This window comes from Engystomops pustulosus, chromosome 11 (genome assembly GCF_040894005.1).
Source record: "Engystomops pustulosus chromosome 11, aEngPut4.maternal, whole genome shotgun sequence".
In the NCBI taxonomy this organism is placed as follows: Eukaryota; Metazoa; Chordata; class Amphibia; order Anura; family Leptodactylidae; genus Engystomops; species Engystomops pustulosus.
In genome coordinates, this window is record NC_092421.1 from 11,477,467 (window position 1) to 11,601,972 (window position 124,506).

General features: G+C 46.8%; 4 protein-coding genes across 10 annotated transcripts in view; all 4 read left to right on the forward strand.

The window, feature by feature from the left end:
* The window catches only part of LOC140106115 (oocyte zinc finger protein XlCOF8.4-like), an 11,384-nt gene extending 8,117 nt beyond the window's left edge, over window positions 1–3,267 (forward strand). The window contains exons 5-7 of the mRNA XM_072130358.1: window positions 970–1,067; window positions 1,150–1,261; window positions 2,326–3,267. Coding sequence (XP_071986459.1) covers window positions 970–1,067; window positions 1,150–1,261; window positions 2,326–3,044 — 929 coding nt within the window. The 3' untranslated portion in view covers window positions 3,045–3,267. The remainder of the gene's footprint in view (window positions 1–969; window positions 1,068–1,149; window positions 1,262–2,325) is intronic.
* Window positions 3,268–11,272: 8,005 nt separating this feature from the next.
* ADAT3 (adenosine deaminase tRNA specific 3) lies at window positions 11,273–14,080 on the forward strand. Its single transcript, XM_072130378.1, has 2 exons — window positions 11,273–11,418; window positions 12,875–14,080. The coding sequence occupies exons 1-2, from the start codon at window positions 11,403–11,405 to the stop codon at window positions 14,008–14,010; spliced, it is 1,152 nt and encodes a 383-aa protein (XP_071986479.1). The 5' UTR covers window positions 11,273–11,402; the 3' UTR covers window positions 14,011–14,080.
* A 13,865-nt stretch (window positions 14,081–27,945) lies between these two features.
* On the forward strand, window positions 27,946–54,462 carry TCIRG1 (T cell immune regulator 1, ATPase H+ transporting V0 subunit a3). The gene is made up of 20 exons (XM_072130206.1): window positions 27,946–28,162; window positions 28,364–28,488; window positions 31,548–31,626; window positions 31,699–31,928; window positions 37,570–37,655; window positions 38,240–38,366; window positions 39,712–39,794; window positions 40,008–40,101; window positions 41,480–41,686; window positions 42,781–42,931; window positions 43,012–43,151; window positions 43,224–43,381; window positions 43,457–43,550; window positions 46,696–46,814; window positions 49,991–50,204; window positions 50,439–50,564; window positions 50,891–50,986; window positions 51,838–51,955; window positions 53,119–53,290; window positions 54,296–54,462. The coding sequence occupies exons 2-20, from the start codon at window positions 28,372–28,374 to the stop codon at window positions 54,366–54,368; spliced, it is 2,484 nt and encodes an 827-aa protein (XP_071986307.1). The 5' UTR covers window positions 27,946–28,162; window positions 28,364–28,371; the 3' UTR covers window positions 54,369–54,462.
* A 5,734-nt stretch (window positions 54,463–60,196) lies between these two features.
* On the forward strand, window positions 60,197–110,895 carry KDM2A (lysine demethylase 2A). 7 transcript variants are annotated; one of them, XM_072130173.1, is made up of 22 exons: window positions 60,197–60,262; window positions 67,860–67,959; window positions 69,163–69,301; window positions 70,058–70,136; window positions 70,244–70,290; window positions 73,710–73,888; window positions 75,133–75,239; window positions 77,322–77,415; window positions 78,616–78,769; window positions 79,765–79,880; window positions 79,987–80,113; window positions 80,921–81,417; window positions 93,734–93,817; window positions 99,774–100,043; window positions 100,127–100,336; window positions 102,285–102,365; window positions 102,739–102,786; window positions 104,414–104,994; window positions 107,388–107,551; window positions 108,327–108,485; window positions 109,035–109,250; window positions 109,852–110,895. In XM_072130173.1, exons 2-22 carry the CDS (start codon window positions 67,924–67,926, stop codon window positions 110,031–110,033), a joined length of 3,570 nt encoding a protein of 1,189 aa, XP_071986274.1. In that variant the 5' UTR covers window positions 60,197–60,262; window positions 67,860–67,923; the 3' UTR covers window positions 110,034–110,895. The 7 variants fall into 7 exon arrangements, with proteins under 7 accessions (XP_071986274.1, XP_071986273.1, XP_071986275.1 ...); XM_072130172.1 differs by lacking the exon at window positions 60,197–60,262 and adding an exon at window positions 60,380–60,933; XM_072130174.1 differs by lacking the exon at window positions 60,197–60,262 and adding an exon at window positions 60,381–60,933 and having other exon boundaries at window positions 102,739–102,774; window positions 109,852–110,894.
* Window positions 110,896–124,506: the final 13,611 nt, after the last annotated feature.

The window sequence follows — 124,506 nt, forward strand, 5'->3', positions numbered from 1 at the left end:
ACAGGAAGTGGGAAGGGAGCTGGATGAGAGGAGAGGAGACTGACACAGGCACACACAGGCTGCAGCTGCTCCTCCCCCATGACTCACTGCTTGCAGGGAGCCAGGTAATGTAAAATAAACTATTAGAAAGTACTGAAATGATTCAGAGCGCTGACAGGTATTTTTAAAATCGGCATAGCACAGGATATTATAACCTGTTACCAGCTTAAAAAAAAGAAAAATCCGAATGACAAGTTCACTTTATAAACTTCTGACCACTTCCACCTCCTCCGTGTAAGATTCGGCTCTGTGGTGGGGAACTAGTGGAGCTGTCACATGTCTCTGTTGTAATTTATATAGACACTAGTAAGATTGTACTTGTAAACCTTTGCAGGAGGGTTTGTTCGGGAGCCGCATGATTATGGTCCTGGTGGTGCAAAATCAATAAATGCAGCGTTATTCCGCATATTAACCACACGTAGAGAATATTAACCCTCTAAGAACCCTATAAATGCACCAATGAGTTTTATTAATGGATTATCAGATTTAGTTGCTTATCCAGAACGGCCTGAGGCCCTTTACACCCAAGTGATGATGCATCACATTCACATTGTGCGCGGGCTGCAACATCGGCCCAAACACTGAGTATCTGGAACAGTACTCGGCATGTTAGTTCAGTTCCAGCCGTCGGCATTTGGGGCGGACGTTCCAGCAGCGCACGTTGTGGCTTGTGTGTACAGGGCCTTACATGAATCATTAGTCCCTGGAGAATGGTCACATCCATGGAAAACCAGAGCCAAACGGAAGGACTGATGGGGACGTGTTAGAATTTTATAGATTTTTGTTAATAACCTCAAATTAGAGACTGTGTCATTTTTGCATTCTGAGTATATTTAAAGAATTTTGTCTTGGTGGGAATACCCCTATAAAATAGTGATGTTCCATTATTTTCCATATGATCATATAATACATACACTGTGATCACTACAGATGGATACAATGTCATCACTACATCAGGGAGATGTTCCAGTCCCTTCAATACTGAGGATTGTCCCGAGGAAAATCGCTGTATTGTCCGGGATCATCAGGTAAGTAAAGCTGAATGTACAATACATGAGCTACAGGGAAGCTGGAGAATGTCATACAGTTGTGTTTTCATTGCCTGTGTAGAGTGAAGATCTGAAGGATGTAAAAATTGAAGTAATAGATGGAGAAGAGGAAACCTCTGTAAGAAGTGATGAACAGTGCAAGGAGAAAGACACCGATGGTAATATCAGCCCAGGTAGAGAGGGGTTATCTAAAATGTAACTGTAAGGCCCGCCGCACCGTAGCACGACGGGCACATGGCAGTGCGCCGGGAGAGGAGGCGAGCGCCGCTCACCCCCGCCCCTCTCCATAGGAACATATGGGCCACGGCGCCCTAATACGGGAAAAGATAGGACATGCTCTATATTTTTATAGGGCTAGTATACGGTACGAAGTTAACAACGGCAATATAAATGGTCAGACATATTGTCCATTGAAATGAATGTGGCCGTATGTAACCCGTAAAAAAAAACTGTACGGATACGGCCGTGTGAATGTAGCCTTAACAATAGAAAGGGATTATTTGCCGGTCAGTGGGATACTGACTTTTGAGGCCAAGGATTGGGTAACCATCATATGCACAATGTACATTACACCACCTTCTCCTGACAGAATCAGAGCCTGGAGAGAAGCTGCTCCAACTTTGGATTGATCACTTGAAAAGTTCAGATCAGTCTTTATTTTAAAGGAAGAAAAATTCAGAATGATGAGCGGAACCAGAGGTGGCAATAACGACTGTACCAGTGTCTTAGACGCTTCTACTGGGAAGATTATGCTTTGGAAAAAGTTTCATGCGTATCAATATGCATTAAACTTTTCCCAGCTTATGAGATGTTCTGTGGGCAGCTTGCAAAACAATTGTGCTAGGGCCATGCTGACACCGAATGTAGAATATGCTCAGTTTGGGTCAGTAAATATTAAAATAACAACATTAACTATTTAGATAATTTAAAGGGATCATATGAAGGGTACAGTAATATAACTAAACGATAAACCAAGGGAAGTTAGGGAAAGAACTAGTGCTCTGTATGCCATCTTATATATCATACACACACGGCCCATACCATAGAGCACCTCTACTACCGTCATAGCCAATCTGACGATGTAGAAATCAGTGGGTGGCGTCCATTACTCCAGAGATGTCATCTTTGGGAATCAAATACCCCCCCCCCATATACACAATCCTTAATCCTGGTGGAAAATTTCCTTCAAGGTTTATGAACAGCTGTAACATGTGAGTTTGGTTCTTTTTCTCTACAGATCCAATAAATGAGGAAAGTGGCTGCAATCTTTATACCGGACACCTCGGTTCTACTTCTGATTGTGAAGCAGAAGCTGCTCCAGTACCTTCAGGAGACGCCTGTAATGAGCTGGATGTCCCCCCAGCTGCCCCCAGTACGTGTCTGCTGTGCAATCCCTCCAGTCATAAAGAACGTCCTATTCATCAGGACAATATTTATACACAAAGTATAGATCACGTGGGGGGCAAGATGTTCCCCTGCTGGGAATGTGGGAAGAAGGCAGAGCTCCGTGTACAGCACAAGATCCTCATGGGGGAAAAGCCATTCTCATGTTCTGAATGCAGGAAATGTTTTTCTTCTAAAGCCAATCTTCTTCAGCACTGGCGAATTCACACGGGGGAAAAACCGTTCCGTTGCGCTGAGTGCGGCAAATGTTTCACGTGGAAATCAAGTCTTCTGGACCATCAGAGAATTCACACGGACGACCCACAATTTCGCTGCTCCGAGTGTCCGAAAAGCTTTCTGCACAAGTTGTCACTTGTGAAACACAAGAGAATTCACACGGGAGAAAGGCCCTTTTCTTGTTCGGAATGCGGGAAATGTTTTTCACAAAGATCAGACTTTATTAAACACCAGAGAATCCACACGGGGGAGAAGCCATTTTCTTGTTCAGATTGTGGGAAATGTTTTACACAGAAGCCGCATCTTGTCCGTCATCAGATGATACATAAACATTGACGTCTATTGTTTTATTCCCTTTCATTGTGTTTACCCGCTGTTCACATTTCCATAATTATCAGACTATAATGCACAGAAAGGGTCTTCATAACAAGCCCCTAATAGTAAATGATTGAAATCTAGCAATATCCTATTGATCTCTGGATGAGAAGGGAATTTCAATGCTACAATTCTGGCTTGTGGCCACCTCCCGGGCCGAGCCCTCTGCACACTCTAGGGATCGGTGCTGGCACCCAACTCCACAGTGTGGGGGGGGGGTTGGCCACCGTGCGAGGAGGGCGGGAAGAATAGGGGGAAGGAGAGTAAGAGAAGGGGCCACAATGTGAGGAGTAGAGCTTAGGCATTACTAGTTTGGGGAGATTATATGGGTCCATAGGCAGGTGACCACAGGAAGGGGCATTATAGCAAAGCTCTATACAGCGCTGCGTAATCTGTGTGCGCTGTATAAATCAGGGAATTATATATTAATAAGAGACCCCAGAGCAGACAGCCCCCCCCCATATACACAGGCAGAGACCCCAGACCAGACAGCCCCCCCCATATATACACAGGCAGAGACCCCAGACCAGACAGCCCCCCCCATATATACAGACAGAGACCCCAGACCAGACAGCCCCCTCCCCCCATATACACAGGCAGAGACCCCAGACCAGACAGCCCCCCCCAAATATACACAGGCAGAGACCCCAGACCAGACAGCCCCCCCCATATATACAGACAGAGACCCCAGACCAGACAGCCCCCTCCCCCCATATACACAGGCAGAGACCCCAGACCAGACAGCCCCCCCCCCCCATATACACAGGCAGAGACCCCAGACCAGACAGCCCCCCCCATATATACAGGCAGAGACCCCAGACCAGACAGCCCCCCCCCCATATATACAGGCAGAGACCCCAGACCAGACAGCCCCCCCCATATACACAGGCAGAGACCCCAGACCAGACAGCCCCCCCCCCCCATATACACAGGCAGAGACCCCAGACCAGACAGCCCCCCCCCCCCATATACACAGGCAGAGACCCCAGACCAGACAGCCAGCCCCCCCCATATACACAGGCAGAGACCCCAGACCAGACAGCCAGCCCCCCCCATATACACAGGCAGAGACCCCAGACCAGACAGGCCCCCCCCCCCATATACACAGGCAGAGACCCCAGACCAGACAGCCCCCCCCCATATACACAGGCAGAGACCCCAGACCAGACAGCCCCCCCCCCCCATATACACAGGCAGAGACCCCAGACCAGACAGCCAGCCCCCCCCCCCCCCCCCATATATACAGGCAGAGACCCCAGAGCAGACAGCCCCCCCCCCATATACACAGGCAGAGACCCCAGACCAGACAGCTCCCCCCCATATACACAGGCAGAGACCCCAGACCAGACAGCTTCCCCCATATATACAGGCAGAGACCCCAGAGCAGACAGACAGCCCCCCCCCCATATACACAGGCAGAGACCCCAGACCAGACAGCTCCCCCCCATATACACAGGCAGAGACCCCAGACCAGACAGCTTCCCCCCATATACACAGGCAGAGACCCCAGACCAGACAGCTTCCCCCATATACACAGGCAGAGACCCCAGACCAGACAGCTTCCCCCATATACACAGGCAGAGACCCCAGACCAGACAGCCCCCCACCCCATATACACAGGCAGAGACCCCAGACCAGACAGCCCCCCCCCCCCCCCCATATATACAGGCAGAGACCCCAGACCAGACAGCCCCCCCCCCCCCCATATATACAGGCAGAGACCCCAGACCAGACAGCCCCCCCCATATACACAGGCAGAGACCCCAGACCAGACAGCCCCCCCCCCATATATACAGACAGAGACCCCAGAGCAGACAGCCCCCCCCATATACACAGGCAGAGACCCCAGACCAGACAGCTTCCCCCATATATACAGGCAGAGACCCCAGAGCAGACAGCCCCCCCCCCATATACACAGGCAGAGACCCCAGACCAGACAGCTCCCCCCCATATACACAGGCAGAGACCCCAGACCAGACAGCCCCCCCCCCCCCCCCATATACACAGGCAGAGACCCCAGACCAGACAGCTTCCCCCATATACACAGGCAGAGACCCCAGACCAGACAGCTTCCCCCATATACACAGGCAGAGACCCCAGACCAGACAGCCCCCCACCCCATATACACAGGCAGAGACCCCAGACCAGACAGCTCCCCCCCCCCCATATACACAGGCAGAGACCCCAGACCAGACAGCTCCCCCCCATATACACAGGCAGAGACCCCAGACCAGACAGCTTCCCCCATATATACAGGCAGAGACCCCAGAGCAGACAGCCCCCCCCCCCATATACACAGGCAGAGACCCCAGACCAGACAGCTCCCCCCCATATACACAGGCAGAGACCCCAGACCAGACAGCTTCCCCCATATACACAGGCAGAGACCCCAGACCAGACAGCCCCCCACCCCATATACACAGGCAGAGACCCCAGACCAGACAGCCCCCCACCCCATATACACAGGCAGAGACCCCAGACCAGACAGCTCCCCCCCCCCATATACACAGGCAGAGACCCCAGACCAGACAGCTCCCCCATATACACAGGCAGAGACCCCAGACCAGACAGCTTCCCCCATATACACAGGCAGAGACCCCAGACCAGACAGCCCCCCCATATACACAGGCAGAGACCCCAGACCAGACAGCCCCCCCCCCCCCATATACACAGGCAGAGACCCCAGACCAGACAGCTCCCCCATATACACAGGCAGAGACCCCAGACCAGACAGCTTCCCCCCCATATACACAGGCAGAGACCCCAGACCAGACAGCCCACCCCCCCCATATACACAGGCAGAGACCCCAGACCAGACAGCCCCCTCCCCCCATATACACAGGCAGAGACCCCAGACCAGACAGCCCCCCCCATATACACAGGCAGAGACCCCAGACCAGACAGCTTCCCCCCCATATACACAGGCAGAGACCCCAGACCAGACAGCTTCCCCCCCATATACACAGGCAGAGACCCCAGACCAGACAGCTTCCCCCCCATATACACAGGCAGAGACCCCAGACCAGACAGCTCCCCCATATACACAGGCAGAGACCCCAGACCAGACAGCTCCCCCATATACACAGGCAGAGACCCCAGACCAGAGAGCCCCACCCCATATACACAGGCAGAGACCCCAGACCAGACAGCACCCCCCCCCCCCATATACACAGACCAGACCCCCCCCCCCCCCCCATATACACAGGCAGAGACCCCAGACCAGACAGCCCCCCCCCCCCCCATATACACAGGCAGAGACCCCAGACCAGACAGCTCCCCCATATACACAGGCAGAGACCCCAGACCAGACAGCTCCCCCATATACACAGGCAGAGACCCCAGACCAGACAGCCCCCCCCCCATATACACAGGCAGAGACCCCAGACCAGACAGCTTCCCCCCCCCCATATACACAGGCAGAGACCCCAGACCAGACAGCTTCCCCCATATACACAGGCAGAGACCCCAGACCAGACAGCCCCCCCATATACACAGGCAGAGACCCCAGACCAGACAGCCCCCCCCCCCATATACACAGGCAGAGACCCCAGACCAGACAGCTCCCCCATATACACAGGCAGAGACCCCAGACCAGACAGCTTCCCCCCCATATACACAGGCAGAGACCCCAGACCAGACAGCCCCCTCCCCCCATATACACAGGCAGAGACCCCAGACCAGACAGCCCCCTCCCCCCATATACACAGGCAGAGACCCCAGACCAGACAGCCCCCCCCCCATATACACAGGCAGAGACCCCAGACCAGACAGCTTCCCCCCCATATACACAGGCAGAGACCCCAGACCAGACAGCTTCCCCCCCATATACACAGGCAGAGACCCCAGACCAGACAGCTTCCCCCCCATATACACAGGCAGAGACCCCAGACCAGACAGCCCCCCCATATACACAGGCAGAGACCCCAGACCAGACAGCTCCCCCATATACACAGGCAGAGACCCCAGACCAGAGAGCCCCACCCCATATACACAGGCAGAGACCCCAGACCAGACAGCACCCCCCCCCCCCCATATACACAGACCAGACCCCCCCCCCCCCATATACACAGGCAGAGACCCCAGACCAGACAGCCCCCCCCCCCCCCCCCCATATACACAGGCAGAGACCCCAGACCAGACAGCCCCCCCCCCCCATATACACAGGCAGAGACCCCAGACCAGACAGCCCCCTCCCCCCATATACACAGGCAGAGACCCCAGACCAGACAGCCCCCTCCCCCCATATACACAGGCAGAGACCCCAGACCAGACAGCCCCCCCCCCCCCCATATACACAGGCAGAGACCCCAGACCAGACAGCCCCCCCCCCCCATATACACAGGCAGAGACCCCAGACCAGACAGCTTCCCCCATATACACAGGCAGAGACCCCAGACCAGACAGCTGCCCCCCCCATATACACAGGCAGAGACCCCAGACCAGACAGCCCCCTCCCCCCATATACACAGGCAGAGACCCCAGACCAGACAGCCCCCCCCCCCCCCATATACACAGGCAGAGACCCCAGACCAGACAGCCCCCCCCCCCCATATACACAGGCAGAGACCCCAGACCAGACAGCTTCCCCCATATACACAGGCAGAGACCCCAGACCAGACAGCTGCCCCCCCCCCATATACACAGGCAGAGACCCCAGACCAGACAGCCCCCCCCCCCCATATACACAGGCAGAGACCCCAGACCAGACAGCTCCCCCATATACACAGGCAGAGACCCCAGACCAGACAGCTTCCCCCCCATATACACAGGCAGAGACCCCAGACCAGACAGCTTCCCCCCCATATACACAGGCAGAGACCCCAGACCAGACAGCCCCCCCCCCATATACACAGGCAGAAACCCCAGACCAGACAGCTCCCCCATATACACAGGCAGAGACCCCAGACCAGAGAGCCCCACACCATATACACAAGCAGAGACCCCAGACCAGACATCCCCCCCACATATACACAGGCAGAGAACCAAGACCAGACAGCCCCCCCCCCCCCCCCATATACACAGGCAGAGACCCCAGACCAGACAGCCCCCCCCCCATATAAACAGGCAGAGACCCCAGACCAGACAGCCCCCCCATATACACAGGCAGAGACCCCAGACCAGACAGCCCCCCCATATACACAGGCAGAGACCCCAGACCAGACAGCACCCCCCCCCCCATATACACAGACCAGACCCCCCCCCCCATATACACAGGCAGAGACCCCAGACCAGACAGCCCCCCCCCCATATACACAGGCAGAGACCCCAGACCAGACAGCCCCCCCCCCCCCCATATACACAGGCAGAGACCCCAGACCAGACAGCCCCCCCCCCCCCATATACACAGGCAGAGACCCCAGACCAGACAGCCCCCCCCCCCATATACACAGGCAGAGACCCCAGACCAGACAGCCCCCCCCCCCCCCCAATATACACAGGCAGAGACCCCAGACCAGACAGCCCCCCCCCATATACACAGGCAGAGACCCCAGACCAGACAGCCCAGCCCCCCCCATATACACAGGCAGAGACCCCAGACCAGACAGCCCCCCCCCCCCATATACACAGGCAGAGACCCCAGACCAGACAGCCCCCCCCCCCCATATACACAGGCAGAGACCCCAGACCAGACAGCGCCCCCCCCCCCAATATACACAGGCAGAGACCCCAGACCAGACAGCCCCCCCCCCCCCAATATACACAGGCAGAGACCCCAGACCAGACAGCCCCCCCCCCCATATACACAGGCAGAGACCCCAGACCAGACAGCCCCCCCCCCCCAATATACACAGGCAGAGACCCAAGACCAGACAGCCCCCCCCCCCATATACACAGGCAGAGACCCCAGACCAGACAGCCCCCCCCCCCCCCCATATACACAGGCAGAGACCCCAGACCAGACAGCCCCCCCCCCCCCAATATACACAGGCAGAGACCCCAGACCAGACAGCCCCCCCCCCCCATATACACAGGCAGAGACCCCAGACCAGACAGCCCCCCCCCCCCATATACACAGGCAGAGACCCCAGACCAGACAGCCCCCCCCCCATATACACAGGCAGAGACCCCAGACCAGACAGCTTCCCCCCCCATATACACAGGCAGAGACCCCAGACCAGACAGCCCCACCCCATATACACAGGCAGAGACCCCAGACCAGACAGCCCCCCCCCAATATACACAGGCAGAGACCCCAGACCAGACAGCCCCCCCATATACACAGGCAGAGACCCCAGACCAGACAGCCCCCCCCCAATATACACAGGCAGAGACCCCAGACCAGACAGGCCCCCCCCCCCCCAATATACACAGGCAGAGACCCCAGACCAGACAGCCCCCCCCCCCAATATACACAGGCAGAGACCCCAGACCAGACAGCCCCCCCCCATATACACAGGCAGAGACCCCAGACCAGACAGCCAACCCCCCCCCATATACACAGGCAGAGACCCCAGACCAGACAGCCCACCCCCCATATACACAGACCAGACAGCCCACTCCCCATATACACAGACCAGACAGCCCCCCCCCCCCCATATACACAGGCAGAGACCCCAGACCAGACAGCTTCCCCCCCCCCCCCATATACACAGGCAGAGACCCCAGACCAGACAGCCCCACCCCATATACACAGGCAGAGACCCCAGACCAGACAGCCCCCCCCCAATATACACAGGCAGAGACCCCAGACCAGACAGCCCCCCCCCCCCCAATATACACAGGCAGAGACCCCAGACCAGACAGCCCCCCCCCCAATATACACAGGCAGAGACCCCAGACCAGACAGCCCCCCCCATATACACAGGCAGAGACCCCAGACCAGACAGCCAACCCCCCCCCATATACACAGGCAGAGACCCCAGACCAGACAGCCCACCCCCCATATACACAGACCAGACAGCCCACTCCCCATATACACAGACCAGACAGCCCCCCCCCCCCATATACACAGGCAGAGACCCCAGACCAGACAGCTTCCCCCCCCCCCCATATACACAGGCAGAGACCCCAGACCAGACAGCTTCCCCCATATACACAGACCAGACAGCCCCCTCCCCATATACACAGACCAGACTATACACAGGCAGAGACCCCAGACCAGACAGCCCCCTCCCCATATACACAGACCAGACAGCCCCCTCCCCATATACACAGACCAGACAGCCCCCTCCCCATATACACAGACCAGACAGCCCCCTCCCCATATACACAGACCAGACAGCCCCCTCCCCATATACACAGACCAGACAGCCCCCTCCCCATATACACAGACCAGACAGCCCCCTCCCCATATACACAGACCAGACAGCCCCCTCCCCATATACACAGACCAGACAGCCCCCTCCCCATATACACAGACCAGACAGCCCCCTCCCCATATACACAGACCAGACAGCCCCCTCCCCATATACACAGACCAGACAGCCCCCTCCCCATATACACAGACCAGACAGCCCCCTCCCCATATACACAGACCAGACAGCCCCCTCCCCATATACACAGACCAGACAGCCCCCTCCCCATATACACAGACCAGACAGCCCCCTCCCCATATACACAGACCAGACAGCCCCCTCCCCATATACACAGACCAGACAGCCCCCTCCCCATATACACAGACCAGACAGCCCCCTCCCCATATACACAGACCAGACAGCCCCCTCCCCATATACACAGACCAGACAGCCCCCTCCCCATATACACAGACCAGACAGCCCCCCCCCCCCCCCCCCATATACACAGGCAGAGACCCCAGACCAGACAGCCCACTATATACAGGTCAGAGACTGTAATTGCAGGAAGGGGATGGGAAGGGTCCCGCAGGAGAATAGCAGAGACCAAACAGTTGTGTACCAGTGTCGGGAAAAATGGCTGACAAAGCCCAAACAAATGCCCCACCACCACAGGCAGAGACCCCCAGACGGATGCCCCCCACAGGCACAGACCCCCCAGGCGAGACACATGCCCCCGTGCTCTTCAAAGACAGAGACCCCTTCCAAACAGCGGAAGCGCTGAGCCATGACAGACAAACAGCGCAGCCTCCTCTCCCTGATAAGCCGGAAACTCCCGGGCTCCCTGCTGGTCATGTGACAAGGGAATGCACGTGACCCTGTGACGTCGGCACCGACCAGTAACAGGTTGATTAGTACCTCCTCCTAACACTACGGTCACATGATGTCGTGTATCATGTGATCAGTGACGTGACGCCCACTTTTAGTATCTATAGTACTTGCTCTTGGTAGATGTGATGTAACGGAAAGGGGCGGAGCCTCGGGGGGGATGGATTACTGGCTGCGAACATAACAGGAAGCAGGAGCCATGTCCGCCCACACGTGTATGTATCATGTATAATGTGCGACTACACGTGTATGTATCATGTGTGATGTGCGACTACACGTGTATGTATCATGTGTGATTACATGTGATGAGTGATGTGTAATTACACATGTATATAATGTTGTGAAGAAAAACGTGACGTTTCGGATCCCTGTGGGCGCGTTCACACGTTCTCCTGGTGTCGCGTTCATAACACGATGCTAGCGCACAGGGGGCGGGGCAGAGAAATTCATGTGATCGGGTTATCAATCGCATGTGTTTCCCAGGAAACGCATATGCGATCGCCCCGAGCCCCGCCCCCTGTGCGCTTGCATCGTGTTATGAACGCGACACCAGGAGAACGTGTGAACGCGCCCTGAGGGGTACATAAGGTCACTTAATTATCCTTTTATAGACACTTCCAGAACGAGTAAGTTTGTTACCTTGTATGTGGCCTAATGGAACCTGATAGTCCACACTTACAGATCCTTCCTGCGATTAGTGATGGTAAATTGTTTCCTCAGGCAAAGACCATGGACATCAGATGTGATGTGATGATATTAGGTGCAGACACACCTCTGTACACCCCCAGGAGGGCTCTAAAGACCCTCCTACCTGGTATTAAGTCCAGAACCTGGTGAATCCTTGGATCGCATTGATACCAAACCTGACCCATTTGTTATGGTCCCATCCCAAGATATCTATATCTTGGTGTCCAAGCATGCTAGAACCTAGGGAACCTATTTGTCCTTCGGCTGAGATAAACCAAAACTCTATAACTATCCATAATCCAAAATATTGGTCTGAGATTTTATAATCATTTGTCTCCTGGTCTAAAAATTAGAGGGAAGTCTCCTCAAGCCTTTCGGAGTCTCTGTGGCTGCAAAGCTGCCCCTACAGAGCCAGAGTCCCTCTGCAGCCTTGGTAGTAGGGAGTTTCCAAGGTCTCATTAGTTATACAAGATAAGGCTGGGGGGGGGGGGGGGGGTAAGCAAGTGGATCTCACTCTCAGGGCGCGTTCACACGTTGCGTTTTGACCTGCGTTTTCATTGCGTTTGAAATGCATATACAACAGCTGAGGAGAGGTGATTTGCCTAATTACATCACTGTTAACGTTTCCGCTTACAAAACGCATTGTATGCGTTAACATTGCGTTTACAAACGTAAACGGTAATGTAATTAGGCAAATTACCTCACATCAGCTGTTGTATATGCGTTTCAAACGCAATGAAAACGCAACCAAAACGCAACGTGTGAACGCGCCCTCAGGGTACAGTACATGTTACTAGATTGCAGCAGGAGATTTTCCGATCAGTTGGATCTTATTTCTTTGCCATTTGTTTATTAACCAAAAAAGTTACAAGAAAACCTTTATTTTCCCTGAATCAGATTGGAAAGAGATGTAGCAGTCAGACGTTCCATACATTATGGATGTGAGCTGTAACGTGTATGTTCTCCTTCCTCTTCCCGCTGCAGGTGGCCGCACCTCCTCCTCCTGGAAGCTCCTTCCTGTCTTGTCCTGGGAGGAGGAGGAAGAGCTGAAGGCCTATGAGTCCGGCCGCATTGCTCCTCCTCTATCTCCGTTCTTTGCTGCTGTAATCACTGACAAGAAGCAAATCTCTACGTTGTCTAAGTCGCTGTCTATGAAATACCCTTTTTCGGCTGAGCTGCGACACGTGAAGAGGGTGCGCGCCCGCGCGTCTCATCTGGCGATTTTGCTGCGTCCTGTCTCGCCCGAGGACCAAGTAAACCTGCTAAACGGCAACATTGATCTTTACAGACAGAAGGATGATGGCCCTAAAGAAGCTGCAGACTTTACACCAGAGATGAATTTCCAGGTTACAGAAATAGTGCAGGGCTGCGGCAGTGACCTGCGAGGCTTAGGAGAAGCGTTCATCGTGTCTGTTCCATCGCGGGCAGCAAAGAACCAAAAGGAGCAGCAGGTTTGGGGGAGCATTTGGCCCTGCACATACCATGCCAAGCCTAAGACTATAACTATGGAGGAGGACGTTCATGGGGCAGCTAGAGCTGAGCAAGAAAAATTACGCATTGGGAGAAACATGCGCGTTGCCTTGGAAGCGGCGCAGCTCAATCAGTCCAGAGGACAGAAAGGTGTTGGAGCAGTTGTGGTGGACCAAGAAAGCGGAAAGGTGATGGCAATAGGAACTGATCAGACTGGGGTCAGCGGAGGTCCACTGCTTCATGCATGCATGGTGGCCATAGACTTAATCGCTCAGAAACAAGGTGGTGGTGCATATGATGGACTTCCCCGCATCCTAGAAGGGATTAGAGAGAGAGTAGATGAAGAGAGTGAAAATGGGGTGAAACCAATAGAAGATGAAAGGGAAAAGAGGAAGCGGTTAAAGGATGACGCGCCGTATTTGTGCACCGGTTATGAGGTGTATGTCACTCATGAGCCCTGTGTGATGTGTGCCATGGCTCTTCTCCACTCCCGGGTGTCCTGTGTCTACTATGGGTGCAGCTCCCCTGGCGGTGCTCTGGGAACTTACTACCGTCTACACTGCAGCCCCAGACTCAATCACAAATTCCTCGTATATAGGGGGGTCCTGGAAGATGAGTGCCGTCCTCTGCTCTGTGGTGACGAGATCTGACGTACAAGCACGTCATCTAGAATTGATTATTAGCTGTTCTTTTAATAAAGCTCTTTTATTTTTGCTATTAGATGTGTGGTCCCATTTTACCAATGGTGTTTTAGGTAGTTTTTTATGAGAGCTGTTTGCATCAGTTTTTGTGTTTAATCCGCGTTTATTAAAGGAAAATCGCATGTACATACATAAGATAATTTGGGGGATGGTCTTGCAGGACCCCAACAATTGGAAACCAGCGTCAAACTATAACAGAGTAATGAGCTGTAGGAATGTGCTGGCATAACGGGTATAATGTAGGCATATTGTTGGGGTTTCTGCACCCAATCCACTGATAAGATATTGTACTAAAAACGGACGGGGGAAGCCACCAACTCCTCTGTTAAGGAGATCGCACTGGTTTCGGACGCCATCTTGACTACTGTCCGCCATCTTAGATACAGCGGCCATGTTCCCTGACCATTGTCAAGTTAATGTCATGATTCAAACTTCATTTTATGTAACATGTTTGCTCGCCTGTCAGCTAATACCCTTTGACATTTAATGAGAAGCCAGTCTGTCCTCGAAGCTGCATAATAATATGATTCTGGAGCCACTTATCATCTCCTTCTCAGGAAACTAGTATAAACAATATCTGTGTACAAGGTCTCTGAGAACTGAGCACAATTAATTAACTTTTTTCTCAGAATGTGCTGATGACCAATAGGTTTGGAGTATACTATTCACGCCCCTTTGATGACTCTTCTGTCTGTTATATATTATGCATTTTCATTATTAAAGAGGGGAAGATTTTTACATACACTAAGAGAGATTGACTGACATGTCTTAGTTTGTGCTGAAGCTCCTGGCACCAGGACAATCATGAATTGGTTAATTAGGCCTCACCTTACAAAAGTCAAGAGGGCTGTTGGGGCCCTGCATAAAATATTCCTATCATCCTCTATTCTATGTATAAGTCGGAGCCCTTGTATCCACTCCACTGTGGTATTGCATCAGTTTTTGGAGTGAAGAGGTAGAATGGAAAGCTCTGCGTCACTTCTGTTCTTGGCTTCCAAATACTGATGTGAAAGTGGCCATAATTTACAATAAACATTGTAATCTGCACAATCTTATAAAACTGATCTGACAAAGCCTTGGAGCTGTATAGTCATTAGCCCCTTCAGGGGCTCAGCGCTTTTTATTTGCCTTTTTGACTTCTCTCATTCCAAAAGCGATAACTTATTAAAAATTTTCAATTCACAGAGATGTTGGGGCTTGTTATCTGCGGTGCAAATTGTACTTTTTAGTGGCACCATTTAATATTCCATGCAAGGTGGTGGAATAAAATTCCAAGTCTGGTAAAATTGTCAAAAAAACCGCTTAGTGGTGTTTTCTTGTGGGCTCCCTATGTGCTCCAATTGACACTTCCCCTTTTGGGTTGATACGATAACGGGTTACCACATACAGTGTTTACAGGAACAACCGTTTTTAACTTTTGGGAAATGGCGTTACATAACATGTTTATGATTTTTTTCTGTTTATTTTTGTGTGCTTTACACTTATTATATATAATTTTTTATTTTTTTTTGTTATTATTTCAGGCCCCTCGGGGTCTGATCGCTTATACAATATACTGCAGTAGCTGGCGGAGTATCAGCGATCCAAATCCACGACAGGCCTACAAATCTCTCTTGGCAACCGATTAGCGCCCTCCAATGACATCAGCCGCAGTAACCAGTACTGACCACAGCAGTTATAGAGACAGGTGTCAGAAAAACATGTAAAATCCAGCACTTTAAAATGAAACTTCTTTATTGGATCATCACATTAAAATTTGTCTTCATCATGGTCAGCTGAGTTATACAGCACATGAGCTCTCTCCATACATCCCCAGCAGCACCGTGACTTATTGTATGTCATGGTGTGCGAGGGGATAAAGGACACTACTGAGTGAAGAGTAAAACACTCTGTAATCCTGCTCCAGCTTCCTGTTTTCGCTTCTCTCTCTGTACACTTTTTCTGGTCTTGTGACACTTAAAGTAACTAACATGTGTGGCTTATGTGCCTATGAATTAGTTTTTTAAACTTTTACAGATGTGCCGGCCAATACGTTATAAAATAAGACTGTTCATAGTCAGAACTGCCTTCAATGGACCATCCTGTAGGGATTCGAAACCCATTTTTGTGACTATATGAACACCCCTTGGATCTTAATATAGAAGAACTGGTTTTAAAACATCCACAAGTGCCTGGCGCCATTCCTACAATGGAGCATACCTCATTCCTGGTGTTTACAATTTTCGGTTTTCCGTGGATATGACCATAAATCTTCTAAGGTTGGATTTTTCTTATGAATAGCTTCTCCTGTCTGCACACTACAGCGCTCTTTGCCCGCTGCATTACAACACCAGCTCAGACACAGGCACTTCCTGCTGGCAAGCAGCATACAGAGGCTCACTCTACAAGCTACAGACAAATAGGGAGGGAGGCATATAGCAGAACTGACTGTGTGTTATAGATCGGTTAGCAAAGCTGATAGGGTAATTGTTTTATATATATATATATCCATCTCATGGATCTAATTTCTCAACTGTCTCATCTCTCATTTACTGTGTCAGATACGACTGTAGTACAACGTTCAGAAGCTAAATAAATACAGCTAAAGCTGTAGTCCGATGATCTAAGCACATTGTCAGCACACAGCATCTCATGGCACAGAGGAAGTGCACATCATGAAGTGTCTGCTTAGAGAGTTCATACACAACCCACATGTGAATAATAACCAAAATTAGCAGCAAAGGGAACGTTAAATCCACAGGGGGCGTCAAGACACTTCTTATAGAAAATTACACTGCACTTCACACAGATCTATCATTGTATCCTCCCTTACACAATGGTAACCCAAATAAATAACTATATATCCATAAACCAAGCTAATGAGAGGTCACTTTTAGATGTGCGCCATATATATTTTTCATATAACTTCTTGAAAAAGTTCTGGGTCGCGGTTTTAATATGTAGCCAAATTAGATCAAATGTTCATCTTCTCTCTAAATTTATGTAAAATAAACCAATCCTGCAATATATGACAGAGAGAAAGTGTTCTCACGACGGTTAATAACATAAACATTGATTAACATGATCCCTTATCAAAATTTAGGAACAGATAAAGTCAATATTTATTTTATCTGTGAGGTGTGAACAGCTCCTCTATGAATCCTCTAAATTCCCCCTGCTGGCCAGGAAGCTGGAGGGCGGCACACTTCAGAGGGCTATAACTTTGGATCCCTGACACTCAGGATCTCCCCCCTTCTAGCATTCAGTTTCAGGGATATCAACTGTAAAAATGCAATAGAGAGTAATTTTTTAAATATATATAAAAATCGCACCCTAGGTTTTCACTTTAAATTAGAATATCTATGGATCCCTTTTACACAATTTTTGATTCAAATGAAAGAGGAGATTCTAGATGCCAGAGATCCAAAGTTATGTCTTCTAGAATCCAGGATGTAGCTCATATGTCCTCAGCCATGGAGATGTATGAGATATGGCCTTGGCCGGGAAAGTATTAAAGGGGTTGTCCATTTGTGTAAAGTTATACAATTGTCCAGTATACTTTCTGTATCGATTCCTCATCGTTTGCTATATTATAAAAATCTTTATTGTGAATAAGAAATGGTCCCCATTCATGTGATGTCACACAGGTGCACGGCTCGTTAGGTACTGTGTGACATCACATGAACTAAGCGAACTGTTAACTATTTAAATGATGCTGCCAAAAAGTTATTGGTGTCGGAATAGAACAAAGATTAACGAAGATGTACAGAATATTCTTTTTTTTTTTTTTGGTTTAAATGCATTGAAACATAATAAAACATACATAAATTTGGTATCACCATAATCGTAATGACCAAAACTATAAAGTAGAGGTAAATATAGAGGCCCCAAAAAATGGCGTCAATGTATGTTTAAAGGGGTTATCCGGGTTTAATTTTTTTTTTATGGCCGGGCTGGGGAGGGATAGCTAAACATAATAAACATGGACTTACCTCCTCCGGCGCCGCCGATGTCCCGCGCCGCGGTCACTTCGTTCCGTGCCCCTGTAAACAAACAGGGGCACGGAAGCCGCGCACAGGGAGCTTCCGGTCCGCGTTGTGGACGGCTCCTCCCATCCGTCCCTATCTCTCAGCGTTGTAAGCGCTGGGAGATGGTGCGCATGGGAGCATCCGGCCGGCCGGAAGCTCCCTGTGCGCACTGTTACTGAAACCGGCGCACGGAGAAGACAGGCCGCGGCGCGGGACATCGGCAGCACCGGAGGAGGTAAGTACATGTTTATTATGTTTAAATAGCCCTCCCCAGCCCGGCCATAAGAAAAAAATTTAAACCCGGATAACCCCTTTAACTGTATTAACTCAATTTTTTTCCCAGCTTCCCAGTGCACGGCATGAAATATTAAATACTGACACTAGGAAGTGCAGTTTGTTAGGCAGAAAACAAGGACTGATACAGCTCTGTGCACTATCCACGGGATAGGGCCTCACTTGCTGATCGGGGGGGCCTCAGTGCTGAGACCCCAACAGATCACGAAAACTAGAGGACCGATGGTGTCTGACTAATGGAGCAGACAGGCGCACATGACTGTTCTGCTCCATTAATCTCTATGGAGCTGAGGGAAATTGCTGAGCACGGCGCTCGCCGATCTCCGTCAGCTCCATAGAGATTAATGGAGTAGAACAGTCATGTCTGCACCTGTCTGCTCTATTAGTCTTCCAGAGCAACGAGGGGTCCGATGGCGGTACGTGGGACCCCATCAGATCCCTCGTTTTTGTGATCTGTGGGGGTCTCATCACTGAGACCCCCACTGATCAGCAAGTTAGGCCCTATCACGTGGATAGGGCCTAACTTTTGTTCTTGGTAAAACCCCTTTAACCCCTTACCGACATGTGCTGATCGCCGCCGGCAGAGGTTCCGGCGGTTTCAAAAAGATGGCGACGCGTGGGCGCCGCCATCTTTCTGAGGATCGTCGCTCCCTGTGACGTCATCGGGTTAAAGTACCCTAGGGAGTCTGAAAAATAGTAAAAGTTAAAAAAAAAAATTATAATAAAAAAAAAACCTAAAAATTCAAATCACCCCCCTTTCCCTAGAACTGATATAAATATAAATAAACAGTAAAAATCATAAAAACATTAGGTATCGCCACGTCCGAAAATGTCCGATCTATCAAAATATGATAATGGTTTTTCACTGTGTTTAACCCCGTAACGGAAAATCGTGCCCAAAGTCGAAAATGGCACTTTTTTGCCATTTAAAAAAAAAAAAAAAATTCTATAAAAAGTGATCAAAAGGTCGCACAGTCCTAAAAATGATAACATTGTAAACGTCATCAAAATCCACAAGAAACGACACCACCCACAGCTCCATACACCAAAGTATGAAAAAGTTATTAGCTCCAGAAGACGGCAAAATCCCCCCCAAAATTTTTGTACAGGAGGTTTTGATTTTTTTTAAATGTATGAAAACATTATAAAACCTATACAAATTTGTGATCCCCGTAATCGTACCGACCCAAAGAATAAAGTAGACATGTCATTTGGGGCGTGAAGTGAAAGCTGTAAAATCCAAGCCCACAAGGATACGGCACAAATGCGTTTTTTTTACCAATTTCACTGCATTTGGAATTTTTTTCCCACTTCCCAGTACACGGCATGGAATATTAAATACCATCTCTATGAAGTGTAATTTGTTACGTAGGAAACAAGAGGTCACACAGCTCTGTACATGGAAAAATAAAGAAGTTACAGATTTTTGAATGTGGGGAGTGAAAAATGAAAACGCAAAAACGAAAAAGGGCTGCGGCGGGAAGGGGTTAACTTCCACACTTCCTATCCCCACTCCACAGAGGAGCGGCTCCATAGCGCCTGTTGTTTGTCCTCATTTTCGTGATCTGTGGGGGTCTCATCACTGAGACCCCCTCTGATCAGCAAGTAAGGCCTAATAGGGCCTAACTTGTGTTCTTGGGAAAACCTTTATCTTTAAAGATCAAACAGTTATGGATTTTTTAAAGTGAGGAGTGTAAAACAGAAACACGGCATCAAGGGGTTAACTATATTGGATAATTGGCGTAGGAGGTGGAACAGTTTACTAACTCTTTTGGTTTTCCATGTGATGGTTTCACTTCCTGCACATCATGTGCGATACTAGTACAACACTGACTGACTTGATTCTTTTCGCAGTGGAAGAAAGAAGAGAAGATCCCAATTTATGTTAAAGGAAATAAACCACTTGAAAAACACAAAAAAACCTACAAATACTCATCCTTGCTCCTCTTCATCTTGATCACGGTCCTGTCTACTGCCAGTCTTGACACACTGGATCAGCTAGAAAAAAACCTTATAATTAGCAGCACAGATCGGGGGACAAGATGTCCGGCTCTCCGGGCTGCTAATTATGCACAACCCTGCACCCCCCTCTTCCATGCTGAGAGGTGACATCACGTGAGAGGAGCGGAGATGAGTATTTGTAGGTTTATTTGTATCTTTCAAGTGGTTGATTTCAGTTTAGAGTTTGCAACCTAAACTGTACTATGTGAATAATGTCATAGAATAAAAATCTATGACGGCACTGGAATAATGCATCGTGTATTGAGGATATCATACAGTGGCTCATGCTGCAGGCCAGACTTAAAGGGGAAGTATTCACAATTCAAATCAGTGTGAGTTGTACCAGTTACACAGACACACACAGATTACAGAGACACAGCTTATACATACATATACATACATACATACAGCCACAGGTTAAAGGGAACCTGTCACCAGGAGACCCATCTTTAGCACTCCCCCAGTCCCCACAGAGCATAGTACACAGAGCATAGCACAAAGTGTTTTTGTATAAAAAATTGGTTTTACAGAAAAAAAGATATGTTATATTGTACCTTTCATTAGCACCTGCTGTATGACTAGGCAGTTGCCCACTGGGAGGGGCTGGAAAGGAGCAGTTCCCCCCCACCCTTGGGAAACATGTGACCTTTTCAAATATATGAATAACTCCCAACACTCGGGATTGGCTGTAGAGGAGCAGGGGGCGTCGCTAAGCTGAGTGATGGGTGTTTTCATATATTTGAAAAGGTCACATGGAGGAGCTGTTCCCCAAGGGTGGGGGGGAACTGCTCCTTTCCAGCCCCTCCCATTTGGGGACATGCTAATGAAAGGTACAATATAACATATCTTATTTTCTGTAAAACCAATTTTTAATACAAAAACACTTTGGCAGTGTATGTACTATGCTCTGTGGGGACAGGGGGAGTGCTAAAAATGGGTCTCCTGGTGACAGGTTCCCTTTAAACATACATACACTAACCTTCATGTTAGGAGGCAGCACACTCTGGAGACTTCCTGCTCCTAATGTGTACAGTGACCTCCCCCCCTCCGACAGCAGCAGGAATCTGGAGGTCGGGAGATGATCAGTGTACTAGGTGCTGCTCTGGGTGCAGGGAGGTTCTGTGTGTGTGGGTAGCCAGGGGCCCCCAGGTGGGTCGGACCGCCCTAATAGGAATCAGTTATTGCCACTGAAGCCAATTTTTAGAATCAGGTTACAATTGGTTATAACTTTGGAATGCTTTGAAATATCCAGTTGAGTTTGAGTTTTTCAAAAAGATTCTCCATTTTCAAATTTTTACATTCTTTGCTTTCCAGGCAGATCATGGGTCATGCCACCCAAATAACTTAAAAGCTACATTTTCTGGAATGCCTACTTTACATTGTTTTATCGGTTCTCTGATGTTTTGTGGCTTAGGGTGATGGCACACATGGCGTTTTTGGCCCGTTTTTAAGCAGTCGGTCAAAAAACGCATCCGTTTTTGTCAAGTTTGAATTAAGATAATTGGTCAAACCTGTCAAAAACGGGTGAGTTTTTTGACGGACTGTTTTAAAACGAGCCAAAAAGCGCGCTCAAAATGCCACGTGTGCCATCACCATAAGAAGTGCAAGAATTTTCACATTTTCAAGAAAATCTCCAAACTGAAAGCACAGCTGTAACCTTTATTTCACAATTCAATAGCTCTTGGGATGTAGAACAACTTTACCTAAACCCGAATAAGAGAACATAAGGTATCATGGGAATTGTGGGCACAGTGAATTGGACTCAGCTGCACAGCAGATACAGGAAGACGCTGGTGAGAAAGAACAAAAAATTCCATAATTTTGTTAAGAAAAGGGCAAGTAACACAATATGGGTTTTGTTCTGTTAGTTTTTAAAGGGGAGAATCACATATGACAACTTGGTAAAATCATTATAAATTCTGAGTTATGCTTTAAGTTTTGAGGGAGCTGCTCGTCTTCCAAGGGAGTTTGAGAAGCCTATATAAATAGTATAACCCCATAAATGACCCCAATTGAGTGTCTGCAGTAATATACAGCAGACACCGAAAGCTTCTGCCCCCGGCCCCACTTATAAACTGGCGCCAGAGGCTGTACGTAATAGTAGTGTGGTTTGCGGGAAGTCACTCTCCACAGTGTAGTACTATTATATTGTTTGGATGGAAGGGGTTAAAGTCTTGTAGCTTGCGAGGTGTGGCCCGCATGCATTGGACAGCATATCCCTCACATATAATTGATCATGTTCCTCTAATTAGTCTTGAACGATCTGTGCATGAGGCCACATGAGAAACTGAATGCACAAACAACAGTTCATTGTAGGCCTTCATTTTAGATTCTGTACAAATTTTTTGTTTCAGAAGAAACACAGAAACACAGAAGTTTACATTCTCTATCACAGCCATGTAGAATTTCTGGAAAACATATTATAAGTTCTAATTTAAGACACATTGTTGTCATAGTAATGTTGACACGCCATATTTCCGGACATAACGATGTCCATAATGATGGAATTAGTCTAGAGTGAAAAACTTTATTGGATATCCATGGATTTTGAATATGTTGGAAAAGTTTTAGATAGCCAAGTTGTACCGTATTTTGAGGGGTTTTGCTCTGTTAGGGTGAAGACACACGTGGCGTTTTTAGGCCGTTTTGGGGCCGTTTTGGGGCCGTTTTTAGTTAGTGCGTTTTCAGATTGTTAAAAACGTTTTTGACGAGTTTGAATTAAGATAATTGGTCAAACCTGTCAAAATCGCATGCGTTTTTAACTATCTGAAAACGCACTAACTAAAAACGGCCCAAAAACGGCCTAAAAACGCCACGTGTGTCTTCACCCTTTGGGTGAAGACACACGTAGCATTTTTGGGCCGTTTTTACTAAGTGCGTTTTCAGATCGTTAAAAAACGCATGCGTTTTTGAAAACGCATGCGTTTTTGCCCGTTTTACGAAATTGCGCAATGAAAAACGGACAAAAACGTATGCGTTTTCAAAAAATGCATGCGTTTTTAAAAAACGGGTGCGTTTTTTAGCGCATGCGTTTTTAACTATCTGAAAACGCACTTAGTAAAAACGGCCCAAAAACGCCATGTGTGTCTTCCCCCTTTGGGTTTAGGTTTGTTCTCTTCGGGCTATTGTTGATCCTTCATGACTCTTCAAAGGGAATGTTTCAAGTTAATAGCCAATGGAGCACAGGGCTTGAAGAAGTGCAACACAATGGGGTCAAGTATCTTTTCCTTCTGTTGTTGTTTTTGCGCCTTTTTGCCGCGTAATTACTGTTTTGTGCCTATTTTGCGCTTTTTTTGGAGTTAAATTTGCCTCAATTTGTGTTGTTGCACCCTATTGGTCATTTCATTACATACATACATTATTACAGATGTTTATTATACTACATGGGCGCAAATATTTGCACATTGAAAATTTTACTGACACCCCCCTCCCCTTCTCCCACTCCCAGCAGTCAACCCCTGGTCCCTGCTTTATTCAGCTCACCAAAATTGCAGCTGAGGCTACACGACGCGGCTACTCCACGCTCCAGTAGCCTCTTTGTTCCTCCTACCCAAAATCTTCAGCACGCAGCTCCTCGCCCGCGCAGAACAGCAGGCCCGTGCCTGCGCGGACAGGGTACAGGAGTGGTCCGGCTGTTCTGCGCGGGCGAGGAGCTGCGCGCCAAAGATTTTGGGTAGGAGGAACAAAGAGGCTACTGGGGCATGGAGTAGCCGTGTAGCCTCAGCATCTGGCTACCCCACGCCCCAGTAGCCACTTAACAAAATTTACATAGTGGGCTAATAAAAGTTATCCAAAAAGTGTGGGGACGTGAGGATTAGCCCTTAAAAGGGCTATCCTCAGGTCCTATTGATCCACCTACCACCCAATCTACCTTTATAGGTAGATTCGTGGTGGTAGGTTCCCTTTAAAATGGTTAATTTCTTTAAAAGTTTGCCTGTTTAAAAATTTAAATTATCTAGTTTTCAGATAGTTGTATCACCCAAATTAGTTACTTGTTTTCATAACTGTTTTCAGAATTTTCTGGATATTTTATTTTCCGCATTTTCAAAGAGATTTCAGAATTTACTTTTTTTGGAAATCATTATTGTTTTTAATGAGATTTAAAATACATAAAATATTAGAAACCCCCTACATATCAACCCATTTTCTGATCTGCCCCCCAAAAACAACTTTGAGGAAGATTGTTAACACTTTGAGATATTTATAGTAATTAAAATGAAATGCAAGTGAAATTTAGAACGGTCCGAGTTACACGTTCATTCAGCCCTAACATCTACACATTCACAAAAAGTACGGAGACCCCCCCACATGTGGATGTTACTTGTTGTAGGGGTGCACAGCGAGGCACAGAAGGGAAGGAGGGCCATGTATTAGCCAGTTTTCCCCAATAGTTATGTAGCCATGTGATGGCTTATTTTTTTCTGGATTAGATGCATTTTTAAGTGATACTGTTTTGGGGCAATGGAAGAATTCCCATCCCCTATTTGCAGCCAGTAGCGGCTTGAGTGACCGGGGCAAGTGAGCGCCCGTTCACCCCATCCATGTCCATAGGAAATGAGCACCCGCAGCCCAATACGGGAAAGTATAGGACCTGCACTATAATGTGTGGCGAGGCTGCAGGGTCGGCTCCAGGTATCAGTAGGCCCCTGGGCGACAGAGCCTCAGTAGGCCCCTTTGCTGTGAACTCACGTGGCAGAATTAAAAATTCAGAAACTAAAACAGTCTCCTGTTCCCTAACATATTCCCTAATTTATCATCCCAAACAGCCCCTCACATGGTTATTTTATATACAGCCCCCTCATGGGTATTTTATATACAGCCCCCTCATGGGTATTTTATATACAGCCCCCTCATGGGTATTTTATATACAGCCCCCTCATGGTTATTTTATATGCAGCCCCCTCATGGTTATTTTATATGCAGCCCCCTCATGGGTATTTTATATACAGCCCCCTCATGGGTATTTTATATACAGCCCCCCACACTCCTTGGATTCCTTATGTTCAGCCTTATGTGGGCCCCCCAGCAGCTCTGGGCCCCGGCACTTGCCCGGGTATGTCCAGTGCTGACGCTGGCCCTGCGAGGCTGGGTTGCTTTGCTCACAATGTCATGACAGTGAATGTGTAGAATAGAAATTAATGGGGCCTATCTCCTATTTTGGGATTGAGTTCTTGTCCATGCGCCTCTGTGAACTTCCTTTTTGCCTCAAAGCCAATCGCACTTCTGCTTGAGTTCCTAGAGAGAACCTTGCTGGAAACACTTTATCATCTGACATTATTTAGTTCCTTTTTCTGCTGCCAATATTTCCAAATCAGGAACTACTGCGCAAAGAATAATACCCGTATTTTAGGGTGCGGTCACACGTACCACTTTGCCTCTGTTTAGAAAAGGAATCACAGCAAATGTTTTTATGAAAATGCATGCGATCGGTAACCAGAACCCGGTGTCTTGCATTAAAACAGTGCACTGGGTTCTGGTTATCAATCACATGCGTTTCCATTGCTAAAATGGACTGAAAACGGGTAGTGTGGCATCAACCTAATGGCACACGTGGCGTTTGGAACGCGTTTTCGGCCCATTTTTAAGCAGTCCGTCAAAAAACGCATGCGTTTTTGACAGGTTTGACCAATTATCCTAATTCAAACTGGTCAAAAACGCATGCGTTTTTTTGGCAGACTGCTTAAAAACGAGCCAAAAACGCGTTCAAAACGCCACATGTGCCATCACTCTTAGTTTAGTTGAAACCTAAAACAGCGCTGCAACTGAGGCTTGACATTGTTTGCCATGAAAGATGCAAGTAGTAAGCTGGTGTGTTCTTAAGACAAATAGATTTGGGTGTGCACCAAAATTGGGACATTTTCATACGCCAAACATATGGAAACTAATGACAAATAAGGCGCAACAAAAGTAAAAAAAAATTAACATGGTAAACTTTGTAGAAGAGATGCTTTATAACGGTCCAAAAAACGCGACGTGTGGCATCAAATTAAATTGAATCGCTTGTTCAAACTCACATTGAGCATTGGTAGAACCAGTCAAAGCGCATGCGTTTTTCAAAACACAGGCGTTTTTTTAAACGGACTGCTTAAAAACGGACCAAAAAAACGGTTTCAAAACATCACATATGCCGCCGGCCAAATGTGTTTCAAACACAATGAAAGCGCAGGCCAACACGCAAACAGTGCACGCGTCCTAAGGCCGGCAGCACACGTGGTGTTTTGAACCTATTTTGGGCCGTTTTTAAGCAGGCCGTTAAAAAAACGCATGTGTTTTTGAAAACACATCAGTTTTTGACCGGTTTTACCAATTATCTTAATTAAAACGGGTCAAAAATGCATGCGTTTTTTCAACGGACTGCTTAAAAACAGGTTCAAAACTCCATGTGTGCCGCCGGCCTAAAGTGTTAAAGGTGCTGTCACACGGTGAGTTCTTGGTCCGTTTTTGTATATTTACTATGCGTTTGGCGGGATTTAATCAGTTTCACAGCTGCCCACACTTCTAGAAATGAAGATAAAAAGGTTCAAAGCAGCCAAACGCATGGGAAACATTGAGGGCGCGTTCACACGTTCCGCTATCGTCGCGTTCATAACGCGACGCTAGCGCACAGTGGGCGGGGCTCGGGTCGATCGCATATGTGTTTCCCGGGAAATGCATGCGATTAATAACCCGATCGCATGCATTTCTCTGGAAACGCATATGCGATCGCCCCAAACTCCGCCCCCTGTGCGCTAGCGTCACGTTATGAACTTGGCACTAACGGAACGTGTGAACGCGCCCTGAGGGCGCGTTCACACGTTGCGTTTTGACCTGCGTTTTCATTGCGTTTGAAACGCATATACAACAGCTGAGGAGAGGTGATTTGCCTAATTTCATCACTGTTAACGCATGCGTTAACAAAATGCATCGTAAACGCGGTGTAAACGCATGCGTTAACAAAGCGTTAACGCATGCGTTAACATAGCGTTTACAAACGTAAACGGTAATGTAATTAGGCAAATTACCTCACATCAGCTGTTGTATATGCGTTCCAAACGCAATGAAAACGCAACCAAAACGCAACGTGTGAACGCTCCCTGAGGGCGCGTTCACAGGGGGAGGGGTTTGGGGCCCATCGCATATGCGTTTCCCGGGAAACGCATGTGATCGATACGCGATCGGCCCGAGCCCTGCCCCCCCCCTGTGTTATGAACGCGACGCTAGTGGAACGTATGAGCGTGCCCTCATAAACGCATGCATGTTCAATTTAAAAACGGTCAAAGAAGGCACTGTGTGACAGTACCCATAAAGAACACAGACTCTCATTTATCAGCCACTAATTTAGTGCCGTTTCCTATCACTTTACCCAAAAAACAAAATTGAAGGTAAACGTAAAACATGGTCATTCCAGAACACATCCCTGCACTCTGGCACCGCTCCAGCTTCTGCAGATCCTAATGCAGTCAAACAGTATTAACAAACGCAGTGTGTGAACACGGCCTCACTGTTGTTTCACAAACCGTGACTGACCATTTACAACTGAGGGGATAATGAATGATCTCTGACAAGCCCCGGGGCCTCCCCTCCTCCCAGCCCTGAATGAAACTCGTGACCAGGAAAATTAGCAAACAGCAGAACTTCCTCATTGAGCCCCACAGCTGGTGTCTGCTTCCTCCTCTTCTGTGTGATCACCCTATGGCAGCTCCTACACATCAGCCACATCTCCTCCTACTGGGAGGGAAGGCAGTGCTGAGGAAGTTGTGCACATCTCTCATCTCTCTCACACTGGACTGTTGTCTTCTCTTCTGGGGTCTACACCACAGGTAGGTTCTCTGGGTCTCTCCCATATGATTGCTATGGAGCTGCTGGTTCTTGTGGCTGATCCAGTCAGGTCCATCTCCCTGTCTCTGGTTAGTAATGGAGGCTGATGTTCCTGGAATATTTGCACATTCTATAAGATGAGATGTTCTATGTGATTGTTATGTTTGTTACTGGAGCTTTTATACGTTGTTTCCGTTTTGTAGCTGTGGACATGGGCTCTCTGTTCCGCGGGGAGGAGATGTGCCTGGCGCAGCTATTTCTTCAGTCTGGTTGTGAATACCAATGTGTCGCTGAGCTGGGAGAGCTTGGACTTGTGGAGTTCCGAGATGTAAGTATATTTGGGTGGGGGGTCGTATCGTTGCAGTTGTGTCCGTTTTTTTTTTGTCTTTAGAATGTCTCACAATCGACGCATCTGCCCATTTGCGACACTTGTGACTTTTTTTTTTTTTCATACCCACTACTATTTAACTTCAATCAACTTCAGATTTATTACCGTATGTTAATTGCAAGACAGGTTTATGAAATTGGACTTTCCTAAAAGCGCTAATCCACTACAGAACCCTTCTGGCACAGGATAAAGTTAGGAAGTAGTTGAGAGAAATGTGTGACTTTTGTGCGACTTGTTAGGGTGATGCCACACATGGCGTTTTGAACACGTTTTTGGCCCGTTTTTAAGCAGTCCGTCAAAAAACGTATCCGTTTTTGACAGGCTTGACCAATTATCTTTATTCAAACTGGTCAAAAACGCATGCTGCTTAAAACGGGCCAAAAACGCATTCAAAACGCCACGTGTGGCATCACCCTTAGGCCGGCGCCACACGTGGCGCTTTTGTCTGCGCTTGCAAATGCAAACGCAGACAAAGTCGCGCCCGCCGGGGCGGGCCTCGGCCCGATCGCATCGGCGTTTCTATGGAAACGCCTGCAATCGGGAACGAGCCGCCGGTGTTTCGCGTTAAATTAACTTTTTCGGTGCGTTTTTGAAAGAATAATGCGTTTTTTGAAACCGCATGCGTTTTTGACCCGTTTTAATTAAGATAGCTGGTAGAACCAGTCAAAAACTGATGCTTTTTCAAAAAGCGCCTGGGTTTTTTAACGGACTGCTTAAAAACGGCCCAAAAACGGATTCAACATGCCACGTGTGCTGCCGGCCTAAGGTCTTTGTTCACACTGCCATTGTTAGGATGTATACATGTCCCCATAGATGGCAATAGGCGCCATACGGTGAGTTCTTGTTGTGCTTACAGTACCGTGACCGCAAAAAAATAGAACCTGCTCTATATTTGGCCGTAAGAATGGGCGTGTGGCGCTGTTTGCTATGGAGAGGAAGGTGAGCACAGGTTGGGCTACGTTTGTTACTACGTAGTTGTTGCTACGTTATGTGTTCAGATATTCTGTCCTATCGCAATCCAGACAGAATGGGGAGGGGCTTAGTCCAATCACATGTGCCCCCGTGAACTAGCCGCGTAAATTGCCCACCGTATCTCACTGAATCCTGATTATGTCCCAAAGTGGGCCCCAAACTTTACCCTGTTAGTTTTTGTGTATTAGGCCCTATGTTTGTGAACATGAACGTTTGATGCACACAATCTTCACAGTCTTGTGGTTATGCAGAAAAATACTCCCAGTGAATTATCCTACTAATACAATGATTGGAAATTGTCACATAAGCCATTACCCCCAGTAGATTTTTTTTTTCTAATATTTTGACCATATTGTGCAACAAGTGAAATGCCAAAATGTTTTTTCTTTTGGCAAAATTCCAAAATGAACATCAATGAAACCACATGTTTCAATCATGGTTGAGTTAAAGGACATCTACCACCAGGATGAAGGATTGTAAACCAAGCACACGTACATGCTGGTGTGTGTCCGCTCTGGTAGGATCTGCTGTTCCCCTTCATATTTCCTGTTTTTTTTTTTTTTAATGGAGCCTGGAGCCCCTCAGGGTCATTTGCATAATTTTTTTAAGTTTTTTTTTTTTTTAAGTGTGCATGGTTTACAATCCTTCATCTTGGTAGTAGACTTACCTTAAATCATTCAACTGGACATAAAAATTGCTAAATTCTACTACTGCTACAAAGGGTTTTTCCAGCCACTTAAATTAAAAACTGCCCCACGCTATGGACACTTAGTCAAATTCTATAGCGATCCTGAACATGGCGGAAACGAGCAGATTCTAAAGCCGCAGTGTAAATAATTGTATCCTATAGGTATAAAATGAGGATTATGAATTATGCTGATAATGTAAATTGCTACAGTTCCTGTTTGCTGATTTCTCGTTGGTCCCTAACACTTTCTGCTTTTACTGCGTCAGCAATGACTTGCCGACACAACATGTGACTGCTGCAGCTGTGACCTTTGTGGTGTTGACAAGTCAGTGCTTGAGCAAGACCTGCAGCCGATCGGGCTATGACAATGGTGGTGGTGGTGGGGGGCTTCGGAAACGTTTGTTTTATGTGTAATCCACATTTATTGAAGAAACAACATATACAAGAATAAAATAGATTCCAAAATATGAGGGGTGGTCCTTGCAGGACCTCGACCCTTGAGCATAACAGCATGTAGATATTACACAGGAATCAACCATAAAAATTATATATGAAATCGTGGCAGGATATTCCTCCCAGGGGGCCCAGGCCATATTTGCCTTAGGGTTCATTCACACGCGGTATGCCCGCTACGTGCTGGAGGTGAGGAGGAGGTGACCCTTCCTCCCTCCATAGGAAACAGCGGTGCATGGCCGCGCTCTCACAGAAAGATAGAGCATGCTCTATCTTGTTACGGTGTGCGGCAAGGACCGGTGCCACACGTACCGTTGGGATTGTCGTCTATGGGGACATATATGAGCCTCTAGGACACTAGGGGACACCCCAAATCTGGACTCGGAATCAGTGTTGATGTATGATATCAACTGCTGGTATTCCATCCAGGACAAGGAGGCGTCTGGGTTGGCGGCCCGCAAGGTGTCCCATGTGGGCAGGGTGTCTCTTTTCATTACCTGTCCCGTATATATACATATAGGGCAGCATGGTGGCTGAGTGAGTAGCACTTCTGCCTTGCAGCGCTGGAGTCCTGGGTTTGAATCCCACCCAGTTCAACATCTGCAAAGAGTTTGTATGTTCTCTCTGTGTCTGTGTGGGTTTCCTCCGGTTTCCTCCCACACTCCAAAACATACTGGTAGGTTGTTTAGATTTTGAGCCCCATGGGGACAGGGACTAATTTGGCATGCTGTGTGCGCTATATAAATAAAGAATTATAATTATATATATGAGATCCTATCGGGATCTTGTAAATACCCTGGTAAGTTTGTTATTGGTAGCCAACCCCTTTAAGCTATTCACCTGAGTTTTCTGATAAAATATCTTTTTTTTTTTTTTCATTTTTCAGCTCAATCAGAATGTAAATGCCTTTCAGCGCCGCTACGTGTCTGAGATCAGACGATGTGACGACATGGAGACCACTTTTGGTGAGATTCTATGCATATGAATTTCACAAGATGGTCGTTCGTGATGATTCATGATCGTATTATTTATTTTAGGTTACCTCGAGCAGGAACTGCGCAAAGCGGGCATGAAGATACCGGGCTCCGCAGTCTGTCCTCCTGCCCCTTCACCCAAAGATGCTTTAAAAATACAAGAGGAATCAGAGCAACTGGCCAAAGAGCTCAGAGAGGTCTCCGGAAATAGGCAGACTCTGCGGGAACGCTTACGTGAGCTGAGGGAATACGCTAATATACTACGAGAAAGTCAGAGATTTACTGGACCACTGGTGAGTAGATTACGACTAGTGCTGTGTCTTTCAATCACTTTCGTATGAAAAAACTAACTACTCCTATTAATGTTATATGTGGTAGTAAATAAAGGATAATATGTATATTTGCTCCTATGGGAGGCAGCCAGTCAGCATCAGCTGATGGGTGCCAGTGGCTGTAGTTATAACTCCTTTCCTTCAGCAGCACTCCATATTCAGTGAAATGAATAAAGCTGCAGCTCCTTGAGTGAGTTCTGAGCGATAGATAAAACAAAAAATTTCATGAAGGGTTTGCTTCCCCAAGTATGTCACCAGTGAGACAGGTTCCAGATTAGGCATCAGAAACAGGGCTATGGAATAAGCCAAACCTCCAGTCCACACTGTCTTCAACTTCGACTCTTACTCCAGCCCTCCAACTGCAGCAGGAGAGGAGAAGCTGCCGTGTGCGGCGCAGGCAGGAGAGGAGAAGCTGCCGTGTGCGGCGCAGGCAGGAGAGGAGAAGCTGCCGTGTGCGGCGCAGGCAGGAGAGGAGAAGCTGCCGTGTGCGGCGCAGGCAGGAGAGGAGAAGCTGCCGTGTGCGGCGCAGGCAGGAGAGGAGAAGCTGCCGTGTGCGGCGCAGGCAGGAGAGGAGAAGCTGCCGTGTGCGGCGCAGGCAGGAGAGGAGAAGCTGCCGTGTGCGGCGCAGGCAGGAGAGGAGAAGCTGCCGTGTGCGGCGCAGGCAGGAGAGGAGAAGCTGCCGTGTGCGGCGCAGGCAGGAGAGGAGAAGCTGCCGTGTGCGGCGCAGGCAGGAGAGGAGAAGCTGCCGTGTGCGGCGCAGGCAGGAGAGGAGAAGCTGCCGTGTGCGGCGCAGGCAGGAGAGGAGAAGCTGCCGTGTGCGGCGCAGGCAGGAGAGGAGAAGCTGCCGTGTGCGGCGCAGGCAGGAGAGGAGAAGCTGCCGTGTGCGGCGCAGGCAGGAGAGGAGAAGCTGCCGTGTGCGGCGCAGGCAGGAGAGGAGAAGCTGCCGTGTGCGGCGCAGGCAGGAGAGGAGAAGCTGCCGTGTGCGGCGCAGGCAGGAGAGGAGAAGCTGCCGTGTGCGGCGCAGGCAGGAGAGGAGAAGCTGCCGTGTGCGGCGCAGGCAGGAGAGGAGAAGCTGCCGTGTGCGGCGCAGGCAGGAGAGGAGAAGCTGCCGTGTGCGGCGCAGGCAGGAGAGGAGAAGCTGCCGTGTGCGGCGCAGGCAGGAGAGGAGAAGCTGCCGTGTGCGGCGCAGGCAGGAGAGGAGAAGCTGCCGTGTGCGGCGCAGGCAGGAGAGGAGAAGCTGCCGTGTGCGGCGCAGGCAGGAGAGGAGAAGCTGCCGTGTGCGGCGCAGGCAGGAGAGGAGAAGCTGCCGTGTGCGGCGCAGGCAGGAGAGGAGAAGCTGCCGTGTGCGGCGCAGGCAGGAGAGGAGAAGCTGCCGTGTGCGGCGCAGGCAGGAGAGGAGAAGCTGCCGTGTGCGGCGCAGGCAGGAGAGGAGAAGCTGCCGTGTGCGGCGCAGGCAGGAGAGGAGAAGCTGCCGTGTGCGGCGCAGGCAGGAGAGGAGAAGCTGCCGTGTGCGGCGCAGGCAGGAGAGGAGAAGCTGCCGTGTGCGGCGCAGGCAGGAGAGGAGAAGCTGCCGTGTGCGGCGCAGGCAGGAGAGGAGAAGCTGCCGTGTGCGGCGCAGGCAGGAGAGGAGAAGCTGCCGTGTGCGGCGCAGGCAGGAGAGGAGAAGCTGCCGTGTGCGGCGCAGGCAGGAGAGGAGAAGCTGCCGTGTGCGGCGCAGGCAGGAGAGGAGAAGCTGCCGTGTGCGGCGCAGGCAGGAGAGGAGAAGCTGCCGTGTGCGGCGCAGGCAGGAGAGGAGAAGCTGCCGTGTGCGGCGCAGGCAGGAGAGGAGAAGCTGCCGTGTGCGGCGCAGGCAGGAGAGGAGAAGCTGCCGTGTGCGGCGCAGGCAGGAGAGGAGAAGCTGCCGTGTGCGGCGCAGGCAGGAGAGGAGAAGCTGCCGTGTGCGGCGCAGGCAGGAGAGGAGAAGCTGCCGTGTGCGGCGCAGGCAGGAGAGGAGAAGCTGCCGTGTGCGGCGCAGGCAGGAGAGGAGAAGCTGCCGTGTGCGGCGCAGGCAGGAGAGGAGAAGCTGCCGTGTGCGGCGCAGGCAGGAGAGGAGAAGCTGCCGTGTGCGGCGCAGGCAGGAGAGGAGAAGCTGCCGTGTGCGGCGCAGGCAGGAGAGGAGAAGCTGCCGTGTGCGGCGCAGGCAGGAGAGGAGAAGCTGCCGTGTGCGGCGCAGGCAGGAGAGGAGAAGCTGCCGTGTGCGGCGCAGGCAGGAGAGGAGAAGCTGCCGTGTGCGGCGCAGGCAGGAGAGGAGAAGCTGCCGTGTGCGGCGCAGGCAGGAGAGGAGAAGCTGCCGTGTGCGGCGCAGGCAGGAGAGGAGAAGCTGCCGTGTGCGGCGCAGGCAGGAGAGGAGAAGCTGCCGTGTGCGGCGCAGGCAGGAGAGGAGAAGCTGCCGTGTGCGGCGCAGGCAGGAGAGGAGAAGCTGCCGTGTGCGGCGCAGGCAGGAGAGGAGAAGCTGCCGTGTGCGGCGCAGGCAGGAGAGGAGAAGCTGCCGTGTGCGGCGCAGGCAGGAGAGGAGAAGCTGCCGTGTGCGGCGCAGGCAGGAGAGGAGAAGCTGCCGTGTGCGGCGCAGGCAGGAGAGGAGAAGCTGCCGTGTGCGGCGCAGGCAGGAGAGGAGAAGCTGCCGTGTGCGGCGCAGGCAGGAGAGGAGAAGCTGCCGTGTGCGGCGCAGGCAGGAGAGGAGAAGCTGCCGTGTGCGGCGCAGGCAGGAGAGGAGAAGCTGCCGTGTGCGGCGCAGGCAGGAGAGGAGAAGCTGCCGTGTGCGGCGCAGGCAGGAGAGGAGAAGCTGCCGTGTGCGGCGCAGGCAGGAGAGGAGAAGCTGCCGTGTGCGGCGCAGGCAGGAGAGGAGAAGCTGCCGTGTGCGGCGCAGGCAGGAGAGGAGAAGCTGCCGTGTGCGGCGCAGGCAGGAGAGGAGAAGCTGCCGTGTGCGGCGCAGGCAGGAGAGGAGAAGCTGCCGTGTGCGGCGCAGGCAGGAGAGGAGAAGCTGCCGTGTGCGGCGCAGGCAGGAGAGGAGAAGCTGCCGTGTGCGGCGCAGGCAGGAGAGGAGAAGCTGCCGTGTGCGGCGCAGGCAGGAGAGGAGAAGCTGCCGTGTGCGGCGCAGGCAGGAGAGGAGAAGCTGCCGTGTGCGGCGCAGGCAGGAGAGGAGAAGCTGCCGTGTGCGGCGCAGGCAGGAGAGGAGAAGCTGCCGTGTGCGGCGCAGGCAGGAGAGGAGAAGCTGCCGTGTGCGGCGCAGGCAGGAGAGGAGAAGCTGCCGTGTGCGGCGCAGGCAGGAGAGGAGAAGCTGCCGTGTGCGGCGCAGGCAGGAGAGGAGAAGCTGCCGTGTGCGGCGCAGGCAGGAGAGGAGAAGCTGCCGTGTGCGGCGCAGGCAGGAGAGGAGAAGCTGCCGTGTGCGGCGCAGGCAGGAGAGGAGAAGCTGCCGTGTGCGGCGCAGGCAGGAGAGGAGAAGCTGCCGTGTGCGGCGCAGGCAGGAGAGGAGAAGCTGCCGTGTGCGGCGCAGGCAGGAGAGGAGAAGCTGCCGTGTGCGGCGCAGGCAGGAGAGGAGAAGCTGCCGTGTGCGGCGCAGGCAGGAGAGGAGAAGCTGCCGTGTGCGGCGCAGGCAGGAGAGGAGAAGCTGCCGTGTGCGGCGCAGGCAGGAGAGGAGAAGCTGCCGTGTGCGGCGCAGGCAGGAGAGGAGAAGCTGCCGTGTGCGGCGCAGGCAGGAGAGGAGAAGCTGCCGTGTGCGGCGCAGGCAGGAGAGGAGAAGCTGCCGTGTGCGGCGCAGGCAGGAGAGGAGAAGCTGCCGTGTGCGGCGCAGGCAGGAGAGGAGAAGCTGCCGTGTGCGGCGCAGGCAGGAGAGGAGAAGCTGCCGTGTGCGGCGCAGGCAGGAGAGGAGAAGCTGCCGTGTGCGGCGCAGGCAGGAGAGGAGAAGCTGCCGTGTGCGGCGCAGGCAGGAGAGGAGAAGCTGCCGTGTGCGGCGCAGGCAGGAGAGGAGAAGCTGCCGTGTGCGGCGCAGGCAGGAGAGGAGAAGCTGCCGTGTGCGGCGCAGGCAGGAGAGGAGAAGCTGCCGTGTGCGGCGCAGGCAGGAGAGGAGAAGCTGCCGTGTGCGGCGCAGGCAGGAGAGGAGAAGCTGCCGTGTGCGGCGCAGGCAGGAGAGGAGAAGCTGCCGTGTGCGGCGCAGGCAGGAGAGGAGAAGCTGCCGTGTGCGGCGCAGGCAGGAGAGGAGAAGCTGCCGTGTGCGGCGCAGGCAGGAGAGGAGAAGCTGCCGTGTGCGGCGCAGGCAGGAGAGGAGAAGCTGCCGTGTGCGGCGCAGGCAGGAGAGGAGAAGCTGCCGTGTGCGGCGCAGGCAGGAGAGGAGAAGCTGCCGTGTGCGGCGCAGGCAGGAGAGGAGAAGCTGCCGTGTGCGGCGCAGGCAGGAGAGGAGAAGCTGCCGTGTGCGGCGCAGGCAGGAGAGGAGAAGCTGCCGTGTGCGGCGCAGGCAGGAGAGGAGAAGCTGCCGTGTGCGGCGCAGGCAGGAGAGGAGAAGCTGCCGTGTGCGGCGCAGGCAGGAGAGGAGAAGCTGCCGTGTGCGGCGCAGGCAGGAGAGGAGAAGCTGCCGTGTGCGGCGCAGGCAGGAGAGGAGAAGCTGCCGTGTGCGGCGCAGGCAGGAGAGGAGAAGCTGCCGTGTGCGGCGCAGGCAGGAGAGGAGAAGCTGCCGTGTGCGGCGCAGGCAGGAGAGGAGAAGCTGCCGTGTGCGGCGCAGGCAGGAGAGGAGAAGCTGCCGTGTGCGGCGCAGGCAGGAGAGGAGAAGCTGCCGTGTGCGGCGCAGGCAGGAGAGGAGAAGCTGCCGTGTGCGGCGCAGGCAGGAGAGGAGAAGCTGCCGTGTGCGGCGCAGGCAGGAGAGGAGAAGCTGCCGTGTGCGGCGCAGGCAGGAGAGGAGAAGCTGCCGTGTGCGGCGCAGGCAGGAGAGGAGAAGCTGCCGTGTGCGGCGCAGGCAGGAGAGGAGAAGCCGCCGTGTGCGGCGCAGGCAGGAGAGGAGAAGCTGCCGTGTGCGGCGCAGGCAGGAGAGGAGAAGCCGCCGTGTGCGGCGCAGGCAGGAGAGGAGAAGCCGCCGTGTGCGGCGCAGGCAGGAGAGGAGAAGCCGCCGTGTGCGGCGCAGGCAGGAGAGGAGAAGCCGCCGTGTGCGGCGCAGGCAGGAGAGGATAATGATCTTTCAACTTCCCGTCCTTTTTTTACACCTCCGGCGGACATGAAAGTAACATCAGACACTTTGCTCACTGGTTGGGAAGCATGTTCTGTAAAGGCAGCTGTATGGATGTCACTATATTAAGGTTCCAGGTGATGCCACAGAGCCTTCTGGTAACATTTTGAGGTCCGCATGCTCCGTACCACGCGAGCGCGGTGGGGGACTTCTTCCGTTTGGATTTCAGGAGCCAGCTGCCGGCACGCATTATCTGTTGCTGGGTGGCTGACCTATTCCCTACAACAAATCCAGTTTGCTGATGTTGATTCCTGTAAAATGTTTTACTTTCAGCAACTGCTTTTCTTTTCCCAACTCTAGTGTTTTGGTGATTTATGTGATTAATTCTCTAAGTCTTATTTTTCTCTACAGCCAGAGTCTGAGTCATGGAGAGAGAGGGCTGATACTGACCCCTTGATTGACCCTACAATATCCTCTAGACATGACCTCCGAGTTAGGTAAGTTATTACAGACGAGAACAGCAAATTGCTGCAGAAACCCAGTGTCGGTCCCCCCCACAGCCAGATATTAATGGCCTATTCCTATACAAACCCTTACAAAGCTATAAAAGCTATATACCTATAAAAAAAATAAAATATATATATAATATATATATTTTCTCCAAAAATATACATTTTTGAATTCCCGTTTGCAAAAAAAAAAAAAAAAATGTGCAGCAGGTTTTTTGCCCACAGAGGTTACAGCGTGCATGTCTCCAGCCTTAGGTTGCATTTACATGTTCAGGTTTTCTTATTCAGTTTTTTAGGTAAGAACAAAAGAGGATTAGCACGTAATTATACATTCTCCCCCCATATGATCCACACCTAGCTTTTGCTTCAAAAACTGCATCACACAAAGTTTACCACTCACGCCAGTAATACCTGCTGGTAAAAGGTTAACTGTTAGGTTTATTGTTCCTGTTCTTGATGACGGGTTCCCTTTAGGGATAAATTAAGGACTTTTTCTATGCATATTGAGAAGATGTAGTGATTATATTTTTTAAGGCCTTGATATTTAATTTCATATTTTCACTTATTTTCAGTTTTATGGCGGGAGTCATTCACCCCTGGCGTATGAATTCCTTTGAACGTTTATTATGGCGAGCCTGCCGAGGATATCTTATTGTCAACTTTGTGGAAATGTCTGAACCTATGGAGGACCTTGTTACAGTGAGTTGCGGCTGTAAAGCCTTTAGGCAGCTGATCCTGTATCATATTGCACTGAACTTTAATTTCTGATTGTAATCTACATGTGACTCTTTTTCTAAAGATCTGTTCATATTTAAACCTTTGACTACCCTACTTATGAACACCCGATTTACATACGACTCCTAGTTACAAATGGACCCATGAATGTTGGTAATTTACTGTACTTTAGTCCTAGGCTACAATAATCAGCTATAACGGTTATTAAAGGTGTCTGCAATTAAGATTTATTGTTATTCCTGGTTCTAATGACAATCCAACATTTTTAAAAAATCCAATTGTCACGGAGGCCAAAACAATTTTGGCCGGGGTTACAATTATAAAATATACAGTTCCGACTTGCATACAAATTCAACTTAAGAAGAAACCTACACAACCTATCCTGTATGTAACCTGGGGTCTGCCTGTATATGGGGGAAACACTCTATGATGGTGTAGTGACTACAGTGTAACAAGCTTAGTGGTTACAAATGGCCTCAAGAGGCAACAGACATTGCGGTTACAAGATTTCCATAAGAAGCAACTAATGGGGCTGTGACATTCTCAGTTTCAAGGTTTATTCATGTGAGGCAATCTCTCAGTTTGTGTGTGCCAGGATATCCCTCATCCCACCTCCCTTTGGCGGAGTCCTCCTCTGCGCCGCCAAAGGGAGATGGGATGAGGGAAATGTTGGCACACAAGCTAACACACTCTGCCAGACATGAATAACACACACCCTTGGCAGGGTGCCAGGTAGGCTTCCAAAGTTCATTTTCTGGGGATAGGAACAATTCATTTTTTAGCTAAAAGCAATGTGGGCAAGAGTTAGTACAGGCGGTCCCCGGGTTCTTAAGTTGAATATGTATGTAAGTCAGAACTGTATTTTTTATATTTGTAGCTCCAGGCAATTTTTTTTTTTTTTACCCCGTTGTCAATAAGACTTTAAAATTCTTTTGCTGTCATGGGAACCAAGGATTATCAATAAAGCTTCATTACAGGCACCATCCAGCTGATCATTGCAGTCTGGGACTATAGTAACATCCAGCGAGCTTCACCAGAGGTCACACTGGGCAGAGAGGTCCGTCTGTAACTATAGGTCATCTGTAAGTCGGGTGTCCTTTAGTAGGGGACCGCCTGTATAGTGCTCTGGGAACCTGTTATTATGTTTGTTAGTGAAATATCTGGTAACCGGTTCCTTTTTAAATAAGAATCTTCTAGCGGGCAGATATTGATCGCACTTTACTGACAAGGAGGTGATTGTGCTCCGGTAAAGAGAACGTCTTCTAGTGGCAACTAAAAACACAACTAGTAACTATTCTGTTTTATACAGGGCGAGAGTGTGACTCAGATTATATTCCTAATTTCCTACTGGGGCGAAAAAATAGGAGAGAAGATTAAAAAGATTGCAAACTGGTGAGTGTATACTTAGAAATTCTTGTTAGGCCTCTTCTTAACCAAAATCCAATTGAAAAGGCTTGATGGTAAATGGAATGAATAGAAGGGCTTCTGTATTAACTATTTGATTGCTGTAATAAAGGGGAATAACCAAATCCAATTGCTGAGCTGTGAATTGTGCGCTAGTATGTTTCCTGCCACCTTTTCATATTCTCCTTTCTCCCTCTTTAGTTTCCACTGTCACATTTACCATTATGCAGAAGATGAAACGGACCGGCTTGATACGCTGAAAGATCTCCTGGTGCGGATCCAAGACATGCAGAAGGTAAGAGGTCAATCCCATGTTTATGGAAACCACTATACCCTGTACTACAAATACAGTATTTTTTGGGAGGGGGTTCTTGCCTTGTCCCATAAAACATGACGAATGAGATCTTCTATAGAAATAAGGTGGCACATTTATCAGGGCCTGTGTGCCGGCATTCTGGCGTACAAGCCCTAAAATTCCCTGCAAATGGTGAGAAATTGCGCCTATTTCGCCCTTATGCGTGTTAAAGGGGTATGGTCGGAGCCTCTTGAAGGATCTGATGGGGTCCCCATCATACGCTGAAGAATAAAATGGATTTGCCAGCAGGTATCGCCAAGTCTCCAAAAACCGTATTTGCATGAAGTAATTTGAATTCAAGTACCCTAGGGGGGAGGATGAAATATTAGGGGAAAATAAAAGTTTTTAAAGACCTTAAAAAAAAAAAAAATTTAAATCCACCCCTTTTTTCCTAGAAAACCAGAACTGCAAAATCGTATTAGGTATCGACGCATCCTAAAATGTCCAATCTTGGACAAAGAATTCCGAGCGGAAAAAATTTCAGAATCGACACTTTTTCACCATTTTGCCTCCAATAACAATTTTGAGCAAAAAGTGATCAAAAGGTTGTACACTTTTTAGTGAAAACCTCATCCCATCCTCAACCCATTCCAGGTGTCAGAATATGACAACGCAAGGCATTGTTTTTTTTTAATTGGGTACCTAATTTTACCACAAAAAAAAATTGCACGTGCAGATTACTATGATGTAATTGGGCGGCGACACGCCACGTCCTAGTGTGCGCTCAGGCAGAGAATATAGACTCTGCCCGCACTCCCGGGAGAAGCCGCAAAGAAAAGAGGACGCCAGGGGTGACCACCATAGGGTAAGTATATATGTTTACTTTTCATATACTCTAGTATAAGCCGAGTTGGGTTTTCTCTGCACATTTTTAGTGCTGAAAAAATGTGGCTTATACTCGAGTATATACAATGGTTTTAAAACGCAACTAAACTATAGAAAAATGGTACCATACTAATACAACATTAAAAGACGTAAAAATAAAGCCCATCAGGATAAAGTACAATTTTTAAGATTCCACCACACCAAATTTCCCAGGGCAACTGGGAAATTGTAACAAAAATTTATAAAAAATGTATAATCATTTTATAAATTTAAATAATAATTTAAATAAATTTATAAAAAATTATAAAAATATTCTCTCCTATAACAAGACCTCGTATAGCTTTGTAAACGAAAAAAAATCAAAAAGTTACAGCAAAGTGAAAAACAGAAATGCAATAAAACTATGGATTTTGGGGTTACAATGACTTGCATTCTGCAGTATACTGTTCCGGTTCAACAGTCAGATAATTGGCATTGAACATTTTTTCCAAAGGTGCTGTCCCAAACAGAGGGGTTCCTGACCCAAATACTGAATCGGGCTGCTTCGGTTTTGCATCCTTGGAGAATCAGTGTGAGGAAGATGAAGCACATCTATCAGATTCTTAACTTGTGCAGTGTGCGGGAGCGGTGGCTGATCGGTGAAGTGTGGTGTCCTGTGGCTGATTTGCGTGTACTCCAGGGAGCACTTAATCGAGCATTGGTAAAAAAAAATACATTTTGGAAAATGTAGAATTTTTTTTTTTAAGTATTGCTTTACTCGGAAACTTAGTTTCTTAGCATGACATTACACCTGAGAGTTTGTGGGTATGTTTAAAAGAAATCTACCATCAAAATCCATTCTGATAAACCAGGGCAGCATGGTGGCTCAGTGGTTGGCATTACAGCCTTGCAGCGCTGGGACCCTGGGTTCAAGTCCTAGGGTCAACATCTGCAAAGACTTTGTATGTTCTCTCCGTGTTTGCGTGAGTTTCCTCCAGGTCCTCCGGTTTCCTCCCACACTCCATAACATACTGGTAGGTGAGTAGATTGTAAGCCCCATTGGGGACAGGGATCGATTTGGCAAACTCTGTGCAGCGCTGCGCAATCTGTGAGCGCTATATAAATAAAGTAATTATTATTATCAATTATTATCTGCTATGCTGAGCCTGAAGGGCTCTGGGGGTGTGTTACCTGAGCTCCTCCGTGCTCTGCCTAGACTGTTCCATCCTCCCCCTCTGCTTCCTCAGCATTGTAGTGTAATATAGTGTAGTGAGCTTCCTGCTGTAATCTCTGTTCTGAGGAAGCAGGGGGGAGGATGAGACAGTGTAACAGTCTGTAAAGCCAACTCACAGAAGGGCTAGGGTAGCCCCTCAGGCTAAATGGCATAAGTTGATTTTAGAAGGAAGGATTAGAAGTATAAGACGATTATCACAGGCACGGTGCCTGGATCTATGAGTAAGTGGTTTATCATGATGGGTTTTGGATGGTAAATTTCCTTTAAATGCAGGCAGTTTATTGCAGGAATTCATTCTGTTCTTTTTAAATAAGATGCATTACGATATCTACAAATCCAATTCAGAAGAACACAACAGCGGCAGGAGGGCGAGACCCAGAGAGGTATGAAAGGTCCTTGCTCAGGGGTTATTAGGACTGATATCTCTGTACTCCGCGCTATTAGTCATGTAAAAGGTGGGGGTTCCAGCCATGGGTCCTCCAGTGGTCACTCGTCCTCTATCCTGGGGATAGGTAACTAGTTTTGGCTACATGAGCCACCACTTGATGACCATATTGATGCGGTTCGCTATGCGGTTCTAGGCACACAGCGGCGGTGGTGGAGAATCCTTTTGCCAGCGGATCCCCTGTTCTGTCAATCCTCCCACCTTGATTCACACCAACAAATTCACAGCTGGATTTCAAGGAATTGTCGATGCCTACGGTATAGCCAGTTACCAGGAAGTCAACCCCGGTGAGAATATATCATTAATTAGATATGAAGAAGATGAACTCCAGAGGGCCCTTTCCTGACTGTCTCTTGTCTTCTTCCAGCTCTCTACACAATTATAACCTTCCCCTTCCTGTTTGCTGTCATGTTTGGGGACGTAGGTCATGGACTTCTCATGTTTCTGTTTGCCCTTTGGTTGGTTCTTGGTGAGAACAACCCAAAAATGAAAAACGCTGAGAATGAGGTAAGAGGAAGTGACATTAGAAGTGGGTGCACTAAAGAAGAGGCGCCGTTAACCCTTCACTTATCTTCCCAGATTTTCTCCATGTGCTTCGGTGGTCGTTACCTGGTCCTCTTGATGGGACTTCTATCTATATACACCGGCTTTGTGTACAATGAGTGCTTCAGCCGCGCAACTGTGATTTTCCCTTCGGGTTGGAGTGTCGCTGCTATGGCCAAGGATAAGAACTGGACGTAAGTGTTGGTTTGTTGTCTGGATATTTCTCAAAGTCTATGCCGCTTATTATAACCATATTTTTTTTCTTAAAGACGTGAGTTCTTATCTACAAACCCACTTGCTGCTCCGCTGGATCCCAACATTACCAATGTCTTCACAGCCGTATACCCTTTTGGCATTGATCCGGTAAGAACACCTTTCTTTATATCATCACCTTTATTATAGCCCCCCACCCCACCCAAATGAAGGATTGTAAACCAAGCACACGTTCATGCAGGTGTGCATCCCCTCCGGCAGGATCTGCTCTTATTTTATCTCCTTATGCCCTAATTTTTACAAAAAAAAGGCTTTTAAATGTATGCAAACCAGGGGCTCCGGGCTCTATGGCTGTTAATTACCATATATACTCGAGTGTAAGCCTAGTTTTTCAGCACAAAAAAATGTGCTGAAAACCCAAATTCGGCTTATACTCGAGTAAAAAAATAAATAAATCAAAACTCACCTTTCCGGCTTCCCCCCACTGCTGGCTATATACTGGGGCAGGGGGCTGGCTATATACTGGGGGATATGGGCTGGCAGGCTATATACTGGGGGGCAGGTGCTGGCTATATACTATGGGGCAGGGTCCGGCAGGCTGTATAAATGGGGAGGCTGTGACCAATGCATTTCCCACCCTCGGCTTATACTTGAGTCAATAGGTTTTTCCCAGGTTTTTGTGGAAAAATTAGTGGTCTCGGCTTATACTTGGGTCGGCTTATACGGTATGCTATCAGGTTACTTTGTATAATTTTTTTTTTGGGTAAAAACCTGGGCATAAGGAGCTAAAAGAAGAGCAGATCCTGCCAGAGGGGCACACACTTGCATGTAAGTGTGCTTGGTTTACAATCCTTCATCCTGGTGGTAGGTTGTCAAGGACTTTTATCTCTATTGACCCCAGTGTCAAAATTACCGGTAATAATGAATTTATACTCAACTCCAACCTATAGATCCTAGAGGAAGGCAAAAAAAAGGGCTGATACCAATGGACACATAGTAAGGGAAAATTTTCTTCCCGACAAGTGGCTCATTGTAATGAATACCGTGCAAAAATGCCATATACCGCAATACAATAGTATTGCACTATAAGGTAGGAACGATCAGACCATCTAGGGTTGATGTACCCTAGAGGGTCTAATAAATAGTAAAAAAAAAGTTTCAAAGTTTTTTAAAAATAATTTTAAAAAGTTGAAAACCTAAAAGTACAAATGCCCCCCCCTTTCCCTAGAACTGATATAAAATGTAATAAGCAGTAAAAATCACATACACAATAGGTATCGCCGCATCCCAAAATGCCCGATCTATCAAAATATAAAAACGGTTATTGCCGACGGTGAACCAAATAACGGAAAATGGCACCAAAATGTCCAAAACGCGACTTTTACACCATTTCACATCACATTAAAAAATGGAATAAAAAGTGATCAAAATGTCGCACAGACCTCAAAATGGTAGCAATGAAAACGTCGGCTCATTTCACAAAAAAATGACACATAACACAGCTCCATACACCATAGTATGGAAAAGTTATTAGCGTCAGAAGATGGCGACATTTTTTTCTTTTTTTTTTGTACACCTTTGTTTAATTTTTGAAAATGTGTTAAAACACAATAAAACCTGTATAAATTTGGTATCACTGTGATCATACCAAACCAAAGAATAAAGCAGACGTGTAATTTGGAGCGCACAGTGAAAGTTGTAAAAACCGAGCCCACAAGAACGTGACGCGAACGTGTGTTTTTTCAATTTTTCCACATTTGGAATTTTTTCCAGCTTTCCAGCACAGGGCATTGAATAATAAATAATGCCATGGAGAAGTTAAATTTTTTTACACACAAAATAAGCCCTCACACAGCTCTGTACACAAAAAAATTAAAAAGTTATGGATTTTTGAAGGTGGAGAGCGAGAAATGAGCAAATAAAACCCTGCGTCCTTAAGGGGTTAATTCCTGAGCCGAGTGGTTTTGCTGATAATTATAAAATGATGATAATGAAGCTCTGTCGCTTCTGTGCCTGGCTCCGGCACTTTTCCTAGCACATTAGTTATGTACTGCTCTGAGGATGATGTAATCACTGTGTTCTTCCTGGCAGGCATAATAATCAATTGCCAAGCTCCTGAATGTTGTAATAGTTTTTTCAGCAAAACCACTCAATTCAGGGATTAAACAAGATATGTTTCTGCATCAGTGTAGCTACAGCATTCTCAAGGTATGTTTGCTTCATAATCATGTTTGGCATCAAATCAAATGGTAGGTTTCCTTTTTAAGTCCATAAAATTGTCCTTTATTAATAGCTACGAGTGCATACAAGTAGAAAAAAACCTTGTTTCTTACTTTTTTATTAGAGATGAGCGAACATGCTCGTCCGAGCTTGATGCTCGGTCGAGCATTAGGGTACTCGAGACGGCTCGTTGCTCGGACGAGTATTTCCCCTGCTCGAGATCGAGCATTTAATTAAAAAAAACACAGTGAAGAACAATGAAGAATAGAATAAAAACAGTGAACACAGGATCATTTAAGATAAAAACACAGTGCAGAACACAGTGCAGAATAGATTACAGATGTTCGGCACATCTGCTTACTTGTCGGGAGATACGCGCGGAACGGCGCGAACAAAATAGCATGTGAAGAACAATATATATGTGTGAAGAACACATTGCAGATGTATTTAAACATCTGCAATGTGTTCTTCACACACATATATATTGTTCTTCACATGCTATTTTGTTCGCGCCGTTCCGCGCGTATCTCCCGACAAGTAAGCAGATGTGCCGAACATCTGTAATCTATTCTGCACTGTGTTCTGCACTGTGTTTTTATCTTAAATGATCCTGTGTTCACTGTGTTCACTGTGTTCACTGTTTTTATTCTATTCTTCACTGTTCTTTACATCTGCTAACTTGTCGGGAGATAATATACGCGCGGAACAGTGAAGAATAGATCGCAGATGTTTGCAAATTATCAGAAGACATTATTTTTCAATTAAATAACACATTTTATTCCTGAACCATGGTCCCTTTGAAAAATGCTCGGGTCTCCCATTGACTTCAATGGGGCTCGTTACTCGAAACGAGCACTCGAGCATCTGGAAATGTTCGGCTCGAGTAACGAGCACCCGAGCATTTTAGTGTTCGCTCATCTCTATTTTTTATCCATTTGTATGGAATTGTAGCTAAGGATAAAGGACGATTTTTATGGACTTGACTCCTGTGGATATTTTTTGAGTGCCTCAAGCCTGTGTTTGTTTGCAAAGTTTTGGTAATTTCCAGTAATTTTTGTTTTCTACTTTGTTTCAGATCTGGAGCCTCGCCTCAAACCGCCTGACGTTCCTAAACTCTTTTAAAATGAAAATGTCTGTCATTTTAGGGGTGTGTCACATGTCTTTCGGAGTCTGTCTAAGCATCTTTAACCACATGTAAGCAACATCCACCTGTCACCTGTTTATGGCTTCCCAAATAACCTTGTATCCTTGACTCTCCCTGGCCCAAACAAGATACACCTTAGATTTGGCCAAGCCATAAATAATACTAGGTGAATAATCTAGTGCCGGACTCTTCTGGAGATGGTTTATCTTCCCTGAGAATAAATTCTTAGGGCCTTGTTTATTAAAACTGTTCTAGTTGCTCCTGACAACCAATCAGCACCTGGCTTTCATTCTATAAACTGCTGTGGGAATATGTAAGCTGAACTCTGACTGGTTGCCCTGAAAAAACTAGAACAGGTTTCCTCTGACACTTTTGATAAGTCCCCCTGATTGAGTCCTTTCCCCTGAAATTAGCAGGTTCAACCTTTTTACTTTTGTACTGTATATGGGAACCTTTTAGTTCTACTTGTGTGCCTATAGTAATATCCTAGTGCAGTGATGGCGAACCTTTTGGAGACAGAGTGCCTGAACTACAACCAAGATCCACTTATTTACCGTGGCAACGTGGCATTTTAAGCAGTAACTTACTGCTACCTGTTCTTCCACTTCTTTCAACTGTATTGGCCGCCTGCGGCCACCAATATAGTTGAAAGAAGAAGGGAAAATTCAGACTTATATTATAGCTTGATAGAAAAGTAGTAGCAGGCGGCACTCAGGAGACCCACACCGGAATAGGTGCAAAATGTATTCTTTTTATTGGGCAACGTGCAATGTTACAAGGATAAAAGGAACGCGTAAGATCGACGCGTTTCGACGTTTACAACGTCTTAGTCATGATCTGCAATATATTATAGCTTCTCTCCAAGTTGCCTGGGACAGCAGGAAGATTTGATGGATTTGGTCCTGTCTGATGAATCTCTCCTGGGGTGATGGCCTGAGTGCCCACAGAAAGGGCTCTGAGTGCCACCTCCGGCACCCGTGCCATGGGTTCGCCACCACTGTCCTAGTGGATTACAATAAATAAACAGGTCCATCATGTTTAACCATGGTACATGAGGTGGCCCTATTAATGGGACTCCTTGCACATATTTTACCTTAACGCATGCATTTAATGCTTACAAAACCGTTAAAGCGTGTGTTAATGCAAACGTTAACAGCAATTTTATAAGGCAAATCTGTCTCCAGCTGTGGTGTTGCATTTTAAAAAACGCATGCGCTAAACGCTATGTATGAATGCGCCCTTCAGGACACAGCCCTTTTTGGCATTTACGTTTTCATTTTTCACTCCCCGCTTTCAAAAATGCATAACATTTTATATCCTTGATAATAATATTCCATGCCGTGTACTGGGAAGCTGGAAACTAATTCCAAATGTGATAAAATTGACGAAAAATTATTTGTATCCCCTTTATTCTTTGGGTCAGAGAGATCACATTTTTATAGGTTTTATAACCTATAACTTTTTCAAACGTTGGTCTATGGAGCTGTGTAATGTTTTTATGGGTTGCAAAATGGCAAAAATTGGAGTTTCGGACATTTGGGTGTTATTTGCTCTTAAGGGGTTCACCGATGGGAATAACCTTTTTTTATACATTGATAGACAAGGAGTTTTTGATGCAGCGATTTTTGTTGCCCGAGACCTAAAGAAAAATGATATATGGCTTAGATGTAGCTGCTTAAAATGATAAACTAGCACTTACCTCTGTGGTCCCGAATGGTGTCCCGCGACAGTCTCTCCTGGCCGTGCCCCTGTTTGTTTACAGGAGCACGGAAGCTGCGCTGGGAAAAGCTTCTGGACGGCCAAGGTGGCCATGCCCAACCGTCCCCATATCCCATCGTGTGATAAAGCACTGGGACAGGGGACAGGTGGGTGTGGTTGGTGCAGCTTCCGTCCCCCTGTAAACAGACCGGGGTACGGCCAGGAGAGACTGCGTTGTGGGACACTGTGAGGGTGCAGTCGCACGTCGCGTTTAATGCATGCATTTAAAAATGCATTGTGACAGCTGAAGAGAGATTTGCCTAATTAAACAGCTGTTAACACTTGCGCTTACAAAACGCAACTTTGCGCATGCGTTAACATTTGCGTTCTGTAAACGCAAGTGTTCACAGCGGTTTGATTAGGCAAATCTCTCTTCAGCTGTTGCAATGCGTTTTTAAATGCATGCGTTAAATGCGACGTGTGACTGCACCCTTAGGGACCACGGAGGGATGTACTAGTTTATTGTTTTAAGCAGCCACATCCCAGCCACATATAACTTCTTTTAAGTTTTGGATTTTGCTTTCCATTTTTCACTATCCACTTTCAAAATTCCATAACATCCGTAACAAATTGTGCTTCCTAGAGATGGCGATTGTGGTGAAATTGACAAAACAGGATCTGCTCTTCGTTTAGCTTCTTATGCTCTGTTTTTTACAAAAAAAAGGCTTTGAAAATTATGAAAATGAGCCTGATGGGCTCCAGGGTCCATAAGGGGCCTTGGAGCCCCTTAGGCTCATTTGCGTAACTTTTAAAGCTTTTTTTTTCCTTTTTAAAACAAGGGCATAGGGAGCTTAAATAAGAGCAGATCCTGCCAAAGGGGGCTCACACTAGTATGTCCGTGTGCTTGGTTTACAACCCTTCATCCTGGTGGTAGATGCCCTTTAAGTAGGGGACAGCCTGTAGATGCAGAGACTTGTCTAATGAGAGATTTTTTTGAAGTGTAAAACCCCTTTAATTTATCACAGTATACTTAAGTCCTTGTGAGTGTAAATTTGTGACTCCACATATATTGTATTAGAGCATAATCTGATGTTCTTGAAAGCTTGTCATCTGTCATCAACTTTTGACTTTGCCATTAAATATTGAGTTGTCAGGTTAATTGATCACTGAACATTTAATTTGTAACATGTTGATATTGTTTCATGACTTCCTGTAGCAGAAACTGGATTGTAAACTTTACTGTATGATAATGTACCCAGTGGTGTAACTAGAAGCTGATGGGCCCCAGTGCAAAGTCTGTGCCAGGCCCCCGACTATAATATATGGTTTATAGTAATAGTCTTCCCATATGGGAAAGTGACACCATAAGGGCCCCCTAAACCTCTTTGGCCCGGGTGCGACCGCAACCTCTGCACCCCCTGTAGTTGCGCCCCTGAATGTACCTCCTTTTGGCAAATGACTGTAAAAAAAACTGTCCATAATAAACAACTAACACTAGATTACCATACATATGATCTGTGTCTTTCAGTCACTTCAAGCAGAAGTATCGCATTCTTGTGGTGTCCATCCCTGAGCTGCTGTTCCTTCTCTGCCTCTTTGGATATTTGGTGTTCATGGTTTTCTATAAGTGGTTTGCCTTTGATGTAAGACAGGCTCAGACTGCACCCAGCCTCCTCATTCATTTTATTGACATGTTCCTGTTTACCAAAAACGATGGCAACATAAACCTCTACGATGGACAAGTGAGTGTCACCCGCAACTATACGGGCATATTTATGTTTTAAATTTTTTTAAATAAATTTGCTATTGGGTCAGAACCAGGAATGATACTATAGCGAGATGCCCTGAAGCTGTTGCTAGTTATTCTGTACGATACTTAAAATGTACTTCATTTTTGTGATGATGAAATGTAGCCTATGTTAGATACATGGTCCTAGCTGTAAGTTTATGCTTTAACTACAAAAATATCTTTGCAGCAAAATGTTCAGAAGGCCCTGGTGGTTGTAGCTGTGCTGTGTGTTCCAGTCCTCCTTCTGGGAGACCCCATCTGTCAGTATTTTCAGCATCGCGGGAAAAAACACAATCTGCAGCATGGGGGTCAGGTATGAGCATGATGTGGGGGGGGGGGGGGTGTCAGGTATGAGCATGATGTGGGGGGGGGTCAGGTATGAGCATGATGTGGGGGGGGGGGGGGGTGTCAGGTATGAGCATGATGTGAGGGGGGGGGTCAGGTATGAGCATGATGTGGGGGGGGGGGGGTCAGGTATGAGCATGATGTGAGGGGGGGGGTCAGGTATGAGCATGAGGGGGGGGGGTCAGGTATGAGCATGAGGGGGGAGAGGTCAGGTATGAGCATGATGAGGGGGGGGGGGGAGCTGGGGGATTGCAAAAAGTTTCTCAATTTGCAACTTTGTTATGTATGTATTAGGGTAATGAAAGAAATGGCCTACTGGCAGAAGTGGATGACGAAGCTATAGGACACTCTCAACAGGAAAAGATGAAAGGGACACATGATGATGAAGAGGTAACTGAACATCTATTAATTTCAGTGATGCTATAGATGGAAAATTTACTAAGCTATGATTGTATTTGGGAGGTTCACCAAGAGGCAGAACCCTTGGGTTTGTTCTGCATGAAGACATTGGGGAAGATGTATTATTTTTCTCAGTCATTAGACCAGTGCAGAGTAGAACTGGACAGATCTCTGCTAAACACTCAGTAAATGTGCGTCACGGCATTTCAGGTGCAAATTACTCCAGTATTCTGGTATAGATTGACTGATACATCTACCCAGTGTAATAAATTTGCATAGCAACATCCACTGCACAAGTACACAGCAGCTTCTCTGACACTGCCTAGCGCTGACTGGACAGTGTCAGAGAAGATTAGCACAACACACACCCCTTCCTCTGGCTCCATTGGAGAGGATGACAAGGATCTGATACCAGGACTGATATCTCACCAACCATGGGGACTAGAAAGAAAAGTATGAGTGTAAAAAAACCACAATAACACTGTTCTGATTGACAGATGAAGGCCCAAATAGTCACATACAGACTTTCAGTGGTCACAATTCTACGTAAACCACCCATACGCTTGAGTGACTTTTTAAAGATCTTCTTTGCAATTGGTTACTATGACAGCCTCGGGTCATACAAAGACCCGAGGCTGTCTTTTAGGCGGCTATCTATTACAATGTGTGATTTGCACATTGTAATAGATGAGTAAATCCCCATATCCTGCCTTACTGTTCTGGGGTTAATACATCAAACATGTCTTATTACAACATGGGTCCAAATTTAACAGCTTCTCGCAGTCTACAGAAGTCCAGCCTTTATAACATGAATGTTGTTTCTTTGTCGCTTCATCTCACAGTTCGATGCAGGAGAAGTTTTTATGCATCAAATGATTCACACCATAGAGTACTGCCTGGGGTGCATCTCCAATACAGCATCTTATCTACGACTGTGGGCTCTCAGCCTGGCGCATGCACGTACGTATACCCTATCATGTATAGTTCCCTTTTACTATAGATTTTTTTCCCCTATCCTTCTAAAATATAGTGCGATTGTCACAGTACATGGCATGCAGTGATTTAAAGAAAATCAGCACCTCACACATTTGGAGATGAGCATACTTCCTCGCCCCCCCATGGCTGCAGAGAAACCAGGCCCCTATGTGACCTTGTAATCCTCTCCGCTATCAGAGACGAGGCGCTGGTGCAGAGAGGGTGTGTTATGATAAACACTGAGAAGATTAGCATAACACACGCCCCCTCCAAGCTCCTCCTCTCAGACAGTAGAGAGGATTATAATGGTTAAATATCTATACTGATCTGTCTGCAACCATGGGGGCTAGAAAGAACATTCATAGACCCCTACATTAAGTATGTTAGGTCACCACCTCACACTTGGAATTGGTAAGTAATGGGTACATTTAATGTTCTGTAAAGGTTAAGTTGTCGTAAACCTTGCAGCTTAAAATACGTAGGATGAGCCTGAGATTTGTAGGAATCTCCTCTGCACCAGGTTAGCTGCTATCACATTTGCAGTGGCTGAACCCACTAGGAATACTTCCCATGTGTCCCCAGCCTAAAGGCAACTCTCTTACTGTAGTAGCTACTTCTTCCAGCCTCCCCATAGTATAGATTTGCATACACTGTAATGGTCTATCAGCCTCTGTGTAATCTCTGTGTCAATGTGTTAGTACAATGTCAGAAGCCAGATGAAAGTGTATATACACCTTGCACCCTGATAATTGTCATTGTCACCCCCCAGAACTAGATGCATTATAATGTGTCTGTTTAGTGAGGCCCCGCCCACACCCTGGGATTTTGCACTGAGCAGCCTAGGGAGTGATAGGAGCTAAAACAGCAATAACATTGAGTAAAATTGTAAAGTAAGGGGTTAAATTGATCTTTATTGTCCTAACATCACTAGGGGATTGAAATGTGAGAATTTTGTTTTGTGGGAAAACCCCTTAAGATAATATTCCTGCACACAAAAAAATACCTATAACTCCTACATGAAAACAAAAGGGTCAAACTGTCCAGTCCATTTTATAAATTTATATTAAAAAAAAAAAAAAAAAAAAAAAAAGAATCTCCTGATGGGCAGTATCGCCAGCTGTAACATGTTCTTTCTCTCCTCCCCACAGAGCTATCAGAAGTGCTCTGGAACATGGTGATGCATAATGGACTGTCTTGGTTGGGCCTGAAGTGGAGTATTATTCTGGTGCCCGTCTTTGCGTTTTTTGCTGTGCTGACAATTGCCATCTTGCTGGTCATGGAAGGACTCTCAGCCTTTCTACATGCGCTCCGTCTACATTGGTAAGTGATTCTTTATACTGATGAACTGAATCGGTTTTCCAAACAGGGGGGTATCTGGTTTGGGAAAAGTTTATGCATCATCTTCAATTATTGTAAAGCTAGAGTTCACATATAATACTGGTTTGGGACAAATATTTACAGTGACAAAGGATGGCGTGTAAGTTAAAGGGGTTGGCCACTCTTTTACATAAATTGCCCAATGTGTCTTTACTGCCTTGTAGGAAACCTATCAGCAGGGACCTCATTTTCACTAAACACGGGTTGCAGTACACCTGCAGTGCACATCCGCCTATCTGCTTTCTCTATATAATTTGCATTACAATATAATTGTGTGGTATAACTTACCTTGCACCCTGACAGAATCCTCTGTGTAGTCCCAGGGGTTGGGCTTTGGTTTGGATGCATTTCAAAAAACATGTGCTGCTCAATCCTCAGATCCCAGCCCCCACCTTTCTGCTCCAGTACAGCTCCTCCCTCCCCCACTGATGTCAGCTCACCAGGCTGTGAAGGAGCGCAAAGGTGGGGGCTGAGAGCTGAGGAGTCTGCAGCACAGACAAGTCACATGTTTTTTTTAAATGTATCCAAACCAAATCCCAACCCCTGGGACTACACAGAGGATTCTGTCAGGGAGCAAGGTAAGTTATAACACACAATTATATTGTAATGCAAATGCAGGTGTGATGGGCTTCTACAACCTGTCTTTAGTATAAATGAACTCCCTGCTGACAGGTTCCGTTTAAGGCAGTAAAGACACATGGGCAACTTAACTTACACACCATCCCTTGTCACTGTAAATATCCAGCAAACCTCCAGCAGTGAATCTTCACTGGTTTTTAGAAAGTACATGGGGTAGTTCCTGCCCCGATCAAGAGGATGAGCCCCTTCATGGCCATATAGCATGGATGTGGTGTAGTGACTATTTAAATTTCTTACAGACAATGTAATAACTTTTTTGTATGGACTTCTGAAGTGCAGCAAACTCTGAATGATGTTGTCTCTTTGCAGGGTGGAGTTTCAGAACAAGTTCTACACAGGCAGCGGATACAAGTTCACTCCATTCCGCTTTGAGACCTTCTAATTCCGGATCTGTTATTCTTCTTCTAGAGAATTGGCTTTTGGGGAAATGCTTCGACGTGGTCTGCTGCACAAAATAAACTTGTTTTAAGCATTCATTGTATTGTGGTCATTCCTGACATTACACATCGCACAGAAATAACCAGCCCAGCGCTCCAGTAGCATCCAGCTGTATTTTATTTTTAGTTATGTAAAACAGCAATCCACAGATTAGTGACCTTCATCCAGGGCCGGCTCCAAGATTCAGTGGGCCCCTGGGCGACAGAGCCTCAGTGGGTCCCTTAGCAGCAAACTCATGTGGCGGGATTAAAAAAAATATAGAATTTAATGAATTAACCTCTTAGTGCTTTATACCGTACATATACACATTGTAACGAATCCTATGTAAAAATGCCATATACTGCAATTTAGTAGTATTGCAGTATATGGTAGGAGCGATCAGGCCATCTAGGGTTAAATTACCCTAGAGGGTCTAAAAAAAAATGAAAAAAAAAAAATTCATTCAATAAGATTCACCCCTCTTTCCCTACAACTGATATACAACTAAATAAACAGTAAAAATCACAAAAACAGGCATCACAGCTTCTCAAACTGCCTGATCAAAATATAAAAATGCTTATTCCTGACGGTGAACCTCATAATGGAAGATAGTGCCTAATTACGCCAAAACGCCACCTTTACATCACATAAATGTTTTTTTATAAAAAGTGATCAAAAAGTGGCGGTCCTCAAAATGGTAGCAATGAAAACGTCAGCTCATCTCACACACAGTTCCTACACCATAGTATTAAAAAAAAAAAGTATAAAACCTACATATATGGGAAAAAACTGAGCCCACAAGAAAGTGACACAAATGTGTTTTTTCACCAATTTCCCCACATTTGGAATTTTTTCCAGCTTCCCAGTACGCGGCATGGAATAATAAATAGCGTCACTGAGAAGTAAAGTTTGTTATGAAGAATAAAGCCCTCACACAGCTCTGAACACGGGAAAATGAAAATGTTATAGATTTTAGATGGTGTGAAGCGAAAAAATGAATGTAAAACACTGCGTCCTTAATGGGTTAATACACAGCCCCTCAGATTAATACACAGCCCCTCAGATTAATACACAGCCCCTCAGATTAATACACAGCCCCTCAGATTAATACACAGCCCCTCAGATTAATACACTGCCCCTCAGATTAATACACTGCCCCTCAGATTAATACACAGCCCCTCAGATTAATACACAGCCCCTCAGATTAATACACAGCCCCTCAGATTAATACACAGCCCCTCAGATTAATACACTGCCCCTCAGATTAATACACTGCCCCTCAGATTAATACACTGCCCCTCAGATTAATACACTGCCCCTCAGATTAATACACTGCCCCTCAGATTAATACACTGCCCCTCAGATTAATACACTGCCCCTCAGATTAATACACTGCCCCTCAGATTAATACACAGCCCCTCAGATTAATACACTGCCCCTCAGATTAATACACTGCCCCTCAGATTATTACACTGCCCCTCAATTTAATACAAAGCTCCTTTTTACCTGTAAGGCTATATTCACACTGCCGTTGCCCGCCCGTACCGTACCGGGCAACGGCAGTGTACGGGGAGAGGAGGAGGAGGTGAGCGCAGCTCACCCCCGCCCCTCTCCATAGCAACCTATGGCGCACGGCGCCGTATTACGGGAGAAGATAGGACAGGTCCTATCTTTTTCCCGGGTACGGAACGCTCCGTACCGCACTGTACCGCTCCCGTAGGGTGCCGTGCGCCCATAGAAGTGTATGGGGGACGTATATCGGCCGTATATACGGCGGCCGTATATATGTCCCCCATACGTTCCTGTGAATATAGCCTAACAGTCAGTCTCCATTAGTTAGGAACCATATAGTGGGCAGTAGAAAAATAATAAACATTAACTCGCCTCATGCAGGTCCAGGGCTCCATCCTGCGCTCCTCTTCTCTTCTTCTGGGATCACGATCAGGGCAGCGTCTACTGTGCGGCAGCAGGGACGCTGGCGGCGTGAGGTCATGACGTCGCCGGCCAGCGTCGTGCACAGAGACGCTCTGCCTGTCAATTGTAGAGTCCTCGGAGGGTCCCGCTGTCACTAGCGCCAGCACGCCGGCTCTCAATTACATCGGCGGCACAAGGTAGCCGATGTAATTGAGGTTTAAGACCGGGCCAGCGTGTGCCGTGGGCCCCTCTGGAAGCTCTGGGGCCCCGGCACTTGCCCAGGTAAGCCAGGTGCTGGCGCCGGCCATGCCTTCATCACTCACAGATTGCTGGAGGTAGAAGAGATGATTACAGATAAGCAGGACCAAGGCTTCATTGTGTTAAGTGGTGAGGTCCTGTATAGTTATAGTATTTGTGTCCCCTAGTGGTGGGGTCCTGTATAGTTATAGTATTTATGTGTCCCCTAGTGGTGAGGTCCTGTATATAGTATTTATGTGCCCCCTAGTGGTGGGGTCCTGTATAGTTATAGTATTTATGTGCCCCCTAGTGGTGGGGTCCTGTATAGTTATAGTATTTGTGTCCCCTAGTGGTGAGGTCCTGTATAGTTATAGTATTTATGTGCCCCCTAGTGGTGGGGTCCTGTATAGTTATAGTATTTGTGTCCCCTAGTGGTGAGGTCCTGTATAGTTATAGTATTTGTGTCCCCTAGTGGTGAGGTCCTGTATAGTTATAGTATTTATGTGCCCCCTAGTGATGGGGTCCTGTATAGTTATAGTATTTGTGTCCCCTAGTGGTGATGTCCTGTATAGTTATAGTATTTATGTGCCCCCTAGTGGTGGGGTCCTGTATAGTTATATAGTATTATGTTCCCCCTTAGTGGTACGGTCCTGTATAGTTATAGTATTTATGTGCCCCCTAGTGGTGGGGTCCTGTATAGTTATAGTATTTATGTGCCCCCTAGTGGTACGGTCCTGTATAGTTATATAGTATTATGTGCCCCCTAGTGGTACGGTCCTGTATAGTTATAGTATTTATGTGCCCCCTAGTGGTGGGGTCCTGTATAGTTATAGTATTTATGTGCCCCCTAGTGGTGGGGTCCTGTATAGTTATAGTATTTATGTGCCCCCTAGTGGTGGGGTCCTGTATAGTTATAGTATTTATGTGCCCCCTAGTGGTACGGTCCTGTATAGTTATAGTATTTATGTGCCCCCTAGTGGTGGGGTCCTGTATAGTTATAGTATTTATGTGCCCCCTAGTGGAGAGGTCCTGTATAGTTATAGTATTTATGTGCCCCCTAGTGGTACTGTCCTGTATAGTTATAGTATTATGTGTCCCCTAGTGGTACGGTCCTGTATAGTTATAGTATTTATGTGCCCCCTAGTGGTGAGGTCCTGTATAGTTATAGTATTTATGTGCCCCCTAGTGGTGAGGTCCTGTATAGTTATAGTATTTGTGTCCCCTAGTGGTGAGGTCCTGTATAGTTATAGTATTTGTGTCCCCTAGTGGTGAGGTCCTGTATATAGTATTTGTGTCCCCTAGCGGTGATGTCCTGTATAGTTAAAGTATTTATGTGCCCCCTAGTGGTGGGGTCCTGTATAGTTATAGTATTCATGTGCCCCCTAGTGGTGAGGTCCTGTATAGTTATAGTATTTATGTGCCCCCTAGTGGTGGGGTCCTGTATAGTTATAGTATTTATGTGCCCCCTAGTGGTGGGGTCCTGTATAGTTATAGTATTTATGTGCCCCCTAGTGGTGGGGTCCTGTATAGTTATAGTATTTATGTGCCCCCTAGTGGTGAGGTCCTGTATAGTTATAGTATTTATGTTCCCCCTTAGTGGTACGGTCCTGTATAGTTATAGTATTTATGTGCCCTCTAGTGGTGGGGTCTTGAATGTGTCCCAATCAGAGCTCAGCTTTCATTTTCACACAGCAGGTTATATAACTAGAAGAGTTGTGCTCTTTTTGCATTGGATGACTACAACCCTCTAATGGCAGCAGACCCTCAGTCGTGTTGTATAACGTAGAAGTCTTATGTTTTCAGTATAAGAAAGACAACGATAAGGAATGTGAATTGCTATTCTATATATTTTTTTTACCTTTGTATTAGATGTATGACGCGCTTTGCTACTGGGACCGATGTGTGGTACTACTGACTAGACGCACCACACGTCCAAGCCCGATATACACTCAAGTACATCAGGACTTACACTGTTTTACTAGGACTGCAGGGGATGGACTAGTCTGTACGGTACAGTGTGGTAACAGCATTTACACAATAAGCACCCGCTGCTGGTTGCCGATCGCATGCATGGAAACACATGTGTGTCCTGCTCTTGTGCACTTTGATAACTATACAGGACCTCACCACTAGGGGGCACAAATACTATAACTATACAGGATCCCACCACTAGGGGGCACAAATACTATAACTATACAGGACCTCACCACTAAGGGGGCACAAATACTATTACTATACAGGACCTCACCACTAAGGGGGCACAAATACTATTACTATACAGGACCTCACCACTAAGGGGGCACAAATACTATTACTATACAGGACCTCACCACTAAGGGGGCACAAATACTATTACTATACAGGACCTCACCACTAAGGGGGCACAAATACTATTACTATACAGGACCTCACCACTAAGGGGGCACAAATACTATTACTATACAGGACCTCACCACTAAGGGGGCACAAATACTATTACTATACAGGACCTCACCACTAAGGGGGCACAAATACTATTACTATACAGGACCTCACCACTAAGGGGGCACAAATACTATTACTATACAGGACCTCACCACTAAGGGGGCACAAATACTATTACTATACAGGACCTCACCACTAAGGGGGCACAAATACTATTACTATACAGGACCTCACCACTAAGGGGGCACAAATACTATTACTATACAGGACCTCACCACTAAGGGGGCACAAATACTATTACTATACAGGACCTCACCACTAAGGGGGCACAAATACTATTACTATACAGGACCTCACCACTAAGGGGGCACAAATACTATTACTATACAGGACCTCACCACTAGGGGGCATATAAATCCTATAACTATACAGGACCTCACCACTAGGGGGCATATAAATCCTATAACTATACAGGACCTCACCACTAGGGGGCACATAAATACTATAACTATACAGGACCATACCACTAGGGGGCACATAAATCCTATAACTATACAGGACCCCACCACTAGGGGGCACATAAATACTATAACTATACAGGACCTCATCACTAGGGGGCACATAAATACTATAACTATACAGGACCTCACCACTAGGGGGCACATAAATACTATAACTATACAGGACCCCATCACTAGGGGGCACATAAATACTATAACTATACAGGACCTCACCATTAGGGGGCACATAAATACTATAACTATACAGGACCTCACCACTAGGGGGCACATACAGGACCTCACCACTAGGGGGCACATAAATACTATAACTATACAGGACCCTACCACTAGGGGGCACATAAATACTATAACTATACAGGACCCCATCACTAGGGGGCACATAAATACTATAACTATACAGGACCTCACCACTAGGGGGCACATAAATACTATAACTATACAGGACCCCATCACTAGGGGTCACATAAATACTATATACAGGTCCTCCCCAGTCATTGCTCCTGTAGAGGCAGCTTCATTCGAAGACCGCTGAGGGCCAGGTCCCTCTGAGTTGTGGGAGTTAGGTACAACCCTTTATTTATAACCTGCGCAGTGCGGTCCGCACGTCACGTGGTTCGGCTCAACCAATCCGGGTTAAAGCGCCTACCACTGGGCACGTGCGGGCCCAGGCGTCTCTCGCTGAGGCGACCTCGTGACCGGAAATGGTTTGCCATAGTTGCCACTTTACGGTCCGTGCAGCTTGTTGCAGCGCAGCCGCCACTCGGTAATCAGAGTCTAATGCGTTTTAGTATAAGACATCGCACTTGCGTGTATGAAGTGTCACGGCCGTGAAGTTACTAGATGGCTTCTGATACGACAGGGCTCTGGCCAATCGTCGCTTAGTTGTCTACACGACGTCACGGCAACGTAACTTGGCTGCTCTATGGGAAACCTACTCAGCGCTGCAGCCAATCGCTGAGCTCCTTTTGTATGGTTGACGGGCCTTACTCTCACCACGCCCCACACGTGGTTTTCTATTGGCTCTCCTTCGTTAGATGTCCGGGCGTGGCCATCCCGATACACGAATCAACGCGACTCTTACTAAGCCGGAGCCAATCAGCTTTTAGCACTCTTCCCATCTCTCTCCTTGGTCGCTTTCCCGAGCGACCGGCTCCACCTTCTCACCGCACACACTGCCGCTCGCGTCACTTCTGGTTCGGTCCAAAATGGCGCCTGCAGCGTCCATCGCTTTGCTCCCTTCTGAGTGCAGATGAGCCGTAGACTTCCTGAGGAGGCTGCGTGACGTCAGCTAGGCGACCCGGTGACGTCACTACCACGGAAGGGGGGGGAGGGGCGGTGAGTTCTTGAATCGGTTTGACATCTCGCTCTATTAACGACAACAACAACAACAACTAAGCGTGTAAAGCAATGGGGCTGCCGGGCTGAGGATGCACGGTGAGTGGGCGCAGGGGGGCGCTCTGTGCTCTGCACGGGTTCACTACTGTCACCTATTGTGTTCTCTCACTGAACAATGGGTGCTGCAGTTGTCATCTCTCCTGCCTGTTCACACAGTGCGGCTCCTGTACACTGCACCTGCCGGAAAGTCGCTTCACCATCCCATCCGGTCGCTGCAAGTGTCATGTCTGGGAATATAGTGTGTGTGACGGCCATGAGGGGTCTTCTGGGGTCTCTCTTTCTCCTCACATCACATAGTGTTACGTTTACATCTTCTATTTGTGTATATTTACATGTCTTATAGTAAAGTGAAGACTATTTAAAGGGGTTATAATAAAACAATATTTAATGTATAAAATAGGTAATTAATAATGTTACTTCATTTGGTACATAAAATAAATTGGTATCCACAGATATCATAATGTATTATTCACCTTCTGCAATAGTGTAGCGAATACATATAGTATAATATAGTGCTAGATACTTACAATTCTGAAAAGATACATTGAGTAGGTAACGTATCAACTCCCGTTATCTGTTTATAAAAGTTCGGATGGTATGAGATGATGTGAACAAGTTCCAATGAAAATAACTTCCAACCCGTCCTATTTTGGAGAGTTCTTGTATATAACACACATCAGTCAGTATCTTTTTTCAGATGTATGAAGCAGAGCATACTTATGATTAGTTTTCATATTGCTAGATGGATGAGTTTTTTTTTTGTTTTTTTTCTTCGCCGGTGTCCCGGAGACTTGTTACCTTAAGATCCAAAACACTAGTGGGGAAAATGCGCCTGAGTGTGTCTACAGGTTTGCGCATGCAGGGTAGACGGGCTTGGCTCACCACAAGTGCATAGAAGACCTGATTCCTGTATAGAACCTGGTATGTATAGCCTTTCATTTGTTCAGGTTCCCAGTAATATGGTCTTCTTGCAGCGGACAGGCCAATCATAATTCTTGTTATATAGCAAGTTGGTGCTTTCAGCTATTAAAGTGCCAGACTCTTTTTGAAGTCGCTTAACTTCTGCCTCAGTAGCAGAACATAAATTAATACCGTCTGTTGTTTAAATGCAAGTTGTTCCACCCTTTTAGGGTTTATGGAAAAAGCACAATGGATCTTTATACAAAGAAAAACTCGTAATGGATCTTTAGTGGATCTCTTTTATGTTAGATCGATATTTGTTTCCTTTCATTAGAAATATACCTAAAGCAAGAGAGTTCTAATCCAGCTTTATATAGAAAAATTTCGGGAGTGTAAAACAAATTTCCATAATACTTCAATCATATAATACGATGATATATAGCTGTTATCCATAATATTTATATCACGTAGTATCCAATAGTGAAAAAAAAAAAAAAATATATATATATATATATATAGCAAAGCTAAATAGGTAATACAGTAATGTAATAACATTGTATACATATATAAAAAATGAATAAACATAAACATAGAATGCAATCAATGTGAGCTGTGTCCATTACATATAGTACTATATATGAGATATGATATACAAAAATGCAACCATAAAAACACTAGTGTTTGTGTCAAACTGTTCAGAGTTTAGTTGGATCTGCTAAATATTTCTGATCCAACTATACACTGAACAGTTTCACTTTAATAGCTGAAAGCACCAACTAGAGGTGGCCTGTATACTAGAAGGGGGCATGGCAGGCTGTATACTGGGGAGGCTGTGACCAATGCATTTCCGCCCTCGGCTTATACTCAATATGTTTTCCCAGTTTTTGGTGGTAAAATTAGGTACCTCGGCTTATACTCGAGTATATACGGTATATGTATTTGCTACACTAATGCAGAAGGTGAACATAATTGATGATATCTGTGTATACCAATTTATTTTATATACCAAGTTAGGTAACATTTGTATTAATTACCTTTTTTATGCATTAAATATTATTTTATTATAAACATATCTCTTCTAGTGCCAGTAAGTTTTATATATATATTTCTATGCATCTTTTTTTGGCTGTGGTGTTGGCCTATTACTGAGCACTATATCGGTTGGTTTGTTTGGATTGCAGTTCTTTATGACTGCTTGCCTAGTGTGCCATTTCCTGCATTTAAAGGGTTTGTCCAGCCATGTCAAGTGCGACAGAATAGGGGACCCCCCTCACATCACAAGAACAGAGTGCACCCCCAGATGGAGAGGGCAGCGCTCCGCTTCATCCATCAGATCCGTAGAGCGACATTGTTTATATCCATAAGTTTAGGGTTCTCATGATCCCACTAATCCCTATGATGCTGGACAACCCCTTTTCTCATTCAACCCCTCATTCTGGAATCTGATCCATTGCATTGAAGTGCATTGTTATTTGGGGGTGGGGGCTCTCACAGAGGGGCTGCACTGTGTATGACAAGTATCCGCTGTGCAGGATTTATGATTGTGTCTGATGCTGGGTGATACATGTGTCGCAGTGTAAGACTTTCCACTTCTATTGGTTGGATTGGTTCACTGCACTGGGTTTTTTTTTTTTTTTTGGCACGCAGATTTTTTTCCCCCATTAAGCCAAACACTTTTTTTCTGAAGGTCACACCTCTCTCATGTTTGTTGGAAAAGTGGCTAAAAACTGTGTTAAACTCTTAAAGTGAATCTGCCACCAGCAATGGTAATTTTATATTTTACAGCCTATCCTATGCACATATTAAAGGGGTTTTCTCAGGAAAGAAAATTCTCACATTTCTATCCCCTAGTTAACACAATAAAGATCATGTTAACCCCTTACTTTACAATGTTACTCAGTGTTATTGCTGTTTTAGCTCCTATCACTCCCTTGGCTGGTCAGTGCAAAATCCCAGAGTGTAGATGGAGACTCCCTAAGCAGATACATTATGACCCATCTAGTTCTGTGGGGTGACAATGTGGTTAGATTATCAGGGTACAGGTGTATATGCACTTTCATCTGGCTTCTAATATTGTACTGACACATAGAAGGAGGGAGATGATGAGATCCATGAGATGCCTTTTACACACAATGACACATTCATCTCTGCTATTCCACACACACACACTAGATCTGCTGTGCCTCTCCCTATAAATAACTTATCTGTCTGTAGCTTGTAGTTCTCCTCACACTGATTCCGGCAGGAAGTCAGTGTCTGTGTATCAGTGAGTGAGCTCAAATCCTGGAGTGCAGGGGGCGGGGCTAGAGAGCAGAGAGGGAGAAACTCTGCTCCACGGCCATCACACGGAAATCCAAGATGGCGGCCCCACCCCAAGTCAGAAGATTGCCCCTAGGTTGTGTCTAGGGGCAACTGAAATTGTGTACACCAGCACTGATAGAGACAGGTTGGACTTATATCTGTGAAATGCTGCATTTTTGGTAATAACAGTGAATAAGAGAATGTGTTATTTTCTTACCCTGAGTACATGTAAGAAACTGATCTGTGTGGGTGGAATACCCCTTTCAAAAAGGTCTTTTTTAGCTTTCTGGATAACAAATATACAGTGGGTATGGAAAGTATTCGGAGATCTTAAAATTTGTCACTCTTAATTTCATTGCAGCCAATTGGTAAATCGTTTTTTCCCTCATTAACCCCTTCCCGACATGTGACGTAATAGTACGTCACACGTCAGGTGCATGGAGAGGGCTCACAGGCTGCTAAGTCTTTGCTGCATATTGCATAGTGGTAGCACCGATCGCGGGTGTTAACCCGTCCATCGCCGCTGGCATCATCAAAAGTCGCAAAAAATTACACCACCTACATTACACCAAACTATGAAAAAGTTATTAGCGCCAGAAGATGGCAAGATAATTTTTATTTTTTTTTGTACAGGTCGTTTTAATTCTTGTAAATGAAAACATTATAAAATCTATACAAATTTGTTATCCCCCGTTATCGCACCGGCTCAAAGAATAATGTAGACCTGTCATTTGTGGCGCACAGTGAAAGCCGTAAAATCCAACCCCATAAGAAAATGGGGCAAATGCCTTTTTTCACCAATTCTCATCACTGTGAAGTGCAATTTGTTACGCAGAAAACAAGCGGTCACACAGCTCTGTACATGGAAGGTGGGGAGTGAAAAATGAAAAAGGGCCTCGGCGGGAAGGTCTAATGTACACTCTGCCCCCATACTTACAGAAAATATACAGAAATGTAGATATTTTTGATCATTTATTAAACATGAAAAGCTGAAATGGGTCCCGGCGATAAGGTATTCGGCCCTTTTGCGTTTTGCTCAGTGATGAGTAGAAGCTTTGGACCGGTGCAGCCAGGAGTCTTCTTGGGAAGATGCTACAAGTTTCTCACCCCTGGATTTGGGGATCCTCTGCCTCTTCCTTGCAAATCCTCTCCAGTTCCCTCAGTTTAAATGGTGAAAATTGGTGGAGCCCATTTTCGTGTCTCTCCAGAGATGCTCAATTGGGTTTAGGTCCGGGCTCTGTCTGGGAAGGTCAGGAATGGTCACAGAGATGTTCTGAAGCCTCTGCTGTGTTATTTTAGCTGTGTGCATGGGGTCATTGTCTTGTTGGAAGATTCGGCCCAGTCTGAGGTCCAGAGCACTGGAAGAAGTTCTCATCCAGGATATCTTTGTATTTGGCTACATTCATCTTTCCTTCCATTACACCCAGTGGTCCGGTCCCCCCATAGCCTCATGCTGCCCGCACCATGTGTCACTGCTGGGATTGTATTTGGCAGGTGATGAGTGGCGCCTGGTTTTCTCCACTGCTTAGAATTAACACCAAAAAGTTCAATCTTCAACTTATTCCTCATAGTCTGGGAGTCCTTCATGCGTTTTGCACACTGTATGCGGCTTTGATATATCTTGTACTGAGTAGAGGCTTTTAGACTCCAGCCATAAAGCCCAGAGGAGTAGAGGCGGCAGTGATAGGTGACTCCTATCTCCCTACTGCATCTATGGAGTTCAGCCACAGAGATTTTGGGGGTCTTCTTTACCTCTCACCGAGGCTCTTCTCTCATGATTGCTTAGTTTGGTCGTCCCAAACTTCTTCCATTTAAAGGGCACCTACCACCACAAATCTACCTATAAAGGTAGATCGGGTGGTAGGTGGATCAATAGGACGTGAGGATTAGCCCTTTTAAGGGCTAATCCTCACGTCCCCGCAATGATTTGAAAACTTTTATTGCCCCAATATTAAAATTTTCTTATGCGGCTACTGGGGCGTGGAGTAGCCGCATCTGAGGTTACACGAGGCGGCTACTCCACGCCCCGGTAGCCTCTTTTCTCCTCCTACCAAAAATCTTCGGCGCGCAGCTACGAGGAGCTGCGCGCCCTAGTCCGGCACATCTGTTGTCTGCGCATGCGCAGAACAGCAGGCCCGCGCCTGCGCGGTCACTGCTACGGAGCCGGAGCTGCACAGGCGCGGGCCTGCTGTTCTGCGCATGCGCAGACAGCAGATGTGCCAGACGAGGGCGCGCAGCTCCTCGTAGCTGCGCGCCGAAGATTTTTGGTAGGAGGAGAAAAGAGGCTACCGGGGCGTGGAGTAGCCGCCTCGTGTAACCTCAGATGCGGCTACTCCACGCCCCAGTAGCCGCATAAGAAAATTTTAATATTTGGGCAATAAAAGTTTTCAAATCATTGCGGGGACGTGAGGATTAGCCCTTAAAGGAAACCTACCACTTGTAGTGGCAGGTTTCCGATGGCAATACCGAGCACCAGCTCAGGGTGAGCTGGTGCCGGAGCTTATTTTAGTTAGTGTTTTAAACACTTTTTAAACTTTATAGCCGGCGCAGGGAGGTACGCGCTCGGCGCTTACCGTGCGCGCGGCTACATAGGAAGTGAATGAGAGCCGCGCGCATGGTAAGCGCCGAGCGCCGAGTGTTTAAAACACTAACTAAAATAAGCTCCGGCACCAGCTCACCCTGAGCTGGTGCTCGGTATTGCCATCGGAAACCTGCCACTTCAAGTGGTAGGTTTCCTTTAAAAGGGCTATCCTCACGTCCTATTGATCCGCCTACCACCCGATCTACCTTTATAGGTAGATTCGTGGTGGTAGGTTCCCTTTAAGGATTATGGAGGCCACTGTGCTCTTATGAATCTTGAGTACTGCAGAAATTCTTATGTGACCCTTGCCAAATCTGGGCCTTGTCCCAATTCTGTCTCTGACCTCCTTGGCAGTTCCTTAAACCTCATGATTCTCATGTGCTCAGACATGTACTGTGAGCTGTGAGGTCTTTTATAGACAGGTGATGCCCCTTTCCTTATCAAAGTCAAATCAGTTTAATTAAAAACCATTGGAGTAGAACCATCAGAAGGAAGTGGGCAGCATGTGAGTAACATGTGAGAGTCACAGCAATAGGGGCTGAATACTTATGAAAATGTGATATTTCAGTTTTTGTTTAATGAATTAGCAAAAATATCTACTTTTGTCTGTCAAGATGAGGGCAGAGTGCACATAAATGAGCAAAAAAAAAAAAAACTATTTTGATCTTATCAATTGGCTGCAATGAAACAAAGAGTGAAAAATATAAAGGGGTCTGAATACTTTATATACTTTTGTAAAATAGCGCAGGCTATTGGAACCTGTTCCTGGTGACAGTTTCTCTTTAATAATTGTGGCGTAAATTACTCCAGAATTCTGTAGTAGACGGCGTGATACATCTCCCCAACATGTGAATGTCTCTGCAAGGTTTTTGGGACTGAATACGACGGCTCTATATAAAAACATACAATGAATTTGTCAGGGTTGAGGAGGATTAAGAAGAGTTTCGGTCTTCGGTGTGTGCCAGGGCAGGTGTGTGCCAGGGCAGGTGTGTGCCGCATCACTGACCATGTGCTCATACAAGTTATTTCTCATTAGCGTTTCCTCTGCCTATATAACGGGCGCTGTTACCTTCACGACGGGTTTGACAGCTGTGTCGACACTGTCTTGTGAGTCTGCGGAGTCCTGGGAGTTGTCTCCCTGTTATTGACATTCTTATGAATATTTTTTTACTCCCTTTGACAGGTAACCAGGTCTGAAGTTTGCTGTGAAAAGTGCGGCCACAACCGTAGGAGGAAGATCCTGCGAGATGGAGGACGAGGAAGCGCGTTACAGCCGCAGGCTGGTATGTGGCACCTTCTTTCCTCCTTCCACTGTGATGTCATATGCTTTCCTATTGCTAGTGAAGCTCGATTAAAGTTAAACCCTCATTTGAAATAAATGTTATTGTCGTTTGGGAATGTTGTGAGCATTTTTTTTTTTATATACGTTCTTAAGAAATTCCGCTTGGGCTGCATTCAAACTAGCCTGTGCCCGCTGTGCCATAGCATGGCATGCGCACTGGAGAGGAGTAGTGGGTGAGCGCTGCTCGCCCCTGCCCCTCTCCATAGAGATATATGGTGCATGGCTCTGTAATACGGGAAAAGATGGGACATGTTCTATCTTTTCCCAGGTACGAAACGGTACGGTGCCACACGTGTGCTGCACCGTACCATGCCGTGAGCCCATTGCCAGCCTATGGGGGACATACATACATCCCCCTACGGTCGTGTGAATTTAGCCTTAGTTTGTAAGGAAACGTGCTACAGTGCTCCATCTTGCACTGACCATATTCCAGCATGTATAGTGTGTTGTTTGAGCTGTGAGCATGAGTTTACATCTAATCTTCTGTTTGTTTACACAGCTCTGTGAAGGGAGAACTAACTAACTCAATGACCTACTACTACGGCATGGAGAGCAGCAGATGACGCTGTTTGCTGTACTAGTACGTCATGACCCAAAGAAGGTTCAGCTCTGCATCGGAGGTGAAACACCATTGGTAAACACGGGGTTTCAGTGGTAATTTACATCTAACATCCCCATGTAACTCCTGTGGGGTGTTCGCCCTTTTAAAGGGAACATGAAGCAGATACATGGGTAATGTTATTTAGTAACTAATTTGGGTGCTAAAACTATCTGTCTGGAAAGAAAAAGTCATTTTGAAAATGGTGAATTTTTTTGTATAAATAGATGCAAAACTTATCAGCCAAAATTTACCACTAACGTGTTGAAAAAGCAAAATCACTTTGACAAATGAAAGTGTTTAAAAGTTATAACCATATAAAGTGATGTTAGTCAGAATCCAAAAAATGGGGCTGAGCCTTAAGCTATAAAGTGGCCGCATCCTAAAGGAACATCACACAGGTCGGTGGACATCGTAAAGTAAATTTGGCTGGGACCTAGACGAGGAAGCCGAATATTTATACAATTTGTGTGTAGAATATGAGAATTGGCCTATTGATGCCTGATAAACAGGAAAGGATTATTGATCTGTGATTGGACCTTTCAGAGACGCACGCTCCGTAGAAGGTATGAAGACGACGGCATTTCAGATGAGGACATTGAGGGCAAGAGAACCTTTGATTTGGAGGAGAAGCTGCGGAGCCCCAAGTACAACAGCAACTTCATAATTTACATGGAGGGAAAAGGTAAGACTGGCGACTGTGCAAATGATTGTCACCAGGTTACCTACTAAACTACTCAGGAAGGGGAAGAAATGTCCATTATGTGTAAATTCACCCATTTACCTATAACAAATCTCCCCCAGATTCAGGAAATTTGTCTCTTCTCACATCATTTTAATATGAGATGAGTCAAGTTTAGTGGTTGCAGAGAAAGTGTCACTTCAGAGCTACCTATGTTCTGTTCTATAGCACCTAGAAATATGCTGCTGCTGTCATGTTAAAGATAAGAATCTCATTTTCCAGAACACATTAGGGTTTTAAACTACAGAACCAGGTATACAGGCAGCTAAAATCTAAATGTCAATGCCAGCTGCAGCTAAAGATACAGTTCCGGCATATTTTTAACTCCAGTTCTGTAACTCGCAGAACCATAAGCCTTAAAAAAATGACATTCTTGTCTTTAATAGAACACCAGCGGAATGTTTCTAGATGCTATAGAACAGAAGATAGGGGCATCTGAGGTGACACTAACTCTGCAACCACTAAACTTGACTCATCTCATGTGAAAATGGGATGAGAATAGTCAGATTTGTCTGAATTGGGGGGGGGGGGGAGATTTTTCTCTATAGTTAAACTGGTGAGATTTGACATAAAAGAGGAAATTGTAGAATGGACATTTCATCCCCTACCTGAGGGGGCTGGGAGTTTAGTGGGTAAAACTGGATGGCCTGTTCCCTTTTAGCTTATTACAACACTCTCTTATTGCAATTCTTCTTACAGACTTCAACATGCGATACGTTCAGCAGTGCGGACTCAGGGACCCTCTGATATTCAAAAGCTCTGAAGGCCTTGGCATCCGGCAAGTGTCTATGTTGTTGTCGCTGTGTTTTAGAGCTTGTAGTGGTTTGTGCGATGAAGAGGATGTTACATGCATCTAACCTTGTTCGTGTCACTTTGTCTCCCCAGAATGCCGGACCCCACCTTCACTGTAAACGATGTGAAGCTGTTTGTTGGTAAGTTCTAGGATTTGATCCATTCCCTTTGCCAACATGGAGCACGGTGGTCCCCAGGGTATTCTGGGTTGGACATGTGAAGCAGTTTCTTAAAAGTGAATAGTGGTCTGGTCAAGGATGTCTAATGGCTCTTTATTAACATGAGACACTTGCGGCCCCCGATCTTGTGATCATTGGGGGGGTTACAGAAGTTGGATCTCTATCAAATCGATAATCCTCTATTCTGTGGCTCGAAACTGATGTGGACTTTGTTTTCTCTTGATATATATTTCACACCTTTTAATCGTACAAGTTGTATATACAGCGCCATCATTATGATAAACTCTCATATCTTGGTGAGCAAGGTCTGGCAAAAGTCCAGGGAATCCAACGGACAATGCTGCGTGCGCGGGTGTAGTACACACCTGTGATGTTATGGGGCTCCGCCCCTTTGTCAGGCACGTGCACTATGGTGTATAGCAGACATTTAAACACTGGATCACATTAACCTTAAATATTTTAGTAATACAAAAGACATTTTCAATAATATCACCATAGCCCTTATTCCACTATTCTTTACTAAAGCCTATAGAAACGCAGCAAAGTTGCAGCTCTCGTTATTGCGCATCGGAATCAATGAGGGAGATGTAACAATGTGGCTCAGGCTACGCCAGTGCAAAGACTGACAACACATCAACTTTATCTTATATTACCTGGTGTCGGAGGTGTCCTGCTCCCATTTACACCGCACCATGTCCCATGCCTCTTCTCAGCATGTCATGAGACCCAGATCATGTCATCTAAGGTCCTTTACCTAGTTACTTTTGCAAAGTCTACCCCATGTATGTATCTGATCACATGGTAGCATCATGGCATGATCACGGCAGCCTTCATGAACTTCTACTCCTTTCCCATAGTCCATGGAGGCTGCTGTGATTATCATGTCAAAAGATGGGGTCAACTGTGCAAATGTAACAGGACCTTGGATGACATTATCCTGGTCACATGACATGAAGTGGCCAAGGATGTAACAGAACTCTCAATGTTCCACATAGCAGCATGTTCTGTGGCAGTGAGACCTGTCAATCAGGAAAAAGGAGGCAGGGCAGTAACCACTGAATATGCAGGGCCTCATTGGAATCACTTAGTGTGATGGACTCACATCAGGTTGCATATTAGTTATAATACATATAGATTTTTTTTTTAACATTGTAGCCTTGGAAAGGAACCATTTAGGGATAAGGGCGATGCTTTTTAATCATAGTTTTTTATGAAGTATTTTTTTTTTTTGGGTGGGTTAATTTGCATGAGTTGTCTGTTATTTTTATTAGCCAACAGATGATTTACCTCGTTGATTTCATCTACTATTGCTGCAGGCTCGCGTTAGATACTATATATAAATTATGCATTAAATGTTTAGATTTAGTTGTATGGGAATGCATTCTGCTGGTATAGTAGTAGTGCTGGATGGATAAGCACTAGCCGTTACAGTACAATCTCTAGTAGTGTACTGGCTTATCCTCATCCATCCCTCAGTCCATAGGAGTTAAAGGGCACCTGTCATCAGGTCTGTGTCACTAGTCCTGTCACCTCTACCTGTTGGAGCAGCTCACAAGGATCCCACCCCAGCCTTTATCTAGTTATTTCATACATTATTCATTGTAAAATCATCTATTCTTTATTATGTAAATGAGGCTGGTCACATGGTTAGAGGCCGTGATGTCACCCCTGTTACCCCTCCCCTCTCCTCCCCCTGCTCATGTCTGTGTGTAATGTATAGTAAAGCATTGCTAGTGTGTGCTGCATCTGCTGACATGCTGCATCCTCCTAATACACAAACATCAGCTACACATGAATCTGACATGTTCTGCTATAACATGGCTGCAGCCTGGAGCTGCTGTATCTCTCCTATATACACACACACATGTACACACAGGCTGCAGGGGGCGTGGCCACCAGCACCAGGAAGCACATCATTATACAGCCTCACATCATTATACAGGCTGTCAGTCATGCACTGGGGGTGTGGCTGTGCCTCCCACTCATGAATAGAGTGGACAGCTTGAATATGCTAATGCTTCATTGGACATTTCACAGGTCATTTGCATACAGCTTTAGGACCTCATTGCTTAGGTTTACAGGCATGTAGAGGGACAATGAAGGGATAGAGGCAATGCCCCCTAATGGCAGTTTATGAAAATATATTTAGTTTAGGGGGGTTATTTTGCATGACGGGTTCTCTTTAATGCAAAACTAGTAGTGTACTAACAGGCTTTATAATATTTGTGTGTGTATATAATATATATGTGTATGTTGCTGTACTGAGCTGCTGTCTGACTCCCTCACAGACCTGGTAGTAAGTGGGAGCTCATTATACTACAATGCAAATACAAATTGTGTAATGCAATGACCACATGCATATACTTGTCTTGTACTGATGTTTGGGATCAGGCACAAACCATTTATATCCCCCTGTCCTCATCGAAAAACCGAATAAGCATCCCCCTTACCCTCTTCCTCCTCCCCCACGGAAAAGAACACTTGTTTCTGCAATAAAACAAGGTTTGATTGTTTGTCTGCTCGCTCATCCCCCAGCTTCACCACTAGTGGCGCTCAAGAGGCAGCAGCACTATTAGGAACTGGGAGATAAATTATCATTTATTGCCCAGACCTAGGATGACTTGTAGGAGATTTTAAGAGAAGCGGTCACCAGGTTTTACCCCACTAAACTGCTAGTTCCATCAGGTAGAGTATAAAATTCCTCTTCTAATATTTCCCCTATGAAAAAAATCTCCTCCAAAGTCAGACAAATAAGTCTCTTCTCACCTCAGTTCACATGAGATGAGTCAAGTTTAGAGGCTGCAAGAGCAGAGTCACTTCAGATACCCCTATTTTCTGTTTTATAGCACCTAGAAACATGCTTTTTGTGTCTTATGGGATCCTTAATCGTTCAGATGGCATTTGGGTCCTGTGAGCAACAGATCCAGAGATACAGGCAGCTCTGGAAGTACAAGCTGCAGATAAAGATCCAGTTCCAGCCTATTTAACTGCCTGTATGTCCATATATCTATAAGTTGATGTGGACTAAAAGGTGAGATTTGTGTCTTTAACATGGCACAAAGATCATGTATCTAAGTGCTATAGAACAGAAGATAGTGGATTCTGAAATGACACTTATCTGGCAAACAACTAAACTAGACTCCTAGAAAATGAGGAGAGAAGAGTCATATTTTTTTTTAGTTATACTGGATGGGATTCCACATAAGGGATGGAATTTAGAAAGGACATTTCATACCCTCCCTGATGGGGCTGTTAGTCTAATGAGGTAATATCTGGTGACGGTTCCCTTTACATCATTATGTTATTCTTGTGCCATGTGCAGGGGAATATGTTTGTGTATTTGTGTAGTATATATTTTAACCTGGCCCATTCTTTTGTAGGGAGCAAGCGTATTGTTGATGTTATGGATGTTGGGACACAAAAGGGAATAGAGATGACGATGGCGCAGTGGGCAAAGTACTATGAAACCCCTGAAGAAGAGCGTCAGAGACTGTACAACGTGATCAGCCTGGAGTTCAGCCATACCAAGCTGGAGAACTTGGTACAAAGACCGGCCACGGTTAGCAGCATCTCCCTCACGTTGTTCATTGTCTATTTGGTCTCTGTTTCTTCACCATCCCATTCAAATTTGTGATATTACTTTAAGTAGTTGTCCACACGTAGGGGAAAAAAGGCTGCCGCCTTCCAAAACGGTCCTTGGGTTGTGTGTGTGTTAAGCTGGATTCACATCACGTTTTATGCCATATGTTGTAAGGACGCATCGGGGGGAATCTGACGGGACCTTACAACGTATGGCACAGACATATCCCGCTGTATGCCTGTACGCCACATGCTTGTACTTTGGGAATACGTCGCCCAGGGGTCTATTTACCCCTTTAAATATGACCCAATCAACAGGGCAGAAGCCACTTCTTGATCACCAAATGTCTTAAGGCGCAGGGGCATTTCTGTACATCTCTTACAGTTGGGGATTAGTGGTGGAGAAGGCAGAGATGGCTTATTGATGTCTCAGTCCAAATATGTCAGACCCTGATCCACAATGATAAATAATTTTGACATGATGAGACTTTATACGTGGAGCAAGACATAAAATACAAATACCATTAGCCCAAATCATAATGAGAACTTGTTCTACATGTACCATTTTTATACGGGCAGCACACGGCCATATTCACTGGCCATAAGTGACCATGTTGATAGCTCAGTGTGGAGCAATAGCTCTGTAACTTGCTAATAATTAGGGAGCTGGTCATTGAGTAGCCCGGTGCTGGTAATGTTGCTTTTATTATGGTGATCTATTCTAATATTCGGTTTTGGTCTGACATTGGAATCGGCTGTTCAAGCGTTTACTGTTAAAACCTTCCACGGGATGGGACATGAGGCAGAAGGCTGCATCTCCTGCAGGTGATGGTGTTGTACTGCAGGATCATAAAGGTCCCCACATAAAACACCCAGACATCATCCTTGAGTGGAAGCTGCTAAGCTTGCGGTTGTTTCAATGGCCTTCTACTTTCTGAGTAGCATAGCGAGTGTCTATAGATGATCCATATAGATATTCTCTTCTTGTAACTGTGGACATGAGAAGAACGGGATCCTTCAGGCGTCAGTCGGTTACCTGTAGGATTTCAGTGCACATACACATGACCTCTCCCCACAATCGCTTCCAGTTGTTCAGAATGTCTCTGCCGTTGCCCAGAATTGCCTTGCATGTTCTTCATCCCTGCTTTATCTCTATTCTTTTATCTTCCCTTGCAATTGTCTCCTCCTAACTGCGTCGTACTTTGTGTGTTACGTTCTAAACAGGTGGATCAGATCGACTGGGTTGACAACTTCTGGCCCAGACACCTGAAAGATCGACAGACCGAATCCACAAATGCCATTCAGGAGATGCAGTACCCCAAAGTCCAGAAGTGAGTGTAATACACATTTGTGTTGTGTAAACGGTTGTCTGATGCCTCACATGCAAGTGCTGTATGGAGAGCGCTCGCTGTAGTACGGCAGTATGTGGTAGGATCAATCAGACAGCCTAGGGTTAAAGAACCATTGGGGGTCTGAAATGGGATATAAAAAAAATAATACTAAAAATGTTCGGCATCACCGCATCCCAATCTAGCAGTGTAGAAAAACTATTATTCCCCCACGGTGAACCGTGTAAAAGTAAATGGCTCCCAAATATCTGAAACGGCACTTTTTTGGTCATTTTGCAACTAACAAACATTTTGGTAAAACTTGATTAAAAGGTCGTAGGGTCCCACAAATGGTATCAATGTAAACGCCATTGCGACCTGTGACAGCTTATATATTTTCATATATGTCGGCACATGGCAGAATTAATTTTTTTGTTGTATATACACAAAAAGTTTTTATTTTTGAAAAAACAAATGCACGTTAATTCCACCAATTCAAAGAGTAAAGGAGAGGTGTAATGTGCGGTGCACAGTGAAAGCCATAAAGACAAAGCCCACAAGTTTACTGCATTTGGATTTTTTTTGGCCCACTTTCCAGTACAAGGCTTGGAAAATTAAATACCGCCACTTGGAAGTACAATGTTTTATGCAGAATGGATTTTTAAAGAAGGGAAACACAAAAAAAGGCATTGGCGGGAAGGGGATGATATATACATAAATATGATCCAGCTATAAAAAGTGTTCTCGATTTTGAAGGCGTTTAGTACTTACAACTCCCTTCTCCTGTGTCTTTCCCGATGCCAAACTAGAGATTATCTTTCAGGCACTCACTGTTTTTTGCCTTGCAAATTAACCCACCCAAAATAAATACTTCATTTAAAAATATGATTAGAAAGCATTGCCCTTATCCCTAAATGCTTCATTTCCATGGCTACAATGTTACAAATATCAGATTGTTACATCTGATTATGGAGATACCAAAATGTGTATATCTTTTATTAGGTTTTTCTAAAATAAAACCTTTTTTGTTTATATATATCTAAAAACCCTTTGGTTTGTAAACATGTATGCAAATAACCTCATGTGAGTCCAATGATAGTAATGGGGTCCGGTATATTCAGTGATTACTGCACTGTCCCGCCTCCTTGTTCCTGACTGACAGGTCTCCCACCTATGACATGATTCTATGTGGAACATTGAGAGCTCTGTTACATTATTGGCCGCTTCATGTCATGTGACCAAGGTGATATCATCGAAGGTCCTGTTATATTTGCACAATCTACCTTGTGTATGTATCTGATCACATAATAATTACAGCAGCCTCCTTGCATGTAGTATTGGGAGGAGTAGAAGTCCATGGAGGCTGCTGCGATCATGTCATGATACTGCCATGTGATCAGATACATACATGGGGTAGACGTTGCAAATGTAACTGGGTAAAGAACCTTCGATGACATCAACCTGGGCCCATGACATGCTAAGAAAAGGTACGGGACATGGGGAGGTGTAGATGGGAGGGGCAAGCCAAGCAGGACACGCCCCCTTTAATGTGAGAGAAACCATTTTTGGCTAAAAGAAGGGTGTTCGTTAGTTACTAGTTACCACCTGTCACTAGTTGTATATGTGAAAATGTGGTGACCGGCTCCCTATAAGGTTAGTGATTGGCTGTGTGGCCTCTAGTGTATTATTGGCCCTCTATAGAAAAATCCATTTTCATTTATTGCGAGTCCCAGTTGCGATTTCCTCTGCAATAAGACACCTCTCCGCTACCCACCAAACCTGTTCTAAGAATTTCCCTGTGACGTGCAAATACATAAAAAGCAAATGCAAAAAAGTTATAGCTCCAGCTTTATGGAAAAGGGGCTTTTTCCCTCCTCTTAAGTCATTGGGCCTGAAGTGCTGGTACATGTCGCCACCACCAGACCGGAACCCTTCATGTAAATGGACCTAATATTTTTCCCCGTTTCACAGATCCCTCCTTTTTATTTCCACACAATAGTGCAAAATGTATGTCGCTTCTGGATGTGTATAACTGCATAGAATTGGAATTTTTGTTTTTAATTTTTAACGTGTTGTCTATTCTAGGTACTGCCTCATGAGTGTCAGAGGCTGTTACACTGATTTCCATGTAGACTTCGGGGGGACGTCAGTATGGTACCACATCCTGCGAGGAGGCAAGGTCAGTATGAGGTGGTCACCTCTGTGCTTGCTGCTGCCCCAAAACTCTAGTAGGAACACAACTCACAGTCTCAATGTTTAGTCTCTATAGGAATAATATAGGAATAACCCTGCAGCGGGATGTTAGCCCACGATCGTGGTGAAACTCACTTTACTATTCTTTTTTTTCACAATTTGTGATGAGCTTAATTGGGCCCATCTGGTGTGGATGTTTTGGCCCTGGTTTGTAGCTTCAGTGACTCTGGCTTTATTGTGCATGCACCACACCTAGCACGCATGTACAGAGCAGCTGGAGTGTACTACACTGGCTTCTCTGTAGGACTGCGCAAGCGGACCAAGGTATCTGAGGGCTCCAGATTGAGGTGATATAGGTCGACACATTTAAGACACTAAGCCATAGATTTTTTTTTTTTTTTTTTGATTGGTTAGTGATTAATAAAAGATTGGTTCTTTACCAAAGAACAACTGTAAGGTATAAAAACGTTTGCCTAATTAAAAATAAGCAATTCTCTAATTTTCTCGAACTATCTGCAGGTGTTTAGCTGCTAGCAGAGGTTTTACCTTTCCCCCCCCAGGCTAATCTCCATTTGCCATGGGAAACCATATATGATAAGAGGGGGGTTGTTGCAGGGGCAGTAATAGAGGAGCGCAAGAAAACAGGACTGTGAGCGATGTCACAGACATGCTCTCCTGATTCATGTGAAAGGCCTAAGTGGTCTGGCAAAGGACCTTGAGTGATGTCACAAGTATGTGACTCATCAGGTGCTTCACGTCGGCCAATTAAAAACATGCTGTCTTGACTCATGGGAATGCCTTCATGGCTCTGGCCTCAGTGCCCTTAGCTGATGTCACAATAGGAAGTGCCGCTCACTTCAGGAAAAGCTGAATATGATTTATAAGAAGGGCTGATTGGTATAACAGAAGAAGCCAGCAGTACGACCCGAGTATCGTTGGAATTGTTGTCAAAGGCTCTCTCCATCTGTCCTGAAACTATTTTTCTGTGTAACTTTACAGTTTAAGGGCTCTGTTTTTGCCAACCGTTGCATCCACAGTTCTAGTAGTTGTAGACCTTGCTGTAGTAGAATGATTTTCCCCTGGTTTTATAGATGGATGTTCTTGGTTCTCACAGACCATGTCCTATGTACGTGTAATCTGTACCAGATGGACTGAGTGTGATCGCCTCTATGATTTCCTTCTGTAGGTCTTCTGGCTAATACCACCTACGGACCAAAATCTGGAAATGTATGAGAATTGGCTGCTGTCTGGAAAACAAGGGGATATTTTTCTAGGAGACAAAGTGGAGGACTGCCAACGGGTAGAATTAAAGCAAGGCTACACCTTCGTCATCCCTTCAGGTACGACCTGTTAATGGTGCGCCATCTTTATTCTCATGTATAGAGGATAATACTTGCCTTGTCTCGAATATATGTGAAATATATATAGATATGCTGCAGGGAACAAAGAATTTAGGGAGCGGTGCATGCTGCAGGGAAGGGGGCAGCTGCAGAAAAGGGGACATAGAAGGAAGGGGGCAGCTGCAGGAAAGGGGACCTTTTTATCATCAAAATCCATAATGAAAAACCAGGGACACTTAGGCTTCTTTCACACACACACGTATACACGCCCGGGCGGTATACAGCCGCATGTGCATCCATATCGATGCACAGACGTAAACATGGGAAAAGATAAAGCATGCTCTATATTTTCCCATTATGGTGACACGCGTGTGTGCCCACCGTATTGTGACTGGGCACCATAGCTGTCTGTGGGATCGTGTATTGGATATACGTCCCCAAAATGTCAGTGTGAAAGGGTCCTTACTCCTACACCCAGGTACCATAACCATGGCCTCCTTTCTCCTAAAATAAATGTTGCTAAAATAAAATTTTGCTTTATGAGCCCAAAGGGCTCCTTGGGGTGTTTCCAGAGCCCCAGTATAGGCTGCTCACAAACCTGTTCTGCTCATTGCAACAGCCTGTGAATCTGCAGCACCGAGGGGCTCTGAAAACACCCCCTCTAACCCTCCAGGTTCATTTAGTTAATTATGAAAGTTAATTTTAGATGGATGGAAGCAACAAACAACCAATATAAGAAGATCCCACAGTCCCGGTGCCTGGATCTATGAGTAATGTCCCCGGTTTATTATGTTTGATGAAGGGTTGTATGGAGGGCACTTTTTTTTTATGATCAATTCCACCACATGTGATTAGCTTGCCAGTACATTGCACAGAATACTACATCGTGTCTGCAGGGGGTACAATTTGTGCCACAGATAACAAGCCCCAATATAGATGTGAAAATCCAATAGATTTGCCTTGAGGAAGCTCACTGTTTATATACTTTTCTATAGGCTGGATCCATGCTGTATATACTCCTCAGGATACTCTAGTGTTTGGTGGAAACTTTCTGCACAGTTTCAATATCCCAATGCAACTGCGCATCTACAGCAGCGAAGACCGGACGCGGGTAAGTCCTGAGTAACTTGTTACCTTCTAACTATGCATCAAGGAAATTGCAAAAATAGACATTGACTCTTGTTTTTTTTTTTTTTTTTTTAAAATAACTTTATTAGGTCCCCACAAAATTCCGCTATCCGTTTTATTACGAAATGTGCTGGTATGTGTTGGAGCGTTACGTTTACTGCATGACCAGGAGATCTCATCTCACCAAGGACTTCCAGAGAGAGTCACTGAGTATAGGTGAGTGGTAGGTGGTGCACCTGCCTCTTTGGCCTCTTAAGTTTGTAAAACGCTATTACATTTGGCAAACTAGAAAAGATGTAAGCGTGCGTTCACACGTTCAGTTTTTCAGATGCAGTTTGCAGGGGCATTTGTAACCAATTTCCATAGTAAAAAAAAAAAATTGCTCTCCCCCCACCCCCATGTCACAAGTTAAAACTTCACGAAAGTGTAAGGACTTTTTTTTTTTTTATTTGGGGGGAGGGGGGGCGCAGGTTAAATTTACGATAAAAGGCTTTTTTGTAATGTATGTATTTGTGTGGTGTGTACTGTATATATATATATTTTTAATTTATAAGGAAATTCTAATGTTTCTAAATATTTATTGTTATTAAGTGGTTTTGTAGGTTTTTACTTTTATTACACCCATGGCACGTATAAAGACCGTAGGGGGAGATTTCCATATGTCTGATCAGAATCTGCAGCATGATTAACTCTTGAAGAGGCGACGGTCATGTGACTGTCATTGTATAGAGTCGGCCGCTGTGCTGGCTCTGTTATTCACTGCATGGAGCTACCTCCAATACTGCAGTGCTGTACAGTGAAGAGGGAGAAGGCAGAAGCAATAAACAACGCTTCTACCTTATCCCTTGGGTCTCTGGCTGTGCGGCAGGAGCAGAAGAAGCTGCAGCGACATTGAAAGTCGTCGCTGCAGACTCAGCACCCACTGGCGTCTCCCATCCGTAGGCAGTCCTAAAAGGAGTTAAATTTGCCCTAGTTGTAGATTTGAGCAAGTCCTTGTCTAACTTTATTCTGTACTTCTCACAGATTTGGAGCTAAACGGTCGGAGAAGACCAGACACACCATCGTCGTCGTCTTCGTCATCATCCACATCTTCGTCCTCATCAGCTTCCGATTCTTCTTCCTCCTCTTCTTCACCCTCTTCATCTTCATCAGAATATGACGACTCTTCCGACCAAGACTGGGAGGAGGAAGAAGGCTTGAGTAAGAAAGAGAGGGAAAGAAGGCGAGCGGAGCGGGAGATACAGCGGCGGAGGGAACGAGAACGACGACAAAGGGAGCGGTCCAGACAGCGGCGTGAAGAGAGGCTACGAATGGCGCGAATCCCCGCAGCACACCGGCCTCCCACACCGCCACCGTCTCTGCCCACGCCTCCATCGCCCTCTAGTGTGCCTCATTGTTTGACATGGTTTGAGGTTGAAGGTTTACATTGCCTCGTCACGAAGCTGGAATCTCTCCCTCCACAAAAGAAGTGCCTTCCTGACGGCATTTATGACGCGGACGCTCTGATCGCTGACATCAAGGTGAGTAAGGCGATAACTTCCTGTGGCTTCTATATGCTGAATGCAGACTCCTAGGTTTCGGAATATCAGAATGACATGTTTTCTGCTTCGTGTTCGGATCCCTAGAGCTTGTAACATCCCTCAATGCTGTTCTGTGGATTTATAAGAAGCTCCTGTGAGATTTTGTCATGCACAGCTGAGCTCATGGCTGGATATAGCTTTCATCCTGCACTGTGTATATGGCGGCTCTTGTCGGAGAACTCCTTTATAGAGAGGCCTCTACGAGTGGTCGCTTACTGTTGTTAAAGGAAATCTGATCGGTAATCATGATAATAGATTTGTATGTCGGAAACATCCAAATTCTAAAGATCTACCATCGAAATCCATCATGATAAACCAGCGACGCTTGCATTATATATTACCTTCTTATTTGTTATCCATGGCCTCCTTCCTTCTAAAATCAACTTTTAAAATTATGTAAATGAGGGGGGTTAGAACCCCTCCGTATTGCAGCTTCACAGGCTGTTACACTGTACATTAGCACTTCCCTCCTCCCTCTGTCCGTGTAATTTCACTGCAGCAGTGGCGGTTTCGGCACACAGTAGGAGGGGTAAGTGCTCCTGTACAGTGCAACAGCTTGTGAAGCTGCAGAACAAAGGGGATCTGGGTGGGATATTGTACAAGAGCACTACCCCCTCCCACTGTGTGCCGAAATTTCCTTTGCTGCAGTGACATTACACAGGCAGAGGGAGGGGGAAGAGAGCGGTGGTTGGGTGTGACATGTTCTGCTCATTGTAACAAGTGGTGAATCTGCAGCACAGAGGGACCTCGGGTAACACCCCCAGGAGCCCTTCTGACTCATTAGCATAATTATAAAAGTAAATTTTAGGAGGAAGGAGGCTATGGATAACAAATATAAGAAGATCACCACAGTCCCGGTGCATGCATCTATGAGTTGGGCCACATTCACACGACCGGAATGTGTATATATACGGCCGCAAGATTGCGGCTGTATATACGTCCCCCATCGGCCAGCAATGGGCACACAGAGCGATACAGTTCAGCAAACATGCGGCACCGTACGCTCCGCACCAGGGGAAAAGATAGGACATGTCCTATCATTCTCCGTATTACGGCGCCGTGCGCCATGTATATCTATGGAGAGGGGCGGGGGTGAGCAGCACTCACCCCCTCCTCCTCTCCCATGCGCTGAAGTGTGCTACGACCCGACGGGCACACATCAGTGTGAATGTAGCCTAATGTCCCTGGTTTATCATGATGGATTCTGGTGGGAGATTTCCTTTAAATCTGTAATGAAAGTGATATTCATCCACAGTTTCCATGCAGATAGATAAAGACAAGATAAAGAGATATTCCCTGGGAAGTATTATATGCGCCAAGAGGCAGCATGTCTGCGCTGAACGCTCCCCGGCCATGGTTCCCCCGTGGATGATACCTATGCATCTAGTCGGAGCACCCTGGAGCCTTCTTTCAGCTGTAGCCTCAGACACTTTCATGAACGGACCACCTTCTCCACACCTCTATAGTGCAGTAGGATTTAACCCCTTAGCACTCATGTACTATTACTGTATGAAGTGCTGTCATCCCTGTGTGACACCTGCAGCATTTAAATGTCTGCAGGGAATCCCCACCACAATCGCCACCCCCTGCAGTGTTCTTGGGAGTGGCCAATTGTTTGCTATAGCAGCCCTGTCCATAGTAAATGCCTGTAAGATATTGTCACAGCACTGTAACATTTGTGGTTAATTCATGTTAACTACCCATAAACATTGTGTTAACATTGTTAATGTTAAAGAGGACCTGTCACCTTCCCCCCCCCCAAAAAAAAAGACCCCCACCAAATATGTCCCCCACCAAATATGTCCCCCATAATCCTCACCCAGCCACTTTCTAGCAATTACATTTTTATTTAAACTTAGGTTGGCAAAGTTAGTTTTAATCGATCCGTCCTCTTACCAAATAAGAGGTCGGATCCTCGTATGCCGTCCCCTGGCAGTCGGCCGTATTCATGAGGGGGTCTGCCGACACGCCCTCCCTCAACGCCCCTGTCAGCGGGGACCTGTAAGAATAGCCGACAGCAGCGCATTAGGGTATATTTACATATCTACAAAGAAGTTGTTCTTTTGTTCTTTTTATCAGCTTAACCATACCATATGGCATCTTTGTAGGGGGGGGGGGGGCGGTGTTTATCAACATCATAGTCACAGTATATACAGAACATTCTTGTGACATATTGGTTGACACATTCTTACAGTTCCCCAATGACAGGGGCATGGAGGGGATATGTTTCGGCAGACCCCCTCATGACTACGGCCAACTGCCAGGGGACAGGATCCGAAGATCAATTAAAACTAACTTTGCCAACCTAAATTTTTTTTTAAAAATGTCATTGCTAGAAAGTGGCTGGGGAGAGGATTATGGGGGACATATTTGGTGGGGGACCTTTTGGGGGGGGGTGACAGGTCCTCTTTAATGATAATACCATTAGGCAAATGTCCTCTTCTCAGCTTTTGCATTGTTTCAAATTTTGTTACGCAGAAAACAAGCCCTCACACAGCTCTGTACATGGAAAAATAAAAAATGTAAGGATTTTTGAAGATAGGGAGTGAAAAATGGAAACGTCTCAATACACAATGTAAACGCCACACACGTGACCGCAGTGGAGTGGTCAATTGTTCTGTATATATTCGAGGGTTGCAGCGCTGGATCAACCTTAGGAGCTGGGTGCATATTACAGTGCACTCAGTTGTTAAGGGTGGTTGCACAATTAAAGGGAATTTTTCACCGGGAATGGGATTTTTAACTGGTGACAGCTTCCAGTAGCCTATGCTATACTGGTTTTTTTAAAATGTATTTGTCAGCATTCTGATAACTGCCACTACTGTACAACATTTTATTTCACATTACCTGTGTGCCAGTGTCTCCTCCTGTAATCTTCCTCTCCTCCTCACCACCCCCCTGCCTGCTCAATGCACATGACAGGAAGTTGGGGGGAGGGAGCCAGATGAGTGTGGAGGAGGGAGACTGACACAGGCTGCAGCTACTCCCCTACTGCAGGACTCGCCACATGCTGCTAACAGGGAGCCAGGTAATGCGAATTAAACTATTATAAACTACTGAAATGATGCAGAATGCTGACAATCAGCATAACATGTGCTATTGGAACCTGTCACCAGCTCTGACATTACTGGGGATAGTTTTTTTTTTTTTTTTTGTGGTGCAGATTTTACAATCCATAGCATCGCAACTGGCGTGTGGCTTCTCACTAAACACAAGTTTCTAGGTGTCTGCGTTTGGGATGGAGTAACTCCCGATGCGCTGGAAGGCTGCCATGCAAACCCGACCTTGGGCTGTATTCACACGTGGCGTTTAAATTGTGTTTTGAAACATAATGCAACAGCTGAGGAGGGGGGATTTGCCTAATTACATTGCTGTTGGGGTGCATTTAGGCGAACACTTGCGGCGCGTCATACGTGGCGTATACGTTGCATCTTGAATCACAATTCAACAGCTGCGGAAAGGAGATTTGGCAAATTGAATTGCATGAACATTGTGTAAAAATGCGACGCTATTGCAATACAATAAGGAGCATCTCCCCTCCACACCTGTTGTATTGCGTTGCATTGTTATGAGGCGCAGATGCGAATTTTCTAATTTTTTACAACTTTTTTTTTTTTTTTTGTGGTGCCCAGTGAAAAACATGCATTTAAATGCGAAACCCCACCCCAAGCTCCTCCCACTTTTACCTGGCTACAAAGAAACGGCATGGGGTCAGGGAGGGGCTGCACTGCTCTGGACCTCGGGCTCACACACAGAACCGGTCAGCTGCGCCTCCACAATAACTCCACAGCTCCTCCGTCTCCTCCCAGCAGCGGCTGTGTGTCCCCAGCTGTCAGGACGTGGCAGGACTGACCCCCCAGTCACAGGGACAAGTCAGTGCGTGTGGAGGGGCTAATGCCATCTCATTCAGACGGGTGTTTCTGACATCCATGTGCTATGCTTTTTTTTTTTTTTTTTTTATGCAGATAGAATTCTAACCCATTGATTTCTATGGGTCTGTTCACATGTCGTTTCACTGATATGCAGACTGTGAGAAAATAATTTGCTGCATATAATTTATTAAGGCAGGTTTTTCCCCCCTGCCGGTGTACTACACACTGGGTATAAATGACATTGTGCTAACATTTGCATTTTGTAAACATTATCGCAATGTTGTCTGCATTTTAAGATCAATGCGTTGCAGCCGGGTAATACTCTGCTGTTTTACTGGAAAGGCCTATGTGATCTGAGCTCCGCCCCAGGCGTGTGCATGGCGTGTGTGTCCACAATGCCCGCGCCACGTGTGAAAGTCTCCTCCACCTCGGTGGAAACGCAAGTTTGTACTGACCGAGCGCCTCCCGGCTGTGAATTGTATAATACAACTTTAACGCAACCTGTGCACGCGGCCGATACTCCCTGTGATGGGTTTCGTTTCTGCTTTGATGTGTAGTCAGACATTCCCAGGCCCTGCAGATGTGCAACTTATCATGGGGATGTGTGAATGGAGAAATTATATTAAGAATTGCCTCTCCTTCCTGCTGTATGACCCCCCCCTCTCCTTCCTGCTGTACGCCCCCCCCTCTCCTTCCTGCTGTATGACCCCCCCCCTCTCCTTCCTGCTGTATGACCCCCCCCTCTCCTTCCTGCTGTACGCCCCCCCCTCTCCTTCCTGCTGTATGACCCCCCCCCTCTCCTTCCTGCTGTACGCCCCCCCCCCTCCTTCCTGCTGTATGACCCCCCCCCTCTCCTTCCTGCTGTATGACCCCCCCCTCTCCTTCCTGCTGTACGCCCCCCCCCTCTCCTTCCTGCTGTACGCCCCCCCCCCTCCTTCCTGCTGTACGCCCCCCCCCCCCTCCTTCCTGCTGTACCCCCCCCCCCTCTCCTTCCTGCTGTATGACCCCCCCCTCTCCTTCCTGCTGTACGCCCCCCCCCTCTCCTTCCTGCTGTATGACCCCCCCCTCTCCTTCCTGCTGTACGCCCCCCCCTCTCCTTCCTGCTGTACGCCCCCCCCCTCTCCTTCCTGCTGTACGCCCCCCCCCTCTCCTTCCTGCTGTATGACCCCCCCCCCTCTCCTTCCTGCTGTACGCCCCCCCCCTCTCCTTCCTGCTGTATGACCCCCCCCTCTCCTTCCTGCTGTACGCCCCCCCCCTCTCCTTCCTGCTGTATGACCCCCCCCTCTCCTTCCTGCTGTACGCCCCCCCCTCTCCTTCCTGCTGTATGACCCCCCCCCTCTCCTTCCTGCTGTATGACCCCCCCCTCTCCTTCCTGCTGTATGACCCCCCCCTCTCCTTCCTGCTGTACGCCCCCCCCTCTCCTTCCTGCTGTACGCCCCCCCCCTCTCCTTCCTGCTGTACGCCCCCCCCCCTCCTTCCTGCTGTACCCCCCCCCCTCTCCTTCCTGCTGTATGACCCCCCCCTCTCCTTCCTGCTGTACGCCCCCCCCTCTCCTTCCTGCTGTATGACCCCCCCCTCTCCTTCCTGCTGTACGCCCCCCCCTCTCCTTCCTGCTGTACGCCCCCCCCTCTCCTTCCTGCTGTATGACCCCCCCCTCTCCTTCCTGCTGTACGCCCCCCCCCTCTCCTTCCTGCTGTATGACCCCCCCCTCTCCTTCCTGCTGTACGCCCCCCCCTCTCCTTCCTGCTGTATGACCCCCCCCCTCTCCTTCCTGCTGTATGACCCCCCCCCTCTCCTTCCTGCTGTATGACCCCCCCCTCTCCTTCCTGCTGTACGCCCCCCCCCCTCTCCTTCCTGCTGTATGACCCCCCCCTCTCCTTCCTGCTGTATGACCCCCCCCTCTCCTTCCTGCTGTACGCCCCCCCCCTCTCCTTCCTGCTGTATGACCCCCCCCTCTCCTTCCTGCTGTACGCCCCCCCCTCTCCTTCCTGCTGTATGACCCCCCCCCTCTCCTTCCTGCTGTATGACCCCCCCCTCTCCTTCCTGCTGTATGACCCCCCCCTCTCCTTCCTGCTGTACGCCCCCCCCCCTCTCCTTCCTGCTGTATGACCCCCCCCTCTCCTTCCTGCTGTACGCCCCCCCCCTCTCCTTCCTGCTGTATGACCCCCCCCTCTCCTTCCTGCTGTATGACCCCCCCCTCTCCTTCCTGCTGTACGCCCCCCCCCCTCTCCTTCCTGCTGTACGCCCCCCCCCTCTCCTTCCTGCTGTACGCCCCCCCTCTCCTTCCTGCTGTACGCCCCCCCCCTCTCCTTCCTGCTGTATGACCCCCCCCTCTCCTTCCTGCTGTATGACCCCCCCCTCTCCTTCCTGCTGTACGCCCCCCCCTCTCCTTCCTGCTGTATGACCCCCCCCTCTCCTTCCTGCTGTATGACCCCCCCCCCCTCTCCTTCCTGCTGTATGACCCCCCCCTCTCCTTCCTGCTGTATGACCCCCCCCTCTCCTTCCTGCTGTATGACCCCCCCCCCTCTCCTTCCTGCTGTATGACCCCCCCCCCTCTCCTTCCTGCTGTATGACCCCCCCCCCTCTCCTTCCTGCTGTATGACCCCCCCCCTCTCCTTCCTGCTGTATGACCCCCCCCCCTCTCCTTCCTGCTGTATGACCCCCCCCCCTCTCCTTCCTGCTGTATGACCCCCCCCCCTCTCCTTCCTGCTGTATGACCCCCCCCCCTCTCCTTCCTGCTGTATGACCCCCCCCCCTCTCCTTCCTGCTGTATGACCCCCCCCCCTCTCCTTCCTGCTGTATGACCCCCCCCCCTCTCCTTCCTGCTGTATGACCCCCCCCTCTCCTTCCTGCTGTATGACCCCCCCCTCTCCTTCCTGCTGTATGACCCCCCCCCCTCTCCTTCCTGCTGTATGACCCCGCCCCCCCTCTCCAGTCTGTAGTATAACGGTTGCTGGTCCATATGACTGGTGTGTTCTGTACGGTCCGGTCTATAGTACACAGGTCGCCGGTTCTCATGATTGGGGTGTTCTGTATGGTCCGGTCTTTAGTTCATGGGTTACTGGTGTGTTCTGCATTGTCCAGCCTATAGTACACGGGTTGCCGGTCCATATGTCTTGTGTGTTCTGTACGGTCCGGTCTACAGTACACAGGTCGCCGGTCCATATGTCTTGTGTGTTCTGTACGGTCCGTTTTTTAGTTCCTGGGTTACTGGTGTGTTCTGTACGGTCCGGTCTACAGTACACAGGTCGCTGGTCCATATGTCTTGTGTGTTCTGTACGGTCCGGTCTATAGTACACAGGTCGCCGGTTCTCATGATTGGGGTGTTCTGTATGGTCCGGTCTTTAGTTCATGGGTTACTGGTGTGTTCTGCATTGTCCAGCCTATAGTACACGGGTTGCCGGTCCATATGTCTGGTGTGTTCTGTACGGTCCGGTCTATAGTACACAGGTCGCTGGTCCTTATGTCTGGTGTGTTCTGTACGGTCCGGTCTATAGAACACAGGTCGCTGGTCCATATGTCTTTTGTGTTCTGTACGGTCCGGTCTATAGTACACAGGTCGCTGGTCCTTATGTCTGGTGTGTTCTGTACGGTCCGGTCTATAGAACACAGGTCGCTGGTCCATATGTCTTTTGTGTTCTGTACGGTCCGGTCTATAGTACACAGGTCGCTGGTCCATATGTCTTGTGTGTTCTGTACGGTCCGGTCTATAGTTCACGGGTTGCCGGTCCATATGTCTGGTGTGTTCTGTACAGTCCAGTCTATAGTACACAGGTCGCCGGTCCATATGTCTTTTGTGTTCTGTACGGTCCGGTCTATAGTACACAGGTCGCTGGTCCATATGTCTTGTGTGTTCTGTACGGTCCGGTCTATAGTTCACGGGTTGCCGGTCCATATGTCTGGTGTGTTCTGTACAGTCCAGTCTATAGTATACGGGTTGCCGGTCCATATGTCTTGTGTGTTCTGTATGGTCCGGTCTATAGAACACGGGTTGCTGGCCCATATGTCTGGTGTGTTCTGTACAGTCCAGTCTATAGTACACAGGTCGCCGGTCCATATGTCTTGTGTGTTCTGTACGGTCCGTTTTTTAGTTCCTGGGTTACTGGTGTGTTCTGTACAGTACACGGGTTGCTGGCCCATATGTCTGGTGTGTTCTGTATCGTCCGGTCTATAGTACACGGGTCGCCGGTTCTCATGATTGGGGTGTTCTGTATGGTCTGGTCTTTAGTTCATGGGTTACTGGTGTGTTCTGCATCGTCCAGTCTATAGTACACAGGTCGCCGGTCCATATGTCTGGTGTGTTCTGTAGAGTCCAGTCTATAGTACAAGGGTTGGCGGTTCATGTCTGGTGTGTTCTGTCCGGGCTATAGTATATGGGTTGCTGGTCCTTATGTCTGGTGTGTTCTGTACAGTCCAGTCTATAGTACACGGGTCGCTGGTCCATATGTCTGGTGTGTTCTGTACGGTCCAGTCTATAGTACACGGGTTGCCGGTTCATGTCTGGTGTGTTCTGTCCGGGCTATAGTATATGGGTTGCTGGTCCTTATGTCTGGTGTGTCCTGTACAGTCCAGTCTACAGTACACAGGTCGCCGGTCCATATGTCTTGTGTGTTCTGTACGGTCCGTTTTTTAGTTCCTGGGTTACTGGTGTGTTCTGTACAGTACACGGGTTGCTGGCCCATATGTCTGGTGCGTTCTGTATCGTCCGGTCTATAGTACACGGGTCGCCGGTTCTCATGATTGGGGTGTTCTGTATGGTCCAGTCTTTAGTTCATGGGTTACTGGTGTGTTCTGCATCGTCCAGTCTATAGTACACGGGTTGCCGGTCCATATGTCTTGTGTGTTCTGTACGGTCCGGTCTATAGTACACAGGTCGCTGGTCCTTATGTCTGGTGTGTTCTGTACAGTCCAGTCTATAGTACACGGGTTGCCGGTTCATGTCTGGTGTGTTCTGTTCGGGCTATAGTACATGGGTTGCTGGTCCTTATGTCTTGTGTGTTCTGTACGGTCCGGTCTATAGTACACAGGTCGCCGGTCCATATGTCTTGTGTGTTCTGTACGGTCTGTTTTTTAGTTCCTGGGTTACTGGTGTGTTTTGTACAGTCCAGCCTATAGTACACGGGTTGCTGGCCCATATGTCTGGTGTGTTCTGTACGGTCCGGTCTATAGTTCACGGGTCGCCAGTCCATATGACTTGGGTGTTCTGTACGGTCCAGTCTATAGTATACGGGTTGCTGGTCCATATGTCTTGTGTGTTCTGTACTGTCCGTTTTTAAGTTCCTGGGTTACTGGTGTGTTCTGTACAATACACGGGTTGCTGGCCCATATGTCTGGTGTGTTCTGTACGGTCCGGTCTATAGTACACGGGTCGCCAGTTCTCATGATTGGGGTGTTCTGTATGGTCCGGTCTTTAGTTCATGGGTTACTGGTGTGTTCTGCATCGTCCAGTCTGTAGTACATGGGTCGCTGGTCCATATGTCTGGTGTGTTCTGTACAGTCCAGTCTATAGTACACGGGTCGCCAGTCCACATGACTTGGGTGTTCTGTACGGTCCAGTCTATAGTACACGGGTTGCCGGTCCATATGTCTGGTGTGTTCTGTACGGTCTGTTTTTTAGTTCCTGGATTACTGGTGTGTTCTGTACAGTCCAGCCTATAGTACACGGGTTGCTGGCCCATATGTCTGGTGTGTTCTGTACGGTCCGGTCTATAGTACACGGGTCGCCAGTTCTCATGATTGGGGTGTTCTGTATGGTCCGGTCTTTAGTTCATGGGTTACTGGTGTGTTCTGCATCGTCCAGTCTGTAGTACATGGGTCGCTGGTCCATATGTCTGGTGTGTTCTGTTCAGTCCAGTCTATAGTACACGGGTCGCCAGTCCACATGACTTGGGTGTTCTGTACGGTCCAGTCTATAGTACACGGGTTGCCGGTCCATATGTCTGGTGTGTTCTGTGCAGTCCGGTCTATAGTACACAGGTCGCTGGTCCATATGTCTGGTGTGTTCTGTACGGTCCAGTCTATAGTACACGGGTTGCCGGTTCATGTCTGGTGTGTTCTGTCCGGGCTATAGTATATGGGTTGCTGGTCCTTATGTCTGGTGTGTTCTGTACAGTCCAGTCTATAGTACACGGGTTGCCGGTTCATGTCTGGTGTGTTCTGTTCGGGCTATAGTACATGGGTTGCTGGTCCTTATGTCTGGTGTGTTCTGTACAATCCAGTCTACAGTACACAGGTCGCCGGTCCATATGTCTTGTGTGTTCTGTACGGTCTGTTTTTTAGTTCCTGGGTTACTGGTGTGTTCTGTACAGTCCAGCCTATAGTACACGGGTTGCTGGCCCATATGTCTGGTGTGTTCTATACGGTCCTGTCTATAGTTCACGGGTCGCCAGTCCATATGACTTGGGTGTTCTGTACGGTCCAGTCTATAGTATACGGGTTGCTGGTCCATATGTCTTGTGTGTTCTGTACTGTCCGTTTTTAAGTTCCTGGGTTACTGGTGTGTTCTGTACAATACACGGGTTGCTGGCCCATATGTCTGGTGTGTTCTGTACGGTCCGGTCTATAGTACACGGGTCGCCAGTTCTCATGATTGGGGTGTTCTGTATGGTCCGGTCTTTAGTTCATGGGTTACTGGTGTGTTCTGCATCGTCCAGTCTGTAGTACATGGGTCGCTGGTCCATATGTCTGGTGTGTTCTGTACAGTCCAGTCTATAGTACACGGGTCGCCAGTCCACATGACTTGGGTGTTCTGTGCAGTCCGGTCTATAGTACACAGGTCGCTGGTCCATATGTCTTGTGTGTTCTGTACGGTCCAGTCTATAGTACACGGGTTGTCGGTTCATGTCTGGTGTGTTCTGTCCGGGCTATAGTATATGGGTTGCTGGTCCTTATGTCTGGTGTGTTCTGTACAGTCCAGTCTATAGTACACAGGTCGCCGGTCCATATGTCTGGTGTGTTCTGTGCAGTCCAGTCTATAGTACACAGGTCGCCGGTCCATATGTCTTGTGTGTTCTGTACGGTCCGTTTTTTAGTTCCTGGGTTACTGGTGTGTTCTGTACAGTCCAGCCTATAGTACACGGGTTGCCGGTCCATATTTCTGGTGTGTTCTGTGCAGTCGATTTATAGTACACAGGTCGCTGGTCCATATGTCTTGTGTGTTCTGTACGGTCCAGTCTATAGTACACGGGTTGCCGGTTCATGTCTGGTGTGTTCTGTCCGGGCTATAGTATATGGGTTGCTGGTCCTTATGTCTGGTGTGTTCTGTACAGTCCAGTCTATAGTACACGGGTTGCCGTTCCATATGTCTGGTGTGTTCTGTACGGTCCGTTTTTTAGTTCCTGGGTTACTGGTGTGTTCTGTACAGTCCAGCCTATAGTACACGGGTTGCCGTTCCTTATGTCTGGTGTGTTCTGTAGGGTCCAGTATATAGTACATGGGTTGCCAGTCCATATGACTGGGGTGTTCTGTATGGTCCAATCTATAGATCACATGCCGTCGGTCCATATGTCTGGTGTGTTATGTACGGTTTGGTTTATATTCATGGGTTGCCTGTCCTTATGTCTGCTGTGTTCTGTACGGTCCAGTCTATAGATCATGGATTGCCTGTCCTTATGTCTGCTGTGTTCTGTACGGCCCGGTCTATAGATCATGGGTTGCCTGTCCTTATGTCTGCTGTGTTCTGTACGGTCCGGTCTATAGATCATGGATTGCCTGTCCTTATGTCTGCTGTGTTCTGTACGGTCCGGTCTATAGATCATGGATTGCCTGTCCTTATGTCTGCTGTGTTCTGTACGGCCCGGTGGTCTCCTGTGGTGATATTGATGGGACTGCAGCATGTGTCTGGGCCGGTATCAGGGGCAGCAGATGGTTGTCTCCTGATTATGTCACCCGGGAGGCGATGTCACCGCAGCGCTGCTGCTGCTGCTACGTGTGGCTCTGCATTTCCTCCCCCTGGGGTGAGAGGAGCAGCCAGGACAGTTGTGCAGAGGGAGGAGAGTCTAGATTGCAGCCAATCAGAGGAGCGTCTCCCCCACCCCACCCCTCCTCCCGTCTCCTTCCTCCACAGGTTTGGCCTCCCCTTCCCCCTCTTTTGTGTGTCTCTGCTCCCCGCCTACTGCAAAGCACTGCTGGGAAGAGTGTGTAAGCAGCGAGTGCAGCAGAGAGGGGTCAGCACGAGCCGCACCAGGGCCAGTGCATGAGGACCGCAGCGCCCTCCCCCTGACTGAGGATCTGTGCCCCCTGCACCCTGCCATGTCCATCACCGGCCGCCCCCCTAGTGAGCTCCCTGTGACTGTCTATACTTTGCTGCAGCTTGTTATCTTCCTGCAGACTCTCTAACCTGCCCCTCCTTTTCTCCCTTCTCTTTGCTCCCTGGAGGGTAATAGAAGCTTCTGGAAGAACACGCGCAGGACCCACCTGAACTCGCCCTCACCGGAGTTCCCATCGTACAGTGGCGCAAAAGACAGCAGGTAAGTGCGCGCTGCATGCTGTGTAAGGGGCCATTGCGGTGGGTTACTGTCATGTACATTGGATAAGTTGTGTGATGCGTGACGTTACACAGATGCAGCAGAGCTGAAGTGCTGGAGTCTGGCTCTGCTGTGTCTGTACGATGCTGGTTATATAAAGAAGCTATTGATACTTCACAGATATGTATTCTCATCATTTCCATAATGTAGCAGTTGGCAGGTTTGCATTTTCTTGTCCCCGTTGCTGTGGGGTAGCATGCTGCTGTTCTCTGGTATCAGCCACTTTTGCCTGGAGAGATGCTGGTTGCAGGGTTGTTGCCTGGGATTACTGGACGGGACGTCTGCTGTGTGCTGTGCCGTCCCTGAGATGTTGACATACATGTTTGTGAATGCCATTGCTAGCTCTTTATATATAACATATATATGTGTACTGGGCAGGAGTATATAATAATGCTGCCGGTGAGAATATTATCCTAGCGGAATGTGACATTATCGCTGTCCCCCCAGTGTCCGAGATACAAAGGTGCGGGATTCCTACTCGTAGATGTGGCCGGTGGTGTCACTCATAAAAACGTAGCACAAGAAGCGCAAGTGTTACATTGTATCTAGCGCTACTCAAATACTACATGGAGTATAAGGGTGAAGGTCCAAGCAGGACACAACCCCCGGTGCAGTCCTGGACCTATGTCCCAGAGAGTAGAGATGAGCGGATGTTATGACACGACCCAGACATATTGCAGATCGACGCCCCTAACAACTAGCCCGGGCTGTCATTGGCCAGAGCTTCCGTCTGGCGACCAATCCGGAAATATTTCCAGGTCAGGTAACCGAACACTAACCCCGAACTCGCCCATCGTTCCGCTCATCTATAGCAGCGAGATATAGTCACTGGTAGCGGGGAGTGACCGAAGCTACATGTGCATCACGTATACCCGGCTGCCAACCCCATCCACACGGTAAACATCCCGCAACGTCTTACTTCTGAGCTGATTTGGTGCGTTTTTTAAACACTTTGAAAACGCATGATTTTTGCATGTTTACTATGCGTTTGGCTGGTTTGAATCCGTTTTTTTCTTCATTTCTGTGAAGTGTAGGCGGTGGTATTAACATTTTCTCAGCTGCTTACACTTCCAGAAATGAAGAAAATGGATTCAAAGCAGCCAAACGCATAGTAACATGCAAAAACCATGCAATTTCAATCTGTTTAAAAACAAATCCTATAATACTGTTACCTTATCTACACTTTATCTACGGCTACTGGGGCGTGGAGTAGCTTTAGTTCCCACTTTTTGGAGAGGCTACTCCACTCCCCAGCATATTAAAGAGGACCTGTCACCCTTAAAAACAGCACTAGGAGATGTTACTAAAGTAAGCAGCTCCTAGTGCTAAAACAGACGCAGCAGTGTTACACCTCGGATAACGCTAACAAACACTGCGGAGCTGTACACTACAAACGCCGGACCGCTTTTCATGAGGGTGGCGGTCCGAGGCGCTCCCTCTTTCTGGACCGCCCGCTCCCTCCATAGGCCAGCGGTGAAAGCTGCCCCTAAAACCACCCACTCATGAATATGCCGGACCTCTTTGAGAGCTTGGTCCAGCGTTTGTAGTGTACAGCGCCGCAGTGTCTGCTAGCGTTATCGGAGGTGTAACACTGCTGCGTCTGTTTTAGCACTAGGAGCTGCTCCTAGTGCTGTCTTTAAAGCGTAGATAAGGTTTGGAAATGTTGTAGGATTGGGGAAAGATAGATTAGGTTGAAGATAATTAGGTTTAGGATGTTACTAGGATCCGACCATTACATCTACCTCTTAGAAACATTCCTGATGGTAGATTTCCTGTTAAGGGGGATGTTCCCATTTCCGCTAATAAATCTTATTGTTTATGTAGTGAAAAGTTATACAATTTTCTAATATACTTTCTGTATCAATTCCTCACTGTTTCTTAGATCTCTGCTTGCTGTCAATCTTTATAAGGGTGATGCAACACATGGCGTTTTGAACCTGTTTTAGGTCTGTTTTTAAGCAGTCCGTTATGAAACAGGTTTACCAATTTATCCTAATTAAAACTGGTCAAAAACGGCATGCGGTTTTTAACGGACTGCTTAAAACGGATTCAAAACACCATGTGTGGCATCACCCTAAGGGTGAAGACACACATGGCGTTTTTGGGCCGTTTTTGGGCCGTTTTTTACTAAGTGCATTTTCAGATCGTTAAAAACGCATGCGTTAAAAAACGCATCCGGTTTTTAAAAACGCATGCGTTTTTGAAAACGCATGCGTTTTTGTCCGTTTTTCCGAAATTGCGCAATGAAAAACGGACAAAAACGCATGCGTTTTTAACGATCTGAAAACGCACTTAGTAAAAACGGCCCAAAAACGGCATGTGTGTCTTCACCCTAAATGTGTATGTGTACTCTGTGGATAGAAATCTGAGAGGTATAACGAGCCGTGCACCTGTGTGACCTGACATGACCTCGGATATTACGAGCTTCACACCTGTGTGACCTCACATGACCTCGGATAAAATGAGCCGCGCACCTGTGTGACACTAAATGACCTCGGATATAACAAGCCGTGCACCTGTGTGACCTGACATGACCTCGGATATTACGAGCTTCACACCTGTGTGACCTCACATGACCTCGGATAAAATGAGCCGCGCACCTGTGTGACACTAAATGACCAGGGATATAACAAGCCGTGCACCTGTGTGACACCACATGACCTCGGATATAACGAGCGGCACACCTGTGTGACACACATGACCTCGGATATAACGAGCGGCACACCTGTGTGACACACATGACCTCGGATATAACGAGCGGCACACCTGTGTGACCTCACATGACCTCGGATATAACGAGCGGCACACCTGTGTGACACCACATGACCTCGGATATAACGAGCGGCACACCTGTGTGACACCACATGACCTCGGATATAACGAGCGGCACACCTGTGTGACACCACATGACCTCGGATATAGCGAGCTGCACACCTGTGTGACACCACATGACCTCGGATATAACGAGCTCCGCACCTGTGTGACACCATGTGACCAGGGATATAACGAACTGTGCACCTGTGTGACCTCACATGACCAGGGATATAACAAGCCGCGCACCTGTGTGATCATGGAAAGGTTTCTATCCTCTGGAAGTAACAATGAAGCTTCCTATTGAATGACAGCAAGCAGAGGAATTGATACAGAAAGTATATTGGAAAATTGTAACGCTTTTCTCGATCAAACACTTAAGATTTATTTGCTGAAATGGGAACGCCTTTTGTTTACAACACATGAATAACCAGACAGAAAGCAGCAATTTATGGCATTGTCACGGCTTTTAATCGTATTGGCGTCCTGAGGACACCAATGCTGTAGAAAGGAGGAGCCATTCATCTGATCAATTGTATCTTACCTTCAGGCTCCCCTGTTGGTCTTGGAGCAGGAGCTGTAATGATAATCTCTGATCACACCTTCCTACTGCTCTTGAGGAGGGCTTTTAATTCTCATCGATAGCGTTTGGGTAACTCTCTGACCTTTCAGTTTAGTTTAATTTTAAATTTTATGGGTGGTACAATGGCGACACTTGCTATGTTACGCCGTCCACCACATAGAATATTTTGTTTTCACATTCTGATTTGGGTGTTTAGGATTGCGGATATACCGAACATGTTTATGGTTATTTGTATGATTTATGGGTGATTCCGAATTTTTGGTGTAAGCCTCTGATGACATCGCTGTAAGGCTGCGTTCCAACACAGCGTCTGAACTGAAATGCACCTCGGAGAAGGGAAGGGGCTTATATGAAACCATTGCAAATGCGATGCTTGGTACTAGTCGCATTAGTTTCGGTAGAAACGCATGAAAAAGCAATTAAGACGCTGCGTGTGACTGCAACCTCCTGGTGAGGCAGCTCCACACAGGTAAGCGATGATGGAAGGACTTGCACTTGTTCTGTGTGTTCAACCACCATAGGTGGTTGTGACCAAAAGGTGATGTGACCTAGGCCTTAGGGTGATGCCCCACGTGGCGCTTTGAACCCGTTTTGGTCCGTTTTTAAGCAGTCCGTCCAAAAACACGTGCAGTTTTTTAAAATGCATCAGTTTTTGACAGGTTTTACCAATTATAATTAAAACTTGTCAAAACCCTTAACTGTCTTGAATAAGTTTTTTGAATACCCTATGAGCCCCTAGGCCATGCAGCTCTATAGTATATTGCTAATATAGAGCATCTGTATCAGAACCCCCCCCCCCTGCTGTCATAGAAACCTACGTAAAGGTATATGCATACAATACAGCAACCACCCGCCCTGTATGAGCTCTCTCCCACTGCGCTGCACCATTATGACGATTGTCCAGTCACAAGTTATCCCATACCCACAGGATAGGGGGTTGACTCACTAATAATTGGGGTTTCGTGTTGTAACCCCCCCTCGCCTGATCAGGGTCCATAGTAACCTTGTTGCACCGCAAAAGAATGCATCAACTGCTTGCACAAGCGCGCTGCCCTATTTACTATCTATGGAACCAGCACATGCGCGACTGCCTTCTCTCTTCATTTTGGGATACAACGGACCCCCGTTCTCATGATCCATAGAAGTCCTCATTGATCAGCAAATTGGCCTCTCTCCCGTGGATCGGATTAGTGGCTGTGACTGGACAACCCCTTTAAGTTAATATAAAAGCTTATGTGCTGCCTTACATGGGTACAATGTAAGGAGCTCTGTTACATACAGTGCATTATATCTCCATACATACATACATACATACATACATACATACATACATACATACATACATATTTTATGTTGAGTTGCAGTGTATTGTATAAAATTGTGCCCAAAGCGTTACATTGTATCACAGAACATTTAATATGTCTATAAATACATTTATAATACAGTGTGTACACAACCCTATATTACGTTACCGCTGTTCTTATGTAGTACAGCTGGCCACATGTAGCTGGGCAATATAGCTGGACCTACAGTTATGCGGAAGCCTGAGGCCTCTATTAGAGGATCCATCTATAATTTTGTTAAATTTGACCAAAACATACGTGAAGATTTATCATCAAGTGTCTGAGGTAAAACTGTTCTAGTTGCCCATAGACACCAATCAGAGCTCCGCTTTAATTTTATGAACATCTGTGGGGAAATGAAAGCTGAGCTCTGATTGGATGCCATGAACAATTAGAACAGTTCTGCTCCAAGAGACTTCTGATAAATCTCCCCCATAATGCGGCTCTTTACCTTTAATTCACTGGAGCCCAATAGACCTTATTGTCTTACTGTGGGGTCAGTGAGGCTTCATTTGTGTTGTGATAGTAGTGTGAACACAGCCTTATAGGTTACTAGTCTTATAATTGTTACTAGTAGTTTATATAACTGGTTTCCCACACCCCCAAATATATTCTTTGCCCATATCGTCAACCCCGAGCCCACCACCTGCCCATGCTTGAAATTGCTTCCACCATTGGAGTCATGAACTTTGTTGTGTCATGGATTATTAAGGGGCGTCCTGGAGACCAATTCCCCTTGTTATACGGTTGTAGCTGAGCTGAGTTTGCCACTTGACAGAACTTGCAGTGAAATGCACTCAATACATTTGCCTTCATTAAAGGGGCTGTCTAGAGTTTGGAATAATGTGGCTATTTTCTTACAAACACAGCGCCACCCCTGACCGTGGCCTGTGCCGGGACTGCAGCTCAGATCTATAGTGATGAAAAGCTGCAATACCACACACTAGCCACTAAGAAGAAAGCAGCCATGTATTTCTACCTCTGGACAACCCCTTTAATGAAGGAAAACTATGAAATGACAAACTCTGCTCGGCTATATCTTTATTTGTAGAGATTTGACATGACCTAAGTCTTGATTCTTTATAAGTTCCCTCATAATTTTTTTTTATTTATTTGTTCATTTTTTTTTTTTATTTTTCTTTTAAACCCCCCTTATATTTAGTATAAAGTTCACCTCCGGCCCAAGATCCAGTTCACCAAACCTCACATCATGCGGCCGGCAGCCCGTCACGCCACGTCAGCCCCCCGACCGGTTGCCACCTACTCTGGATCAGCGGCCTCCTCTGGTGCGAGGAGGCGACGAGTAAGATGCCGGAAATGTCAAGCCTGTCTCCAAAGAGAGTGTGGGACATGTCACTACTGCAAAGACATGAAGAAGTTTGGGGGTCCCGGCAGGATGAAGCAGTCCTGCATGCAGAGGCAGTGCCTTGCGGTGAGTATTACAGGGCTCTGATCTAGCAATGTGTTTTGTGACATCACCTTTTAGACACGTGACCTCATTTTGCAGAGGTGTAGCTTTCTATTTATAGTCGGGGGGAGCCCCTTGGCAGTTGCAGTGATGAGGTCTCTGACTACGGCCGCCTCTTCCTCCAGCCTAGGCTGCCCCACTCTGTCACCTGTGCCGTGTGTGGAGAGGTGGATCAGACCAGCGATTCCCACGACTTTGAGAAGAAGCTTATGGAGTGCTCCACGTGCAATGAGATCGTCCATCCTGGCTGCCTTGAGGTGAGTAGCCAAAGAAGTGGGAAGTCTACTATATAAAACCTAGTGGAGTAAGGGCTCATTCACACGGCCGCTATAGGGGGCCGTGATCTGGTCGCATGATTTGTGATTAGATCACGGCCCCTATAGACTTATATGGCTCCTGGTGACGGAGCGGTGAGCACAGGGTGTGTCGCCATACCGCTACTCAGCCGCAAAATAACGCCCATGTCCTATATCTCATCAGATTTGCGGCCTGCCATTGGAGGAAGGAGGGGTAAGAGCGTTCACCAATTTACCGCCCGGCCCGGGCGAGCACATGTACCCTATGACTGACAAATCGGAGAATAGAGGGCCGGGGTCATCACTGAAATGTGTTTAGTGGATGGTGGTACATAGAAACATTGGGGCCACCTTCCAACCTCTGTCTGGGGACGGTCCCTGAATAACTCTGTGGCAGATATATCACAAGTGTCTGAGGTAAAACTGTTCTGGTTGCTGGAAACCAATCAGAGCTCAGCTTTAGTTTTATAAATAGCTGTGGGAAAATGAAAGCTGAGCTCTGATTGGTTTCCATAAGTGGTAGTTCTGCTCTCAGAAACTTGTGATAAATCTCCCCATTGTTGCTCATTTCTTACCCCCATGGGATTGTCTATCCAGTGAGGAGTAGAAGGGGTTCGGCATTGTGTGTATGAATAGTGCTGTACTCTGTTCCTTTTCTTCAGTCCTATGATGATAAATGGACATGGGAGATTTCTTTAGTGTTTGGGCAATCTCTCTAGTAAGTGATTTTGGTTGGCATTGAGAGCAGGAACGTAGCCGTAAGGTAATCTGTTTTTCCCCCCAGTGTCTTCAAAATGTAATTTAAAGAAAACCTTTAAAGGAAACCTACCATGTGGAAATCTAATTAAGAAAGATCTGATGGTAGGTTCCCTTTAATAACCTAAGCCCTAAACTATGCTTGCCTAACCCAATAACAACGTGTAACCTAATCTAGAGTTAACTAACTAATGTGCTAATTTTTCGGAGAGGCTACTGGGGCATGGAATAGCCTCTCCGTGGAGATGGAGGAAAGGTTACTCCCTGCTCTGTGCCAGAGATATTCTTTCTTATGTTAGGACATTGCACCATTTGCGGCCGCATATCGGTCCCCATTGGCGTCTGGTCACGGTGTGGTGAGCACACGTTGTCCCACCGTTACCATGCACAGAAAAAATATAGGACGCGTTTGATATTTCACCCTGTTGCGGTGCTGTCCTTGCTCTTTGGAGTGGAAAGGGCCATGCTGCACTCATCCCTCTTCCTCGCCGGGCGAGCACATATTCGTGTGAATGATCCCTAAGTCACTGGAGATGGAGGGTGGTATTAGGTGCTCTCCGCACCTCGCAGGCCTACATTATCACTTCTGCAGAAGTTTAGAGGCTCTTTTGTTAGTAGTAAACTTATATTTCCTTTAAGGTCATGTCCTAAATCTATCACCAGGATGAAGGATTGTAAACCAAGCACACTAACATACCGGTGTGTGCCCCTCTGGCAGGATTACTCTTATTTTAGCTTCCTCTGCCCTTTAAAATGGTGCAACTGAGCCCCGGGGGCTAATTTACATGATTTTTAAAGCCTTAAATACAAGGACAAAGAAGCTGAAATAAGAGTGGATCCTGCCAAAGGGCGCACACACCCGCATGTAAGTGTGGTAGGTTTCCTTTAAGGAAACATTTGTCTTTGTTATAATTATATCCTCGCCCTCTACTATAACCATTACTGATATTGGAACCATTACTATTCACCAAACTAGAAGTGTATCAGAGGGATCCTTACTATTTCCAGCTGACACGTGAAGGCCGGATGTGTCATGTTAAATAGTTATCCTTTAACTAGAAAATGAAACAATACCGAGGATTAAGGACAGAACTTTATAATAAATGAAGTAGTACCAGGCCAGTGCTTTAACCTCTTGTGTCCTGTATCACAGATGGACGGCGAAGGCTTGCTGAGTGAGGAGCTTCCCAACTACTGGGAATGCCCCAAATGTTACGAGCGGAAGAAGCACACGGTGAGCGGACAGACCTACCTTCCTACTTCCTACCTGTTACTTAGCTGCTTCTGCGCTGTCGGGGCCTCTATGCTTTGTTACCATGGTGTGTGTCTGCACATGCAGTGAGAATGTGAATTGGGAGAGGGATGTCTTCCTGTCCAGTAATCTTTCTGCAGGACCCTGGCTGATAACAGAGAGCAGTGCATCGATGTAACATTAGATGTCTGATAAAATGCAGATCTTCTGTATCAGTAGCGGCACGCGTGTTGTGTTTATCTAGCGCCTCGCTTCATCCAGCACCTTTTACTTTTGTCATGCTGTAGGTTTTGTGTCTCAGGGCTACGATTTTTTTGGAATTCTTGGTTATTCCTGCCTTTTTTTTTCTTTTTAGGGGAACACCGATCAGGAAAAAGTCTTGCTGCACAATGTAAGTTTGAAGGTGGGATCTCTATTATAATAACCTAGAAGTGCTACTAGTGCCACATGACCTGGTCTGACTGGTCTACCTAGCTTATAGGGCGTCTGTGTGCCCCACTAGTATATATGATGGGTCAACCCTGCTTTAACCCGAGACAATCTCTCTAGAGCTATATTCACACCACTACTAGATATTCTGTAATCCTGTTATGTTAACGGCGAACATAATGGACGCTAAATACAGTGGGTTTACATTCCTCATAGCGAAGCCCCTTCTATAAGGTTTCTGTTAATTACAACTGTGACCCCGCAGTGGGCTGCAGTACAGGCCACTAACAGTGGTGTGAACTGAGTCTTACACCACTGGAAGCAGAAGTACATGCCATTCCCTTTACACTTTCCTTTCCTTCTAAAACCACTGTCTATGACACTAACCCTAGTGGGGTTGCATTTCATTAAACTCAAGTCTTGGACTTTGGACTTGTATATAATGTGTGGGCGCTGCAGTTCAGCAGACAGGGACGCCGTGCATCATATTTCTATATGATCTGACTTGCACAGTTCTGTTCCCACCGACCGAGCATGTATGTGTGGAGGAGGCCTTAAAGGAAATCTCGCATCAAAAGCCATAGTGATAGAGCAGGTCACTTACTCATAGATCCAGGCACCGTGACACTGGGAATCTTCTTATATTTGTTATCTATGGCCTTCTTCCTTCTAAAATCAACTTTTATAATTATGCTAATGATCCTAGCCCCTCTGTGGCTTTGTAGATTCCTATACAGTCTCACCGTCCTCTCTGCTTCCTCAGCATTTGCGCAGTGAGCACTTCCTGAATGGGGGGGATGCTCGGGGGAGACAGTGTAACAGTTTGTAAAGCCAGATCAGAGGGTCTAGGGTAGCCTTTAGGGCTCATTAGCATAATTTCCACAGTCACCGAGTCTGGATCTATGAGTAAGTGCCCCTGGTTTATCCATGCTTAATTTGATGGTAGATTTCCTTTAAATAGGAGCAGAGCTGGAGTCTTGGTAAAATGCTATATATTGGATGCAGCCTTCTTTCATCCCAGGACACCTGGTCGTTGCGAGGTCCTGATGTTGGACCATCAACATTCACATGACTTGTTCTTTAAATTTCAATGTGTCTCAAAGCCCTTAATCTGGAGACACTGCTCTCCACTTTTCCATGCTGGAAATGGTATGCTCTGTACAGTACCCAGGTCTAGATCTACCACACTGAGATTATTTGGGGTACAATGCATTAGATTAGTATACGGCTACATGCAAATCATGTGGCAATATCATGGCTGCCATTGTAGTCACCACAGTCTCACCACACTATGTCCGAGCTATTCTTGCTGCACGGATGTTTGGCTTCCTATGGAGAAGGGACGGCTGCTGTGGCAGTGTGCATGTAGACTAATGTAGTCTAATGATGCTGTTGGGGATGACAATGCTGAAAACATTTGTGCCTCAACCCCACCCCTGTTCATTTCTGCATTGCAATATATCAACAGATGAATGCAGTAGTGTGTGTCAGGATGAATCTCTTCACACCCGTAAAAGCCAATGCTGCCACCAGCAGTGCTGACTGCTACCCTTATGTTGATGATTTTTAGATTAACCTTCATTTTCCCTGCTCTTATTCAGAAACGAAAGGCTGTGGACAACTGTGATCTGGACCACCACTTATCAGCCAAAGTTTTACGTCCACCTTTGGGACAGAGCCCCCCGTCACCACCACTTCTCCTCCTGCCTCCTTCCCCATCTTCTGGACCCCCCACACCGCCAGCAACAACACCACAGGCGATACATGTCAGCAGGGAAGAGCGAGCCAAGAGGCGACAGCTGACCCGCGAAAAGGAAAACCACCCCAGCGGGCGAGAACATTCAGAGGCGGACCGTGCCTGGCACCGGAGCTCCTACCTCACTGTTACCCTCCAGCGACCCCCTAAAGAGCTCAGTTCCTCTTCTATCGTCCCAAAACTGCAAGCCATTACATCTAATTCCCGTCATTCTTTTCGCCCGTCTCCTCCTGAGCCGCCAGATGAGGATGAAGAGGATGAGGACGAAGAGGACGATGAAGATGAGGACGATGAGAATGGACTGCTGCCTGGGCAGCACAAAGATGACCCTTCAATGCAGAAGGACGTCTGGCTTTCTGTCTTCCACTATCTTACGCAGAAAGAGATTTGTGTCTGTATGAGAGTCTGCAAGGCCTGGTACAAATGGTGAGTGTGCTACAAGTTGTCGCAAGCCATTGACCACAGTGAGCATATGATAGGTTCCCTCTAAAGCTGGAATTTTATCACCACGTTTTTCACAAAAACGGCCAATGACAGTATATAAAAATAAATATCACCCTTTAAGCTTAAAATGGTTTCTCTCACATCGCCATAAAATCAACTTTATCTAACCAGGCATACAGTCCGATCTAGCAGGAACCGGAGGGGCGTATCCTGCCTGGCAGAGTCCAGCTTCTCCTCCCCATGTCTTCTCAGCATTCAGCACTGCATGTCATGTGACCAGGGTGCTGTCCATCTAAGGTTTTTTACCCACTAACATTTGGAAAAACTACCCCATGTATGTATCTGATCACATGAAACCTCAGAATGCTTCGATGGAGGATGTGGAGGAGTAGAAGTCAATGGAGGCTGCAGCGATTTCATGTGATTTTCATCTGCAAACTGTTTGTATGTTCTCTCCGTGTTAGCGTGGGTTTCCTCCAAGTCCAAGTTTCCTCCCATACTCCAAAAAACATAAAAATTAATAATAATTCCTTTATTTATATAGTGCACACAGATTACACAGCGCTGCACAGAGGTTGCCAACTCGGTCCCTGTCCCCAATGTGGCGCACAATGTAATCAACCTACCTGTATGTTTTGGAGTGTGGGAGGAAACTGAAGGCCCTGGAGGAAACCCACACAATCACAGAGAGAACATACTGGTAGTTTGATTAGATTGTTAGCCTCCATGGGGACTGAACTGGCAAGCACTGTGGAATATGTTGGCGATATATATATTATATTATATTGGAATTATTATACATACTTGGGGTAGTTTTTCCAAAGGTTAGTGTATAAAGGACTTTAGGTGACATCATCCTGGTCTCATGACATAAAGTGCTGAATAATGAGTCATGGGTAGGAGTTAGATCAAGAGGACACGCTCCCTCCTACTCCTGCTAGATCTGGATTTATGCCAGGTAAGATAACAAAGTTGATTTTATGGGGTTATGAGGGAAGTAATTGTTAGCAATAAGAAGCGTGTCAGTTAGGGTCAGTTAAAATGCTCTTTTGGAACGTGTCAATAGCTGTATTTGTGAAAAATGTGATGACGGCTTCCCTTTAACATCACACTATAGTATATCAAGCTTTCAGCTTGATGCAGGGGATTTTTTAGGCTGGATCTACTTGAGTGACGTGGCTTTATCAAAAGGATGTATATGATCCTGCAGTGGATGGTGCATACAGGTATATTCTGCACTATAGGACAATGGGGGACATATATCACTACTAGTGCTTCCTTTTTCTTTTTTTTTTTGTGCAACCTTTTGTGAGACTTTTTGCAGTTTGCGACTTTTTAGGTGCAGAATCAATCATCGTACCAAGGTTAGCTGCCTCCAGGGTGTAATGCAGTGGCCGGTTTTATCTTTGCAGCCCAGATGTTTGTTCAATTTGTGACTTTTGGACTCTGAAATTGTCGCATTCTTGCAACTTAGAAGTCCTAAAACGGAGCATGCTAGACCCAGACTTACAAAAATCTGCAAAAGTGAGACTAAACAGGCAACTCATCACATGTATCACAAAGGGGGAAAAAAACCTAAGATGCATTGTAACGATTAAGTAGCCAACTTCGGGGAAACTTGAAAAAGTGGCAGCCGAAAAACTATGATACATTTGTCCCACTGTCTAGAAATTCTTTAGATGGTTTATAGTATTTGCTTCCTCACAGGTTTTTTTTTTCTAGAAATTCCACATCGTGGTGTCCCTACATCACAGGTTTTACAGGATGTGGATAGATAGTGTGTTCCCAGGCAGTATTTATCGGCGCCAGATCCTCAGAAAGTCTAAACCTCTTGCCCCACCTGTGCACATTATTTTCCCATCTTGTACCAGGCAGTCCCCGGGTTACATACAAGATGGGGTCTGTAGGTTTTGTTCTTAAGTTGAATTTGTATGTAAGTCGGAACTGTATATTTTATCATTGTAATCCCAGCCAGAACTTTTTTGGTCTCTGTGACAATTGGATTTTAAAAATTTGGGGTTGTCATAAGAACCAGGATTAACAATAAATCTTCATTACAGACGCCTGTGATAACTGTTACAGCTGATTATTGTAGCCTAGGGCTAAAGTACAATAAATTACCAATATCCAGAGGTCCGTTTGTAACTAGGGGTCGTATGCAAGTCGAGTGTTCTTAAGTAGGGGACTGCCTGTATATATTACTACACCACATTGCAAACCTATGTTTAAGATTGTCATAGGCCCCGGGATACAAAGAGATAGTGGGATCAGCAGGAGCAGCCTCATGGAATATTTCATCATTGCTGGGAATTCGGTAACAAAAACAGGGAGATGGTAGAATATTTAGAACTGATGTAGATCTTGTGTACCTGCAGGGGTGGTGATAAACGCCTTTGGTCCAGGATTGTTATGAGTCGCTGCAAGTCTCTGATGCCACAGGCACTTAGCGGTATCATTAGGAGGCAGCCGGTGCAGCTGGACCTCAGCTGGACAAACGTGTCCAAGAAGCAGCTCACGTGGTTAGTGAACAGGTTACCAGGTGAGTACTGGGGGCATTTATCAACCTATTCTTGGAGTAACAAGGGCACACATCCGGGTGCGTCCACACGGTCAGTTTTTCAGATGAAGTTTTTGAAGCCAAAAGCAGGAGTGGATCATAATGGGCTCAGACAAATAAGGTAGAGGTGCTGCTCCTACTTGTACTCCATTTGTTGTGTGGACATCAAACGACATCTGAAAAACTGAACGTCTGGTCGCACCCTCAGGTTTGCATAATTTTATTACCCATGTTCACATACACAATGTTGTGTCCTTGACCAGCGCCAATTTTGATATATTCCCCCTATGTAATGAGTGCATATATATCTATGTAAATGTACTATAATCCCATATATATCTATCATATAGCCATCTCTACCGTATATATCTATACCAGATCTTTCTCTCTATCCTAGATTGCTCTCTCTCTCAGATCGGGAGCGTTCTCTCTCTCTTAGATCTGGTGCTCGCTCTCTCTTTTAGATCTGGTGTTCTCTCTCTCTCTCTCTCTCTCTCTCTCTCTCTCTCTCTCTCTTTCTTAGATCTGGTGTTCTCTCTCTCTTTCTTTCTTTCTTTCTTTCTTTCTTTCTTTCTTTCTTTCTTAGATCTGGTGCTCGCTCTCTCTTTTAGATCTGGTGTTCGCTCTCTCTCTCTCTCAGATCTGGTGTTCTCTCAGATCTGGTGCTCTCTCCCTCTCCTCTCTCTTCCTTCACTGTGTTTCTGCCTTGGTATCTGCATAGATGTTGCTAAGCGTCTGCTCTCTCTCTCTCTCGCAGGTTTAAAAGAGCTTATTCTTTCTGGTTGCTCGTGGTCTGCAGTGTCGGCTCTTAGCAGCCCCAGCTGTCCGCTGCTGAGGACTCTGGATTTACGCTGGGGTGTTGGAATGAAAGATGCACAGATAAGAGATCTGCTCACACCCCCCACTGAGAAGCCAGGTAACTGAATAGCGCATGCAAAGCATTTTAGCTGGTGACCGTTATCTATATCTATCCCGATTTTAAAACCCCTTTCTCAGTATTCTGCATCATTTGAATAGTTTATAAAAGTTTAATTCACATTACCTGGCTCCACGGTTCGTAGTCATGGTATTCTTACCAGCTCTTCTTGCTCACATGGGGGCAGCTGCAGCCTGTGTGTGTTTGTGTCTCCTCATGCATTCTTCCTCTTCTCCACACCATCCCCCTCCCTCCCCTGCCTGCTGAATGCACATGACAGGAAGGGGGGAGCTGCACGAGTTCAGAGGAGAAGTGACTGACGCAGGCACACACAAGCTGCCGCTACCTATCCCCTAGGTCTCACCACATGCTACTGGCAGGGAGCCAGGTAATGTAAATAAAATTGATATAATGTACTGAAATTATTCAGAGGTATTTTTTAATATCAGCATACCTGTCACCAGCTAAAAATCGCATTCCTGGTGAAAGGTTCCCTTTACTGTCCTCTCTTATTTCTGTCATTTGTGACAATGACTTCCTTTTTTGCAGGACATGATTCTCGAAGCAAACTCCGCTTCCTAACAGATCTGCGTCTCTCCGGCCTAGATATATCTGATGTCACACTCCGACTCATTATACGACATTGTCCTGTCCTGTCCAAGCTTGACCTCAGCCACTGCCCTCTGTTGACAGATCAGTCAGTGAACCTTCTTACAGCCGTAGGATCATCTACTCGGGGGTCACTCGCGCACATACACTTGTCAGGTAAGTTCTCAGTCTCTGAGCAATATTTATTTTTTTACACACTGTAGTTATGGAAAGTCAAATTGAAAAGTCATAGCGTGGGACCAAGTGTAGTTTTGTTTTAACACCTAAAAGATGATCTTTAACATTCTAAAAGTTTTAAGCAATTGTTAAATTGCTATTTCTGAAACGGACACTTAAAGTTTTTAATATTTCACTATTCGGAGCTGGGTAATGTTTTATTATTTGCGGCACAAGCTGAATGTATTTTGAGAACTAATTGACCTTTTGACCACTTGGTTGACATCCAGAACTTAGACTTTAAAGTGAACCTGTCACCAGGAATGTAATTTTTAGCTGGTGACGGGTTCTAATAGCCTGTGCTGTGCTGATTTTAAAAATGTCTTTGTCAGCATTCTGAATCATGTCATTACTTTATAATAGTTTAATTCACATTCCCTGGCTCCCTGCCAGCAGCATGTGGTGAGTCCTGGGGGAGGGGCAGCTGCAGCCTGTGTGTGCCTGCAGTTTTTGTGTTTTGAGAATGATTGTACAGCAGGAATATTTATCAGCCTTATATTTTATATACACTTCTTTCCTTTTTTATTTCCCTGTCCCCCAGGATGTAAAGGAATAACTGACGAGTCCTTGTTGTACTTGCGTCGAGCCCCCAACCTGACTCTTATCGATCTTCGAGCCTGCAAACAAGTGACGCGAGGAGCCTGTGAGAGCTTCATCTCGGACTTATCTGTTAGCACCTTGTACTGTCAATCAGCAGAAAAGCTTATCCAAAAGATCAGCTAGGAGCGGGTCAGTGCTGGAGGCGCGGTGCTGGGGCAGCCGTGGTGTTGGAGGATGCACACTGTCAATCACCACCTCCTCTTCAGGTGTCTCCAGTTTCCTGGCCTCTTACAAGGAGCAATAATTGTCGATTTAGGATCCTGCCCTCCTATGCCTGTGGTGGGGCAATCACTTGGTGCACAGAAGTGGGATATATCTGAAACGGGTATTGAAGCTGCTTTGGCAGCAGTGGTCATGTTGGTCACGTCTAGGGCTGAGATCGAAGCCTCTAAGACCGGATCTCCATTGTCACAGAGCAAAGGAAGACTCTGTATTTTTTCTTTTTTTTTTCCTCTTCCTTAGTACAGAATAGCTTTCCACCAGACAGGTTTTTGGAGAAGCCACTGAGGAGCGAGCGGGCAGCTCAAATTTTTGTTTTTCCCCTTTTTTTGTACTTCTGAAGCCCTGTTGAGCATTAAAGTTGTGAGTAAGGTTTATTTCTGTGGGTGCCTGAGGTGACGTGTGTGAGTGGGAGAGAGAGAGAGAGAGAGGACGGGGCTGCTTATGGATAAAATAGTAAGAGTTAATATTATATTTTTTATTTTTTAATTTAAGATTTTGGTTTGTTGCTTTTTGTGCCCAGTCCCCTCTCTAGAGAGCTTTAGCTCCACACACACTGGGCGGCCATTTGTGCATATATACAGAAATATATATAATTATATACACAAGCCGGAGTGCGCGCACACGAGGAGCATGTGTGCGCCGGCTGCTCCCTCCCCGGCACGGGGGTAGATTGTATAAAAAAAAAGAGCCTGGATAATATTTTTCTCTGCGGGAGCGGTCTCGCTTTCCCTTTTTTGTTTCTTTTGCAATAAAAAAAAAAAAAAAGTTCAAAAACAATTATAAATGCGTCTGTCTGTGTGGTTTGTGGACTGGCATCCATATTGTGCTGCTCAAACCCGTACAGTCACTCTACAGAATCGCAGTCTACGGGAGCAGGTGTTATCATTTGTTATCCCTGTCATTATCGTACAGAAGTTTTATATATTAACTGTAGGGGGAAATGTTTGGCAGACAACACATTCATATTTTTGCTGCATGAAGGGGGCACTTCTCGTTCAATAAATTAAAAGTGGGCCTGAGCCCCATAAACGAACTTCATTTTGCTCTTAAAGTGAACTGGTCCCTAGGAATGTCATATTTAGCTGGTGTCCGGTCCCAATACCTTATGCTATGCTGATTTTTAAAATGCCTTGTCAGCATTTTGCATCATTTCAGTAGTTTATATAAGTTTATTTCACATCACCTGGTTCCCTGCCAGCAGCGTGTGCTATGTCTTGGGGGAGGGACAGCTGCAGCCTGTGTCAGTTTCTCATCCTTCCCACTCATCCAGCTCCCTCCACCCCCCCCCCCCCCCCCCCATCCTGTCATGTGCATTGAGCGGGTGGAGGAGAGGAAGTATATATGAGGAGACACACGCTGCAGCTGCCCCCACCCAGAGCAAGAAGGGCTAAGATGTTATGACTTACAACCATATAGTAGTTCATAACACATAGGTCTGACCATCTCTGGCCAATACATCTATGCAAGCTGTGTTTATGTAAGAGAATAAAACCTGCTTTTTACCTGGAAGTACCGCAGCATTCTTCACTTTGATCCATTGGATCAGTAACGCTGCATGAACGCACTGATGTGGATTGGAAGCGGTAGCAGCCAAATTACTAAAAGGTAATAAGCACCTGTGTTTTTGACTACTTTTTTTTTTTTTTTCTTACTGTATGTACCGTATATTCCGGTGTACAAGACGACCCCCCTACTTTCCTGTTTAAAAATATAGAGTTTAAGATATATTCGCCGTATAAGACTACCCCTTTTCCAACAGCCAGCTCCCCCAGTATACAGCCAGCCCCCCTGTATATAGCCAAACTGCCCCCCCCCCCTAGTATACTGCCAGCCTGTACCCCCAGTATACAGCCAGCCCCCCTGTATATAGCCAAACTGCCCCCCCTAGTATACTGCCAGCCTGTACCCCCAGTATACAGCCAGCTATTATACAGCCTGGCGGCCCCCAATTGTGCAGGATGCCTCCTCCCCCTCTATATAGCCAGCCTGCTTGGCACACTAATAATAAAACAGCTTCTCACCTTTCCCGCGATCCACCGAAGCTCCGCTGCTACACTCCGGCCGTGACAGCTCATTGAGCGCTGGCGGCTCACAGAATATGACGTCAGCCGCGTGCCGACATCATATTCTCTGCGACGCCGGCACCCACGTAGCTGTCACCGGCGGCCGGAGCGTAGCAGCGGAGCTTCGGTGGATCGCGGAAAAGGTGAGAAGAAACATTACCGGCGTATAAGACGACCCCAGACCAGACTGAAGATTTTTCAGTCTCCAAAAGTCGTCTTATACGCCGGTATATACGGTACTTGCACTACTTGGGCTGGCTTCTGGCCTGATATAATCCTGTTACATCCTGGGCTTATATCTAATCAGAACTTTTTCACTGACGTGAATGAAAAGTGAGTCACAGCTTTTCAGGGTTGTGCCATATAGGAGGTTGTGTGGATCAGTGTTCCCAAACCTTTTTGTATCTGGGGACCGGTTGCACCTAAAAAATTTTCCAGGGACTGTGGCCGGGTGACCCTCCATTGGAAAGTTGTGTGCTCCACAAATACTCAATATCTACCCACAACCCCTATAATGTGACCAGTTCCCTGATCTGACATGCCCCCTCTATAGTGCCCCTTTCTCTGTAGCCCTCTTTTAATGTCTAGATAAGAAGACTGCTACAGAAAAGGGGGCAACCCACACCCACCTATATGTCCCCTTTGTCTTTGGGATTTTCATTGAAGTGTACCCTGCAGTGCTTCCCCCCACCCAATGAAATGTCCCCAGCAGTGCTCCCCCCACCAAATGAAATGTCTCCAGCTGAGCCCCCCCCCCATACCCAATGAAATGTCCCCATCTGATCCCCCACCCTATAAAATGTCCCAGCAGTGCTCTCCCCATTAATGAAACGGGCCCCAGCAGTGCCTCCCAACCCCCCCCCCCCACCATGAAATGTCCCAGCAGTACTCCCCACCCCCATGAAATGTCCCAGCAGTACTCCCCACCCCCAATGAAATATCCACAGCAGGGGTCCAATAAAGATAATAAAGACAACAGTTACCTCCGGCGCTCTTCTCTCTCTTTTTTTTCTTTTCCCAGTGTAAGTTAATGGCCGCGGCCCAGGTGTTCTCTTGGCTGCCCATGGTGCAGAGAACTCTCACCTCCTCTACCTCCCGTAACCTGCAGATCTTGTACATGTACTGTCAGTGTTCAGGGGCTGGTGGTGAAAATCAATAGCTAATTGACCTTATGTATCCTTAACGTCATTAAACCACAGGAAATATACATCGCCTTGCAAAAGTATTCACCCCCTTGAACTTTTCTTCCTTTGCCACATTTCAGGCTTCAAACATAAAGATATAAAATTGTAATTTCTTGGTGAAGAATCAACAACAAGTGCGACACAAGTGTGAAGTGGAACGAAATGTATTGAATATTTTCATCAAATGATAAACTGAAAGGAGCATTATTATTTGGCCCCTTAAAGGGCACCTACCACCACAAATCTACCTATAAAGGTAGATTGGGTGGTAGGTGGATCAATGGGACGTGAGGATAGCCCTTTTAAGGGCTAATCCTCACGTCCCTGCACTTTTTTGATAACTTTTATTACATATTTATTCAAATTTACTTATGCGGCTACTGGGGCAAGGAGTACCGCGTCTGAGGTTACACGAGGCGGCTACTCCACGCCCCGGTAGCCCCTTTACCCCTCCTAGTCACCCATCTTCGGCGCGTAGCTGCGCGCCCTCAGCCGGCGATCCTGCCGTCTGCAGAAGAGCAGGCCCGCGCCGCGCGGTCACTGCTCCGAAACAGGCGCGGGCCTGCTCTTCTGCGCATGCGCAGACGGCAGGATCGCCGGACGAGGGCGCGCAGCTACGCGGAGCTGCGCGCCGAAGATGGGTGAGTAGGAGGGGTAAAGTGGCTACCGGGGCATGGAGTAGCCGCCTCGTGTAACCTCAGATGCGGCTACTCCACGCCCCAGTAGCCGCATAAGTAAATTTGAATATATATCTAATAAAAGTTATCAAAAAAGTGTGGGGACGTGAGGATTAGCCCTTAAAAGGCCCCATTGATCCACCTACCACCCAATCTACCTTTTATAGGTAGATTTGTGGTGGTAGGTTCCCTTTAAAGACGACCTGTCACCAGATGCCCCCCCCCCCCGAGTAACAATGCCTGCTGATAAAGGGTTACAAGTCCTCCCCATATCACCTAAAATTAGCTGCCAGTGAGGCCCTGTACCTTAATTACTGATGTTTTTCTGATATGCAAATTAGCTTTCCTGACTCATGTCTCCTGGCCGCGACTCTTCTCTCTCTTAGGCTACCAGTGAACCCGCCCCATTATTGGGACTGACAGCTCTGTCTCTCCAAATCACTGCTCTGCCTCCCCTGCTAATATTCAACTACAGACATATAAATCTCTCTCTACTGATGGGAAATATTCTGTCAATTTTTTTTACACGGTGCCTTGTGTTACATTCAGGACATGTGACCAGTGACAACATCGCAGGTCCTTAAGCCTTCTAAGAATAGCAAACTGTACACCATGTATCTGATCACATGAAATCACAGCAGCCTTCAGGGAGGATTAGAAGTCCGTGGAGGCTGCTGTGACTTCATGTGGTCAGATACTTGCATAGGGTACAGTTTGCTATTACTAAGAGGCTAAAGTACCTGAGATGATGTCACTCTGGTCACATGACATGAACTGTAACCAGTAAGGAGGCATAAGGCATGGGGAGGATTAGATGGGAGGGGGATGATGAGCAGGACCCATTACATAGGGTGGGGTTATTATTAGGTGGGGGGTCTTCATTCAGTGGGAATTGTTAGAAAGAAGGACACTTAATTTAGGAGGCATTTACTGGGGTGTCGCATTTAGCTGCATTCTGCCCCACTGCAGGAAAAGTGTTTATGAGATTATGTGATGTCATTAACCATTCTGTGAAAAGGCATATGTAGCATTCATAAGACTTGGTCCTGTGGCTTTTGACTATTGTGGTGCTATGTGACCATTTTGGCTACTGTGACGGCATTGTCACCCTATTGGCTACTGTGGGGGCACTGTGACCAGCGCCGGGGCCAGAACTGGGCTTACCCGGGCAAGTGTCGGGCTGTACATAAGGAATCCACTGGGATGATGGGGGTAGGATGTAATGAATTAATAGGGGGTGAGCTGTCTTTATATAAAATAACCCTTAAGGGGATAATAAACTAGGAAATATTTTAGGGAACAGAACTATTGGCTACTGTGGGGGCACTGTTACTCTATTTACTACATTGGATGCCCTGTGAGTATATTGGATGCTCTGGGGTTAAGAGTATGTGGGTGCTGTTACTATACTGGCTACTGTGGGGGCCCTGTGACTATATTTGGTACTGTAGGGGCCCTGTGACTTTTAGCTGCTGTGGGGGCATGACTGTGATCTATACTGGAAAAGCAGAACATTATTCATCGATGTAAAGAAGATGCCAAAGTGTTTATGTTGATAACTCTCAGTTGCGTAACAAGACTCCAGTGGGCCCTGATGCAAACTTAGAATCGGGGCCCCCATATACCTACACCCTTGCTGCGACCCCATATACATATGTTCCACCGACATGCACACATGCACTATATATATCTACCGTATATACTTGTGTATAAGCTGTGTATGTGCTGAAAAACGTCCCATCGGCTTATACACGAGTCTTAACCCATTTAAAAAATAAACTTATATACTCGCCCTACGATGTTGGCGCGGCTCCCGAATGTCCCCGATGAGGGCCGTCGCATACTATGACGTCAGCAGCGGCCGCGGCATAGTATGTGCCTGCTGGAAGAAAACATGGCCGCGTCCATGAGAGAAGAAAGAAGAGGAGCCGCGGAGAAGAAAGAAGATGGGACGCGCCGACATTGGAGGGTGAGTATATAAGTTTTTTTTATGTGCTGGGCAGGGGCGTCTGGCTGGCTGTATATATACTACATGGGGGCAGGCTGGGCGCATCCTACTCATCACCATGCGGAACGTCAGGGTGTGGTACAATATGTCTGTGCTCCAGTAGTCCCTGATTTGGGGCTTTTTTATGCCCCAATACTTCTCCATCTCTGCTGCAGTGACAGGGGTCCACCTGTAGGGTTGTGTGTAAAAAGAAGTGGTATTTTGGGCAATATGGGGTACAGCCTAGAGATTGGTCTGGGATGCTATCATACCAATTAGGTCCTCACTAAAAAAAAAAAAAATTTTAGGGAGCCACTCCTACCCCCGCTCCCCTCTACTCCCTACTCAGTTTTTTTTCTCAGTTCCTTCCTGTTACCAAGTGTTGGAGGCAACTAGGTCTCCTGCTCACCCACCCCTTCTGTATCACATTCCATTATGGGGCTGCATCCAAAAAAAATGTTGACTGCTTTGTGGATCTCCTGGTCCTGTTGTTTATATGCTGTCATCAATAAACCTTTATTAAATGCATAAAAATAACCCTTCTACCCCTTAACGCTCCGTACATGTACGGCGCAGAGGTGAGGGCGGTGTATGAAGAGGGCTCATGTTCTGACCTCCACTGCTAATAATGCCGGCGGCGCATGGGCACTGTCATCTTGGATCGCATTGTTGCTCCCCCGAACGTCATCGGGGGCCGGAGATCGGTTGCCATGACAGCCTCGGGTCCTCGGCAGATCCGAGGCTGTCTGGTTTCTGAAGATTCGTTACAATGAGTCAATAAGGCTCATTGTAATGAATACTTACTGTGCAAAAATGCCATATACTGCAATACAGTAGTATTAGGTTAATGTACCCTAGAGGGTCTAAAAAGTAGTAAGAAAAAGTTTCAAAAAGATCAAATCACCCCCCTTTCCATAGAACTAATATAGAACATAATAAACAGTAAAAATCAAATACACAATAGGTATCGCCGCGTCCCAAAATGCCCGATCTATCAAAATATAAAAATGGTTATTGCTGCCGGTGACCTTCATAATGGAAAATGGCGCCCAAATGTCCGACTCTTACACCATTTTACATCCCATAAAAAATGGAATCAAAAGTGACCAAAATGTCGCACAGACCTCAAAATGATAGCAATGAAAACGTCGGCTCATTTCACAAAAAATGACATATCACACACAACTTTGTACACCAAAGTATGAAAAAGTTATTAGTGTCAGAAGATGGCGATTTTTTTTTTTTTTTTTTCTTTTTTGTACACATTGGTTTCATTTTTGAAAATTAAAACATAATAAAACCTGTATAAATTTGGTATCACCGATATAGTACAGAACTAAAGTACTGACATAAACATGTTTGTTTTCCACATTTGGATTTTTTTTCCAGCTTCTCAGTACACGCCATGGAATAATAAATAATGTGACGGAGAAGTAAAATTTGTTAAGCCGTCACACAGCTCTGTACACGGAGAAATTACAAAAGTTATGGATTTTTGAAGGTGTAGAGCGAGAAATGAGGGAACCTAAGGGGCCCATTTGTTTCATGGGTCACTTTCGGAAGTCTTCCTCCTAAAACGTATGCATTTTTTAAAAAACGGTCCAAGATCTGTCAAAGAATGCACCACGTGACAGCACCTTTCCTACTATTCTTTGATGTGGGTTGTATGATCCATACATCTTGTCTCTGTGCAGGTTATAAATGTAATTTAATGAGGGGAGAGGGCTTCATTCAATAAATTGTGCTTCTATTTCATACTTTTACTACACATACTAAAACCTGTTCATATCTGGACACAGAACCCATCTCTTTCCTGAGTGCTATGATGGCTGGACATTACCATTTTGTTTGTACTTGCATATAAAAATGTTTGTACAGATGAACAAGGCACCTTCAGGTATCGGGAAACTGCACCCAAGGATGAACCAGACTTGTGCAATTCCACAATTCTCTTCCTAATATCTTGGTTGGTTTCTTTAGACCTTCGCATAATGTTACACAAAGAAATAGGGTGTTTCAGTTGTGCCTTAACCCCTTAAGGACGCAGCCATTTTGTAGCTTAAGGCTCAGCCCGATTTTTTTGGATTCTGACTTGCGTCTCTTTATACGGTTATAACTTTTGAACACTGTTACTTATCAAAGCGATTCTGAGATTGTTTTTTCCCCACATGTTGTACTTCATTTTAGTGGTAAATTTTGGCAGATAAGTTTTGCGTTTATTTACAAAAAAAAAGAAAATATGATACATTTTTGGAAAAATTTGCCATTTTCGAAATTCAAAATCATTGCGTTTTCAGGCAGATAGATTTACCACCTAAATAACTTGCAGAATAACATTTCCCATTTGTCTACTTTACATTTTCATAATTTCTGAAATGTTTGGATAATTTATTTTGATGTCACACGGCTTACAAATAGAATATCGCTTTTCAGAATTGACTATTTTGGGGATAAATACAGTTTTGAATGAAATTTTACATATTTAGCATCAAAACCCCCTATATAACCAACCCATTTTCAAATCTGCACCCCTCAAGCTATCAGAAACAGCTTTTACGAAGATTGTTAACCCCTTGAGATCTTCATAGTAATTGAATCAAAATGGAGGTGAAATTTAGAATGGTCATATTGTTCCCTTATACGTTCATTTAGCCCTAAAATTTACACATTTCCAAAAGATAAAAAGAGAAAACCCACCATACAATTTGTTCTGCAATTTCTCCTGAGTACAAAGACCCCCCACATGTGGCTGTGACTTGTGTTATGGGGGCACAGCGAGGCGCAGAAGGGAAGGAGGGCCCTGCAGCTGCCAGGATTTTAGTTTCCTCATTGGCCTCTTTTGAAGGCTATAAAATTTTCGCTTTTTCGTTATTGGGGCCATGTGACGGCATTTTTTTTGCGGGATGAGATGCTTTTTCCAGTGTTACCATTTTGGGGTTTGTATCACCTATTGTTGAAAATTTAGGAACTTTTTTTGAGGGCAGGAGTAGAAAAGCATCAATTCTGTACTGGATTTTTTACTTCTTTTTTTTTTGGTGTTCACCGTATAGACTAATAATCATGTTATCTTTATTCTATGGGTTGATACGATTACGGGGATACCAGACATGAATATATTTTCTTACGTTTTACTAAATTTGTCAAACAAAACCCTAATGTGGGGAAAAATCTATCATTTATGTATTGCCGTCTTCCAAGTGGCATAACATTGTTACTTTTTAGGCTATGGAGCTGGTTGATGGCTTGTTTTTTGCGGGACATGTTGTACTTTGCACCAGTGTCATGTCGCAGTACATATGTTTTTTTGATCACATTTTATAGCATTTTTTGTGGGATTGAAAAGGTAAAAATCATAATTTTTGGAGGGTTTATAACAGTTTTTTTTTTACGGCGTTTATCGTGCGGGTTCAATAATGATTTACTTTTATTCTACGGGTTGTTACGGACGCGGTGATACTATATATGTGGGGTTTGTGTTATGATTTAGACTTTTTTTTTAGTTATATGGCTCTTTATATGTTTTGGGGCTTTTGGGGATTTTTGGTGAATTATTACTTTATTTTTTTATTGAATAAATTTTTTTTTTACTTTTTCACTTTTTCCACCATGGGAAATGAACAAGCAATCATCTGATTGCTTGTTCATAATAATACCCTGCAATACATAAGTATTGCAGGGCATTATCAGTGTCAGCCTATACACTTGCATAGGCTGGCACTCTGCCAGTAAGATGACGTCACAGACGCCATCTTACTGGCAATTCTTGCAGGTAACTCTGGGGTCCAGATCGGACCCCAGAGTTACTATAGCAACGATCGGCGCACCCCGAAAACTGTTCGGGGGGGGCGATCGTGGGGGAAAGACCCCCCAGATACATGTTAGATGCCGCGGTCGCGCTGACCGCGGCATTTAACGGGTTAAGCACCCGCGATCGGAGACAACTCCGATCGCGGGTGTTACACTGGGGTGCCGGCTATCAGTCACAGCCGGCACCCCGTGTCTCCCGATGCCGGTTCGGCTCAGATCTTGAGCTGAACCGGCATCAGCTCAGCGTCCGATATATCGGACGCTGAGCGCTAAGTCATTGAGCTCAGCGTCCGATATATCGGACGCTGAGTGTGAAGAGGTTAAAAGAAATATACCATCAAAATCAAGCAAGGATACATCAGGGACATAACTCATAGATTCAGGCACCATGACTGTGGTAATCTTCTCATATTTCTTATCCATGGCCTCCTTTCCTTTATAATCAACTTATGCTAATTAGTCTCAAGGGTTATTGGGACAGTTCCCAGAGCCCCTCCATGCTGCAGATTCATAGGCTGTTACACTGTGCAAGAGCTCTTCTCCCCACCCACTGTGTGCTGTCATCATGCACAGTGAGGGAAAAGTGCTGAGGGAGCAGAAAGTCTCTGGGAACCACTCCTTTGGCTCATTAGCATAATTGTAAGCAATGATTTTATAAGGAGGCCATGGATGACACATATAAGAAGATTACCACAGTCCCGGTGCCTGGATCTATGAGTAATGTCCCTGCTTTATCATGATGGATTGTGATGTGAGATTCACTTGAGGATGCGGTAAACGCTGCATCATAATCTGTTTTGATGGTTTTAGTTTGTGTTTATTTTTCTAACAGGTGAACGACATTTACTGAAACGGATTTACCTTCAAATTCACCTGTGCAGGTAATGTCTTTCACCTTCCAAATCAAGATAACTGCACCTAAATCATCATCAATACTGATTGCTATGCAAATGTAACTACAATGGGGGACATATACAATCAGGGCCACATCTGGCAAGTCCATACTACCGGCGTGACGTCATCAGGAACTGGGGGGGGAACGCTGGGGCTGGAGGTAAGTACAAGGTTTTTTCTCTTTTAACCCCTTAACGCTCTGCGCCGTAGCTCTACGGCGCAGAGGTATAAGGGATATATGAAGAGGGCTCACGGGCTGAGTCCTCTTCATACAGAGGTGGGGGTTGTTGCATATTGCAGCAAACCCCCACCGCTAATAACCGCGGTCGGTGCTTGCCCCGATCGCGGCTATTAACCCTTTCAACGCCGCCGGCAAAGTCGCCGGCGGCGTTTAAAAGACGGCGGCACGCGGGCGCCGCCATCTTTTTTGCAATCACCGCGCCCCCCGAACGTCATCGGGGGGCGCCGATCGGTTACCATGGTAGCCTTGGGTCTTCGTTTGACCCGAGACTATCTGGCATCTGCAGATTCGTTACAATGAGCCAGTGGCTCATTGTAACGAATGTGCTGCAAAAATGCCATATATTGCAATACAGAAGTATTGCAGTATATGGTAGCAGCGATCTGACCATCTAGGGTTGATGTACCCTAGATGGTCTAAAAAATTGTGAAAAAAAAAAGTTTAAAAAATAAAAAAAATTTATAAAATATTAAAAATTCAAATCACCCCCCTTTCCCTAGAACGGATATAAAACATAATAAACAGTAAAAATCACAAACATATTAGGTATCGCTGCGTCCCAAAATGCCCGATCTATCAAAATATAAAAACGGTTACGGGCAGCGGTGACCTCCGAGGCGGGAAATGGCGCCCAAATGTCCGAAATGCGACTTTTACACCTTTTTACATAACATAAAAAATTAAATAAAAAATGATCAAAATGTCGCACAGACCTCAAAATGGTAGCAATGAAAACGTCGCCTCATTTAGCAAAAAATGACCCCTCACACATCTCCGTGCGCCAAAGTATGAAAAAGTTATTAGCGTCAGAAGATGGCAAAAATTTTTTTTCTTTTTTGTACACATTCGTTTAATTTTTGAAAATGTATTAAAACACAATAAAACCTATATGAATTTGGTATCACCGCGATCGCACCGAACCAAAGAATAAAGTAGGCGTGTTATTTGGAGCGAAGAGTGAAAGTCGTAAAAACTGAGCCCACAAGAACGTGACGCACGTGCGTTTTTTTAAAAATTTTTCCACATTTGGAATTTTTTTTCAGCTTCGCAGTACATGGCATGTTAAAATAAATAACATTACAGGAAAGTAAAATTTGTTACGCACAAAATAAGCCCTCGCACAGGTCTGTACACATAAAAATGAAAAAGTTATGGATTTTTGAAGTTGGAGAGCGAGAAATGAACCGAAAAACCCTCCGTCCTTAAGGGGTTAAAATAGGTGTCAGTTGTATACATTACTACTGGGGGCAGGCTGTATATACTGAGGGGAGCAGGCTGTATATACTGGAGCAGGCCCGGCACCAGCACCCAGCTAACCCGGGCAAGTGCCGGGGCCCCGGGGTACTGGAGGGGCCCACTCGGGCCCCCGGGTCAGCAGGACATCTGCCCCGCTGCCCGGGAGGTTCCTTCCCTCTCTCATCGCGATTTGTGTCCTCCGGACACAGATCGTGATGAGTACCTGTGCAGTCACTGCTTTCCCCGGCAGAAGCTGCAGAGGCTGAAGGACCTGTGATGACATCATGATCACATGACCTGCCGGGGAAAGCAGTGACAACACAGAGAGCTGCATCTGAGCTGAGGTGAGGAGGAGACATGACAGGGGCCAGGGAAGGGGGAGAACATGGGGGGCTGTGTGTATACAGGAGGGGGGGCAGTGTGTATACAGGGGGAAGGGGGGCAGTGTGTATACAAGGGGCAGTGTGTATACAGGGGGAGGGTGGGCAATGTGTATACAGGGGGGGGCAGTGTGTATACAGGGGGAGGAGGGGGGGCAGTGTGTATACAGGGGGAGGGTGGGCAATGTGTATACAGGGGCGGGCAGTGTGTATACAGGGGGAGCAGTGTGTATACAGGGGGAGGGGGGCAGTGTGTATACAGGGGGAGGGTGGGCAATGTGTATACAGGGGGGGGCAGTGTGTATACAGGGGGGGCAGTGTGTATACAGGAGGGGGGGATGTGTACATGGGGATGAGGGGCCGTGTGTCCACGCGGAGGAGGTGGGGGGCAGTGTGACTACTGGAGGGTGGCCCATAAAGGGGCCCACTAGAGCTTTGTCGCCCAGGGACCCCCTAAAACCTGGAGCCGGCCCTGTACTGGAGGGGGGCTGGCTGTATATAGCGAGGGGAGGCTGTGTGGGTACTGAGGTTGGCATAGCTCTATATACTATCTATGAGGGAATTTGTATATAGGGGCTGGGTTTTTATTAAACTGGGTGGCCTTATATGGAGTACTGTATATCATTTAATTTGGGAGAATGTATATGGGGGCTGTTAAAAATAAATTAGGGAATCTGTTTATAAATTGGGTGTGTATATAAATTAGCAGGGTGCTGTAGTTCCGGGGGTGTGGTATATATAACAAATTGTGGGAGCTGTAGATACTATAAATTATTCAGGGGAATATAAAGGATGCTTGACGTGGGAAATAGTGTGTACAGTCGTGTTGTGAGGATAATATATATATTAGGAACACGCACTATTGTATTGTGACTGTTTTTTTTAGGGGCGCCGTGTGGAGTTGTGCTGCATGGAGCTGAAGTCATTCGACTGTGAATTAAGGAGAGATAATCCATGGCCGGGAGAAATCGTAAAGAAGACATGTATGACATGTACTTTATTCTTTTGGTCGGTGCATTCGGGCACTATTTTGCGTTTCAGGGTTGAGTGCCAGGAATAACCGTTATTATATTTTGATACATGGAACATTTTGGGAGGCAGCGATACTGAACATGTTTATGACTTTTACTGTTTAATTATCTTTTTATATCAGTTCTAGTGAAAGGGGGTGATTCAAATTTTTTAGATTTTTTTTTAAATCCCCTAGGGTACATTAACCCTAGGTTGTCTGATTGATCCTACCATATACTTCCATACTACAGTATGGAGATTTTAAACATTGGGGCGCATTTACTAAGGACCGTGCCCCGGTTTTCTGTCAGACATCGCACGTTCTTATAGGTGCAAACTCTTCGCACGGGTATTTAAAAGTGTCCTTGTCATCATGCGTCACGGATTAGGGGGGCGTTCCGGTGCTCAGTCGGACCACGCGCCAGATTCAACATGCAAAGTCCAACAGAATGGTGTCACATGTCACAAGTTAGAGGAGCAAAAAAATAAAGGTGGTGCCCCCTGTCGGTGCAGAGCAGAGGGCACCAGATTCATGTAGAACGTGCACCAGAAATCCTGAATCTGGCGCCCCCTGCATTATACACAGGCAAACTACACAACTCTCAGTAAATGTGCCCCAGCATCCATTACAATGTGCCAGTGGCACATTGTAGCAGATCTTCAGAAACCATTCAGCCTCGGCGCTACAGGTGCCTGAATGGTAACAATCCTGGGCCTGCGTCTGTACATTGCCGGATAATACCCTGTAGTAAAATACATCAGTGTCTCCTGGAATTTATAAAAACGCGGTCATCTTGTTCTCCGTGCGGTTTGTGCAAGTATCTGAGTGCATTTCAAAAAGACCCCAAAAACGCAACAAAAAACGCACCTCACAAACACAGACCTAAAAACCGG

Excerpts from the sequence above, each read along its gene's own strand:
- KDM2A (XM_072130173.1), top strand. The coding sequence starts at position 67,924 with ATGGAGGACGAGGAAGCGCGTTACAGCCGCAGGCTG. Across the intron at positions 70,291-73,709 it reads CGATGTGAAGCTGTTTGTTG|GGAGCAAGCGTATTGTTGAT; the intron begins GTAAGTTCTAGG and ends ATTCTTTTGTAG. Across the intron at positions 73,889-75,132 it reads TGGTACAAAGACCGGCCACG|GTGGATCAGATCGACTGGGT; the intron begins GTTAGCAGCATC and ends CGTTCTAAACAG.
- TCIRG1 (XM_072130206.1), top strand. The coding sequence starts at position 28,372 with ATGGGCTCTCTGTTCCGCGGGGAGGAGATGTGCCTGGCGCAGCTATTT. Across the intron at positions 31,929-37,569 it reads AGAGATTTACTGGACCACTG|CCAGAGTCTGAGTCATGGAG; the intron begins GTGAGTAGATTA and ends TTTTCTCTACAG. Across the intron at positions 51,956-53,118 it reads TCTCAGCCTGGCGCATGCAC|AGCTATCAGAAGTGCTCTGG; the intron begins GTACGTATACCC and ends TCCTCCCCACAG.